General features: G+C 41.1%; 5 protein-coding genes and 1 long non-coding RNA gene across 11 annotated transcripts in view; 4 read left to right on the plus strand and 2 right to left on the minus strand.

Moving 5' to 3' along the window:
• The first annotated feature begins 16,119 nt into the window (after window positions 1–16,119).
• Window positions 16,120–18,461, plus strand: LOC143116471 (dermatopontin-like). Its single transcript, XM_076277669.1, has 7 exons — window positions 16,120–16,240; window positions 16,544–16,642; window positions 16,805–16,873; window positions 16,983–17,082; window positions 17,173–17,361; window positions 17,491–17,643; window positions 17,853–18,461. Exons 1-7 carry the CDS (start codon window positions 16,192–16,194, stop codon window positions 17,887–17,889), a joined length of 696 nt encoding a protein of 231 aa, XP_076133784.1. The 5' UTR covers window positions 16,120–16,191; the 3' UTR covers window positions 17,890–18,461.
• A 5,273-nt stretch (window positions 18,462–23,734) lies between these two features.
• On the plus strand, window positions 23,735–33,875 carry henmt1 (HEN methyltransferase 1). The gene is made up of 6 exons (XM_076275457.1): window positions 23,735–23,818; window positions 28,278–28,393; window positions 28,504–28,638; window positions 30,159–30,341; window positions 30,742–30,922; window positions 33,411–33,875. Exons 1-6 carry the CDS (start codon window positions 23,735–23,737, stop codon window positions 33,873–33,875), a joined length of 1,164 nt encoding a protein of 387 aa, XP_076131572.1.
• A 22,462-nt stretch (window positions 33,876–56,337) lies between these two features.
• On the plus strand, window positions 56,338–57,503 carry LOC143116472 (uncharacterized). The gene is made up of 2 exons (XR_012985791.1): window positions 56,338–56,424; window positions 57,340–57,503. It is a non-coding gene; the product is annotated as an uncharacterized LOC143116472 (long non-coding RNA).
• A 16,077-nt stretch (window positions 57,504–73,580) lies between these two features.
• fam102bb (family with sequence similarity 102 member Bb) lies at window positions 73,581–96,174 on the minus strand. 2 transcript variants are annotated; one of them, XM_076278911.1, is made up of 11 exons: window positions 95,670–96,174; window positions 86,707–86,827; window positions 86,566–86,595; window positions 86,331–86,447; window positions 86,186–86,232; window positions 78,978–79,081; window positions 77,999–78,094; window positions 76,576–76,729; window positions 76,159–76,295; window positions 75,867–75,936; window positions 73,581–75,662 (listed from the first exon to the last, which is right to left on the minus strand). In XM_076278911.1, exons 1-11 carry the CDS (start codon window positions 95,801–95,803, stop codon window positions 75,620–75,622), a joined length of 1,053 nt encoding a protein of 350 aa, XP_076135026.1. In that variant the 5' UTR covers window positions 95,804–96,174; the 3' UTR covers window positions 73,581–75,619. The 2 variants fall into 2 exon arrangements, with proteins under 2 accessions (XP_076135026.1, XP_076135027.1); XM_076278912.1 differs by lacking the exon at window positions 77,999–78,094.
• A 12,402-nt stretch (window positions 96,175–108,576) lies between these two features.
• slc25a24 (solute carrier family 25 member 24) lies at window positions 108,577–121,360 on the plus strand. Its single transcript, XM_076278913.1, has 10 exons — window positions 108,577–109,072; window positions 110,244–110,370; window positions 110,785–110,872; window positions 113,766–113,877; window positions 117,541–117,699; window positions 118,248–118,400; window positions 118,785–118,892; window positions 119,780–119,947; window positions 120,247–120,397; window positions 120,834–121,360. The coding sequence occupies exons 1-10, from the start codon at window positions 108,890–108,892 to the stop codon at window positions 121,013–121,015; spliced, it is 1,431 nt and encodes a 476-aa protein (XP_076135028.1). The 5' UTR covers window positions 108,577–108,889; the 3' UTR covers window positions 121,016–121,360.
• An 8,408-nt stretch (window positions 121,361–129,768) lies between these two features.
• The window catches only part of pde4dip (phosphodiesterase 4D interacting protein), a 39,840-nt gene continuing 35,410 nt past the window's right edge, over window positions 129,769–134,198 (minus strand). For 3 of the 5 annotated variants that reach the window (XR_012985966.1, XR_012985965.1, XR_012985963.1), the window contains 2 exons: window positions 133,363–133,409; window positions 132,996–133,089 (listed from right to left, as the gene is read on the minus strand). Coding sequence is in view for 1 of the 5 variants with exons in the window: in XM_076278914.1 (XP_076135029.1) it covers window positions 132,266–132,402; window positions 132,990–133,089; window positions 133,363–133,409 (284 nt within the window). In the remaining 4 variants the exon portion in view is untranslated. Of the gene's footprint in view, window positions 132,403–132,989; window positions 133,090–133,362; window positions 133,410–134,198 lie in introns of those variants that run through there. The other 2 variants (XM_076278914.1, XR_012985964.1) reach the window with 2 other exon arrangements.

Here is a 134,198-nt window from a genome sequence, read left to right on the forward strand (position 1 = left end):
AAGAAATTGGGTTACATTTAACTGACGGCTTAAACGTGATCAGACAGATATGTGAAACATGTTGCTGGTTTAGATCTGACTTGTGATCAACTACTTTGTTATTTCTACTAAAAAGTGAAATGACAGGGCCACCACACAGAGTTTGTTCACAACATGCTGTCAAGGAAGACATGACATTCCATCATAGTGAAGAAGCTTACATCACTTCCTTGTTTGTACATCATATATTATAGCGTACAAATGTGCATTTCCTCAACAATTTCAGTTCCTTGTTTGTACATCATACAGTGCCTATAAAAATTCGTCACCCCCCTTGGATATTTCCTGCTTTGCTGCTTTTATAAATGGAATCTTGATCAAATTTAATTTGGCCTTTTCTTTTACAACTATTTAAAAAAGCCACTCTTTATTGTCAAAGTGAAAGCAGATTTCTGCAAAGTAATGTTAATGAATTAAAGTGTGATTCCAGCAAAAATACAACAAAATATAGCCCAGGGGCCTCAGGTGGTATTAAGGCGCCCCTGCCAATCACCAAACCCACCATACCCGCTACACACCTGTGTCTGATTGGTAAACAATGTGTGCTTAAGGGGGCTGCCATCTTGGCATAGTAATGTTCCACCCCAAAACCCATCCCCATGGAATTTCAGATGCCATTTTAGTTCCCACCCTGTGACATTATCTTTTAGGTAACTTTCCACGCTGATGGTGCTCAAAATTCAACACAACTTTGTTCAAAGCAGGATGAGGAAAACCTGAGGTTGTGTGTTTGTACAAAACTGAGCGAGAATTTTATAGCTTTGAAAATATTTAACATTGTTTCATGTGTAACTGAGATTGCAGAGTTGTGGGAAACTGAGTCAGTGCATCACCAATCCCTGTGATAGTAGTGGTAGTAGACCAGGCGCTATTATCTAGATATGGCACTGTAGAATGGTTGGGGGATCGCGATGGTCTGTCATTTTAAAAAAGTGGGTCCCCAGAAAAAAGTTTGGGAAACACTGCTTTATAGAGTTAATTTTATGTAGGCCTACTACAAGGCCTGTGACAACAAAATCATGCCTGCGTTCTGTTCCCAGAGATTTCTCTGTCTATGATCTGCAGCGTTTCTGAAGCTATGAGCCTCCTCTAGATTGCCATACGGTCATATTTTCACATGCAAATTAGGTTTCTGGCAAACAGTTGCGGCTAACTTTTGGCATTATTGCAGCAAATTTGCAGCAATGTCATATGCAAATTAGGTTTATCACCAGAAGTTCACTGGAAGTTTGTCGTTATTGGCTAAGTTTGCTGCAAATCACTGGCGAACACATTTGCCAGTAGTGACAAACTTTTCATTGTTGCCAAAACTTTGCTGGATGTTTTGCATCTAGCGGCCAACATTGGCAAACTTCTGGCAATATTTACTATGATTACTAGGACATATTCATCTCATAACATGTGCACAGACCGTAGCAGCTTTGAGATAGACTTTTGCTTTGGGTGTGTCTAATCAAAAAGGGAGTATTTTTTTACCTAAATGGCTTTGAGGAAGGCCCTCTGCCCGTTTTCACTTCTGTTTGGTTTTCAACATACACACTGTAGCAGGCACCTCTAATCTAATCTCACAGACAGTGTAACATTTACCACTGCGTTGGTAAATTAACAGATGACTTAACAAACAGCTATGTCACAGAGATACAACCAGAGCAGAGCAAAAACTTAATGGCTCTGGACACAATTAGCTCTATGTTTTGCATACAATGAATAAAATCATCAGGACATAATGCACAAAAAAGTGAGACACAAAAATGGAGACTTGTTTTGTATTTTTCAGCATAGTATACATTTGCATTTAGCAGATGTGCTTATCCAAAGCAACTTTCAGCAAGAGAATAACATTCAAGTTAGAGTGCAGAGTAGGCCTTAGCTATGAATTAATGCTTCTGTCTTAAAGGAGAATTCCGGTGTGATATTGACCTAAAGTGTGTTGAAACATGATACCGAGTGTGAACGTATGTCTCATAGCTCACCTCGGCTTGTCCCCTGCACTCAGAAATCTGGCGCTAGTTAGCCAATGCTACCAACAGTGTTTCGTTGCGGTGCCTCGGGCATCGGCCTAAATCACTGTTTTACACCAAAAAAAAGAAGGAAAAACGTTTCAACGCTTCAACGTTCAACTATCTATGTTTTTTTTTTCAATGATTATGTAATTGTCAACATTATAAAATCGAAATAAATCATAGAAGAGATGTATACTAAATCTTTGGCATAGTGGAAAGTATTATTGATCCCTATCTTGAGTGAGAATGTATTGTGCCAAACTTCATAACGTAATTTAGCAAAAGTGCCGCCAGCCGAGCTAGCTGCAAGTAACCAGTGAACGGTAACTTGCAGCTTGGAGCTTGAGCTCTTGAGGATTTGTACACGCAGCCTTACAGCACTGTTTACAGCTCTTCGAGTCACAGTAAAATGTATTTTTTGGTACATAGCTAATTTAGATAAACTTATGGTGTGGGTGCTTGCGTTTCTTTAGGAATCCGCCGCCTTGGTTTGTATAGAAATGAATATTAAGTGACAGATACACGTAAGAGGTTGGACATACGTGACGGTAATATGTGACGTTCCGATAGCTAACTAAAACTGGACAGATTTGTCACAATCGCTGCACAGCCCGAGCCTGATATGGGCAACAAAGCCAAACGTCGAAAATATGCATTTCATTGCATAGCATAGTATAGCACCGATTTAAAGGAGAATTCTGGTGTGATATTGACCTAAAGTGTATTGAAACATGATACCGAGTGTGAACGTATGTCTCATAGCCCATCTCGGCTTGTCCCCTGCACTCTAAAATCTGGCGCTAGTTAGCCGATGCTACCAACAGCTTTTTCAATGGTGGTGCTTCGGCATCGGGCTAGCCATGCAAATAAATCACTGTTTTACACCATTTACGATGCTCAATGTATCTCCACACTTCATTAGTAGACTTCCGAGGGCCCTGACATTTAAAACGAGACATTGAGAACTTTAAAAAAGCACTGGTAGTTTACTTACAAGACGATTTATACAGACAGTATCTTCACAAAGTTTAGCGTTTGCAGCCATCTTGAATTTAGTCACGATAAGTCGAGCAACGAGTAAGAATGAACAGGTATGATAAGGGATCAGATTCCAAAAATAATTCTGTGGAAATGCATGGATTCCAGTTGCTGCTACCAGAGCTCTTCAGACGGGTGCTGGTGTTGTTGGTGGTTTCCATGACTGTGGGAACCCTGTTCACTAAACAAAGGCCCCTAACATAAAAGTTTGGATTTAGCAGACCCATGCAGACATGAATGCACGCTCCACAGAAGCACTTCACTTCACCTCTTTGAAAGTCAGTAGCATCAAACTGAAGTTTGCATAACCTGTGTGTGTGTTTGTGTGGCTATGATATGCTTTTCCCACTTCCCCCCTTTCAAAGAAAGATAATAGATCTGTGCCTCTGCAAAGTAATTTGCATTACAAGCTTTATGTAAGTTGTTGAGTCAACAGGCTCTTGCAGACGAGATTGCATGAATATCTGTGTGTCTACATGTGAGCAAGATGACTCTCACACTCTCCTTTCACCATTTCATCCTTCCAAAGGTTCTGTGTGTTCCTGTGTGTATGTGTGCTGGCTTAACTTTTACCATTGACTGGGTTACTGCACTGACTTTGAGATAATATTCATGTCTACACCGGAACACTGAGATGGAGGTGCTGGTGTCATTAGTAGACAGTGCCACCATGTGGCGATCGGCTGTCTCTTACTTTCATTGATACCTGCAAAGGTCTCTGCTTTTGCGGTTATTTTACCACATCTAAATTGGTAAATGAGAGGTATCATTTGATTCTAAACATCTCTAAATAGAAAACTAGCAATATATATGTGGCTTCAACATGATGAATATACTGTAAACGAGACCATAAAACCACACTATACATGGCCTGAATTCTGAAGAGTTCATAAACTTGAAAATGAGATGAACTGCATACAGTGTAAAGTAAATCATGTATAAGTATAAGTATATATACTCTTTTGATCCTGTGAGGGAAATTTGGTCTATGCATTTAACCCAATCCATGAATTAGTGAAGCACACACAGTGAGGGGAAGCACACACTAACCCGGAGCAGTGAGCTGCGTGCTACAGCGGCGCTCGGGAAGCAGTGAGGGGTTAGGTTCCTTGCTCAAGGGCACTTCAGCCGTTCCTACTGGTCGGGGATCAAACCGGCAACCCTCTGGTCACAAGCCTGAAGCCCTAACCTGTAGGCCACGACTACCCCAATGTGCACCACTGGAATATTGCCAGATATTGCCATGCAAAACATGCTGCAGGCTCAGATCTGACTGTCATTGTACTACTTTGTTATTTTTACTGATAATTGTAATGAGAGGGCCATGACACAGAGTTCTTTCATAAGATCCTGTCTGGGGAAAAAACTTAGCCTACATTCCATCACAGCTCAAGCTTGCATTTCCTCAACAGTTCCAGTTCCTTGTTTGTACATCATACAGTGCCAATAAAAAGTATTGTGAAAGTGAAAGCAGATTTCTGCAAAGTAATGTTAAGGTATTAAATATATATATATATATATATATATATATATATATATATATATATATATATATATATATATATATTGTGAAATAAGTGACTGAAGTCAGCATTTAGTAGAGGCACGTTTGGCCGTGATTAAAGAATGGAGTCTGCGTGGATCAGTTCAATTCGGCATGCGCATTTGGATTAGGGCTGCACGATTATGGCCAAAATGATAAATCACGATTATTTTGATCAATATTGAGATCACGATTATTTATCACGATTATTAATTAATTTTAGTGACAAAAATATTTTTTCCCTTAAACATATTGCACTTGCTATCTGGCTCACCCAAATTCTTCCCCTCACATTTACTCCCCAAAATTACTGCAAATATAGATTGACTGCGACTTCCAAACTTCCAGCTTGCTACTTTGTTAATATTTGGGGAAACGTTAACGGCAACACAGTAATTACAAAGTATTAAGAAATACTGTTAATTTGATGCTTTTTAATTCATTTATAAATGGTGCACTGTCAATTTAAGACCCTTTGCCAGATCCACTCAAATAGCCTATGGCTAGTGCTGTGCCCACTCAGTTTGTAAATGGTCAGTAATGGGAACTGTTGCCATTGCGCTCTCTCTCGTGCACGCTCAAATGCGTTCCCAATTAAATGGAGTAGCATAACGTAGTTATCTGCTGCAATGGAGATACTATGTATCTCGATGTAACAAGCTGTTTTGACATTGACATCCTAAACGTTCTTTAGGAAGAGTGTAAAGCAGTTTGCAGTAGCCTGAAGTTAATCACAACGTCGTCTATCGCTGGGAAAAAAATAGCTAGCTATGATAACCTAATTATATGCTTGGCAGGCCGGATTAAAGTGTGGCGGGCCGGATCTATGATAAACTAATAAATGCTCGGCGGGCCGGATTAAAGTGCGTGGCGGGCATATCGTTGATATGTAAAACACTGACGTGTAGGCTACAATTTCATTATTGTTCACTCGTTTTGAGTAGGCTGTGTCTTGAAAGCATATGCATTGTAGGTTGCACATGTAGCTTATAAAATACATTAATATAATTCACGGATCCCGTCGTTAGCTCAACTTATTATCGGAGGAAGCAAACAAGGACTAAAAGTTAACGTGATAAAAAGGCATGTGTGGTTTGATGTGATGTGTTTCACGGTATGAGTTGAGAGCCCTGCTTTGCTTACGTTTTTGGTTAACTCCACTTGCCTGAAATCCGAAATATTTTCGAACAACGGATGATCCGTTTCGAGGGACAAGCTCTTGGCCTGCTGTGCCACACATTTGATTTTTGATCGTCTTTTTTTTTTGTATAGTCTAACTAGTATACTAATAGTTAACATAATGCTATAGGCCTAGTCCACAGTGCATCCAAACTGAGCATTGCATCAGGCTGAGCAGTGCAGGGAACAGTTGTCATTGGTAGGCTGCATGCAGGCACATTGTTTTGTAGCGGAGTGTTCTATGGGTTGCCAGGTTGGTTCAATGGGTAGAGCACGCATTTTTAATATCGCTCGATCACGCAAATTTGATCGTGGGAAGCCAAAATCGTGATCGTGATTAAAATTCGATTAATTGTGCAGCCCTAATTTAGATCCTGCAATTGTACTCCATTTTTCTTTGCAAAACTACTCAAGCTCTGCCAAGTTGAACAGGGATCAGATGTGAACAGCCCTTTTCAAGTCCAGCCACAGATTTGCTATAGGATTGAGGTCTCTGCTTTGACTTAGCCATTCTAGAACACTCTAGAACTCTGTGTGGTTTTCGCTGTATGCTTCGGCTCCTTGTCTTGCTGGAAAGTAAATCTTCTCCGAAGTTGCAGTACTCTTACAGACTACATCATACATCACATTTTCATGCCGGGAATAAATGGTGTCCAATCAACTTATTGCCCAAATTCCGTTTATGTCAATATTCCGTTTAACCTGTTTACAAGCAAGTAGAATGTCACGTTTTGAGCATATTCTTGTTTACATAGCAATCAACATTATTCCGAATAAGTCAGCGACGCAGCCTACAAATAGGCTCCCAACATCATGACGTACATCTTTGACTGAACAGGTGAAGGTGCAAGACAGTTTGTCTTCTTGTCTTCCCAAAAGTGTGCGCGTTGTTTCGCCATGATTAGGAAAGTGCATGAGAGACAATTGGTTCATTGTTATCCTAATTATTTGCAGATTGAGCATGTGCAGGCCTACAACTCTGTTCCTTCTGGGAGCATATTCCGTTTAAGGTGTTTTCATGACCCAATATTCTGTTTAAAACAGCATATGCTAGGGTGTGCAAACGGTTTATTAGGAAACCGAATATGGCCTTTTTCGGTTTATTTCAATCACAATAAGGTGTTTACAAGACACACACATATTCGGCGGTTTATTCCCAATAAACTGATTCGAAACCGGATTTCCATATATCTAGCTAAATTCATTTTACCTTTACAAGCTTTCCTGGGCCTGCTGTCGAGAACCATCCCAACAGCATGATGCTGCCACCACCATGCTTCAAATTAGGGCTGGTGCGTTTGTGGTGATGTGCAGTGTTTGGTGTCTGCCAAACATAGGATCTAGTCTGATGGCTAAAAAGCTCAATTTTAGTCTCATGAAACCAAAGAACCTTCTTCCATTTGACCATGGAGTCTCTCTCATGTAGATGCCTTGGTGGCCTTCCCCAGCAGTATTCTTCTTGAACGGTGACTAGGTTTGTGGTGATGGCCTGCTCTAGGCAGATTTACATATTTGCATTAGCCTATTCCTTACATTCCTTAATGATAGATTTCACTGGATGGTGATGGAAAAAAAGATTTTTGGAGGCGTTATGCACTGATGTTTGTCCTTTACTCTCATCCACTCAAAGGAACTCTGGATGTCATTCATAGTGACCATTGGATCCTTGGTTACCTGTCTGACCAAGGACCTTCGTCCCAGATTACTAAATTTGGCTGAGCGGCCAGATCTAGGAAGACTGTTGGTTGTTCCAAACTTTTCCATTTGAGAATGATGGAGGCTACTGTGCTCTTGGGCACTTTCAATGCAGCAGACATTTTCTTGTATCCTTCTCCAGATCTGTGTCTTCAAACAACCCTGTCTCAGAGGTCTAAGGGCAATTCTCTCAAACTCGTGGCTTGGTTTTCACTCTGATATTCACCATCAACTGTGAGACCTTATATAAAGAGATGTGTGCCTCTCCTAATAATGTCCAGGGAATTAATGTAGGCATAGGTGGACTCCAATCAAGTTGCAGAAGCATCTCAAGGACCATTGATAGAAGTAGGATGCACCAGAGTTCAATTACAAGCATCATAACAAAGGGTGTGAATACTTGTGTAGTGTTGGAGTAAATGTGTGCAATTGTGTGTAGATGGATGAGAAAAAAATAATTGAATCCATTTTAAGATAAGTCTGAAACATAACAAAATGTGGAAAAAGTGAAGCGCTGTGAATACTTTTCGTATACACTGTATATCCTGATCACACGTTCATGATGTACATCAGAACTGTGCCACGATATGAGGAAACAAAGAAATTGGGTTACATTTAACTGACGGCTTAAACGTGATCAGACAGATATGTGAAACATGTTGCTGGTTTAGATCTGACTTGTGATCAACTACTTTGTTATTTCTACTAAAAAGTGAAATGACAGGGCCACCACACAGAGTTTTTTCACAACATGCTGTCAAGGAAGACATGACATTCCATCATAGTGAAGAAGCTTACATCACTTCCTTGTTTGTACATCATATATTATAGCGTACAAATGTGCATTTCCTCAACAATTTCAGTTCCTTGTTTGTACATCATACAGTGCCTATAAAAATTCGTCACCCCCCTTGGATATTTCCTGCTTTGCTGCTTTTATAAATGGAATCTTGATCAAATTTAATTTGGCCTTTTCTTTAACAACTATTTAAAAAAGCCACTCTTTATTGTCAAAGTGAAAGCAGATTTCTGCAAAGTAATGTTAATGAATTAAAGTGTGATTCCAGCAAAAATACAACAAAATATAGCCCAAGGGCCTCAGGTGGTATTAAGGCGCCCCTGCCAATCACCAAACCCACCATACCCGCTACACACCTGTGTCTGATTGGTAAACAATGTGTGCTTAAGGGGGCTGCCATCTTGGCATAGTAATGTTCCACCCCAAAACCCATCCCCATGGAATTTCAGATGCCATTTTAGTTCCCACCCCGTGACATTATCTTTTAGGTAACTTTCCACGCTGATGGTGCTCAAAATTCAACACAACTTTGTTCAAAGCAGGATGAGGAAAACCTGAGGTTGTGTGTTTGTACAAAACTGAGCGAGAATTTTATAGCTTTGAAAATATTTAACATTGTTTCATGTGTAATTGAGATTGCAGAGTTGTGGGAAACTGAGTCAGTGCATCACCAATCCCTGTGATAGTAGTGGTAGTAGACCAGGCGCTATTATCTAGATATGGCACTGTAGAATGGTTGGGGGATCGCGATGGTCTGTCATTTTTAAAAAGTGGGTCCCCAGAAAAAAGTTTGGGAAACACTGCTTTATAGAGTTAATTTTATGTAGGCCTACTACAAGGCCTGTGACAACAAAATCATGCCTGCATTCTGTTCCCAGAGATTTCTCTGTCTATGATCTGCAGCGTTTCTGAAGCTATGAGCCTCCTCTAGATTGCCATAAGGTCATATTTTCACATGCAAATTAGGTTTCTGGTAAACAGTTGCGGCTAACTTTTGGCATTATTGCAGCAAATTTGCAGCAATGTCATATGCAAATTAGGTTTATCACCAGAAGTTCACTGGAAGTTTGTCGTTATTGGCTAAGTTTGCTGCAAATCACTGGCGAACACATTTGCCAGTAGTGACAAACTTTTCATTGTTGCCAAAACTTTGCTGGATGTTTTGCATCTAGCGGCCAACATTGGCAAACTTCTGGCAATATTTACTATGATTACTAGGACATATTCATCTCATAACATGTGCACAGACCGTAGCAGCTTTGAGATAGACTTTTGCTTTGGGTGTGTCTAATCAAAAAGGGAGTATTTTTTTACCTAAATGGCTTTGAGGAAGGCCCTCTGCCCGTTTTCACTTCTGTTTGGTTTTCAACATACACACTGTAGCAGGCACCTCTAATCTAATCTCGCAGACAGTGTAACATTTACCACTGCGTTGGTAAATTAACAGATAACTTAACAAACAGCTATGTCACAGAGATACAACCAGAGCAGAGCAAAAACTTAATGGGTCTGGACACAATTAGCTCTATGTTTTGCATACAATGAATAAAATCATCAGGACATAATGCACAAAAAAGTGAGACACAAAAATGGAGACTTGTTTTGTATTTTTCAGCATAGTATACATTTGCATTTAGCAGATGCGCTTATCCAAAGCAACTTTCAGCAAGAGAATAACATTCAAGTTAGAGTGCAGAGTAGGCCTTAGCTATGAATTAATGCTTCTGTCTTAAAGGAGAATTCCGGTGTGATATTGACCTAAAGTGTGTTGAAACATGATACCGAGTGTGAACGTATGTCTCATAGCTCACCTCGGCTTGTCCCCTGCACTCAGAAATCTGGCGCTAGTTAGCCAATGCTACCAACAGTGTTTCGTTGCGGTGCCTCGGGCATCGGCCTAAATCACTGTTTTACACCAAAAAAAAGAAGGAAAAACGTTTCAACGCTTCAACGTTCAACTATCTATGTTTTTTTTTTCAATGATTATGTAATTGTCAACATTATAAAATCGAAATAAATCATAGAAGAGATGTATACTAAATCTTTGGCATAGTGGAAAGTATTATTGATCCCTATCTTGAGTGAGAATGTATTGTGCCAAACTTCATAACGTAATTTAGCAAAAGTGCCGCCAGCCGAGCTAGCTGCAAGTAACCAGTGAACGGTAACTTGCAGCTTGGAGCTTGAGCTCTTGAGGATTTGTACACGCAGCCTTACAGCACTGTTTACAGCTCTTCGAGTCACAGTAAAATGTATTTTTTGGTACATAGCTAATTTAGATAAACTTATGGTGTGGGTGCTTGCGTTTCTTTAGGAATCCGCCGCCTTGGTTTGTATAGAAATGAATATGAAGTGACAGATACACGTAAGAGGTTGGACATACGTGACGGTAATATGTGACGTTCCGATAGCTAACTAAAACTGGATTGCAGGATTGCAATTTCATTGCATAGCATAGTATAGCACCGATTTAAAGGAGAATTCCGGTGTGATATTGACCTAAAGTGTGTTGAAACATGATACCGAGTGTGAACGTATGTCTCATAGCCCATCTCGGCTTGTCCCCTGCACTCTAAAATCTGGCGCTAGTTAGCCGATGCTACCAACAGCTTTTTCAATGGTGGTGCTTCGGCATCGGGCTAGCCATGCAAATAAATCACTGTTTTACACCATTTACGATGCTCAATGTATCTCCACACTTCATTAGTAGACTTCCGAGGGCCCTGACATTTAAAACGAGACATTGAGAACTTTAAAAAAGCACTGGTAGTTTACTTACAAGACGATTTATACAGACAGTATCTTCACAAAGTTTAGCGTTTGCAGCCATCTTGAATTTAGTCACGATAAGTCGAGCAACGAGTAAGAATGAACAGGTATGATAAGGGATCAGATTCCAAAAAAAATTCTGTGGAAATGCATGGATTCCAGTTGCTGCTACCAGAGCTCTTCAGACGGGTGCTGGTGTTGTTGGTGGTTTCCATGACTGTGGGAACCCTGTTCACTAAACAAAGGCCCCTAACATAAAAGTTTGGATTTAGCAGACCCATGCAGACATGAATGCACGCTCCACAGAAGCACTTCACTTCACCTCTTTGAAAGTCAGTAGCATCAAACTGAAGTTTGCATAACCTGTGTGTGTGTTTGTGTGGCTATGATATGCTTTTCCCACTTCCCCCCTTTCAAAGAAAGATAATAGATCTGTGCCTCTGTGCAAAGTAATTTGCATTACAAGCTTTATATAAGTTGTTAAGTCAACAGGCTCTTGCAGACGAGATTGCATGAATATCTGTGTGTCTACATGTGAGCAAGATGACTCTCACACTCTCCTTTCACCATTTCATCCTTCCAAAGGTTCTGTGTGTTCCTGTGTGTATGTGTGCTGGCTTAACTTTTACCATTGACTGGGTTACTGCACTGACTTTGAGATAATATTCATGTCTACACCGGAACACTGAGATGGAGGTGCTGGTGTCATTAGTGGACAGTGCCACCATGTGGCGATCGGCTGTCTCTTACTTTCATTGATACCTGCAAAGGTCTCTGCTTTTGCGGTTATTTTACCACATCTAAATTGGTAAATGAGAGGTATCATTTGATTCTAAACATCTCTAAATAGAAAACTAGCAATATATATGTGGCTTCAACATGATGAATATACTGTAAACGAGACCATAAAACCACACTATACATGGCCTGAATTCTGAAGAGTTCATAAACTTGAAAATGAGATGAACTGCATACAGTGTAAAGTAAATCATGTATAAGTATAAGTATATATACTCTTTTGATCCTGTGAGGGAAATTTGGTCTATGCATTTAACCCAATCCATGAATTAGTGAAGCACACACAGTGAGGGGAAGCACACACTAACCCGGAGCAGTGAGCTGCGTGCTACAGCGGCGCTCGGGAAGCAGTGAGGGGTTAGGTGCCTTGCTCAAGGGCACTTCAGCCGTTCCTACTGGTCGGGGATCAAACCGGCAACCCTCTGGTCACAAGCCTGAAGCCCTAACCAGTAGGCCACGACTGCCCCAATGTGCACCACTGGAATATTGCCAGATATTGCCATGCAAAACATGCTGCAGGCTCAGATCTGACTGTCATTGTACTACTTTGTTCTCTCATTGAGAATTGTAATGAGAGGGCCATGACACAGAGTTCTTTCATAAGATCCTGTCTGGGGAAAAACTTAGCCTACATTCCATCACAGCTCAAGCTTGCATTTCCTCAACAATTCCAGTTCCTTGTTTGTACATCATACAGTGCCAATGAAAAGTATTGTGAAAGTGAAAGCAGATTTCTGCAAAGTAATGTTAAGGTATTAAATATATATATTGTGAAATAAGTGACTGAAGTCAGCATTTAGTAGATCCACGTCTGCGTGGATCAGTTCAATTCGGCATGCGCATTTGGATCCTGCAATTGTACTCCATTTTTCTTTGCAAAACTGCTCAAGCTCTGCCAAGTTGAACAGGGATCAGATTTGAACAGCCCTTTTCATGTCCAGCCACAGATTTGCTACAGGATTGAGGTCTTAGCCATTCTAGAACACTCTAGAACTCTGTGTGGTTTTCGCTGTATGCTTCGGCTCATTGTCTTGCTGGAAAGTAAATATTCTCCGAAGTTGCAGTACTCTTACAGACTACATCATACATCACATTTTCATGCCGGGAATAAATGGTGTCGAATCAGCTTATTGCCCAAATTCCGTTTATGTCAATATTCCGTTTAACCTGTTTACAAGCAAGTAGAATGTCACGTTTTGAGCATATTCTTGTTTACATAGCAATCAACATTATTCCGAATAAGTCAGCGACGCAGCCTACAAATAGGCTCCCAACATCATGACGTACATCTTTGACTGAACAGGTGAAGGTGCAAGACATAAGTTGGTCTCCTTGTCTTCCCAAAAGTGTGTGCGTTGTTTCGCCATGATTAGGAAAGTGCATGAGAGACAATTGGTTCATTGTTATCCTAATTCTTTGCAGATTGAGCATGTGCAGGCCTACAACTCTGTTCCTTCTGGGAGCATATTCCGTTTAAGGTGTTTTCATGACCCAATATTCTGTTTAAAACAGCATATGCTAGGGTGTGCAAACGGTTTATTAGGAAACCGAATATGGCCTTTTTCGGTTTATTTCAATCACAATAAGGTGTTTACAAGACACACACATATTCGGCGGTTTATTTCCAATAAACTGATTCGAAACCGTTTATTGGCTGCATGAAAATGTGATGATACTGTCCTCCAGGATTTCCATATATCTAGCTAAATTCATTTTACCTTTACAAGCTTTCCTGGGCCTGCTGTCGAGAACCATCCCAACAGCATGATGCTGCCACCACCATGCTTCAAATTAGGGCTGGTGCGTTTGTGGTGATGTGCAGTGTTTGGTGTCTGCCAATCATAGGATCTAGTCTGATGGCTAAAAAGCTCAATTTTGGTCTCATGAAACCAAAGAACCTTCCATTTGACCATGGAGTCTCTCTCATGTAGATGCCTTGGTGGCCTTCCCCAGCAGTATTCTTCTTGAACGGTCACTAGGTTTGTGGTGATGGCCTGCTCTAGGCAGATTTACATATTGTGGTGATCATAGTGAAGAAGCTTACATTGTCTCAACAGTTTCACTTCCTTGTTTGTATGTTTGTTGTTTATTCCCAATAAACTAATTTGAAACAGTTTATTGGCTGCATGGAAATTTGTTTGGTGTCTGCCAATCATATAGGATCTAATCTGGTGGCCTTCCCCAGCAGTATTCTTCTTGAATGGTTACTAGGTTTGTGGTGACGGCCTGCTCTAGGCAGATTTACACATTTGCATTGTTCCTTACATTCCTTTTCACTGAAGACCAGGGGATGCACATTGACTTGAACATTTGTTTGTATCCATCCCCTCACTTATGCTTTTCAATAACCTTTTCTCTGAGTTGTTTAGAGTGTTATTTTGTCTTCATGCTGTAATTGTAGCCAGGAATACTGATTGACCAGCGACTGGACCTTCGAGACACAGGAGTTTTTCTATTACTATATTATACACATTCACTGCACTCAACACACGTCCAGTAATTGTTTCAGTAATTGTGAGACTACTGGCATCAATTGGCTTGATCGGTGTTGATATAGGTCATTCACTTTTTTTTTTTTGGTGGGGGGGGGGGGGGGGTATGCAATCGCTTATTTTGCATTTTATATTTTTAATTAACTAATATTACTGTGTGGCTATCTGCTGTCACTTTGATATTAGAGCACATGAAAGCCACATTATGTGTAATGTAAATGGGAGAAGGTTTAAGATTGTGGCCATTTTCAATGATGTGCAAGTTAAAAATGACACATATGAATGAGGCTCGAGATCAGTCTGAAAATATCAGAATCCTGTTCACACGTTCATGATGCACATCAGAACTGTGCCATGATATGAGGAAACACAGAAATTGGGTTACATTTAACTGACGGCTTAAACGTGATCAGACAGATATGTGAAACATGTTGCCGGTTAAGATCTGACTTGTAATCAACTACTTTGTTATTTCTACTGAGAAGTGAAATGACAGGGCCACCACACAGAGTTCTTTCACAACATGCTGTCAAGGAAGACATGACATTCCATCATAATGCACAAGCTTACATGGTCTCAACAGTTTTACTTCCTTGTTTGTACATCATCATAGCAACATATTTTTGGCGCTACAGACTGGGAGGTTCCGACTGACCCGCATAGAGATTAAGATGTTCCAATGCAAGTTCAATTGTATTCCCTCTCTAGCCACAACTCTGAGAATTGCCATCTCCAGACTTGCATAAAGGTACACGAAGCTTATAAAGTTATTTGATCTGTTTTCCATCTGTGGAGATAATACACTCCTAATTATCTGGGAATGCATTTAGATTAGTGGTTCTTAACTGGTCCGGCTTGTTTCCATGTGGCATTTTAGTTTTGATGGTTTCAGGCTCTCATCTGCCAGCAATTCACTGCACCACACACTGGGGTTTCTATCCTATTTGTCCTCAATTTAAGTGAATCCATATCCTAGCCTACTTCAAATATTCAGGTCTATTCGCAGTCTACTTGCGTTTACCGCTAAAATGGTCTAACCTGACCTGTCACATAAACATGGGGCAGCCGTGGCCTACTGGTTAGTGCTTCGGACTTGTAACTGGAGGGTTGCCGGTTCGAACCCCGACCAGTAGGAACGGCTGAAGTGCCCTTGAGCAAGGCACCAATCCCTCACTGCTCCCAGAGCGCCGCTGTAGCATGCAGCTCACTGCGTCGGGATTAGTGTGTGCTTCACCCCAGTGAACCTGTGTTCACTGTGTGCTGAGAGTGTTTCACGAATTGGGATAAATGCAGAGTCCAAATTTCCCTCACGGGATCAAAAGAGTATGTATACTTAAACTTATTTTCTATGTTCATGTAACACTGGCAAACTAAGGCTGCCTAGTTTTCTGTCATTGGTACAGTAAGCTTGCACACCGCATCTTGAAGCTCAAATGGTGGATCATCACTAGAGGCACAGGTAACAGGTAGAGATTTGAGCATCCACTTTCAGAGGAACGTTATGGAAACACTGTGAATTGTAGGCCTACAACTAGAGCTACTGGCAATTCCAGTATTTAAACCGGTTAGTCTAAAAACGTAAATTTTCTTTAATTCTGACAGAGAAAAATAATTGTATGCCCTCCCATATTTTTGCCAACCTCCCGTCCCCCAGTTGAAGGCCCACTGCTGTAACAGAATAACTCCTGTTGGGGGTGGGGCAAGTTGTATCCTCAGATGGATATAAGGAGCATCAGTTGACGGGTGACAACAACCTCTCCAAGTGTCATCTGTGTTGCTGAGTAAATTCACTTCCTGCATCACTTGGTAAGGGTGTCTGTAGACTGCACTTGCATCATGAAGTTCTTCATTGCCTGTTCCTTTGTGCTGCTTATGGGCATGGCAGGTAAGCACTCTTTTCAAAATGCTTCTTTATCATATTTAGCTTTACACACAAAGTATTTACAGCACTAAGACACTGTGTATGTCTGTGCATATGCGTGTGTATCTATGTTTTTAAACAAATCTAGATTTTAATATCATTGTTTATGCCACTAAAATGGCAATTTTATCACATCTACTTACAGGTAATGTAAAAAAATATATGTTTTTTATTAGAATGATTTGAGAGTCGTTCTGTGTACATCTGTTACTTGAGTAGTTGTAAAGTCTACTTTAATATGTATTTCCATTTTTGTGTGTCCTCCAGCAACCACCTCTGCCAAGGCACTGGCTCCCACCTCCAGCACAGATGAAAACATGGACATGGAGAAGATGATTGAAAAACTGGCCAGTAGACCTGTCTATGGTTAGAAACGAATTTATTCAGTTGATACTTACACACTGTACCCATTTATCATGACACAAATGATGGGGCTTCCTCTCTTTTTCACAACGCATCTTATGCAAATATGGTATGTTTTCATAGTTGAGGCCCTAAATGAGAGACTTGCATGTGCTTATTAAACAGAGGGCCCATATGAAGTTCCTGGTGTGATGGTTGATGACCCTCTGGTCCCTACGTTGACTAATGACACAGGTACATTATCTGGAAAGTAATTCACTTCTATGAACATTGCCATAGACTATTTAATAAATAGAAGAACATGTAGAGCCGAAGAGCTGAAATGATCTCTCTACCACTTTAGATGAATCCATTGGCAAGAGAGCCAAGAGATATGCCAATTCCTTTGACAGTTTTCTCTATTTCATCTGCCCGTACACTGACAGCATTTCAAGGATTTCTAGGTAAACTGTGTGCTCTATTGTACTTTAGTATTGCTTTAGCTATCTGATCACCATTTAATGGATTCAATTTTCTTTCAATATTGTTTGCAGTTATCATAGCAACTCCTATGAAGACAGACGTTTTAGTATCAGCTGCAAAAGAACATTCAATTCTTACCCACGCTGCCAGGAGTCTGGTTGGGTGAACAATTTTGATGCACCTTTTTCCTACACCTGTCCCAGTAACTACGCAATGACAGGCATGGTCAGTTACCACGATAACCGCTACGAGGACCGCCGGTAATGCCCTGATATTTTTTGTATTTTGGTAGCTAAAGTGTTCATGGGCTCAAACGTCACATTTTCATTTTTGAATCAATTCTGATGTATGCCTTATAGAAAATGTTATGCCCTCGGTCTTTTTTTTAGATTTTCTTTCAGATGCTGCAATGCCCCTGGCCATCGCCACACTTACTGCTACTGGACGGCGTATCTGAACTGGTTTGATCAGTTCTTCGAGTGGCTGGCCGACAGCCGCAGCTACCTTGCTGGAGTCTCCTCCTACCACGACAACAGCGCAGAGTAAGGGGCTTTCTAATTTTCTTTATGTTGCATATGTGTATTTATTGAATTATTAGTGCATATGTGAATTATTGACTGAAAATTAAATGAGAGTATTTTATGTAATTTAATGATTTCCAAACTGTAATAGAGTATTATCTGTATAAAGGTAATTGGTGAAAACTGTGAGTAAAAACAAGGTAAAATTGTTTTTCTTTTTTTCTTCATAGGGATCGTCGCTTCAGATTCTATGTCTGCATAATTTGAAGCTGCCCAAAGAATGAAGATCACAACTAAAAATCTGAAGATTGGTGGCTCCGTCTCCGTTATTCAACTCATCATAACATTTTCTTATTGATATGCATACTCGCTTTCAAAATTATATTATTTTTAATTGTTTAGACTTTAGTAGAAAGACTTTACTATTGCTAGGAGTTCCAGTGTTTGAAATCTAAACTAAACTATAAAGCATCCATTCATCCCCATCCAGACATTTTAGGCCTACAATGGTTAATGTTAATAGAAATTGAACAGAATCCATCTCTGGATTTGATTATCTTGTATATATGTTTTTTGAAAATCGTTTCAAAAATCAATATTCAAAATGATTTAATGCAATAGTTTATTTAATAGTCATTGAGATTGAAATTGTTTAATTGATTTGAATTAAATTTAATTGATCATATAAATCGTTCACATTTATACCTATAGCAATGATAAGCCTGACAAAGTGGAAGAATAAGTTCTGATTTAAACTTACTTACTGTACTATGTGTAGGCCACTTACTTACTGTATCTGTATCTGGGTGTTGGTATTAAATAAACTGCTTTAAGCTTAACATGTCTTTATTCTGGTTTTATTTTTTGTTGACATTTCAGATATACAGTTTTTCATTTCAGCCAGGACCACTTAAGTGAAAGAACATTTTTCTCCTTTTGCAGCAAATTATATGTAGCTCTGTTCTGAGTCTTCCCTGCCCTTCCATGTATCTGAGGCAATAGCAGCAATGAAGATCCATAGCAGTGTTACTCAAACTTTTTCAGACCAAGGACCACTTAACCAGTAGGTAGACCTACTTCAACAGTATATTACACAACAGGCCTATTCACTGAACTACCTTGCTTACTGTGTCAGAGGATTCATATGATTTAAAGTGGCATCGTTTACAGGCAGTATTGCAGAACTGTTTGGATTTACATACAAGTTGGTTCAATATTGTAAACAACTCATCTTTATTATATTTGACCACGTCTGCTTGCGGACCACTTGGGAAAGCTTGCGGACCACCAGTGGTCCCTGGACCACCATTTGATACACACTGCACTATAGGGTACTGAATAGGGATGGGCAAATTGATATTGGTATAAAGCACTTCAGAAAAGTATAATAAGTTAAGTTAACACAGACTTTTCTTTATTTTAATTTCTTATTTATATATTTTATTACTTGTTCATTTTTGTTTGTTGTCTGTCTTGTATGTCTACCGTTAGGTGTCTCGGGTACGCTGGCGACTACGCCGCTCCGTCCGGCATCTTTTGTCTTTTTGTTATCTGTAGTGTTTATATCCCCAAGGGGCAATTCAAGGTCTCAGTAGCATACAGACATCACACAGAACATGCACTTACACTATACAGTTGAATAGAGTTAACCAATTGCGACATTAAAAAGAATCAAAGTTTAGCGATCATACATGATTACCCCTTGCATCGTGAGGAACCAATCACGTCAGTGTAGATGATGACAGTGCTGCAATGAATCAGTCAGTAAACATTGGTTGTAGTGTTATCCAATTGCGTTGAAGTCCGGAATCAGTTAGTAAACATTGGTCGTAGTGTTATTCAATTGCGTGGAAGTCCGGAATCAGTCAGTAAACATTGGTCGTAGTGTTATCCAATTGCGTGTGTAACCTGCGTTGTGTTGAACCTGCGCGATTCAGCCCTGCACACTCCCGGACTCGAACCCACGAACAGCAGTACCTCGGATCGGGAGGCGAGCGCACTAACAATTGAGCCAATAGCCCAGGCTACTGGCTCGCATGCCAGCAGCACTCTTGAGGCGTCGGGGAGTGAGATTTTACCAATGTTCCACAAGCACAGCTAAGCTAGCTGGCATCCGTTACACGTGCAGTGAGATTTTCAAATGTACAGTATGCCGCCCCTCGAGTTGAGCCATTGTCATTATTCTTGGCCAGACCCTTAATCTTTCTAGAATACCAGGGTCTGGATTTTCCAGGCTAGTAAAGTGCCTCCTGACCTATCCAAACACCTGAAGCACATCTTCAGTATGCCGAATGTTCGTTCAATTACACTGCGTGTTTGTGTGTGTTTTCGATTAAATAGCATTGCCAGGAGATGGCAGACATCTGTCACAGCCTGACGGGTCATGTGTAGCTTACGCCTACATTCTTCCTCACTGAGGGAGAGATAGGTCTGTCTAGGCCGGCAGACCCTCTCCCTCCCACGTCTACTTCTCTGTCCCAAGACGTACTCCATCTCACTGGGCAATAGAAAAATCTGCAAACAAAGACCCCTCACACCCCGGTCATCATATGTTTGCGCTGCTGCCCTCCGGCAAACGTTTCATGTCCATCAAAACACACACAAACAGATTCAAAAGCTTTTACCCCACCGCAATACGGACACTGAACACTTCCAGTCACCCTCACACACGGTCACTTAGAGACTAAGCCCCTCTGTGTGTCGGACTGTATGCACTCTTTGGACTTTTCCCTTTCTACCTCACTGTCACTTTAAAACAGACACTGGAGAATGTATGTGAATATATGTGGGGATAATGGGAGGGTAGAGAGGGGGGGTGTCTGTGAACAGCTGGACATATATGTTTTGTATTGTCTTATATTATATTAGAACTCTATTTTTTTTTTAAATCTATAAGCAACAAGGTCTGCTATCCAATTTTGTTGTATTCTGTGCAATGACATTAAAGAATTCTATTCTATGCTATGAGCAAGTGCATCTTAACCAAATTGTGCACACGCTACATTATTGCCAAGCATGCGCCCTTAAAATAGCATCTGAAAAACGTGCCCCTGACTTTAGACTAGGTTTTTCCTGGTCTGTGGCGGAATTGTTTTCTGAAACTGCAAAATCGATGATGCGTCCATAATGCGCTCTGGCTGCGTTTTGACGGGTGCAATGTGAGGCTAGTGCAAGACGGCGGAGCTTGCATTTATGGAAACAATTTAATCATAGATTGCTTTCAGGAGCTTCTGGGTTGCCTTAATTTATTTAGAGAGTGAATAAACTTATGAAACAGAGAAGTATCGTCATGTAATCCATTGATTTCAATAATGTAACTGTATTCTAAATACCAACTATTTAAATTGTAACTGTAACGGAATACAGTTACTCATAATTTGTATTCTGAACACGTAACGCCGGTACATGTATTCCATTACTCCCCAACACTGTGTACAATCTAGATCTGAACAAGTGGCAAGGGGACACCAGCTTACACCGCTCACGCTTGGCCTTCTGGTGGGGGCCAACTCAAGCTCCCCAAACTCTGTGTAGTTCCGTTCAATAAGCAGGGAAATCTCCACTATAGACGAACAAACAAACATGAAGGGGCCCAAAAACAAAGTAAATCCGCAAGGAGGAAGGTCACAATTCCAGTAAGGCTCCAGACTTAGGTAAACGCTGAACAACCGACAGATTGATGAGTGGTGGGTCTACAGCATCCAGCGTTTCCAGTGTCAATTGTCTTTCTCTGCATTTATAGCAAAGATTATACATGGCGGAGCAAGACATTTCATCAGGAGACACATTGAAGTCTATGGCCATAGCTCAGAATTTCACCACATATGGTATAAGATCTTGGTTCTATAGAGTTAGTAATGTGAATTTTGGGCACGTTTTCGTGATCCTCAAACCCTTTCTGACAATTTCAGGTACAGGTTTTTAGCATTTTTGAGCATTCCAGTCTGGAGAAAATCGACCTTATATCAGGTGTGCACTTGTTATTTATTCTGCTGCTTTTGGCTGGTTGCTACGTATGCACATCAATACGTCAACGACATGCCTCTTTATGCAGACAGGACTCGATCCCCATTTCGCGCCCATAGCCATGAACTACAACAACTATCTTGCTCTGCCGTATAATCTTTGTTATAGCTAGCCAACAAGTCGAAGCAAGCATCAGCTGATGCCCCCTTGTGTGTTTGTGAAAGTGTGCTGTCTAACTGGGTTCAGATCAGGTCAGGTCAGATCAGCATGTAGGTGTCTATCTGAAAATGTGATACTTACTAGTCCTCTTTGCTAAACTCTGGATCAGGATGGTGGATCTCTAACCTGACTCCGCCAGATGGATTTGCTCCGCATATCCATCTGGGAACTTTTCATTGAAGAACTTTTGGGAAGGGGCGGACATACTGGTTAGCTGATTGGATAAACCATCTGTCTATCACCACCTTTGTTGGTTATCGACGGGCCAAATCAACCAATTAGATGAACAAAGTATTCTTCTAATGCCGTTTAACATACAATTAAGTTAGGTAACGTGACAAACGTTAAGATGTTTTAACTTACCATTTATGAACCTAATCAACGACAATTCCCATCAAGTTTTCACGGTAGTCCCTACACTTCTGAAGATAGTATATTCCTCCATTATGAACTGGAATCAGCCGTGGAGGATGTCTGTGTCGTTCATTCCTCCCAGCTGCATGGCTGAGACTCATAGCTTCACAGTTTACCCAGGAATACTTTCTAATTTGAATAAAACTTGCGCGATAGCTATGCTCATCTCTGTGGATGCCGTCATGCTGTTCGTTGCGTCACACCTCAACCCGCCTCAAAGCCAACGCTGATTGGACGTTCGTTTGGTGAACTGCTCCAAATTTTCTTTAACGGAAAGTATCCAGACTGATCTGCGAGTGAAACCCTGAAGCTCGCGAGATCAGGATGGTCTCACGAGGCTAGTGGATCTCAGCATGGTGGATAGCCATCGCTGCATTTTCATCCTCCACTCTCTCCTTCACCTCACCCAGAGACATAACCAGTCTCCACACTCTGCATCTTGGAGATGTCCATCTCAAAGTGCTCCTTTTTCCTTCTGTCTGCCATCTCCTTCTTGAGGCGCTTAGCCTCCTTTTCTTTGCTCTTCTCTTTGCTATTCTTGCTGGTGTAAACCCTCTCAATCCTGTGCTTCTTCTTTCCGACTGGTATGCAGCTGAGACGTTTGCTAAGCTTCCTTTTTTGTCACCTGTAAAGTATTTTATAATATGTGTTGCATCTTGTAAAGATATATCAAGTAATATATAAATCAAGTTTCACTGTCCATTTCTGGTGATGTCTGGTGGGTGCCATCTAAAGGTAGACCATCACTGTCCTGTTCATTGAGGCCTGTTAACCTGTGAAAATAAAACCAACAAACAATCAGTGTTTTAAACCTGCAACAGAAATAAGGGAAAATCCAGGTTTTACATTAAATGTTAGGGTTCCTGCTCCACTGGCTGCAAAAACTTTCAATTTTCTTGTAGCCTACCCCACCATCAATATTAGGTCACATCTCTGGCATGATTTATCATGCAAAAATATGAAGGGAAAAAATTATGAGATTTCTTGATATAAAATCTGACATAAGACAGGTGCAAATATTATTACATCATACTTTCCCAGATAACTGTCCTAAAAAAGTAAGATAGGCTATCACATGTAGATGGCATACAATGACCAAGAGAACTAGCCACTTTCTGTATAATTTCATGGAGTGCTGAAATGTACATTATTTTTGAGCATTTCTGAACTGTGAAACTCACAAATATATGTTGTGGTTGTGAACTTATTGCAATATCATTAATCATTTCACCTGTAGGCCTACATGATTCAAATTCTGAAGTGAAAAAAAGTTCAGGCTACACAAATATCCATCCATTGATAAGCAATATCCTCTGAATTTCTTTTGCAAAGTGCACCAGATTGATACATTTAAACGTTAAAATATCTATATATTTTTTAATTATCTCAAAATTCTGACTTAGTATCTCGAAATTCTGATATAGCTTACATTTTCCCCACGTGGCGGAAACGGGCTTCCTTAGGGTTTTGGGCCAGGAGGACACCATCAACGTATGGCGAACAGGAACTGGCTATGTGTCCCTTATTTTCTCCTCCACTATTCATGCAACGGTATCAATTTGTGGTTGATTTCGTGCAAAAATACGAACCAAAAAAGGTAAAATAAGAGCTTTGCTGTTTTGCATTTATTAACTAAGAACTTCGCTATTGCTAACCATACTAGCCATGAGGTAAGTTTTCTATGAGGTAATGCATGTTTTTGACTTGTTAGGTTTAGTGTACGTTTTTCTACACACAATTTATAGGCCTACAATGAGAAAATCTCACGGCACCACCATGAAATGTTTGTTGCTGTTCATTGACCCCCGCGTTTCGACTATAGACGTATGCTAGTGTCAGAAAGCTAGGGATGATTAGGGGCTGATTAGCCTAACGATACCGTCTGAATAGATTACTACTACTAGACTATTTAAAATACAGACAGTAGCCTACACAGGATTTTTGTACACAACTCTAGAAGTCATCAGTTGAAAAGCAGCCTGGCAGTATTTTTCTTTTCTTTTTCCCTGTTCAGCACGAAAACAGGGACTGGGTCAAGTTCATGGTCAGGCATCCTTTTAGTAGGCTCAGAGCCCTTTATTAGACATTCTCTGGTAGGCTATTCGTAACGTTACCTTTTTTAATTTTCAAGTACAGCATGTAGTAGACAACTTTTTGTCACTTCTGAATGCAGATGTTGTACTGTGTTTGAGGCGATGGCTGTTACAGTTGCACGGGAGTATGATTCCTTGACCAATTCACCCCTTGCAGACACGTGCGGCTCCATGCTGGACGGCAAAAAGATAGGAGACAGACGGCAAATGACATTATGTCATAACGATTATGATGAACTGAACACCATTACTATAACATCTTTGTAGTTCAATGTATTGCTGTTTGGGGTCTGATAGTCAAAGAAAGATGCCAGTGGTGTTGTTAGATGAAATGGGTCATGATCGCAAATGTAAAGTTATTAAAACTGGTGGTAACAGCAAGGGGAGATAACGTTAGGTCGTAACGTTAGGCTACTGTAATTAACATTATGGCAAATGAAAGCGCCCTCTTTACGTTCGTCCTAATGCCTGTTAGTTGTTTGTGGATTGGCCTATATTTGGCGTTGAAAATGGAAACGTCTTTAGACATAAAAAATCGATTTTACAATCGATTCAATGAACACTTATGTCTCAAAAATCGAACAGGATTTTTTCACAAAAGTGACAGCCCTAGACATAATCTGGTTGGCTGCTGCCACATTAGCTAGTGCAAGTGTCAAAACAGTAGGCCTACTAGCGAAATAGCAAGCAAGGCCGGTAAACAAACACTCTAACAAGGCATTTACCAAATTAAATACCACTGGCAATGTCAGCACAAATATGTAACAATCACAATGTACAATACTTACAGGTATCTGACCGCACACAGAAGGAACATTTAGAACTTTGATAAAGTCAAAAAATGCTTTTATTAACAACTCATGTAAACACCATATTCACAATATTGTGTTATACTGAATATGGTCAATACTCTGAATATTAATGCCTGTGTAAACGTTTTGTAATGGATGAGGCAGTGAAGTCCCCTCTACTACCTGCACAACACACTCAGGCATGGAAACCCTTGCTTTTCTTGTTAGGAATATGGTGGATGTGATATCCTGACAGGCTTGAATTAGTGCAACCAGCACAAACACAATGATTAACCATTATGACTATTATGTGTGTGCCTGTATTCCTGCCTGCTATATACCACAACCTGCAATGATGCTCTGTGTGCATTTTTACTGCCAGATTATACGCATACTAGGGATGTAACGGTATGAAAATTTAACCTCACGGTTATAGTGACCAAAATTATCACAGTTTTCGGTATTATCACGGTATTTCTAAAAGTGTGTTCAATATGTTCAAAAAGCACTGATAGGCCTTCAAGCTGAAATAGTTTCAAAAAGTGTCCTGTTCACCTTTTTCTTCATGTTTAATTGGCTATGTGCTTATAGCTTAACTTACCCTACCATAACTTGCAGTTTGCTATTTCTGTTATTTGGATCCAATGAGTGAGACCAAAGTAAGTGTTCGAAATAAAACTTTAGACTACTGTATTCTCCTGACAACGTGAGTGGAATGGATTTAATGTGGACGCAAACATAAAAAGACGCAGAGTGGCTACATGATACAGTGCACATTTTACGGTGAAAATGTTCCGCCTTTTAAAATCAGGTGTAGCCTAATCCGAATCGTAGTTAAAACCATCAATTAGACAACAGAATCAGTAGGGTACCAGTTTTATTTCATTGTATCAGGCCTACTGTATGTCAAAAACAGGCTCGGATGTAGCTGGGAACGGTTTCCACACCGTGATAATCAACCGTGATGTTCATGATATTTGAAAAGAAAACGGTAATTGTTATCGTCAACATTTTTATCGCGTTTACCATTATACCGGTAATCGTTACATCCCTAACGCATACTTATTCAGTTTTTTTGGAATAATGAATTGTGCTAAAGGGCTACATGTTATTCATCTGAACATTAGGAGCTTGCCACCGAAAATTTATTTATTGAGAGCCTGGCTCACCTATAATAAACCCCATGTAATCACTCTGTCTGAAACTTGGCTAAACAGCAATATTCCTGATGATGAAGTTAAACTTGACAATTACGTTCTATTCAGGAACGATAGAGGCTCAAGAGGTGGGGGCCTCTTAACATATGTGTCCTCAACACTGACTGCTGAACTTGTTCTTCCAAATGATAATTAGAGAATCAGAAATTAAGTTCTTTAAACTTGCCTCTCATGTTTTATCATTTCCACTGGCTGAATTTTTTTTATCCTTTGTCCTTTGCAACTTGTGAAACACCCTCTTCATGGAAAAGTGCTAGATTAACCCCTTTTCATAAAGGAGGTGACACCTCAGACACCAATAATTATAGACCAATCTCGATTATCAATAGTATAACAAAAATATTTGAAAAATTTATATTTAACCAATTATCTACATATCTTACAGACTATAATATGCTCCACACCAATCAGGTTTTCGACCTAGCCATTCAACCACCACTGCTCTTTTAAAATTTACAAATGATATACTGTCAGCAGCTGACAGCAGTATGCCTACAGGTGCTATATTTATTGACATTTCAAAAGCATTTGATATGGTTGATCATTATCTTCTTTTAGACAAATTGTACGCTATTGGTCTTTCCACTAACTCTTTATTATTTTTAAATCATTTCTTCATCATAGAAGTCAGTGTGTTTCCTTTCTGGAAAGTCAATCAGATTTTAAGATCATTGATAGAGGTGTTCCACAGGGCTCCTCCCTAGGTCCTCTGTTGTTCTCGATCTTTATTAATGATCTCCCTCAAATCTGTTCTGACTGCCAACTTCATCTATATGCAGATGTATTATAATACAGACACTGTATTATACTCTTCCAGATCTGACATCTCACAAATTCAACACGCTCTACAATCTGATTTCAATCTGGTTCAAAGATGGTTTTCTTCAAACAAGCTTCTCTTGAATAAGAAGAAATCATATAATATGTTGTTCTGCACTCGACCTGATCCTTCGCTGTTAAATAACTGGGGCCGTATTCACAAAGCCTTTTATCTTACCACTAGGAGTACTCCTAAATCGCACTAAACGATTTTAGCTAGGAGTTTTCTCTTAAAAATTATTCACAAAGCCTTTCAGACCTACTCTTAGTAAGGAAAAATGACAACTCTTAAACTAAGAGTGAGTCTTCGTTGCTATGGATGACGTCATTACTCATGCACGAGCTTGACTGAAGTGACCACCTTGATTGGCTGGTGATTGTAACGCGGGAATGATTCCAAACACCTCCCTTATGATGATGAGTGACAGGTCTGAGAATGCGTGCGCTACACAAGTAGTGATACAATACAGCCTACGACACATGGACCATTTGTTTCTAGTTACACCTAGAATCAGCAATGAAATTGGTCGTCGTGCATTTAAATTTAAAGCTGCATCAGATTGGAACAACCTTCCTTTCTCACTTAGGTCAATAACTTCTTTTCATATCTTCAGATCATATTTAACTATGCATTTTCTAACATCCTGCTCCTGTTTCTGATCTGCCTTACCTTTTTCTCTCTAGGACTCATTTTACTCATGCTTTCCTTTTGTCTACTGTACTGTTTATGTGTGTATCTGTGCACAAATTTCGTGTGTATATGTATATGAGTGTATTTGTGTACAAATATGTACTGTATACCTTACTTGTGCATGCAAGCAAATGTATTCATATTCATAGTACTGTATGCTTATGTGTACAATTCCACCTCTATTTTTCGCAGAGGGATTCTTTGATCGTACCCCGTTTGTGTAATACTGGCTGGTAGGGGTGGGGATGGGGCGGTAGTTTTGGGGAGCATTGTTGGAGTGTGTCTGTGAGTGTGTGTGTGTGTGTCCTTGTGTTTATGTGTTTGGAATTATGTTTAGTACTTACTCTTTATTATCTTTGTACTGTTTGTCATTATTGTAAAGACCCCCTCGAAAATGAGATGGGCTATCCTTTAAATAAAGAATAAAGAAAGAATATTACTGTAGGTTCTGGACCTTGGATGTGCAGAGTGCAGGCTTCTGCAGAAGTTGAAATACCATGGCAATGGAGTTGAGTTACTTGTCGGAGTGGACAAGGACAGCTCAGCCATGCGAACAAGAATGCAAGTTCTTTTCATTAATTGTTTTGTTAAGTTATGAAATTTGAATCCGTCAACTGTGTAGTTTGCAACCGCTGCAGTCTGGTTAATATCATATGCTATGTGATTAACAGGTACTCTTTTGCTCCTTTGTCGAGTGACTACCTGCAGCCCAGAACTGGACCTCTGGCAATCGAGCTTTACGAGGGCTCTGTGACCCAACCAGACCCCAGCACCTGTGGCTTCGATCTCGTCACCTGTATAGAACTGTGAGTGTTAACAGTGTGAAGTTAAGACTAAGGGCTGTATTTTGCACACCAGCGCATGGCGTAAAACTCGTTTTCCACCCGCGCAAAGTTTAATTCGGTATTTTGCACGTTTATTTTTTAAACATTGCGCCCAGGGGTGTGGCAATTAACAACCTAGAGAGGGGCCTGGCGCGTTGTCTAAAAATCGCTATCGTACACCACCTAAACCTGGTCAGAAGTCAATGGCGAGTTGTTCATATGCTATTTTAAGAGCGCATGTCAACAGTCATATTGGCAGGTGCACGCACCATCCTTCTATCATTCATGAACGCACACCAGTGCACGTCCATGCAAAGCATTACAAATTGCACGATTACAATGGGAAACATAATTAGAATAAAGATATTACGAAATACTGTACATCTCATGATGAGTAGTTATTCACCATCATTTGCAAATTGGTAATGACGGTTAAAAGTGATTAGGGGATAGGCGAGAGACACGTATGGAGCATAGCTGAAGACGCACTGTCACGAGATATAAGCAACTCCTCTGCAGGATAAATGTTGTTTTATTCAGTCAGGGAAGTGTTGCTTTTTCCAGCCTATGTTTTTCGATGGTAACCCATTGTCTGATAGTGAAATTAACTGCATATAACTGTCTTCGTTGACTGACACCTTGGTGAAGTTAGTTTCACTTTGCCAATGAGTTCACATAATAGACGAGTGCAAAAGCGTGAAGGCTATGCTAGGTTTTAGTAAAGCATGGTTTAAGAATGACTATGTCATACGGTCTCGCAAGCAGCATCCTTCAAATGCGCCGTTGAATGCCAAAATACCGATGCATTTATTTGACATATCGCGCTTTGCGCCGTTAAAGGGAATGACAGATGTCATTCTCATTGGTTTAAATGATGTTACGCCCCAAACACACCCATATGACTGATTAAAAAACCTAGGAACACCTTGTTGCGCCATGTGCTCCACGTTTGATAACGAAACCCCTCCCAATGTGAACTGGACATCCTACTAAATTTGAATAGACTTTTGACGAGTGACGATGCACTTTAGAATGTCATGATAGGGCCCTAAATCCTCATAAGGTAAGAAATGCATTGATTGATTGTTATCAGTAAATAGATGTGGAAAACATGCATTTATTGTCCACTGTTACAATATGTGAATCGAATGAATTGATTTCCAACGATTAAGAAAACAACATAATTGAAATATAATGATTATTTTGATAGTTTTTCAACAATCTTATACTTTTGCTATACGCTGTAAACAAGTACATCCCATTGCTTTGCTGTGTTAACTGTTGTATAATTTCTTTTGTTTTTACGTCTATTTTTAAATTGTTTTTCAGTTGAATCGGAATAAAAAATTTTATTGAATCTATCATTATTTTTCCAAATTTAAAAATGCATTGTTTGTACAATTATTGAGTAATTGTGTTAAATCGTCTCAATATTTACCAAAAGAACCGTGATTATTATTTTTTTCCCATAATCCAGCAGCACTTTCTCATCTTCATTTTAGCATCGAACACTTGCACCTAGAAGAAGTGGAGATGTTTTCAGAAGTGCTCTTTGGGTTCATGGCACCCAGTGCAGTGATAGTCAGCACTCCTAATGCAGACTACAACCCTCTGCTGCCTGGCCTGGTGGGCTTCAGACACCCTGACCACAAGTTTGAGTGGAGCAGAGAGCAGTTCCAGCTCTGGTATGCTTTTTTAACCCCTCTCCTCTGATTACATCCCCTTGCCTATGTATTGTGCATTCCACTGTATATTCTTTATCTGCTTTTAGATACACAATATTATACATTTTCTTCTCTCTACCTGTTCTCTGAATTTCTCTTTTTCCAGCCTATGTTTTTCGATGGTAACCCATTGTCTGATAGTGAAATTAACTGCATATAACTGTCTTCGTTGACTGACACCTTGGTGAAGTTAGTTTCACTTTGCCAATGAGTTCACATAATAGACGAGTGCAAAAGCGTGAAGGCTATGCTAGGTTTTAGTAAAGCATGGTTTAAGAATGACTATGTCATACGGTCTCGCAAGCATTCTCGGTCTCGCAAGCATAGAATTTCTCTCTCCTCTCCCTGTCTCCCTCTACAGGGCATTGAGGCAGTGTGAGGTCTTCGGCTACACAGTGAACTTCACAGGTGTTGGAGCACTAGCTGAGCCCCACACAGATGTTGGATTCTGCTCCCAGATTGCTGTGTTCAATCAAGATCCCTCGCCTCAGGATTCGGCTGTGCAATATCGCTCAAGAGAGGAGCCCACTGTCTACAGGCTGGTATGGATTGACGTGGTGCTTGAATTAGCATGTGTGCCGATACCATGTGGAGGACACTACAAGCTTAATGACTGTCAAACTGATATGGCTTTGCCTGGCTTATCTAGTGTTGTGGTCAATATGGCTGAATTGTGACAACTATTAACTTAAAAATTCTGTATGGTTATAATTACATATCATTTTTATAGGTCTTTGACTGTGTATTAAAGGTCCCATGCCATTCAAATCCCATTTTCCCTGTTGGTTTTGAAATAACAGGTCAAAATGAGTTTGTGACCTGTGGTAAGTTTGAAATCTATGCAGTTTGTCTGCTGTATGCAATAACCAATGAAAAGAAAAGGCAGAAAAATTATACATGGTCCTGCCCACTTGGTTGGTTCATAACCACCCACAGAAATTCTGACAGAATCTAGATTGAGCTAGTGCTAATACACATAGTTGCTGCTTAATTACAGAATTTTGAATGCAATGGCAGACAGTGAACCTGTGTGTTATGCCTAAACAAAACATCTACATTTCATCTCCTGCCAAAGAAAGAGGAGTTGAGGAAGAAATGGTTACAATTTATTTTTGGAGAAAAATCGGAACACTATGATACCAAATTATAGTGCTGTGTTCAGCTCATTTCAAAGACAATGACTTTGGGGAGTACAGCAGGGGGTTTGCATCAAAGTTGGTATTGAAACCTGGAGTTGTGCCATCTAGAGGGTGACAATTTTTCGGGACTCCCGCGGGTCACGGTATTCCCGCGGGTTTCCCGCAGTACGGGAGAAAATTTCACTGTTGGTAACGTGATTGGGACGGGACAGGAAATAATAAACGGGAGCTGGCGGGAAGCCAGAGATTATTAACTTAAAAAATTACGCGGCAATGCAGTGAGTGCGCCCAAAGAAGTGAGGCATTTCGTTTTAGAAAAGAGAACCAATTACAACCCACAATACGTTTGTTGTTGATTGGTAGCCTATCAGAGCAAGACAAGCAGCTCCCCTGTTCACAATCAATCAGCTTCAGCGATAGGCCCTAAGGCAAAATGGATGCAAAGAAACAGTTAGGCGTAAGCAAAGGACAACTCTATTCAATTGCACGAGCTGTCCGGGAAAGCGATTCTCGTTGAGTTTAATGTGTCATGCAATGTTGGGGCATGGCACCTCGACGATCGCATTCCTCAATATATGTATCGCATAACCCTGGCGGAACACAAAAAAATAGTTTTGTTTACTCATAGCAACAACGTTGCTATGCTTCGCTGGTTTAACGTGATGAGAACGGTGCAAACTTAACTGATGGGATGAGATCGATCTAACTATGAAATGATTTAAGCATAGCCTACAGCAAAGTCCTGTAAAATATGTAATTTTAATGTAGCCCAAAATGATCGGCTATTAAAGAAAAGTTAGACAAGGCTTTCTGCCCTACCAAAATGTATGGTCACCGCACGCTACTGGGTAGCCTAACAGTGGGATATCTTTAGACATCAACATAGGGAGCGGGACGGGATTCGGGAGTCTTTCTCTCGGGATTTTGCGGGACAGAATTTTTTTGGAGGGGCTGTCACGTGATCGGGATATGACGGGAGTATTTGTGCGGGCTCGGGATGGGACGGGAGTGAAAATTGCTTCCCGTGTCACCCTCTAGTGCCATCACAGAGGTTGCCCACCTCTCCACCAGCCGTAAGTACTTTTATCTACACAAGGAAATCCTATTTAAAAAAAAGTAATATGTAACTACATGACCTATAGAGTGTGGTAGACACTACCGTCATTTTGTATGCGTTCGATTAGCATTTTTGCCTGTTCCGATTCGTAAAAAAAATTCCTATGAGCGAATGAATGCGGTTTTGATCATAAAAAAAAAAAAATGGCCACCAATAGTTAAATAGCTAAATGTGTCTCCTAGCTAATGTGTCACAAGGCGAGCAGAAGCTATGATCACGCGGTTAAATAAAGTTGTCTATTACAGAAGGGTTTGGCTGTCAAAATCAGTTGGATAGTATAAATCAGATGTTTTAGGTACTATAGGCTGTAATGTAAGTTACATGAGAAGTCGGCTTTTCAGACTATGCTAGAATAGCTTGAAATAATCCATCCAAGGCATTTCCAACTCAAATACTGCTACAAACTCGATCAAAGGACATCAAGGATTATAACAAAATGAATGAAACAGGTGTGGCATGGGATGAATTGGTGTGATTGAAACATTGTAACCAACTGGTATCAACTACACTTTTATTCCATGTCACCTATAATATTGTCACCTATATCATCCCCTCAGCCACTGATTGTAGGACAGATATTCTTCCACACTACATCACAATGAAATCTAAGTTGAGATATACTTTGCATACCCTCCTTTGTTGTCGAGCTGCAAAAAATCATTTTATTTAAATGTTTTGATACCCTATAAAGCCCAATGAAATATTTAATTCTCATCTACTTTCTCCTGTTTACTCCCTGTATCATCTCTCCCTTTTCCAATGTCTTTGATTCAGCTGTACTCTGTGGTTTACCCCAGCCTGAGCGATAACAACATCCTGCAGAAGACGCTGGTGAATGAAGTGCTGTGCAGGGCCGAGCTGGTCAAGCGATCGTGGCTGAGTGGGAAGTGGGTTGCCAAGACCGCACCGGAGCCGTACATGACTGGGAGCTCTGTGTGTGTGTCCCTACTGGATGTGTGGTCCTGTCCCAGAGTGAGGTCTCTGTGCGGCACTTTGCGGAGGTTCACGGAGGCCCTGGTGGGTGAATCACGTGTGGTTCTGACCCCTGGCCGAGAGGCTGTCATCATACCAGCGGATGATGAGGAGGAGGAAGAAGAAGAAGAAGAAGAGGAGGAGGAGGAGGATGAAGACGGGCAAGGTACAGAGACAAGGTGGACAGCTTCCGTCACCACAGAAGACTGGGATGTGGAAATTCCACACAATTTAGACTCAAATTTGCATGGTGCAAAACATGGCTGAACGCACACATAAATTCACAAATACAAAGCTTAGTTGATGTTCATTCCAACCTGTTCTGGCTGTGATTTGAAATGGAATATACAGGACTTACAGGATCTCCACATTTTCTAATTTTACTTAACTGCTTAACGAGTCTGTAGCACTTTGAGGAGTCACACTTGTTCTTTACATTTGTTTACACATCATTTACCTGTGAATATTGTTTTTTTATTTTTTTTATTTACACCCAATTACACTTGAAGGAGTCTTCATTTGTTAATCATTTATGGTCTCTTTTTATAGTGTGTATAGATATTTTCAGTTGCACAAATAAAACCCAAAAGCTTACAGTATAGAAGAGTATTTTATTTTTCTTCTCTAACTACAGTGTCATATTATGAAAATATTTCTATGCCACTGACATTCTATGGCACTGAATATAATCGAGATCTGGACGTCTGCTAGAGAAGGTCTGGGATGACCACACCAAGGACTGTTTTAATTCAACTGAGTACATGGCTATGATTCCACTCCTTGGACTTTGCTCTTCCCACTGCAGAGATGTGTTCACTTTGCAAGTCCGTCATTACAATAGCAAAGCTTTTAAAGGGAATAGGGAGATGGCACTCTCATTGGTTTATTGTATGTCACATCAAAAATACACCCATGATTAATAAGAAACAATCTGATCTTATGAACTTCATAGAATAATTTAGTGTGTAATTGTTAATACAATAAATAAACAAAACACTCTAAAACCTGCTTTTATCATTGTATTATGTTGGGTATTGTGAGAAAAAAAGAATTCTTAAACCTAACAAAATGTGAAAAATTCAAAGCAAACCTTCCAAATGCACTGTACACATAATCACTGTTATAAAGCTGCTGACAATGTCCTTTTTATCTAATTTGTTCAAATTGGCTACAATATAACGACTTGAGTTATTTGCTGTTTACATCGGAATTGTCCACAGTGTTATGGATCCATTTGTCTGCAACGCAACATAGCCTATGCTACAACATCTAGGCCAATCTTTAGAAATACAGGAGCAGCTTACTGTGCTGAAGACTGATGACTCCGTAGCATGTCAGAATATCCCCAAACTCACAGTAGGCACAGTGAATGAAACTGAATCTAGGCGTGAACTGAAAGTCAATAACCCATAGGCTAACGGTAAGTTCTTTGCTCTGTTTTTAATCCATAGGTGCAGAAAAATAATATGATAAAAATGTAGGCCAGCACTGCCCGACTATTGCTGATCCACTTCATCAGCTTGAAGCCTCCCCTCAGACAGATGGCTTTGAGGTCTTTGTACAGCCTTACAGCCTCCTCCATTTCAACAGACTTCAGGCAGTCGTCTACATAACAATTCTGTAACATTGCTACAGCAATGGAATCAAACTGGTCTCTCTTGTCTTCTGCGGAGCATCTGAGGGCATAGCTAGCACACCTTGGAGAAGATGTGGCACCAATTATGTGGACAACCATTCTGTACACCGACAGCTCTCTGCTAAGGTCACCGTCCACCATAGGAAGCGAAGAAGGTCAGCATCTTGAAGGGGAACCTTTACTTGGTGGAACATGGCTTCCACGTCGGCCATCATCAATGTGAGGATGCACAAGATCTGAAAAAAAGACATAGTTAAATTTTCAGCGTAATTGGCATGCCCATTTATGTCTTTGTATAACTAGACTCAACCATCCGGTTTCTCCACTAATTCCACACTATTCAACTTCTCACAGTACTATTCCAGCTTTGCCACGCATCTCAATTCGATATGCCATAGGTGTTCATGGACTTACAGATGACTCTGCAGTGGAACAATGTGATTTTTATACCAGCAACACTTTGCAGTACACTGTGATGGTGTTCAAATAAACTTGCTTAATTATCATCATATGAGAGTATTATTCTGCATTTTACAAGTACAAAAGTTGATGGGAGAGTATTATTCTAATTTTTACATGTACAAAGGTATGCAAATTTATATATTTAGAGAAGATTATGTAATATTAAGAAGTTTTGTGGCGTTTAAAGACTTGCCATGCATTCTGGGTAGGCAGCAGCCATTTCACACTTTTAATGTTAATGCAAGACACTAGGTGGCACTGTTGTATTACATTTCACAGAGGACCAACGTGAGAAGGCACGTTGTTTTATAATGAGTTTGCATTGTGACTGTTCATGACTGCAATATCAGTAGCCTACGACGGGAATACAGTTTGTGAAGGTGTGCGTTGATGAACCAAGTAAGTTAGACGGCAGACATCCCAAGTCTCCCGGAAGTTCCGGGAGTCTCCCGTATATTGATAGCGGCTCCCTGACGCCCGCAAATTAGATAAAATCTCCCGGAATCTAGAGTGAGCGAAGAGAGCATTCGAGACTGCGTGTGCATCTGAGGGCCCGTCCACACGGAGACGCTTTTTAGGTTAAACGCAGAGGTTTTGCTTCGTCTTGGCCGAGCGTCCAAACGAATCCTGACGATCGTCGTGATACCTCCCTGAAATGACTTTTTGCAGGTTGGGATGTCTGTAGACGTGAACCTTTTAATTACGTAGCCTACCAGTTTAATGAGTTTAATGAATGCTAACGAGGGACTGAATGTTAGCATATGTTTACTTTGTTTTTAGACTGCTAGCTAAGTCTGCCAACGAACTTTTGTCTTTATTTTCCACTATGTATTTGATATCTAGTATGATAGTCAGTATAGCGGTGAACATTGACATCACGGTTATGATTTATTTAGTATGTTTCTATGCATGTTAACTATCTCCTGAGTGGGCATTGCTTTTTGTGCCATTTCACCAGAGAGGGTTAAAGCGGAGCTAGTAATCAAAGATCTTTGATTTCACGTCGCGGTGTTTTGAAATTAGCCTGGACAATCCAGATCCTGATCATTAGAGTGCATGAAAATGCAATCTACTATTATCCGATTTTTTCTATTACAGTGCATGAAAATGCACTGTACTGTTCTTCCTAGGCTTCTTATTCTTCTTCTTCTAACGCACTTAATGCAGCTTCAACCGTTTAATAGTCTAGTCGTGATTTCATACACCCAGAAATGTTGAGTACCCTAAAGTTTTATTGCAGAAATGTCATCTATAGGATCTTGGTTGCCTAAAGTTGCACTTTGGGCAATTTGCATAATTAGCATAAATAGGCAATTAAGGCGAGGCGTTACAGGTGAATAGGGTAAAAAAATTAAATAATAGATATCACCATGAAACTTTCTGAGTTGATTACTTATGTTAAGATGAGAAAAAAATGTATTGCATGTTTTTTATATTTTAATGTTTACATATGCAAATAAAAAATGCTCTAATTTGCATACACACAAAAGCAGATAGTGTGATAAAGCCAGGCTCAAAATTGTTTTTCCAAGGTAAACACGTGTACTTGGTTGGGTGAGTTGGTGAAAACCTTTAAGAAACTTGGTAAGGAGGCAGTGTTGACCTAACCTGGCCCTAGCCAGATGAATGTCGTTCCGCTTAGCTCCGCCTAGCTTCACTCACATCCATCTGGAACCTTTTCCATTGAGAGTGATTTCTCCAACCAACTTTATGGTTTAGCCAATCAGGACGCAGGGCGGGAGTTTCATAGATGTGACATAGCGTAGAAGCGACTGTGAGACTGTTATCAGCGTCACGGGTTGGCTTCGATGTGAGTGGTTGAAGTAGCACGTCAATAGATGACGGACAAGTGGCTTATTCAATCATATGCAAGCATTTTTTGATTAGGTCCAGCCTTCTGAAGCAACACTTCAATGGATCGGTTCCAGATGGATGAGTGGAGCTAGGCGGAGCGAAATTCATCTGGCTAGGGCCAGGTTAGTGTTGACCTATGGACAGACAGATTAAGAAATTAAGTGTGCCATGCAAAACTAGAAAAGCACTCCGAGAGTGCAGACCTCCGCCAAGCGAAAAACATAACCGCCTCTTGGATCCAGACGGTGATCCGGATCACTCCCGAACTTTTTGAGTTATCTTGCGAACAAACAGATGAACAGACACACAGACAAACAAACAAACAAACAGACAAACAAACCCCGATGAAAACATAACCTCCTTGGCGGAAGTAATAACTATATAACAGCATGCACATACACACAAACCCACAAGAACTATACAATATGCAAAATAACTATATCCAGCATGCACACGTACACAAATGCACAAGAACTATATACAACATGCAACGCGCGCCAGCACGCACACACACACACACTGTAAACTATATAACTATATACAGTATGCACACACACGCGCACACACACACACACACACAAACATATTTAACAACAACCACACAATCCCACTCAATAGCCTTCACCATCTTCATCATTTCTTTCCTCATTCCCTTCAGTCTCATCATCTTCTTGATCTTTATCTGAATGTATTGTGAATGGGTTGCAACAGCGGACCTCACCCCCTTCACACTTGCAATAGTTAGTACAACTGAGACTTGCAGCATGGCAGCTGCAGTTTCCTTTGCTGCAGGCTTTCAATGTGCTGCAGCTACAGCTGGTGACATCAAGCAAATTTACTGGAGCCACTGCCTGAATGGCAAGAGCGGGCATGACAGCCCCTTCACTAGCAACCTCCCACCCAAACTGTGTGATGTCTCTGGCCTCTGCAGGAGGCTCTCTCTGACCTGCAGCCTTCCACAACATGACCTGAAGATGAGCACGCAGTATGTGCAGCATCAGGTTGTCAATGTTGGAGGAAGCTTTTTAAGCTTAGGAGGCTTTTTGCTGTGACTGTAAATCTGGTAGCGAGTGTTGTTCATTGAGACCAGGAATGGTATTTCCTAAGAGTACTTTCAGCGCAGATGTCTTACCCTTCCCACAGGGATAGGAGGCAGTGTCACATCCCATGGGAAGGGCAAGACATCTGCACTGAAAGTACTCCTAGGAAATACCATTCCTGGTCTCAATACAGTGCTTGGGGAACCTGATGCCACTCATAGTGACCTAAAAGATACTGGGACCGAGTTCTTTGTTGCACTGTATGGGCAGAAGAAGGCCAAGTCGATGAACAACACTCGCTACCAGATTTACAGTCGCAGCAAAAAGCCTCCTAAGCTTAAAAAGCTTCCTCCAACATTGATAACCTGATGCTGCACATACTGCGTGCTCATCTTCAGGTCATGTTGTGGAAGGCTGCAGGTCAGAGAGAGCCTCCTGCAGAGGCCAGAGACATCACGCAGTTTGGGTGGGAGGTTGCTAGTGAAGGGGCTGTCATGCCCGCTCTTGCCATTCAGGCAGTGGCTCCAGTAAATTTGCTTGATGTCACCAGCTGTAGCTGCAGCACATTGAAAGCCTGCAGCAAAGGAAACTGCAGCTCCCATGCTGCAAGTCTCAGTTGTACTGACTATTGCAAGTGTGAAGGGGGTGAGGTCCGCTGCTGCAACCCATTCACAATACATTCAGATAAAGATCAAGAAGATGATGAGACTGAAGGGAATGAGGAAAGAAATGATGAAGATGGTAAAGGCTATTGAGTGGGATTGTGTGGTTGTTGTTAAATATGTGTGTGTGTGTGTGTGTGTGTGCGCGTGTGTACATACTGTATATAGTTTACAGTGTGTGTGTGTGTGTGTGTGTGTGTGTGCGTGCGCGCGTTGCATGTTCTATATAGTTCTTGTATATAGTTCTTGTGCATTTGTGTACGTGTGCATGCTGGATATAGTTATTTTGCATATTGTATATAGTTATTGTGGGTTTGTGTGTATGTGCATGCTGTATATAGTTATTTTGCATGTTGTATATAGTTCTTGTATATAGTTATTGTGCATTTGTGTACGTGTGCATGCTGGATATGGTTATTTTGCATATTGTATATAGTTCTTGTGGGTTTGTGTTTGCATGCTGTTATATAGTTATTCCCGCCGCCAAGGAGGTTATGTTTTCATCAGGGTTTGTTTGTTTGTCTGTTCATCTGTTTGTTCGCAAGATAACTCAAAAAGTTTGGGAGTGATCTGGATCACCGTCTGGATCCAGGAGGCGGTTATGTTTTCGCTTGGCGGAGGTCTGCACTCTCGGAGTGCTTTTCTAGTTTTGCATGGCACACTTAATTTCTTAATCTGTCTGTCCATAGGTCAACACTGCCTCCTTACCAAGTTTCTTAAAGGTTTTCACCAACTCACCCAACCGAGTACACGTGTTTACCTTGGAAAAACAATTTTGAGCCTGGCTTTATCACACTATCTGCTTTTGTGTGTATGCAAATTAGAGCATTTTTAATTAGATAGGGCCTCATTTGTGCAACTTTAGGCAACCAAGTTGAATTTCACCCACTAGGCCTATAGATGACATTTCTGCAATAAAACTTTAGGGTACTCAACATTTCTGGGTTTACTATTGGGCCTATGGGGATCACGACTAGACTATAACGTAGGAACTTCATTCAAACTTTGTCACGTAGATCTTACTTAGGACACCCGGGCAATGTATTTTTCATCTTTGTAACTTTTATACTTTTTAAACTATTAATTAAAAACTACTCAAAATTTCCCTATAGACTTAACATTGGGTTGATGACATCACAATAGAGCCGTTAAGCAATTAGAATCCTATGCCAGGTGGTCAGTCCACCTGGCTCAACTGCAAGTCTCAGGCTTTAAGCATACAAACTGGCCCTATTAAGACTACACATCCTGTTCAACTGCTTCCTCTGCCAAAAACTGTTTCAAAATAAAAGTCCTTACTACAATATTTCACTGTTAAACAATTTAACTGTTACTTGTCATCAACTATGACTCCTACCCACTTTAGCTAGTTAGCATGGTTAGCATAGTTAGCATGTTAACATTGTTAGCATTTTAAGCAAAACTTCTAAAAATGGTTAGCTAAGTAATATGGTTAGCATAGTTAGCATTATTAGCATGCTAGTTAGCAGAACTGCTAAAAATGAATAGCTAAGTCACATGGTTAGCATGTTAACATTCTTAACATTTTAGCATAATTGCTATAAATTATTAGCAAAGTTAGCTAAGTCACATGGTTAGCATTGTTAGCATAGTTAACAGCATTAACATTATTAGCATTTTTAAAAAAACAGCTAGAAAACATTAGCTAAATTAACTAAGTTAAGTAACTTGGTTAACATTATTATCTTTGTTAACATAGTTAGCATAACTGCTAGCAAACAATAGAGCCATTCCAACTGTCAGTTATTGTCAACTATCTACCTAAATAATTTAACCATTTAAACTATCCACCTATTTAACTGTTCAGTCATTCCAACTATATTAAACCTCATCAACTATGCCTCTAGCCTACTATATTAAACCACCACCTACCTAACAACCAATTTAGCAACCATTGAAATTAAGCATCTATGTCAGTTTCCATAGCAACCAAGATGATTATACTTGCAAACCACTGTAGTAACTCCTTTATTTCTGATAGTAGCCACCATGGACACCCTAGCAACGACTTCAAGTACCCTAGCAACAGCCTAGCAACCGCATTCACAGTTAAAACCTAGAAACCAACATCATTAACCTAGCAACCAGCATAGCAACCACCATAACTACTCTAGCAACAGTCAGTTTTCATCAACTTTGACTCCCGTCAACTGTTTCCTCTGCCCACAACTGTTTCAAAATAAAACTCCTCACTACAATAATTCCATTTATAATAATTTAACCATTTTAACTATCCAACTATTTAACTGTTCAGCCTTTCAAACTGTCAGTTGTCATCAACTATGACTCCTGCCAACTATTTCCTCTGCCCACAACTGTTTCAAAATAAAAGTCATCACTACAATAATTCTATATTAAAAAATTGAACCATTTTAACTATCCAACTATTTAACTGTTCAGCCTTTTAAACTGTCAGTTGTCATCAACTATGACTCCCGCCAACTTTTTCCTCTGCCCACAACTGTTTCAAAATAAAAGTACTCACTACAATAATTCCCTATTAAATAACCTAACCATTTTCACCATCCAACTATTTATCTGTTCAGCCATTTCAACTGTCAGTCGTCATCAACTACAACTCCCGCCAACTGTTTCCTCTGTCCTCAACTTCAACTTCAAAATAAGTCCTCAATACAATAATTCCCTATTAAAGCAACACCAAAGATTTTTTTATACCTTAAAATAATGTTTCCAAAATCGTTTCAGTGGTTCATCAACTCTTAACAGGGTGAACAGCAATTCTGCATTCGCTTCGCGGCCCTCTATCGGCTATAACCGCACTATGTAAGTTTGCCAGATCGGGTAGCGGATCTGTAGTTCGATGGAATGAGACATAAGAAACTACAAATTTGACTTGCATCTGATGTCGCAATACATCGTACTTTTATAAGTCATGCAAAATATTCTACCTTGTCTGTGGACATCGTTATTTGCAAAGCCGGTGCTGGATAAACAAATAGCGTGCGTGCGACAGAGGGAAAGTTCTTTGGTGTTGCTTTAATGAGTTAAGTAAATACATTCACACACACACAAAAAAACATCACTAATGTTGTGGACATTCCTTTATTCTGAGATACATCAGTAGGCTCTCAAAACAATCCCAAGGTCTTTATAGAGCAAATCCATATAGATTATTTGTCAAATAAACCAGTAAAACAGAATTAGGGGATGGAAAAAATAACATTTACACTCATAGCTCATATTTTTTAAATAAATCAGTGAAAAAGTATCCTGACAAACAAGCAGCACTTTAATGCCTTGGTCATATTTCATAATTTCAATTGTTCTCTAGGTTACCTGATAGCCTAGTTTGAGAGGCGCAAGACACGTGACATTATTTATTTTTGCAGCCAATCACTGCTGTCGTTTTATTTTATTGATTTGATCTTAGTCATAGAAGCTAAATTCGAACGCAGGCCACAGGTAAAATTCCTCGAACCGTATTCACCCCGCAAGCCAATAGTTGAATAGCCCTCTCCTAGAGCTTTTGAGGCACTGCTCCAACACTGAAAGGCACTGTTAGAATGCTTGGATCAAGCCAGGTTCAGCATAGCGTATGCCACTGTCTGCTCACGTTGCTGACCGGACCAGGGCAAGCACACTTTCGCAGTTCCCGCCGGAAATGCAGTCTAGTTATCTATAGGCCTACCAACCATGCAAATTACAATGGAAATACAATAAGCCTACACAACCACAACACTTACATCTTGATGAACATAAAGCTTAAAATATGATACACACTGAATTTTATCTTTTCTATACCATATTATTGAACTACTAGAAGAAAGAGGTGGCTTGTTAATATAAGGAGAGCCGACCTGTCCATCCGCTCCAAGCAGGAAAACCTGAGAAAAGGAGGGTTTGGAGTGTGTGAGGCTCACTTTGAAACTAGCATGATTGTCCACATGGTATGTTTTTTATTTGAAATTCAAATTTTTATCAAATACCACAATTAAACACCTGCATACATATCCACATTCTGCAGTCTCCCCACAGGGTAAGGACAATAATGATAATGTATTTTACAGCAAAAAAGAAAGCATGTTACAGACAATGCTATTCCCACTAAGATCAAATGCCCTAATCCCCCTCCATCAAATGCCAGTAGACGTGTCTTGCAGAGACATGGAAATATGGGTAGGTGTTGACTCTATACATAGATAGATTGCAGTTAAGCATTTACAAAACTAAATACTGCACTTGTCTTTGAATTAACTAACATCATCAATGGATTAGTGTGCATGCAGGAGAGTAGAATCTCATCCCTTTGTAGTGATATGACCAGCACAGTAGCCTACCTAAAACAAAGAGACAACATCAAAAAAATTTTTTTTATCCATCATGCATTACATATAATAATATAATACAGACATGTTTTTAAAGGAGAGGACAGAGGGACAGTGAATGGCCAAATGGGGGAAGATGCAGACCAACCAGAAATGGAAGAAATAGAAGACATACTAGAGGACATAGTAGAAGTAAGTAGTAGTAGTAGTAAGGTAGCTGGCTTATAAGTACAAGTAACATAAGGCTGACTTTCAATCAGTGTATGTAGTTGCCATTTGGTGGTATATAAAAACCTGGCATCATAACACCTCTGTGTAGATAAAAGTACTTGAAAGAGGGCTAAGGCTGATGACATCGCATGACTATTTTAACAATAGGGACAGTCAAAGAAAGAGCTCCAAATGGAGAGAGCAATCACAACTCCTGCAGCAGCAACGGAGGGAGAGGGAAGGTCGGAAACGTACGAACATGCAGAGGAAACTCCAAGCTCAAATTAGAAAGGCTCTGGGCTTCCGGACTATAATCTAGATGTTCTGATTGTTTATCTATTTTGATTAAAACAAACAACCCCTTTTCTAATTTACAAGACTTTCTGCTGAACAGGGAAAGAACAAACTGGTTGATGCCCTGACAAACCTACCACCAGATTCAGCGGAGTTTGTTAGCTTTCAACTAAAAAGTTTTGGCAAAAAAAGCAAAGGCAGAAAATTTCCAACATCTCTAAAGCAGCTTGGAGTCCAAATATTCCACCACAGTCCATTTTATTCTTCCATGTCAATCAACCCTCCAAAGATTTATCAACTCAAATGTTGGCCATTTCAAAGTAAGATTTATATCGAAATGTGTTGACATTTGTTTTTAATACATACATTATGCTTATTCAACTAACAGGTTAGTGTTGCTTTACATTGCAGCCAGGTGTCCTTGATTCAAATTGGCACCAGATGGCATTAATGGCAAAAACGATGAAGCCATCCCAACTGGTATAGTGTCATTAATTTTTGATGAAGTGGCCATTAAAAAGCACATTGATTACAACCGTGCCTTCGATAAAATAGATGGGCTGACCTCCAAAGGTGAGGTAGCCAATCAGGCAATGGTGCTGATGGCTCGAGGAGCAGCTTCTAAGTGGAAGCAGGTGAGCTTTGTGCCTTTAGTGATTGGACAGATTGACAATTCTGACATTACACATACCTTTACTACACCTAGGCTGAAAATGAACAAGATACTCATACATAACCTGCACCATCAACACTGTGCATTCTGCAGGCCCTGGGATACTTTTTGGCTAAAGCTACCCTCTCCTCGGAGGAGACAGCAACTATTATATCAATAGCAGTGAGAAGGCTGAGACAGATTGGGTTCACTGTGAGTTTGAATGCAATGAAATAATAGAAAAGTGCAACTTCTCTGCATACATCTCTACATGAGATGGTCATGCTTACACAGCCAATCTCTCACAACAGGTGTTTTCTGTGGTCTGTGACCAATCAACATCGAACCTCAAAACACTGAAGTTGTTAGGAGCCAGTCTCGATATAAAAGACACAAGTAAGAGTGCACACTGCATACTGTATCTGTGGATGGGGTGGGAATTCCACTAATGTTTGTCGTACCTTACCTAGTGAAGTCAGTGCGAAACAATCTTAAAAAACATGACCTGAAGGTTAGTTTAATTCTCCATATATCTAATAATTGTATCGTTTGAGAAAACACCAACAAACCAAATGGCAACATACATTTACACTGTCATGTTACAGATCGGACCACATCAGGTGCAGTGGAAACACTTTGCTGCATTCTACAGCACTGACAAACAAAACAACTGGCCCCCAAAATCACAGACAAGCATGTTTCACTGCCACCATTCAGTAACATGCGTGTGCGCCTTGCTACGCAAGTCTTCAGTCACACTGTGGCTGCTGGTAAGGAATTATGTTCTTAAAATTAAGTCAGTACACCTGCACATTTCACTGCTTAATATGAGCCCTCTCCTAGAGCTTTTGAGGCACTGCTCCAACACTGAAAGGCACTGTTAGAATGCTTGGATCAAGCCAGGTTCAGCATAGCGTATGCCACTGTCTGCTCACGTTGCTGACCGGACCAGGGCAAGCACACTTTCGCAGTTCCCGCCGGAAATGCAGTCTAGTTATCTATAGGCCTACCAACCATGCAAATTACAATGGAAATACAATAAGCCTACACAACCACAACACTTACATCTTGATGAACATAAAGCTTAAAATATGATACACACTGAATTTTATCTTTTCTATACCATATTATTGAACTACTAGAAGAAAGAGGTGGCTTGTTAATATAAGGAGAGCCGACCTGTCCATCCGCTCCAAGCAGGAAAACCTGAGAAAAGGAGGGTTTGGAGTGTGTGAGGCTCACTTTGAAACTAGCATGATTGTCCACATGGTATGTTTTTTATTTGAAATTCAAATTTTTATCAAATACCACAATTAAACACCTGCATACATATCCACATTCTGCAGTCTCCCCACAGGGTAAGGACAATAATGATAATGTATTTTACAGCAAAAAAGAAAGCATGTTACAGACAATGCTATTCCCACTAAGATCAAATGCCCTAATCCCCCTCCATCAAATGCCAGTAGACGTGTCTTGCAGAGACATGGAAATATGGGTAGGTGTTGACTCTATACATAGATAGATTGCAGTTAAGCATTTACAAAACTAAATACTGCACTTGTCTTTGAATTAACTAACATCATCAATGGATTAGTGTGCATGCAGGAGAGTAGAATCTCTTCATCCCTTTGTAGTGATATGACCAGCACAGTAGCCTACCTAAAACAAAGAGACAACATCAAAACATTTTTTTTTATCCATCATGCATTACATATAATAATATAATACAGACATGTTTTTAAAGGAGAGGACAGAGGGACAGTGAATGGCCAAATGGGGGAAGATGCAGACCAACCAGAAATGGAAGAAATAGAAGACATACTAGAGGACATAGTAGAAGTAAGTAGTAGTAGTAGTAAGGTAGCTGGCTTATAAGTACAAGTAACATAAGGCTGACTTTCAATCAGTGTATGTAGTTGCCATTTGGTGGTATATAAAAACCTGGCATCATAACACCTCTGTGTAGATAAAAGTACTTGAAAGAGGGCTAAGGCTGATGACATCGCATGACTATTTTAACAATAGGGACAGTCAGAGAAAGAGCTCCAAATGGAGAGAGCAATCACAACTCCTGCAGCAGCAACGGAGGGAGAGGGAAGGTCGGAAACGTACGAACATGCAGAGGAAACTCCAAGCTCAAATTAGAAAGGCTCTGGGCTTCCGGACTATAATCTAGATGTTCTGATTGTTTATCTATTTTGATTAAAACAAACAACCCCTTTTCTAATTTACAAGACTTTCTGCTGAACAGGGAAAGAACAAACTGGTTGATGCCCTGACAAACCTACCACCAGATTCAGCGGAGTTTGTTAGCTTTCAACTAAAAAGTTTTGGCAAAAAAAGCAAAGGCAGAAAATTTCCAACATCTCTAAAGCAGCTTGGAGTCCAAATATTCCACCACAGTCCATTTTATTCTTCCATGTCAATCAACCCTCCAAAGATTTATCAACTCAAATGTTGGCCATTTCAAAGTAAGATTTATATCGAAATGTGTTGACATTTGTTTTTAATACATACATTATGCTTATTCAACTAACAGGTTAATGTTGCTTTACATTGCAGCCAGGTTTCCTTGATTCAAATTGGCACCAGATGGCATTAATGGCAAAAACGATGAAGCCATCCCAACTGGCAGTGGCGGAACAAGCCAATGATGGGCCCAGGTGCGAGAGCGCTACGCGGGCCCCATACCAACAATCTTTGACCCAGGATGAATTAACTCTGATACATGCAATACACATTAAGGGTGACTTCAATTGTTTATGCAAAGGGCCTGAGGCACCGAAGTAGTTTAGTAGTAGTAACACACGACTACATAGTAGTAACACACGACTACATAGGATCCATTACATGTGAAAACATTAAAAATAATTTTATTAACGGCCTGCAGGCCAGGGTAATCTAATATTACTGCATTAACATCAACTCGCATGGAATTATGGGAACACTCAATGCGCTCAATGCGCCTATTCAATCCTCTGCTGAAACTGCAAGCTTAGGTTGCTTGCTTATAAACTCACACTGAGCAGAAACAAAACTTAATGTAGCCTAACTTATTTAACCGCGCAGAAACCAAATAAAAGCATTCATATGCATACAATCCCCAATATGCGTGAACTAGGCCATTAGAAGAAGGCCATCTTACGAGCCTTTCGTTGTGCAAAATCGTTAACGATGTTCCCAATATTTAATGCTCTGGCTCTCGTATTTTCAATGGACAGGATAGCTAACCCACTGAGCCTATCCTGCCCCATGCTGCTCCTTAGGTAGGTCTTAATAAGTTTGAGTTTGGGAAAAGATCGCTCAGCTGTTGCCACAGTCACAGCCGATGTCAGAAACAACATGAGAGCAGTACACACTTCCCCGAATGTGGATGTTACACTGTCATAATCTACCACCAGCATTTTGGCAAGTGGAAAAATAGATGACTTCTGTGAAATCTCTGCTTTAAAGCAAGACCTGAGAGGAGTTGTGTTGGGAATGTCGGTGCAATGTCCCTGCTATAATGGTCTGACAAACGTCTTGCCTTTTCAAGCAGTTCATCATCACCTGCGAGTTGAAGGGTCATAGGACGTAAAGACTCAAACACATGACAAGTTTCCCGCATACTTGCAAATCTTTGGGAGAGCTGACTGATTGTGATGTCCAGAGTTAAATATATACCCTCACTTTGAAGTATCTCTCTGCATCGGTTAAGCGCTCATCTTCCGATAGTTCGTCAAAGTGACGCTTCACTCTCCGTGCTCTAACATTTTCAAATGTACTCTGAACCCCCCATTTATTTGCGAGCGTCTGCGCTGTAGCCTTGGCCTGGTCAAAGGCACGCCGGTAGTCAGAAAGGACCTGTATAGAATTTTCCAGCAATTGCATTGCGGGGGTAGCGACGGGCCCCGGGAGGTCACGGCCCTGGTGCGACTGCACTTGCTGCACCTACTATAGTTACGCCACTGCCAACTGGTAGTGTCATTAATTTTTGATGAAGTGGCCATTAAAAAGCACATTGATTACAACCGTGCCTTCGATAAAATAGATGGGCTGACCTCCAAAGGTGAGGTAGCCAATCAGGCAATGGTGCTGATGGCTCGAGGAGCAGCTTCTAAGTGGAAGCAGGTGAGCTTTGTGCCTTTAGTGATTGGACAGATTGACAATTCTGACATTACACATACCTTTACTACACCTAGGCTGAAAATGAACAAGATACTCATACATAACCTGCACCATCAACACTGTGCATTCTGCAGGCCCTGGGATACTTTTTGGCTAAAGCTACCCTCTCCTCGGAGGAGACAGCAACTATTATATCAATAGCAGTGAGAAGGCTGAGACAGATTGGGTTCACTGTGAGTTTGAATGCAATGAAATAATAGAAAAGTGCAACTTCTCTGCATACATCTCTACATGAGATGGTCATGCTTACACAGCCAATCTCTCACAACAGGTGTTTTCTGTGGTCTGTGACCAATCAACATCAAACCTCGAAACACTGAAGTTGTTAGGAGCCAGTCTCGATATAAAAGACACAAGTAAGAGTGCACACTGCATACTGTATCTGTGGATGGGGTGGGAATTCCACTAATGTTTGTCGTACCTTACCTAGTGAAGTCAGTGCGAAACAATCTTAAAAAACATGACCTGAAGGTTAGTTTAATTCTCCATATATCTAATAATTGTATCGTTTGAGAAAACACCAACAAACCAAATGGCAACATACATTTACACTGTCATGTTACAGATCGGACCACATCAGGTGCAGTGGAAACACTTTGCTGCATTCTACAGCACTGACAAACAAAACAACTGGCCCCCAAAATCACAGACAAGCATGTTTCACTGCCACCATTCAGTAACATGCGTGTGCGCCTTGCTACGCAAGTCTTCAGTCACACTGTGGCTGCTGGTAAGGAATTATGTTCTTAAAATTAAGTCAGTACACCTGCACATTTCACTGCTTAATATGACCCTTAATATGCTAACACAATAGGAATGAAGACTATGATAGAGCTGGAGCAACCCTACAGCTGACTTCTTTGAGGCCATGAACAGGCTTTTTGATATATTAAATTCACGGTATATTAAGGATCTTTGGCACTACCATTGGAAATGAATGGGAAAGCGTTTAGGGCCGTTTAGCAGAATTATTCTCTGCTCCCACGCGGGGGCCTGCCGCGTATAGGTGTAACAGAGAAACAGCCAACAGTTACAATCAGATTGAAGCTTTGTTCTGCCCTGTGCATATCATTATCTATTTTATTATTTAATTATTTACTTGAAAGGCACAGGTTTGAATCCCGTCAGGAACATTATGAAATATGAAAAAAATTAGTGGAAGGCATTGGAAATAATTATTCTTTAAAGAAATTTGTATTTCTAACTGTATATGTAAAATATAACTTTATATTTTATATAATTTGTTTTTGATGGAAGAAATGATGCTCCTTCAGCGCAGTAAAATACTGCAATAATAATAATAATATAATGCAACATTGCAGAGAAGAGTACTTTTCCAGTTATTCTCTTATTTTTTGTTTAATGTAAAATAAAATCATTAATGTCTTCCAGAAGAAAAAAGAAAGGCTATGTGTAGTATTTCAGAACAAAGGTTCCATTTTATTTGTGAACAAGTTATAATGTACAGATAGTAAACAGTTATGAACAACATTGCTAAAAAAAAAACAGCATTCTGTGTGTGTGACAGGCAGTGTGTGTGCACGTGTGTGTCTAAGCCTGTGTGTGTGCGTGCGCCTGTGTGAGTGTCTGTGTGTGTGTGTGTGTGTGTGATAAAATCATCTCTAAAAAGTAATAAAAGTTGTTAAATTAAAGAATTAAGTTATGGTTATGGGATTTTGCTGACGCCTTTGTCAAAAGCGACACACACATACAAAAACAACATAATATTAAAAATTTAACAGGGAACAGATTAGAATACAATGGCAATTCAATCAATAGCCTAATAAAATAAGTAACAAAATGAGGGGAAAAGCAAAAATAAACAATAATGTCCATTCAATCAATAATATAAAGTGGCGATTATGGTAGCTCATTCATTTTCAATGCATTTAGCATGCTAATCGTGGTTGATATTCTAACGCATCTAAAGCATATTTGCGCTTTACATTTCGAGTCCACACAGTAGTAGTACATTCTCCAAGGTCTCAACATGTAAAATCAATGCCTCGCAGGTGTGCAGTGATTAATTGCTCTAATAGTGGGCAAGGGTTGTCCTATTTCACATTTCCCAAGGACGAAAATAGGTAACGTATGTGCTCCTGTGTTTGTCAAAGCCTACCTGAATTTACGGTGGTTCACGTGGGACTCCCTGTGAACTAATCCATTGGAAATCCCTCACCTAATCAAAATCATAAACAGCTTACTTTCTCCCCCTTTTGTTTTTTGGTAGAATCTCTTCTCCTTGGTCCGGGGAAAAGGTGGCCATAAATATAACCCCAGTGCACGGGAGTTCACTTCTGCGCTCAGGGGACTCAGTGTGTCGAATATTCTGCCTGCCCTCTCTTCAGTCACATCCAATTGTGAGGTGGATGATGGTGTCATAGTTCTCACCTCATCCAATGGGGCGACTCTATCAACCTCCGCAACCACAGGTCTGCTGATGCCTCCAACCATCTCATTGGCCCTGACTCTTTCACCCACATCAGAACCAATTGATGTTGACCTGGAGTCAGGCATTGTTGAAGACAAGGTTATCTGCGCTACATGACCCACAAAACAGCACAAAGACATACATCTACAGTTGTAAGTCACATGACACATTATCATATGCAATGTAACATTGTATTTTCTCTTACTTTTGTAGACTGTTGGTGATTGCATCATGGAGGAGGGCCTCTTCTATGTTGCTGGCTGGGTGGTACGGATGCTTCAGCAGGACTTCACAGTGAGGACATGTCATGACATGACAGGGTCCTGCTGTTGGGTCCTAGACACCAGGACCACATCTATGCTATGAACACCGACCACCCTTACCTGACGGCCGCCAATCTCATAAGGCCATCAGAGGAATACTTTCAGAGCTGTTGGAGGGGGAGTTCTCAAGAAACATCACCACCACCTTATGGCCTCACCCCAACATCACCAAGAATTTGGAGATGACCCTTGAGAATCTGGGAGCTTTTGATAGCCTCGTCTGCACCCACCCTGAGCATGCCAGCCTGATAGAATCTATCTCCATCAAGAAATTTGTGATGTGCAGGCTGGGTGCTGAAATTAGACAGAGAAACAGGGCTCTGAGCTACCAGAACAAATTAACAGCTGACAGGAAACTGTCTACATTTACAACTTGATCATAGGTAGTTTAAATCTTGAAATGTCCAATACTTATACTACTTATAATTACAATACTAATATATATATATCAGAGGAGGCTCCTTCATTGAGGAAAGGGAGGAACACCCTCCCTAAAATTTCAGAGAAAAATAAAAAATATATAAAGTGAATTACTAATCTGATAAATTACTGTTAATATTACTATTTTTAACACTTTGAATGAACAAAATCGTTCCCCTAGGTCAAAATGCCAACAGCACCCCCTATCGCTATTGAAAATTACTGTATGGAGGAGCTTCCTCCTCAAGCCCCTCATTGAAGTCCATTATAAACGCCTCGGGCCCCAGCGGCTCGTGAATCACGTCGTTTTCAATGGCCAAGGGAGGAAGCTCCTCCGTACAGTAATTTTCAATTGCGATAGGGGGTGCTGTTTTTAGCGGCAACGGTTCAAGAACGTTATCTGCAGTCTACGAATCTTATGTTGAACGGAAAGCTTGTTTGTTGTTTGCTCGTGAAATAAACTGTACAATGGAATCAGAGGACAATCTCAAATCTTTTATACATTCAAATACACTGTGAATACACTGATGTATGATGAATTTATCAAAGCAGGAAGACCAGCTCCAAAAATTCATATTCCAAAACAAGACGGTAAGGCTAGTGTAGGCTACTGAATGCTACATAGTCAGACAAATAGGCTACTAATGGCTAACTGGTAACGTTAGCACAGAAAACAATCAGCCATAGCCTACTGCTGACCTGTCACATACGTGGACAGTTCACTTGGTGATAAAACATTTTTGGATAGTTATGCGTTGTTATAATCATCCAAGTTATGCTTTCATAAATTCCCACTTAGCTATTACAACCTGTCTTTAAATTATAGCGATTTGGCTTTAAAAACAATAGCATGTTACAAATAGCCACATTTAAGGTCTATTTTTAATGGTAAATAGTTACATGGTTTTATAAAACAAGTGTCTATTTTTATTATTATAGACTTTTCTGCCAATATATTACACTGAGCAAAACCTCCAGACTTTCCGTAATTTTTCACATCTGGAAAACAGTATTTCATAACTAGACCTACATATCTTCCCTGACTTCCCAGACCTAAATTTACATTTATTTACATTTACATTTATTAATTTAGCACTATTATCCAAAGTGACTTATATATTTAAATTATATTACAAAGTCCATTGTCCCTGGACGAATTTGGGGTTAAGTGCCTTGCTCAAATGCACAATGGTTGAAGCCAAGAATTGAACCCACAACTTTTCTGGCTGCTGCATGCTTGCCTAGCTCCTTAGGTCAGACCCCCCCCCCCCTGCTACATAGTACATACTGCTGCCATAAATGTGTCTGGATAGGCGGCCTACATACTCTATTGTTCACATATGCCACCAACACCATCACAACCTCACATTTGCCACTAACGCCAATCAAGCAGACATTCCTTCCTCCGTTATTTTTTTAACCACCAGCCGCCACTGATATATATATATATATAATATATAATATATATATATATATATTATATATATATATAATAATTATAATACTAGTAATAATACTAAATGAAATTCCACTTGGTGTTTGTTCCACTTCACAAGATTTACACGTATAATACATGTGTAATATCATCCATCATGTGTGCGGTCTCTTCTTTTTCCACACTTTGACTCACTAATTTTCAGTGGCTGGATTCGCCATCGTGTATCGGATACATAGCTGATAGCAGAGAATGTCTAATAAGGGCTGTTAGCCAGCTGATGGCTAGCTGACAGCCTAATAAATGATAATTAGATTTGATAGGCTACATGCACTTGATCTCTCTCCTATTATGAGCTGAGATATCTCCCAAATCAAATCATCGGCTACTCAGTTCCTGTTTAATAGGCCAGTGGTTTTCAAAGTGGGGGCCGCGAGGGGCTGCCAGGGGGGCCTCAGCAAGTTGGAAAGAAAAATAAAAGCAATAAATAAATACATTTTAAAAATGTTAAATATACCCATTACTATAAGGGTTGTTATACAATGCCATTATAATAATTTGTCGCATATCTGAACATTATTTTCCATGATAATGACTGGGAATAATAGTAGAGTGATAGCTCTCATATAGCAGAAAGCCCCAAATGTAATTTTATACACTGTATGCTCCATCACAAAGTGCTTGTGGCTAAAATAATTATTAGGATTAGCTTAATGTATTTTTAAATTTGCCGTAGTATTGTCGATGGGTTTAATAACACATCAAGGGGTCCTTGGCCAGAACCTAGTGGTATTTGGGGGGCCTTGTCAAGGAAAAGTTTGGGAACCCCTGGGCTAGCCTACCATTGTTGCAGAAATCATGTATATGAAGATATCCCTTCGATTTCTGTTTATTTTCGCATATTCCAACATAAGGAAGCACCATGAGACTCCCGTCAAAATCGTCATGAGGACATTCCTCCCAAATGGCCCTATCACGACATCTTTGAACTGACGTCATGAGGGCGTGTTTTAGCTCGTGCAGCTCGTGGAAGGCAACTGCAAGATCTGTCTGCAGGCTAAGACTCCCGCGATATTTTAAGGTCATGTGACATGGTGTCACGGTGGTAAGTCCCTCCCCGGCTGACAGAAGTCGGACAGAATTTCTAACCAGCAAGCATTGCGTCCATCCCAGTATGCATTGTGTTCAACCCAGCATGCATCACATCAAGTCAGATCTGCACAAATCTGCCTCAAGTCGAACACACCTAATGGCGCTACAGAGTGGGCTGATCTCAGTGCAGAAAAGCTACACGTTTATTGGACAAGCGCCACAAAATCGTCATTTCCAGGGAAGCCCGGCGTCTCTGGGAGTGAATGGGACAGTGGGATGGCCTGGACGCCGAGCTGTATGATGATTGGAGGAACCGTCATAGAGGCTGGACTCTTTTTGACTGACAGCATATGTCGCGATCTGACAGGAAGTGGTTCAAGTTCAAGGGATGCGTTAATGTTAGTGTTGACAGGTGAAGTCGAGAGGCAAGGCAAGTTGCAGCTCAGTAATACAGTCGGTTTCTATTTGTCTTTGTAAATAGCATACTGTAAATAAAACCGTAATTTGTAGTTACAGAGTTTATGACTTGCTTTTGTTTCAGTTGTGTATTTAGGCTAAGTTAGGTAGCGCGCTATATAACGGTGTAGGCTACATGATGCCATGCCAACTCTATAGCCTACTGTTTGGCCTATTCTGGGTTTTGGGATAATTTTTGCCCTCAAAGAACAATATAGCACCTTAATAATATTAATTTAATAATTGACCAGTTTTATCAGAGCTTCCCCTGTTCCAAAGAGTAGCAATCACCACTGTCACACATACCACCCCAGTTTTTGACTCAGTGTGTATGGCTACTTCCTTATAATCCAACATGTCTGCTATTTTAATTATGCATGATTGTCTCATTATATATTTCATAATGCTGAAAGATGTCTATAGACACGTCATATGATGTGTTAAAATCAGCATTATAAATGTAGAAAAAAGGGCATATTTTGGTGGCCATATTTGAATTCAAGATAGGGCCCATTAGGGGGCGCTAGGGCTGCACAATTAATCGAATTTTAATCACGATCACGATTTTGACTTCCCACGATCAAATTTGCGTGATCGAGCGATATTAAAAATGCGTGCTCTACCCATTGAACCAACCTGGCAACCCATAGAACACTCCGCTACAAAACAATGTGCCTGCATGCAGCCTACCAATGACAACTGTTCCCTGCACTGCTCAGCCTGATGCAATGCTCAGTTTGGATGCACTGTGGACTATAGCATTATGTTAACTATTAGTAGGCTAGTTAGACTATACAAAAAAAAACGACGATCAAAAATCAAATGTGTGGCACAGTAGGCCAAGAGCTTGTCCCTCGAAACGGATCATCCGTTGTTCGAAAATATTTCGGATTTCAGGCAAGTGTATGGAGTAAAACTTGTGTCACCTTAAACCGAATTTGAATACGAATTTGAATATGAATTTGAGCAATTGTATTGGAAAAACGAATTTGAATAGTATATATTGAAACTGAATTCATTAGATTGTAACTGAATCTCAGTCAACTTGAAATTGAATATAATATTTTGAAATTGAACTAATTTGCTCTGATACATAAATTATCCTGACTGAAAATTTCGCTCTTGGAACTTTCACATTCAGTTCTCAAAATTCAGTTTCAAAACGTGAAATTCAATTTCAGTCTACCGAGACAAAAACAGCTGGTAGCTAAGGAAGAGCAATCGAGTGCAGAGCTATTGTGATCGCGTGACAAGTGCCGAGCGCGAAGCAAAGAGCATAGCACCCTCTTAGCAAGCCGTCTCCTGAACCTCCTTACAGTGTCGAACAGAGAAAGAAGAGATGGAAGCGACTGGCACATCAGAAAACGTCCAAGTAAGTTGATATCATATGCCATGTCTGTTAACGTTACTTTATATAATGTACATTATATGCTAGCGCTGGCTGGCTAGCCAGCATAGTTTCATCGACTAAGTTAAAGCTTTTTCCATAGTTCAGAACCAGTTAGACTACTATAACGTTACTCTTTGATAGAACAATATGATTGGTCATTGTCATATCATTGTGCCTTTTAGGCCTGTAAGAACACGTTACAATCTCAGGTTAAACAGTATCATTCATGGAAAACTGGATATGTCCCCCTAGTTAAGCTTTTTTCATCGTTGTGTTGTCTGTTACCTAATGCTACGTGGGGCAATTGTTTCGTGCCGTGATGTTGCCAGACAACTGGATTGCGATAACTAGCAAATGGTAGCTAGCTAGCTTCTAAGAGTTTCAAACTGAATATGTTCTATATCGATAATATGATCAAGACTCAAGAGACCCTAGTTTAACAGTATTTCTACAGGCTGATTTATGCTTCTTCATCGACTCCATGCAGATTTTGTAAAAGTTATTGAGAAATAGACACAGTATATTACAATAACCTAATTATTATACTTTAACTGTGTGTTGTCTTGATACTTCTGTTTCAGTAATGTGTGTGTAGATTGCAAATAATGTGTTGTATGACGATAGAAATGTCCTTGGTTCTTAATTAACTCATTGTATTGACCAAGTCGTGTGTGTGCAGAGAAGGTGTAATGATATTTATTATGATGTATACGATCCAAGGTATATATGTGTGTGTGAGAAACAACTGATTGTCTCTTAGGTGCACAGACTTGTGTATCCTGATTGCCTGATGCTTATGAGACCTCTTTGCGCAGAGATGAATAAACAATTAACGAGAAAGACTCACAGTAGACCTTTAAGCTAAACACTGATTGTTTGTTGGTTTTATTTTCATAGGTTGAGAGGCCTCAATGAACAGTGGACAGTGAGATAGACTGAGGACAATGGACTGGCACCGATCAGACATGGACACCGAAGCTTGATTTCTCTTAATAAATATCTTTGCAAGATGCAACACATATTGTAAAACACTTTACACACTAATAAACATGTCCACTGTTGTTTTCTCTGGAATTGATGTTTGCCAATTCACCATCACCAATTGTTTGCCATTGGTGGTGATGGATTTCCAAATGGATTTCCAAATGTATGGGCAATCTAAATTTTAGTTTATGTGTGTAATCAGCTGATATTAGATATGATGCAATTGCAAAATCATGTAGGTTTATCCTTTGCAACATAAGGAAGAACAGACCTTATCTGACACAGGATTCCACACAACTTCTTGTTCAGGCCATGGTCATCTCCAAGCTGGACTATTGTAATTTACTATTAGCTGGTTTACCTGCTTGTGTAGTAAGATTGTTACAGCTGAGTCAGAATGCTGCCGCACGCCTGGTCTTTAATCAGCCAAAGACATATGTAACTCCTCTCCTAGTTACTCTCCATTGGCTCCCTATTAGGCAGAATTAAATTTAAATCTCTCACTTTGGCCTATAGGACACTGACCGGATCTGCTCCTTGTTATTTTAATTCAATGATCAAGACGTACATCCCCAACTGCCCACTGCGGTCTTCTGAAGAGTGTCTGTTGTGTCGACCAGACATAGGTCAAATTCAAGACTTTTCCTCAGTGGTTCCATGTTGGTGGAATGAGTTGCCCAGTGCTCTCTGTTCCTGTGATAGTTTTGGGTCTTTTAACAGGGGTCTAAAGACGTATCTGTTCAACATGCACTTGAATTAACACTTATGGTTTGTATAGTATTGTTTCATTTTCATTAGGCTGTTGATTAATTTGACATTGTTGTTTATTATTGATATTCTCCATAATGTAGTCTTACCATGCTATTGTTATTTTTATTATATTATTGACTGAATGTACATTATTGTTTATTATTACTATTTTCCCTTTTTTCTCATTGTTTATGTCATTAGGCTATTGATTGAATTGACATGGTTGTTTATTATTGCTATTCTCTTTATTATAGTCTGACCAACATCTTCATTTGTTCCCTGTTCAATTTTAAGTATTATATTGTTTTGTATTTATGTTGCTTTGGACAAAAGCGTAACCATAACTATATGTAATTGGAAGCAAATAAAGGTAGCCTACACATCATAGTATTACAAGAGTGGCTTTAAACGTAAGAAAACGGTAATGATTTGTCCTTTTTTGGTCATTCAAACATGTAGATTTTTATTCACATAATTACTAGGTTGTTGCCTTTTCTATCCAGTAGGTGGCAGTCCAGGATAAGAAATAGAGCAGTAGTTGAGTAGGAAAAACGAAAACGAGAGAAAGTTATGCCCATGACATTTTAAAGAATGACAGGCTAGAAGTTTGCAATTGGTAGACAGTACATTGATGTTTGATGGCTAGCTGAGTAGTTCTGTATGGACTGACAGGCTGGAAGTTTGAAATGTAATACTGTAAAAAATGTTTTAGCCTATTTAAAATTACAAAAACGGTAGGTAAGACCATACATCGATGTTTGATGGCTAGCTGGGTAGTTCTGTACTTCAAGGATTGACAGGCTAGAAGTTTTAGGTGTAATACTGCAAAAACATTTTTATTTGTTTAAAATTACAAAAACGGTAGGTAAGTAGGCCTAGGCTACATCGATGTTTGATGGCTGGGTAGCCTAGGCTGTTCTGTATTTCAAGGATTGACAAGCTAGAAGTTTGAAATAATACTGCAACAAATGTTTTATTTGTTTAAAATTACATAAACGGTAGGTGAGACAGTAGGCCTACAATCGGAATGTGTTTTATGAATCGTGCGTGCAGATCTAATAACCGTGCAAACCAAGTGCCCACACTATGCTCTGCTTCGCGCTCGGCACTAGTCACGCGATCACAATAGCTCTGCACTCGATTGCTCTTCCTGAGCTACCAGCTGTTTTTGTCTCGGTAGACTGAAATTGAATTTCACGTTTTGAAACTGAATTTTGAGAACTGAATGTGAAAGTTCCAAGAGCGAAATTTTCAGTCAGGATAATTTATGTATCAGAGCAAATGAGTAAAATTTCAAAATATTATATTCAATTTCAAGTTGCCTGAGATTCAGTTACAATCTAATGAATTCAGTTTCAACATATACTATTCAAATTCGTTTTTCCAATACAATTGTTCAAATTCAGCAATTCAAATGCAAATACAACATATTCAAATTCGGTTTAAGGTGGCACAAGTTTTACTCCATACAAGTGGAGTTAACCAAAAACGTAAGCAAAGCAGGGCTCTCAACTCATACCGTGGAACACATCACATCAAACCACACATGCCTTTTTATCACGTTAACTTTTAGTCCTTGTTTGCTTCCTCCGATAATAAGTTGAGCTAACGACGGGATCCGTGAATTATATTAATGTATTTTATAAGCTACATGTGCAATCTACAATGCATATGCTTTCAAGACACAGCCTACTCAAAACGAGTGAACAATAATGAAATTGTAGCCTACACGTCAGTGTTTTACATATCAACGATATGCCCGCCACGCACTTTAATCCGGCCCGCCGAGCATTTATTAGTTCATCATAGATCCGGCCCGCCACACTTTAATCCGGCCTGCCAAGCATATAATTAGGTTATCATAGCTAGCTATTTTTTTCCCAGCGATAGACGACGTTGTGATTAACTTCAGGCTACTGCAAACTGCTTTACACTCTTCCTAAAGAACGTTTAGGATGTCAATGTCAAAACAGCTTGTTACATTGAGATACATAGTATCTCCATTGCAGCAGATAACTACGTTATGCTACTCCATTTAATTGGGAACGCATTTGAGCGTGCACGAGAGAGAGCGCAATGGCAACAGTTCCCATTACTGACCATTTACAAACTGAGTGGGCACAGCACTAGCCATAGGCTATTTGAGTGGATCTGGCAAAGGGTCTTAAATTGACAGTGCACCATTTATAAATGAATTAAAAAGCATCAAATTAACAGTATTTCTTAATACTTTGTAATTACTGTGTTGCCGTTAACGTTTCCCCAAATATTAACAAAGTAGCAAGCTGGAAGTCGCAGTCAATCTATATTTGCAGTAATTTTGGGGAGTAAATGTGAGGGGAAGAATTTGGGTGAGCCAGATAGCAAGTGCAATATGTTTAAGGGAAAAAATATTTTTGTCACTAAAATTAATTAATAATCGTGATAAATAATCGTGATCTCAATATTGATCAAAATAATCGTGATTATCATTTTGGCCATAATCGTGCAGCCCTAGGGGGCGCTATGTGTTGGGGTCCATTTCAATTTTTGATCACTAGGGGTAGTACTATAACTGTACCAAGTTTTGTGCTTTCTGCAAAAACTGAACGATTCAGGTAAAAATCTGGCCTTAGCCGCTGTACTAATATGATCACGAGGAGTTACATAAATGTTAGCTAAATCTTCATGTTAACCAGCAGCATATCTTCAGCCTATAATTTTGACAGTAGCCTAGAAGCTATATCGGTACTATATTCATATTTTATGTATCATATGAGTATAATAAACTGTAACTTACTGACAACTAAGAGGCCCTAATTATAAACACTAGCTGTAGTAACGTTACACTTTTACAATGAAACATTATCGTTTGATCGCTTGATAAATAAATGCTTGCTTACCATTAAAGGGAAACTTGGCAGGATTAGTTATATTTCACCCTCTGCTGGAGAAATTGTGCATTATGCTATTTCAAACTGTGGAAAAAGGTAAGGATAAAGCACATGGATTTGTTTACAAGCTAGCGAAACGGTTAGCATAAGTTCGGCAGAACAATATGGATGTTAAAAGGTAAGAAACATGATTTTAAACAAGTTTCTTGTTTCTCACTTCTCTTTAAGGTAGTCTCAATGTTGCAAGGTTGGTTTTCCGCCTGGGGATGCTAGGGGCAGCGGGTAAAGTCACCATTTTCACCGGAGCAGGTCATTTAACCATACAAATGATTTCGAAACGGGTTTATTACGTTGAAATAGTTGACAAGTTCTCCTTTAAAGGAGAAGTTCGGTGTGATATTGACCTAAAGTGTGTTGAAACATGATACAGAGTGTGAACTTTTGTCTCATAGCTAATTCTGGCTTGTCCCCTGCTCTCCGAAATCTGGCGCTAGTTAGCCGATGCTACCAACAGGTTTTCGATGGGGGTGCCTCGGGCATCGGCCTAGCCATGCAAATAAATCACACCATTTACGAGGCTCAAAGTAGCTCCACACTTCATTGGTAGACTTCCGAGGGCCCTGACATTTAAAACAAGACAGTGAGAACTTTAAAAAAGGACTGGTAGTTTATTTACAAGACGATTTATACAGACAGTAACTTCAGGAAGTTTACCATTCTTGAATTTGTCACGTTAGTTTACTTTTGGAATCTGATCCCTTATCATACCTGTTCATTCAAACAAGTAGCGTTGCGAAATACAGTTTCTGTCGTGTTTTATTTGCCATTTTGTAAAATCCCATTGATTTCTGTTGGAAGACTCATTGCACGTTGATATTACTGCGCCACTGGAAACGGGGGCTGTTTACATTTGGTTATAGTCTTTCCCAAGGGGGCAGGCGAGTGTTAGGAGAGCGTAGACACTATGGCGGATCTGAGGCTAAATAGTAGACCAGTTCCACCTAGCCATTCCATTGAACCCCATTCAATTTGGCGCCACTATATAATCAAATAATGTTACATCTGAAGCGTTTTAAGCCTTTATATGAACTTTTTCTATTGAACATTGACACAATAACATTGTGTGATTGTCGTCATAACCTCGTGACTGACTTACCGGCTGAGTAATAAACTTTTTTCCGAAATCAATGCTAACGTGACGTATTTTACGTAATGAACATGCGACCAGAGCGGGTTAAAGCGTCGCACAGGAGCGAAATAACCGTATTCTCTGGATAAGAACGAAAGCATCGGACCACAACATTTCAGCGAAGTTTTGATGGATTGACAGTAAGCTATAAATGTGGCGAGTGCTGTTTATATAAAAATCACATTTATCTACGAACAACTAGGACATTTAAGAAAAGTAAATGTAGATGTGGTGGTAACGAAGTAAGGGGCTACATTAACCCAATTTCTCGGTGCAGCTATCACAAGAGTTACATGAGTCAGACTACGTGCCTACGTTACATCTACATCCCCTGAGCCTGCGCAGAAAGCCTCGTTGACCAACAGGAAACGGTTGAAATTTGCTTCAGTCGTCTCAACTGACGTCTACGTGATGACTCTGTCCATATCTTTTACCGTCTATGGTCTTTCCGCGAGACCTTCTTTTACTCAAAGATTGTTAAGGAGGAGCAAGATACTTCGTTGTAGTTCATGTCTATGGGCGCGAAATAGGGATCGAATCCTGTCTGCATAAAGAGGCGTTTTGACGTATTGATGAGTGTACGTTGCAACCGGCCAACAGCAGCGGCATAAATAACCTGACACTGAGCACACCTGATATAAGGTCGATTTTCTCCAGACTGGAATGCTCAAAAATGCTAATGGAACGCTCAAAAATGCTTCTGAAATGTTCATGAAAACGTCCCCAAAATTCACATTCCTAACTCTATAGAACCAAGATCTTAGCATATGTGGTGGAAATCTGAGCTATGGCCATAGGAGCAGTCGCTGCCTCTGCTCTGCATAAAGGGGGATTTTGACCCCCCCCCCCCCCCCCCCTCCTCATGCGATCTGGGTTCCCGGAAGTGGCTCCTGATGAAATATCTTGCTCCGCCTTAACAATCTTTGTTTTACGGTGGGTTTCCACACAGCGAAACACCTCACAATTTTCGGCCAGCGAAATTTCGCCTCGGGGGCGTGACGGCGAAACCGCTAACCTTTTGACTGCAGTGTGTAGCCAGTGGTGGCAAGCGAGCTAATGAGGCTAATCAGCTAATTCAAACGTTTAAGTAATGAAGATATCCAGGGGTCTTTATGCCTCGACTAAGTTGATGGTGCCTATAAACAACAATTCATGTTCATACAAACAACAAGGTCAATAAGACATAATATATTGCATACCTGTGTTGTAGCATGTAGCCTAGCTGTCTAGCTAGGTTTACAGTGCAATCCAATGTCCTAAAATACTAGCATTTCGCCTGTCAGCTAGCTAAAAAGATCGAGTGCTTAAAGTAACATATATAGTGGTCTATTTAGTGGTGTATGTGCTCTGACTAAGTTTGTGTGGCATATTTGTGTTGATACAAGTGCCAATGTTCGTGTAGAAACATTTTAATCACATACAAATTTTCGTGTTACAGCTCAGGTAGTCTCCGCCACCTTGGTCAGACTTTTTTGTAACTCCCGCCTCCAAACACAAAGACGCGGACCTGATTGGTTCTCGAATGGTCCTCATTTAAATAAAGTTAAACTTTGGCCAACTTTGTTTCGCCTGCCTCGGCGATTCGATTTCGTTTCGCCCAACCAGGGCGAATTTAGTCTCCATTCAACCTTAATGAGAGCGACGCGAAATTTCGGTGTGTGGAAACACACCGTTGCTGTCTATGCTTCAGGCTCAAATATTGAGCGGAAGTTTATACGCTGTTGTGAGGTATCTGAAAAAGTAGTTCCACAATAGCAAATAACGAAAGAGCTGGAAAAAAAAGCTGGAAATCATATATTGCGCCGATATTGTTTTAAATAATCAACGAACACCACTAACCACTCGGTGAGTTGCAGTTTTGAAAACGAACGTTAAAGGAACACGCCACCCAATGTCAGTAGTAATATACTGTGTTCTTACCTTAACTTTCACGAGTTGAGTCATACCTCTCCCGTGTCGGTACGTGCACTTAAACGCTCTGGTGCGCGGCGCGAATGTGTTAGCATGTTGCTATGCTAGCAGGCCATAGAGGGAGGAAGATAGCAGTAATCAAAAACATCCATGTTTCCCTACTTAAATACAGTTGCACGAGTAGTTGATAAAAATGTGTAAGGTCACACAACATGAAACGTGGCGATTTTCCAAGCGAATAAACAGGAGAACTACAATGTGTGGCGCAATAGAGCTGCACAGTCCCGCCCACAGCCGATGCCGGATGTAAAGGGGCACTAACCTTGTTTTGAGATAAATGCCTTTTATTCGCGATCTCTTGGATAAGTACTTCATTACCCACAATCCTGAACAATCCCACAGTGATGCCTCTGATTGGTTGGAGTTTTTTACTGCCTATGGCGAAAATCTTAATGTGATTAAAAACTTTCTTGACGAATATTGGTACTTGTATCAACAAGGATTGGGGTTTATACCCCAATTAGTCAGGGCCAATACACTATCAAATAGACCACTGTAAATGTTAGTTTAAACACTCAGAGTCTGTCTCAATTGGTGTACTTACGTGAGTACACTTTCGTGTAGTACACTATGTGCACTGTGTGCTTACTGGCGGAGTGCGCAAATTTTAACAAAATAGTATTGTCTCATATCAAACACTAACTCCGTGCACTTCACGGAAATGACGATCGCAAACATTTTAATATAACTTTATTGGCGTCCTCAATTCGACAGTGACATGGTCATACTGTGTCAAAACATGAACTGTTTATGTTATAACTTGCTTGTACCTCCGTAAAGTCTGTTTTCCACTGCTGCTGCTTCAGCTTTCTCAACCGCGATTACCACGAGTTTGAAAACACTCCCTCCCCTTCCGCTGTTTGGGCAAGATGGCGTCCGTTAAGGGCGAAAAGTGTCCAGCGTTGCACACTCAGCTTTTAGACCGTTATGAGTGCACCATCCGGGAACTTGCATCGCCCTTCGTGTCGTTGGAATTTTCAGTGTGAACACCCTCATGCACTCAACTTAGGTATTGTAAGTGCAGAAGTACGCTATTTGAGACACAGTCACATTATTGACTGTTGTGTGTCCGAGAGTCAGTTTGTGGGTTTTGTAAGGGTCAGCAGCATGAGGGACAAGACCTACAAAGTTGTGGTGAGTTAAGCAGGGAGGTTGGTAACTTTAATGCTGCTAGCAGTGCTAGTTAACATTAGCTAGGCTACTGTAGCCTTCATACTGTATGATTCATATCAATCATTAACCTAGGAATACTTCGTGCATTTAATGAACATTTTGTGTAATAATTCACGACAAATTAATAAACTGAATATGGTGGTCCAAGAGCAGACCATGCACCAGTCCATGCATCAGCCCGACTGAGCAGTGATGACAGGATGAGTCAGGTAACGTTACGAAGCACTGCCGTTAACGTTAACCGCTTTCACACACGATATTAAATACACGATGATAAATATAAAATTCAATATCAAAACACTATTATTTACACGATTACTCCTGAAATAACTGCTATTAACTGCACATTCACTATATAAAAATCACTGTTTGGAGGAAAGGGTTCGCCTGCTGTCGCCGGTTTTGAAATGATTTCGCGTGGTTCGTGCATTGCTTATATATTATTCAGTGAGGGGCGGTGGTTTATGGGATGAGTAGTTCCTTCGCTCGGAAATGAAAATATGTACACAGTCTTGTACCTTTGACTTTTTTTTGGATTTTCTCTTCGTTTTTTCACTCGAAATGACATGTTGTATGCTTATGAGTTATGCCGTAGCTGGTTAGCCTAAGACATGCTGTAAAACTCTTTAGATACGGATTTTTCCAAACGTCAATGGGACAAATGAATGGGAATCTTACTGGGACTGTGCAGCTCTATAGCACTTGGGAGTACTTCGACCTAGCGTAGTAATATTAATTAACACCTAATTGTAGATATATTACTACTGACATTGGGTGGTGTGTTCCTTTAAGGGTTGTTTTAAGGACATGTTTGTGCATGCCCATAGGCAGCCACTCTGAAGCAGTATAGCGATTCAAAACGAGTCAGAAAAGTTTTGTTGTCCACCACTCTAGTTCAACCAAAACAAACCAGAAAAGCCACTCAAAGTGCTAAATACCGGAATTATCCTTTAAAGGAACATGCCACCATTTTATGAAATTGGTGGGTAGCCGTGGCCTACTGGTTAGCGCTTCAGACTTAACCGGAGGGTTGCCAGTTCGAACCCCGACCAGTAGAAACTTCCCCCCACTGTTCCCCGAACGCCGCTGTTGTAGCAGGCAGCTCACTGCACCGGGATTAGTGTGTGCTTCACCTCACTGTGTGTTCACTGTGTGCTGAGTGTGTTTCACTAATTCATGGATTGGGATAAATGGATAAAGACCAAATTTCCCTCACGGGATCAAAAGAGTATATAACTTATACTTACTTTAGATAAGTGCATGCACGGTGACAAAAAACGTTTTTACTTATCTTACTCAAGGGGATACCGTGAATAACCCAATTTCATAAAACGGTGGCATATTCTTTTAAATAGTGGTGGTAGTGGATTTGTAGGTGTAGGATTTGTAAAAAACACTTTGCCCAGAAACAACTGAGATTTGGCATACCAGATGATTTGATGATTCTGTGGCTCCTCTCCATGTTTTACTGCCCTATCTATTCTTTCATCACTGTTATAAGTTGGCCACGATGCAGAACCATCCTCGTACCAGCTTTAGGGCACCACTGCTACGGTTTTTATTGCTGACGAATTCAACTACGTGGAACATCCTTAATGGAGAAGACAAGAAAAGAAACAAGTGTGAACGCACAGTTATTGTGAGTCAGAGTTACGACGGGTTTCCACACAGCGAAACACCTCTCGAATTTCGGCCAAACCGCTAACCTTGTGATGGCAGTGTCTAGCTAGTGGTGGTGGCAAGCGAGCTAATTATGCTAATCAGCTAGTTCAAAAGTTTAAGTACTTAATGAAGATATCCAGGGTTATTTATGCCTCGACTAAGTTGATGTTGCCTAAACAACAATTCATCATAGAAACAACAAGGTCAATAAGACATAATATATTTCATACTGTACCTGTCTAGCTATGTTTACAATGTATTGGCCTGTCGGCTAGTTGAAAAGTTTGAGAGTTTAAACTAACATAGTGGTCTATTTAGTGGTGTGTGTGCCCTGACTAAGTTTGTGTGGCATATAAACCGCAATTTGTGTTGATACAAGTGCCAATATTAGTGTAGAAACATTTTAATCACTTACAAATTTTTATGTTACAGCTCATCTTGGTCAGACTTTTTTGTAACTCCCTCCTCCGAACCTAAACACGCGAACCTGATTGGTTCGCGAATGGTTTAAATAAAGTTAAACTTTCGCCAACTTTGTTTCGCCTGCCTCGGCGATTCGCTCTCATTTCGCCCAACTAGGGCGAATTTCGTCTCCATTTAACTTCAATGAGAGCGAAGCGAAATTGGCCGTGTGGAAACCGACCGTAAGAAGTTCTAGTGAAAAAAGCTTTGACATTTTGTTTTTATCGATTCTAATAATATAGGGGCTCATGTGAAGTGTCAACTTGCACAACACTGACAGTTGACACCTGAAAGATGATTAACTTCAGCAAAGTACTTACAACAACTTATCAGCCCATTTTCTGATGCAGCCACTGCCAGCAAGTCAATTTTGGTCAGTCCTCACCCTGATCTAAACTAGTCATGCTATGATTATGATTGGTACTAAACTAATGGCGACACATTTTTCATCAAGTTCTGAAACTTTGGCAGCCTTGATGATCTCAGATGTTTCTGAATTTACTTAAATATTCAGTGTATCCGAGCTAAATGGCAAGCTAAAGAACAATGACTTCCTTCTATATTCCCTATATATTGCATAAATGCCCCCTCCAATGCATTCCACAATGTTTTGGATGCAGACAATGTCATTTCGAAGCCTGAAAAAGTTGTCACCAGTTGATGTTCTGACAGTCCACTTCTCAGTGGACATCTCGCCATACTCTGCCTTGATGGCCATCCCCCCAACAATAAGGCCCACAAAATGCTGCCGTCTTAAAGTGCTGCCAGGTAATGTGACCTCCCGAATTTTTACTTCTGACAGACGACGAATGATCTGGGCCAAAGGATATTCAGGTTTTTTTAATCCGTTTTTTTATTTTATGCAAATAATTCTCAAAAGGAAAGGCAGAGAAAGAGTCAAGACAACCATGCTGCTTAACTTCACCTGCAAGATGGGCTATGCCGTGTACATTGTAGACAACATGGTGTCTCCCATAAAGTGTAGCAAAGTGCTGCACAAATTACTTTAGTAAAGTGTCAGCATAATCAGTGAGGTAGGAAAATGTTGGACTTGCTAAGATGGAGATGCCAAAGAAGAGTAGCATACCGGTAACATTCTGATATAGGTCTTTGTCCAGAAAACTGGCCAGCATTACAGGTCCAGTGTACAAAAGAAACTGCCTTAGCTCAGTGGCCTTCCAGTGATCCAATTCTCTAAGAGATCGCGGTTTTCTGGCAAACTCCACCTAAATATAGGGTCTCATGGATACCAATTTAGTGGACATTTGTTCAACTATAGTTGCAGGGACACGGACAGTCAGAGGACCACAAAGCCACATATTGAGCAAGCGCTAATGACACCTAAGCACACAAGGTGCATGTAATCTAGTAGGGAAACTGTGACACCATGCCAACCCCAGTGCCCTCAAACGCATGAGGCCCCTCATGGTGATGTATCTCATCTAACCTGTCATTGAAAGATTCATCCGTCCTCAGTGCATAATCTTTACATGGAAAACTCACTCGTCTCTGTTTGTGTCTACCAGGGTTTGTGCATTAATCGCAGCCGTGGTACGCATTATGACTTTTGGTGTGTTTCACAAATGCTCTTGCCGGTGTGTCACAAATTACTGTATCAAGTTTAAGCGTCAAAGTCTTTCCCTCAAAACAGAAACCCTTTTCCAAATGAACTAATTCTTTGGTGAAGTCTTCAAGGAATTCTTTTGCTGAAGTCAAGAAGGTTTTTTTTCTCCAGAGTATAATGCGATCACTACAGGCTCTTTCATAGGGACACTGAGCAGGAGACCCAGGATAGGGCACAGATAAACACTTGAGCTTTTAAATAATGGTAGCCCATCTATGTTTATTAGTAGCCTCAGAGTGGCCATCAGTTAGTGTGTGTGCACATACCCGCTGAGTGTAGCACTAAGTGAATGGATGATGCCAAAATAGTAGTATTTTCCCCCTGCCTTCTCTTGAATGGAATATTTAGTTGTTGTCTTAAGGAGGGCCCTACCATCCTTTGGAAGATCATGGGAGAGGCGAAGGATGCCTAGTAGTGCAGTCAGAGCAACCAATGAAATTCCAAAGTGTATGGCCCAGTCTGCAATGTTGTCAGATAAGGACATCTCATAGATCTCATCTTCAGGTTCGGAACTATCACTGCCACTAGCTAAGAGACCATCAGTATAGTCTGACTCAAACTCCATGCCACCATCCTCTTCAGGAAAGACTGCTCCTGCTGCAATACCTGAGGTATCATTTGCACAACTGAGACAATCTTCTAACAATCCTACACTGTCATTGTTAATCTCATGCCTGTCATTAAGCCCTGTCTCTGTGTCCATGTCAGTCAGACTGAGATAGTCATCCCTAATTTGTTCAAGTCGTTTTTCCACATCTACACGGGCCCTTCGTCTTATGGTGGAGCTGGAAACTGGCACAGTCTTTCTGTTCATTTCCTCTAAAGAAACATTTCAAAAAGCAACCAGTGAGGGGTTAAACAATCAGATTTTTAAATGCTGCTTCATGTAACTTGGAGTCAATCAGCCCATATCCCTGTTCTTTGAAGCTACCAAGTGCTGCCGGTAGATATAAGAATGACAGCATTTGGTACAACGTAAACCGAATTTTGCGAACTGGCAGCTAACGCGAACTAGCCTGACGAGCCAGTATGGGCACTCACCGTTCGCAGTGCTCCAGGACTGAGCACTGCCAACGGTGAGTGCCCAGACCCTACATTTTAATGTGGGTCTGGCTCGTCAGGCTACTGTCGGTAGGGATGAGAACAGAATTTGGTGCAACATAGACCAAATAGCGAAACGGCAGCCACCGCTAACTGATTAGGGCAAGAAGTTTTCTTATGTCCCCATCTGTTCGCGTTTAGCCTAGAAATCTAGACGCACCCTAGCGGCAGCAAATTAGATTTGCTTCCAAGGCTAGACTAGCAACTCTCCGTTGGCTTGTGAGCTCGAAAATGTAAACTTCTATCAGGCCAATCAAATCGTGTATAGAGTCGTTAGGCGGGCTTAACATAATGATTGATGGCAGAGTTGCAACGGTTTGGCTTGAATTCCCTGCTACTTGAAAACAAAGAAGATGGATGTTGCTGTTGGCCAACAGTGTGACACGAGTTAAGCTTGTTTTAAGTTGGCAAAAGTTTGAACTAGCCAACTAGCTCCGCTGGTGGGAAAATGCATGGGACTCAGCGCTGTCCTATTGCGTGCAGAGGGAATTTGAAAGACAACCGATTATCCCGCCCCTCCAGTCCGAGGGGCGGGATAATCGGTTGTCTTTCAAATTCCCTCTGCACGCAATAGGACAGCTCTATGAGTCCCATGCGTTTTCCCACCAGCGGAGCTAGTTGGCTAGTTCAAACTTTTGCCAACTTAAAAAAAGCTTAACTCGTGTCACTCTGTTCGCAACAGCAACACCCATGTTCTTTGTTTTCAAGTAGCAGGGAATTCAAGCCAAACCGTTGCAACTCTGCTATCAATCATTATGTTAAGCCCGCCTAACATCTCTATACACGATTTGATTGGCCTGATAGAAGTTTAATTTTTCCAGCTCACAAGCCAATGGAGAATTGCTACCAGCCCTGGCAGCACATGTAATTTGCTGCCGCTTGGGTGCGTCTAGATTTCTAGGCTATACCGACAGTACTCGGCAACGTGAAACAAGAGCTAGGTTGATTCACTCCGGATAATCCGTTTAATGATATTTGATGTGATAATTTTGACAATGTATGGCTGCCAGTCATCTTGGGGCTCCCCTGTATGTCAACAACAACGAAAAGGTAAACATGGAGTGGTGGTAGTGGATTTGAAGGTGTAGAATGTGTTAAAAATTATATTGCCTAAAAAACAACTTAGAGATTTGGCATATCAGATGATTTGATGATTCTGACATCATGTGTCTGTCAGTCATCCTGTGGCTCCTCTCCATGTTTGACTCCCCTATCTATTCTTTCGTCGCTGTTGTAAGTTGGCCATGACACATCTTTTGACATGGTGTAAAGAGTCATGTCATGTGGAGTAAGTCGGAAGTAAGTCCCTTCAGGACGAAGCAAGACCTGTTCGCCCTGTCGGGACTTATTTTCCGATTTAATGACCGCCGTTACATTATCCCTTACATAGGGAACACCTGCACAGAAAGAAGAAATGTAGGCTACATCATTAATCAGAGTACTTGTTTACATGGGTGGATTTTTCAATTGATCGGATTATCAGAACGGAGTAAATCACCTCCCTCAATTGGAAATTTAGTCAGATTAAATTGAGAATGTAATTAAAACGTTGAATTTCACTTTTGTCTCAAAATATTTGGTCACCACTCTGTATGCCCTGCAAACATAGTCTGAACATCACTTTTATTTGTGCAGTGCACTAATTACCATTGCACTAATTGCCTCTTCACCTTCTCCATGTTTGTGTACGTACTGTCCACTAGCCTACTGTTTTACTGCTACACTGTTTACATGCTATTAGCACATATGCATAACCCCTTCCTCCCTCCTGGACTGTGGCCTTAGCCTACTTGATGCTTAATACCTTATACTCAATACTTGACCAATGGCTGTAACCCTATTACCTCAACCTATTCTTGCACTGGCTTCCTTTTCAGCCTCATCCTGCACTCCAAGGCCAAGCGCACGAATGAACAACCCAGCCGAGGTCTTTCTCCTCCTCCCTCCAGTCTGGGAGAGGAATGTTGTCATAGCTACAGAGGCCTGAAGATGTTGTGGCTTGAAGAAAGCGAGAGCTTCCCCAGACTGGGTCTCAGATGAGCCAAACGCAGGGCCAAAAATGGGCCAAACGCTGTCTCGCTGGGGATCAGTAGCGCTGGACAAATGACCTACCAGTGGTAGGTCAGTGGTAAATTCTTAAACAACAAAATAAACAAAAACAAGACACACAAACCTTCCTCCTACCATGGAAACCCTACTTGTTCAATGTTTTCATATAGGCAAGTAGATTCATGAACAGAGGCATTGGCCAATTTCAATGATTCCTTCAAATCCTTTAATGGTACCCCTGGGTTCTTCTTTACCTCACTGAAGATTCAGTAGATGTTTCATGTGGACATTTCATTCATAGGACTCCCGGTAGGCTATATACTAAGTCCATAGGCTACTCCAGTTAACTCCACTTTTGTTGAAGTCATTAGGGGGGGGTCACATCATTTTTCAAACCTACATTGTGAGTATTTGTATTTGACACTTCATAACTTCACTGATATGGCTTTGTAGTTATTTTTAAAAGGACATTTTACATGAAAACCGCAACCCAGGAACGCAACCTGCGACGACACACATATGAAAGGAGAGTTGGATTTTTTTCTGAAAGGTGGCTTAGGCATTTCATGAACCAAAGTAATTGGTTGTAAGCATAAGCATTCATTACTGATTACATTGGGGTGATTGGAACAAACACACATACATTCAGAAATACCATACCAAACCAAACACAGGTCTTATTTTCATTCCAACCTGTTGTCTGTGCCTCAGAAATGGAATACACAGGGGCAGCTCTTACAGGATCTGATCTGAACTGTTTAACAAGTCTGTTGCACTTTGAGATGTTCTTTACATACAAGTTAACTGAATAATGTTTGAATGGGAATGTTGGGCATATTTGTCTGTGTATTTACTCATCACTCCATTTTCATTTGTTAATATTTTTTATTCAGTTATTTCAGTTGGAGAAATAAAACCAAATTCACTGTATTCAAGTGTAATTTATTCTTCTCTGACTGGTTTGGAGACTCATATCCAAGAAAGCTACAATGTCATCTGAAGATATTAGGCCAAACATAACTGCATAGTTTTGAAAGTAGTAAAGTGGGTCCTACCCATTCTCTGATGCCTTTCTATGCCACTGACTAGATCTGAATGTCTGTTGGAGGAGGTCTGACCAAAAACTTTTATTTTAATTCAACTAAGTACATGGCCATGATTTCACTTTGACGCCTCTTTCTAGACTCCATTGTTCATCTCCATCCCTTAATGACGTGCAAACGAGACCAAAGAACAGTTTATGAAGTTCAACCCTCTCAGCAATTCTCCATAATGTGCTACAAATTACAGTGGGCGTTGGTTTGAGGATGCACACGTTTTAATGGACAATATGTGGTTGCACTCAGACATACGGTACATTTGGGGTTGCAGCGGTGGGGTCCAGTCAAAAGAGCAGGGCTCAGCGGTCAGAAGCCACACCACAGGAGGGACGACACACCGACATTGGCACAACGCTTCACAGAAGTAATACAGAAAACATGTGCACTAGTAATGCCTTCACCATCTTTCTGTCTATCGCCAGGTTTTTCTAATCCCTTCCACAAACAATTCCACATGATAACACTAGAGGGCACTTGCTTTGCATTGTCAGTCCATCTGTAAAGCACATCCATACAGATTAGACAAGGCAAGACTTCAGGCCAGAGAACCTGTGGGGAGATTTTTAACTGTCTCATAAGTATATTTTTTTCTGTCTCAGCTTTTCTATAGGCATTGCTATGGCTACATCAACAGTATAGTTTTAAAATGTAAACGAAAAAGTAAACATATAAAATTAGATTCAGTGAAAATCTCTGCATATATAGCAACACAACAGAAAACTCATGGAAATTTGTTATGGTACACTCAGCCTTACCATGTTCATTTTTTCCCCCCTAGATGAATAACCGAACTTCAAGAAACAATACAACTTAAAACATCTGCTTTAACAATGTGTGGTACCGAGTGTCTGAGTGTCAATATGATGCTTCTCTTCAGAGCTCTGAAGTGGGCTGGCGTGTCAGCACTTCACAGCCGTATAAATGCCTGCTCAGCTGTCAGGGCTGAGGAGGATGCTTCTACCACCATGACTCATTCACCACAGAGGGTAGTACGGCTCGACAGAAGTAAGAATCACGAGCAGACAACAGCAGCACAAGAGTCTGGCTAAACAGGCTTTCAAAGCGAATGAACACTTCATCACTTAGGCCGTGGCTTACGAGGAGAGCATACATGTATAGCACATACACACTAGACAGTACACACACACACACACACACACACGCCATGGATGAGTTCACAGTTAAGGTTATAAAACACAACACCGGTGATACATGTGCAGATATTAACTGACAATCTTGAGATGTTTACTTTTTACTAACTTCAAAATACACAGGAATTTTTTTTTTCTCTTTCATTGAGATATTAACACCAAGCATAACATCACAAGTAAAAATCACTGGTACAGACATTGTACTTTTTAGTAGTGTGTGATATATTGTGTATAGTGTCAGTTGTAATTTGTAATTTGTCTTTTAAAATCCACAAAGAGGTTAACTGCGCTGGAATATACTTCCAGTATGGTCAAAGCTTTCCACCCGTCCACTGCGCACAACCATGTTGTTTGAAGAAGAGAAAAGGACACACAGTCCTGTCCAAAACCTGATCGATACCTGGCACCCATTCAAAGATATCACAGTATCAGAATACATATTATAACCAGCTACACAGAAATGCAATCGCCAACCCTGAGAACAGGACAGCATTATGCTCTATCCCAAGAGGGGAGTCCAGTTCCCAGACAAAGTATATTCTGGAACATCATGTCCTCTTAGAGAACCTACTTCCTACTATCACTATGGGTTTATCTAGAAAGTCCCTCACATTTTTAATCTGGCTTCCCACAGGCCAGCTGTGGTAGCCCCAGTCATGTTGCGCTCAACGTTCCTGAGAACCATACACGCATGACACACACACACACACACACACACACACACACACACACACAATGTCCTACTAAACACATCACTTATGGCTTTAGTGAATAGACAGAAGATTCCTAGGCTTCAAGCTACAGCTTGTCGTTTCTCATCACGCAGACATTCTTTTCCAGCTCTATCGGTCTGTTCATTAGTGTTATTCCTCCCAAACCATAGCACTGGCCAGTGCATTCGCACCATTCTTGTCTCTAAAAACTTCAACTAATTTGATCATTAGTAATGATAATATTGGGTGGTGTTGTGCAGCTGGAATGCAAAGAGATGGTTAGTCCCGTTAAACCAGTGTTGATGCCCCGTCTCCTCTCCCCTCCCCCGTCCAGATTCTGGTAGGTGCCACTTCTCTGCCTGGTACAGCTCAGCGCTAACGCTTCATAACCACCTGTTCATAAGCTCCGGCTCCGACCCTGCGAGAAAAACATACGAGTTTGCCAGGGTTAACCACACTAATACACACACACACACACATACACACACATGCCACAATACACGCCACGTTGACCGACCCTTGAATAACCTACACAGACATCTCAAGGGGACACACACCTGAGGCTGGATTATGAGAACACTGCCACCCTGCACACACATCATATTTTCACAACAATTCTCACCTGGTGGGTAAGTGATGGCTGCCAAGTGCTGTGCTTCCACCAGGTCCCACAAACAAGCGCAGTCCCTCCTCTGAAAAACCCACATACACACACACACATAGATTTATTACAAATATAAATGGTCTCAAGACTAGAATAATTAAGATTTTTTTTCTCTAGTTATAATATCTACATTCTGTTTAACAAATGACTAATGATGCAAACACTTGAGACTTGAGAATTCATGATGCTACGGATATAGAGGCAGCAGTAATTGTCAGATGTCTGGTGGACTTGTGGTTGCCATAGTTACCCTCTGTGCTGGAGTCGAGCATGCTGGGAGTGAAGTCCTGACTCTGGAGGATCTTTTCTACCACGTCGTCAGCATCTACTCGCGTGGCATCCATCCTCTTCAGCTGAGACTCCATGGAATCCTGCTTCAGTGGATGCCTGCGCACGCACACACACACACACACACGCGCACACACACGCGCACACACACACACACACACACACACACACACACACACACACACACACACACACACACACACACACACACACACACAAAAACACAAAAGTTAACGCATATGAACATACATGACACACAAAGACTTATACAAATATAATTCTGCATCCATTTCTCTTCAGCTAAGACCAAGTAAGATAGTACTTCATTGAATACAAAGTATTATTTACACACACACACACAGGAACAGAGCAGACAGACCTGTTGGCACCGCGGTCTGGCGTGCCTGGCTGCTGGGCTGGTTCGCTGGGCTCGGGGATGCTGGCGATCCCTGTGGAAGCGCTGCCCACGGAGGTGTTTCTGCGGTGGGACGTCTCGGACACGGACGAGGAGCGCGAGTGTCCTGTGCTGTACCCTACACACAGATAAAACCACTGTAATATGGCCTTTTAAAATGCCCTTTTTTTTGTTTTTGCTTGTTTGTGTTGACTTTGTAAAGTGACCTTGAGTCTGAGAAAGGCTCTATATAAATAAAACGTATTATTATTATTATTACGTTTGTATACTACACAGACTTGCACTCCTTTCACACATAGAGGCTGAGCACTAGTCAACCCTTCACATTCCACCATACAAAGACATACTGTACACACTTCACACTGCTCTATAGAGTGTAAAATCTCCAGGCTATGAGCACAGGAGGCGAGAGATGTTTAGTATACAATACACGATGTGAATAAACATCATATGAGTACGGACAGTGAGAGAGACAGAAGGATACAGGCCCTTTTCCATCATTTCGGTGATTTTAAATGACTGTGACCTACATTTGAGATTTAGAGCGTGATAAATTACTTTATAGTCAAATGAGGTCACCAACCAACTACCCACATAAAAACAAACATCCCTCCACCCAAATTAACACACACACACACACACACAATAAAAAACTAATATTACAGAAAAACAGCACCTTCCATAGACATATAAACACTAACACAGACAAAATGGTGCAGAGCTTTTCATTCTCAAGAGCATAACGGATTGAGGCATAACGGTGAAGTCCTTCTCAACTGTTGGCCCAGTCATGCTAGAATGATCTCACATCCTCACTGCTAAGCCCTTTCATAAAAGTAACTCTTCCTAATCAAATCTGGACATGGCCGAGAGCTTTCAATGATGCTGAAAACCATATTAAGTAGTGAGCAGGCAACAGAGAGATTCAGTTAGGAGTGCAGCCAAACATTCAGTCAGATCTCTCTGATATTTGATCTGTGAGAAAATGTTTCTTTGAAAGCCCTACACGGCAGACTGCCGGAGTTGCAGCAGGAGCTAGACGCACGCAGCTACGTATTTGTGCTAGATGGATAGATAGATAGAAAGATAGATAGATAGATACTTTATTGATCCCCAAGGGAACTGTGCTTACGCACAGTATAGAATTGCACAGTGTAGCAAAGAGCAGTGCAGCACAGCTAAGCAGGTAAGCGCACAGCTCAGCAATGCAGCTACCGAGGCGGAAAACAAGAGCACTTGCACAGACATTACATCAGTGTTAGGCAAAGAGGTATTATACCAGGCAACTGATTTGGTGGTTGTATGAGCATGTATGTCTGTCTCTCTCTCTCTCTCTCTCTCTCCCTGTGTGTGTGTGTGTGTGTGTGTGTGTGAGTGGGACCTCTACCTGATACTCTGGACTGCTGACTGGCGTAGCTGGAAGTCCGGGAGTGGCCACAGGCCCCCAGTTCCTCTGGGAGAGAGGCACACCTGCCTGCAGCCTCTGAGACAAGGGAGGGGAGAGCTACTGTCAGCCACTGTGACTGCTGCAACTGCGTGTCATGTATGAATCTAAGGGCATTACATCCATACGGATCTACACACCCACATCACATCTCCACACACTATACAAATGACCATGCTTTGTACATCTACTTAAAACTGAACTCTGTACTTAATGTAACTCAACCATAAACATACACAGCTATGTTTTTGTAAGTATCTTGGGGTACACAGCTTGTTTTAGTTAAAGGTAGAGTCAGCAGTACAGCGATCGTAAGGGATGAGCTACCTCTCTGGTGTGTTTTGTTTAGTCCTTGATTAAAATATAATGTATGTTGTTTTGGACAATAATGTATTATGTTTTGGCATCTGCAAAGAAATTTAAATATAAATATAAGCATAGACAACTGTAACGTCATGCGCTACTGCTGACTGCACCGTAAAGTTTTAAAGCTATGTCATGTTTTTTTGTTTTGTTATCTCTGTCATGTATGTAGCTATGTAAGCTTGGAAGCACCCAAGACCATCATTCAATCGTAACATTATTTTTGTTATAACTGTGAATCTTTAGGCTCCTTGTCACAATGTCACATCAACCCATCAGTGTGTTATACGTGTGTCTGTGTCAGGTCTATTTTGTGGGTCAATCTTAGTGTAGTGAAGGAAATACAATGCATGCTGTAATCAAAGGTTGCTATAGCAGCGAACTGCCTAGTTGAATTATATATTGCAGCAAGATGTCTCAGAGCCCTTAGGAAAAAAAGACATGAGAGAGAGAGAGAGAGAGACAGAGAGAGAGAGAGAGAGAGATGCAGCGACAGACAAACTGGATTAGGGTGGTGAGTCACAGCCATAAGGGGGACAGACAGACTTTCAAGTCTTACCTGTGATGGCCAAGTAAGGCTTCTGATTGTCGCCTCCTCTTCTTTCCTCCAGGAGGCGCTCTCCGTCTCCTTGGATACCTACTACTGTGGCGGTGGAAGGCGGCCTGCAAGGGATAAACATTGTTATATTGAACTATAGCCACCAAGGGATAATCTGTCTGCAGTATTATGCAAGGAATGAAGTTGTTTGTAGTTGATGAGAGACTTAAAAACATCATGTGAAAAAATAAACATCAGCCATTTTAAATAGATAGATAGATATATAGATAGATAGATACTTTATTGATCTCCAAGGGGAAATTCAAGACACACATTCAAATGACACCCAATGGCATGATTCCAAGCTTTTCTGAGGGCTGCTGTCCTTTCATTTAATTTAGCCTTTTTGCATTTGCTCAATGTATAATAATTACATCATTCAAATCTCAGCTTCTTCTTTCTAAATTCTAGGATATCTCCTGGTCAAGACATAAGGTGATGTAAGGTGAAATGAGATGGCTTTAGTGCTTCTCAGTTAGAGCTGCATAATATAAATCCCCGTCATAAGCCAGGTGTCCAGCCAAGTCTGATGCAAATTTGGAACATTTGAACACAAAACCCCCAATGGAAATGTTTGGAATTTGATATACAAATCTTTTCGTACTGAATTCATACAAAATCGGTTCATACTGAATAACCATATTGATTCTGTTTTTCTTATAATATATACACTGTTACTACACTGCACATATCTGTACATGTTGTTCATACATTGTTTATACTACATAGCCATATTTATTCTGCATTTCTGTCAGCACTTTCCTGCTTTTTTGCACTTCTGGTTAGACGCAAACTGCCTTTTGTTGTCTTTGTACTTGTACTCTGCACAATGACAATAAAGTTGAATCTAATCAAATCTAATCTAATTAAGGCTGAATTAAATCCTGATTCGCGCAGAGTAAACAGGTTAATAAAAATGTTTTTTTTTTTAATTGTATCAAATCCCCCCCCCCCCAAAAAAAACTGTGTGTTCCTGTTAAAGTTCTGATCTCACAGCTGTTTACAACCACTGCCTTAATAAGAAGAGTGTTTATTTTTTAATTTGCATCCCACAGCTGATGGAAATGTGCACAGCCTCGCCTTTCCTTTATTGGAATTTACATGAATGTGCTTGGAAACACAGCATGGATAGAAACACAGCTGAAGTCACAAGAGTCACTGTTATGGAAATGAATATCACAAATTACTATACATTAATGAACTATTATTAATTACTATATATTACTGAACTATTATTAATTGGAAAGTGGGACTGGAACGGCAGTCCAAAATGGCAGGTCAATATTTCAAACGGTTTGCCTGTGGCGTCCATTTGAATTTCGGGTTCCACGGCCCTAATTGACACATTGGAATTTCACATTTCATCTTTTGCCATTTTTGGAAGCCCATAACGTCTGTTATAATAATGGTAGAGGGCTGGAAACTGGTGTGGTAGTTCATTGTAGCCTCTACTACAAAATTCTGGAGGCAGAATCAACATTCCTTACTGTTTGGGTGAGAGGTGGGTCACCAAAGTCCTAAAAAATGTTGACGGCATGTGTGATTTTTCACTTTTTGGGTGGCCCTAGCACCACAATTAATGATCATATTTATTCTAAACAGGATTATTTGTTATATGTGGGAACCTTGCTCTTGCCTAAATGTATTTGAAGGGTATGGTACCACTGGTGGGGGTTTTATGGGGGTCCAAAAACCCTCTCCGGCAGAGGTGACTCTTGGAACCCCATATTTGGATCCCCAAATGACCATGTGGGCACTTGATGATACTAATGGGATTTATACCAGATAAAGATACATATTTGTTTTTTCTTTTAATGAAATACATTTTTTGACTATAAAGCTCCATAATATGAATTTTATTCCTCATAATGCACCATTTTGGACATTGTTTCCAGAAGTCTGGAATGTAGATCAGGGAGAATTTAGTGATGATAAAGCATGAAAATAGTGGAAATAACTTAGTATTGTCCTCAGTGATGGCAAACAATTAAATACTGAGACTGTCACGGATTATCCCCCTAATCCCCCATGAAAGAGACCCGCCATCAAACTTTTAAAGAACTAAATAACAAGAATGTTACATAGTGTAAGAACACTACAAATACAAGGGAGTTTTTCCTTGCCCCTGTCACTCTCCAAATAAAATTGAAAATTAAATTGAATAGTGTCTTTAACTATTATCCAGAAATTGTGGAAGCAGTGGCATTATTTTGTCATGGTCCTTTTGGTCAAGTTTGTATTGGCGAGCACTGCGTCCATAGATGTCTGGCACACTGACACAACAAATTATATGTTGGAATGGCACCCAACAGGGGATCTGTTTTTGGTCCGATGGCCATGTGAGGATGTTGTTGACACACTTCATGAATTTCACAAAAACATCACCATGTTCATCTGAACGTTCAACAATGTTTCCAATGAACCAGTCATCATCATAGATACAGGCAATGTATTTTCCTGGCTGGAAAATTGAGTTTTGTGGCTGATCTGACTGCGAGTGTTCTGCCTCCGGGTGTTCTGTATCCAAGTGTTCTGAATCCGATTGTTGTCCTGCATCGACATCTGTGAATATTGTATCCTGTGATATTATTTTTATCAGTATCTTATTTTTGGAAATTGGTACAAAGCAATGATGCGATCGTGTTCCACTGATCGTTTTGGCCGAGGCGTAACGTCTCTCCAATTCATGTTTCCTCGTGTTTTTTAATATCTTCTGCACTAACAAAGAAGAATGTAATGTTCTTAATGTTTTCTTTTGCCCATTGAAACATCCCTTTATTGGTGTCAGAATATGGTTTGTATCAGTGGCCTGCACACTTGCTCGTGCTGCAAGACGCTTCAGAGTTCCGCCGATTCAATCACATGGGCTTTTCCCATGCAAAGTTGCAAAAAAGCGACTTGCAGAAAACATTAAGAACATTACATTCTTCTTTGTTAGTGCGCCTCTGCCAAAATGATCAGTGGAACACGATTGCATCATTGCTTTATATCAATTTTGAAGTTTGATGGAGGGTCTCTTTCATGGGGGATAAGGGGTTAATCCGTGACAGTCTCAGTATTTAATTGTTTGCCATCACTGAGCATAATACTAAGTTATTTCCACTATTTTTTTTATACTTTATCATCACTAAATTCTCCCTGATCTACATTCCAGACTTCTGGAAACAATGTCCAAAATGGTGCATTATGAAGAATAAAATTCATATTATGGAGCTTCATATGGATTTGGCGTGGAATGACCCAAATCTGCAGCAACGGTGTGATGCCATCATACCAACATGAACCAAAATGTCTGTTTTTTTTAAAGCCACCTTTTCAAATCCAATAAAGACTAAAAAATTAAGGCTTTCCTATGCTGTCCTAGAAAAGTGTACCTACATTTCCTACAAGGAAATAATTTAGAAAATACGTGTAAGTATACTGTGTAACACTGAAAATGGTGCTGACTTCCAGGGGAGTTGAAAAACAAAGGCAGATGACTTTTCCAAGGTCATGTATGTACTGCGGCCATACTATGTTCAAGTGCATGGCTCGAATCCAACCTGTGATCATATCCTGATCTCAACCCATTACTACCATCTCTCTCTCCCACTTGCTTCCTGTCAATCTTCACTGTGCTATCAAAATAAAGGCAAAATTCCCAAAAATAGACAAGTTCTGCAAGAGGAGACGAAAATGACATCATCTGCTTCACCAATAACCTCATCATCACTAAATGATAACTGCACGTGTTCCTGCCCTTGCTGTACATAAGTATAAGTATATATCTATTCTTTTGATCCTGTGAGGGAAATTTGGTCTCACACTAATCCCGGCACAGTGAGCTGCCTGCTACAGCGGCGCTCGGGGAGCAGTGAGGGGTTAGGTGCCTGTAGATGGCTCAAAACTCAAAATCTTGATCATCACTAGTGATGACTAGAATTTCAACCCTTAGCAGAGAAGGTGACTTTGCCCTGTGCTGCATCTCTGTCGGGGCATAGAGGTCACGAGAGATCCCTGGTTGCAGGGAACTTCTGCCTCTTGGCGAGGAAGGCTGCAGCAACAGGATTGGATCTTTTGGACGATGTCCTCATCATCACAAAGGACAACATCCTCCTATAATAGAGAGGGGGTTAGCCCTTAACTGCTCCTCTAAGTTGGTAGAGAAGAGGGTCCTACTGGCAGTGGGTCACCGTCCTAGCTTTGCACTGATAGCCGGTAGAAGGCCCTGTTTGACTGAACAGCTGGCCGAGACGACTCAGAAGTCCCATTTCCTCTTCCTGCTGTGGTTACACATTTCCTTACTCATTTTTTAGAATGATGACGCATGGAAACAATAAGGAAAAATGTCAAAAGAGGAACCTCTAAAATTATACTGAATTTTTCATTTTGCAGAATAAAGGACTGTGTGGATACTGGTATCAATTTCATTACTAAGCAATAGCTAATCATTTACGTCAATGTTTTCATTGTTTATTAGTTTAATAAAAAAATAAAGACTATTACCGTACTTAAGTTTCTAAAATAAGTCCTTTGTTCACACGTAGAGCATTGTGCCAAAATTCAAAGAAATGTGCCAATGGAATCCAAGAGCCTCCATAATAAATGAAATTGTGACCACAGCTGCATAACCAAAACCATTCAACAATTCAGAACTTGTGTTTTCCATGTTCTGCTTTTTTGTGACATTACATTGTACTGATTGAGGGGGAGCTGTAGTGTAGCAGCAGCGATTCATAACGCATCACATTCGGGTCTAGTGCCCACAGGGAGTTTTGAGTCCATCCTGACTCCAGCTCATCGCTCGCCCACTCATTTCCTGTCTGATTTTCACTAGGAACCCAGATGAACCTTTTAGCAAATTTGAATAGGCTCCTTTCCAGACCAACCTGCAGAGCAAATTCAAATTTGCCAACAGGGTTGTCTAGGTTCACCCAGGCTGCACTATCCTGTCAAGAAAGGCTAAAAAGCCCAAAATATAATTTAAACAAAAAAAAAGAAGAATATTTTACTTCGATGTCGGCTCTTCCTATCATTGTGAAGCAGAATTCACCAAGTGTTCGATTGTTCACTCACTAATAGGGAACGTGAGCTGGGTTTAGACCATCGTGAGACAGGTTAGTTTTACCATACTGATGATGTGTTGTTGCAATGGTAATCCTGCTCAGTGCGAGAGGAACCGCAGGTTCAGACAGGACTTCGAACCACAGTTCGAAGGATTTAATATATCACATAGCATATATACTGTTGCCCCACACATCTCATTTACAGATTGACATACTGAAATAGCATCTTGAATTTCATACGCTGACATAGAACCGTTTCAGAGATTCCCAAGCTTTGAATTTTCTGGTTCAAGGTGATTGCGTGACACTCTGATATGTTTCTGTCCTACATATCTCACAATGCTAACAGAGATTTGTCCTGCTCATGCAGAAATTCAGTTCCCTCTTCACTTCCTCCTCACGGTCACAGAAATGCCAGGTTTTAGAGGGCTCTTCTCTAGCAGTGTTAAGCAGCTGTACACTGACACACTTACAATCAGTCATGCGTAGGAGACCACTGCTGTGTCAAACCCACACACACACATACACACAACCGAGCAGCTTGTCAGTGAATGTGTGTGTGCAGGTGGTGTGTGAACCTTCACAGATATAATATGCAAATTGCATTGAGCTGCTTCCTGGCAGAAAACACAGATTCCTCTCATGTTCTGAGGCCCCCTGCTGAACACTTCAGCAATGTTGAGCTCTCTGAGGCTAGGATGCAGTTTGCGTTCAACACCACAAAACAACAACAAACCCATTTGCACACCTGTGATTAATACACCTGGGCTTTTAAGTACAACGCCTGCTGTAATAGGCCATATCCATCTTGTTGTGGTTTAGATGTGTGGCAAAATAAAGGCACTGAACACTGACGCATTACAGAGGGCCATACAGATGGTGCGTTCATGAGCACCTGGGAAGTGGGAGAATTCTATAGTTTAGGGGGGGTACGTCACACCTGAACTGGGAACTTCGGGCTTTGAATTGGGAGCTTTGCGAAAGCCTCCAGGAGAATGTTTTGATGATAAAAAATGGACTTGTTCCATGCCCAAATAAGTCACTTCATTGTTTCTTTATGGTATACTCATAAGCTCAGGTGATTGTGATATTGAACAGTACTTCCCAAAGTACCTTTGAGTAACTACGTGATGTTAGCCTTCTGGCTAGCTAGTAGGGGTGTGAATCTCTCAAGTAAAAGACGATATGATTCACATCTAGATACATGGGCATGATTCGATACAAGAAAAGATACATGTTCATAAAAAACGATTCAGTACGATTCAATGCGATGCGATTCGATGCAATTCGATGCAGTTGAAGAATGGAAAGCATTCTGAAAGATTTTTTATCATTTGCTCAAGGTGCACATTCATTTTATTATCAATTATCATGGTCATGTCAATTAGGCAAAAACAAATGTGTGAATATGATTATCTAAACTGAGGTTTGTATCATATACTGTATTGAAATGAAAAAAAGAATAGTCTACATTTCAGTCAAACACAGCAGCCAAATACAACATAAAATATATAGATTTTATAGAGTTATATCTGATTGTTTTCAAGGAGCTGTAGCCTATTGTTGAGGTAAGACAATACCGAAATAAAATAAAACAGTGCTTAAGACAATCTTGGCCTTTTCTCATATAGCCTACAAGAATAAAATAGGCCTACATATCAATGAACTGGGCCTATTTTGTTCCAAGTCTGAGTGAATATGAACAAAATAGGCTAATAATAATTTGTGCATTGTTTTAACAGCAAGGGCCAAATTATTCTTTAACATTAAGGAAATCCCTTCATCAAACGTAAGGCTACTCTACAGACTATCCTTGCCGTTTAGGAATGCTATAGTAAGTGTTTAATTTCGCGCTGGATTTTGAAAAACAAGAGAGTAAAAACTGTCAAACAAATGACCGAGTGCGAGTTGTCACGTGCTTAAGTTGCAGTAGATGTATGGGTAATGAAGTCCTTTGACAACTTTGGGCAATGAATGTAGCCCAAAACGAACTGCATTACTAACAAATCCGTGGCACGTGTAGTTTCAAAACCGGAAGTGGGATGAACGTTCCAAAGTGGGGACCTTCCCCCTTCCCCTTCCCCGCCACATGAACGCACTAAGACAGACAGGGACACAACTCACGTTTTAAAACAGGGATCTCCAGACATCAACTGAGTGCCGATGATCACCTGAGAGAGGAAACACACCCACATAGACAGTCCAGTTCATTCAATGTGATAATTAATCAAAGCATTAATGCACTGACTGTTAAGACTCTGAGGCACACCTTCAGGATGGAGTTGTCCTGCCGTGTGTTTTTGGTGTCGTAGCCTTCCAACAGACACCTGCGTTTCGTGCTGCCAGAGCCGGCAAACTCAGCCAGATTCAAGTCCGCAAACCCCAACTGAAGCAGAAAATGAAAGAGGAAGGCAACTGACCATTTACCACACAGCATTTACAACCCAGAGACTGAAAACTGTCAACTGTCAAACTGAAATAGGAGGAAACACTTCTGCTAGTACCTTTGCATAGGTCTTCCCCCCTTTCAGCTCCTGTGGGAGAAAAACAGACGGACATTCATGAACAGTGATAAAGCACAGAGTAGGGATGACGTGTGTGTGTGTGTGTGTTTGTGTGTGTGTGTGTGTGTGTGTGTGTCGCACCTTCCTGACAGACACACGACAGATACAAGGGTCCAACATCCCAGTGCTGGCACTGGCACTCATTTTACAAGGGAAGGTGAACTTCTTCTTCCAGCGCACACAGTTAGCATGTACCGTTTCCCTGAAACACACACACACACACACACACAAACACAAACACAAACACACAAAGAACAAAGCACAAGTTAGTAGCATGTCTTTAAAGTACACAAAGAGACAGACAGGCACACACACACACGATTTCCTGTGCAATGCTCCAGGTGCTATATTATACAGTGTGCAGTGCAGGTGGGCAAAAATATGAAAACCATCTTGAGATGAAAGCATGGCATGTGCATTATGACCATTCAAAAGACTGGCCTCTGACACACAAATCATTCTAGTGGCAAAAACTGCTCAACCTCATGGAGAGAACCATTCACAAGTAATCACTACTCCTGTTCCATGAATGACATAATACACACTTCTCATTTTAATTCCATTCCCCCTCCAGCAAATCAAATCCTACCAGGTGATCCCATTGAATCAAAAACTCACAAACTCACACTCACTCACACACACACACACACAAGTCTTATCAAATCGGATTTTCTCTGAGGCTCAGTCATGAGATTAATGAAACACGCCACTAAAGTCTCATGCACAAATCAACCCTTCTGAGTAACACAACCAGAGCAAACTACAAGCAAACACACACACACAAACCATATTTCACTCCAACACCCATACACACCAGAAGGTCTGCCTGAGGACCATCTCACAACTGACTTCTGAAGAAGTTCCAAGAACTCCCGTTTCCATGGAAACACCATCACCACAGGCTAATCTGAAATTTCACTGGAACATGATGGGTGTTGCACAGAGCAAGGGAGATCAGATGGCCATTTAACTCGTGTGTTTCTATTCTACCACAATTCTTAACCTTCAGGATACAGGCAATATGCTCTCTGTCTATCTACCTATCTATAAACACACTCATACTCATATGAGAATGTGTGTGTGTGTGCATATTATTTGTTTTCACAGTAAATAGGGTCTGTGAACTGGACTGCTAACAAGCTTAGGTGTCATATCTGACACACAACTGTCTCTATTAATGGGCTCGTAACAATCATCAGCTTTCAGCACCTACAAATCCAAAGTATATATAACCCAGCGGGCTCTGGGTAATAGTAGGTCACAAGTATACTGCATGTAAGAGAGTTCACCTGTGCACTTGTGAAGGCCTTTATAATAGGCATTAGTGCTGAACCACACTTTAGATCAACCACTCCAACAATCTCACAGAGGCAAGAACGTGAGATCATCCATGTCAACAGCAGAGGTACACAAAGTGCTCTATTCTGCTGTAGACATGTAGGGTGAACTCATGATTCAGCTCGTACAAAGGTAGAGTGGTTTATTTGAATAGATTTAATGAATGAACAGGTACGTGATCGCGTGCTTGTGAGGTGGTGGAAGTGAGGAGTGGAAAGGTGTTGAGGGAAGTGAGTAGAGGATGTGTGAGCGTGTGGGGGCGAATCTGAGTGGGTGGGTGTGACTGAGGGGGAATGTATTTTCTGCTCACTTCACTTTTGGATAAATCTGGTCTTCCCCATGTCTGTGACAGGAGTCTCTTTTAACACAGCCCGGTGAGGTCATTTGTGTTGCCCCCATTTGACAGTACACCTGCACCACCGAATGCTTACACAACTGTGATTCTTATAGCACAATTTCTAAAACTATTAATACTTTTAGCAAAACCACTCACTGAGTTCGCAAAACTAAAAGCACAAACACTGCTTTGCACTCAGTTTGCAATTTTGTAACACACACTTTGCACAACTGTAGGCACAATTCACTGCACAACACTCTTTTTTTGCGGAACTGTAAACACAACTAATGCTTTACACTCAATTTCCAAATGATCAACACACTCCTAGCAAATCTATACACATGTATGGCTATTATTTTCACTATTTTGCCAACTCTCTGGCACACTTTCTCATGTGAAAACTGTTTTAGATAATTAGTTCACTTTGCAATCAGCCTAAGAACTATAAATAAGCCACAGGTAATGTACAATGGGTACAATGGAGGGAGCAGGAAGAGTGAGAAAAGTAAGAATTAGAGGAGGCTGAAGAATAGGACGTGGAGGTGAAGAAGGAGGAGGAAGAGGATGTGGAGGTGAAGAAGTGAGAGGGAGAGGATGACAGGGACAAGGAGGTGAAGTTAGAGGAAGAGGACAAGGAGGAGCATGAGGAGGGGGAAGAGGAAGGGTAAGAAGCAGGGCTCGAATTATCTTTTTGTCTTTAAGGGGGTCTCTCTATCTCATAAAAAGTTGGCACACCCCGCGCATAGCTTAACAAGGCGATACAATGAAATAGACTAGGCGTAAGTGGCGCTTTTGCGCAGTACAGTATATGCGCACGGTAGGCCTAGGCTTTACCTTGACGCACGCACACAACAGACATAGATAGCTAGATCATCAGACAACCATTGTAGGCTGCATTATGGGCCATCATTTTAGAATAGGTGAAGCGTAAGTTCAACAGCAAACAGGACTTTTCAGCACTTATCAAACCATGTAGGCTAGCACAATGAACGCCTATGCAAACAGACAAAACACTCACATCAAAGCAGGGTGACTTCTTCAGATTTGCGAGTGCTGTCAAATCGATACGGTTTGCTCATATAGTCTAGTGGTGTGGTGGTGAAGTGTCATACTGTGTTCAAGAGCGTAGTGTAGGTCTACGTCCCGTAGTAGCCTATATTTTAATTTAACGTCTTTAATGGTAAGAGATCGCACAGGGATGGATAATGAGCGGTTGTTTAAGATTAAATTGCAATGCCAGACACCTTCAGATATGAGAGACCCCCTCAGGTTTTTGACTTTGTTGCTTTCATGGGAGCCAGTCCTCGCTCTATGGGAGCTCGGCTCCCTCTGGCTCCCACGTAATTCGAGCCCTGGTAAGAAGAGAAAGAAATAGCCGTTTTGGAGGCAAAAAAAAATCAGTCTACATGTGGGGATATTGTCATGTCAGGCCTGGATACGGCATTCCAGAATATATTTTCTCCGGTGCCTTGGACTAGGACATCGCAGGTGATGTAGACGAAACATTGTGTGCTTACTATTGTTATGGCTTGTGTTTACTGTTTGATACGAAAACACCATTTTTACGAAGGTGTGAAGAGTTAAGGTGTGTTGGCAAGAGAACTACAATGTTTTGCTGATTGGGTGAAATGTTTTCCTATTTGTGTGAAGAGTTTTGCAAAAAAAGCCATAGTTACAAAAAATGTGCTTAAGCAATCAGAAAAAACTGTAAGTGAACGGCAGACCTATCAGTAGCCTGCAATAGTGCATTTTCTGCTATGCAAATCATCCTCCTCATAGTATTAAATCTCCAAAATGTTTATAAAGGCTGACGCAAACATGTTTTTGTTTTAATTAAATTCTACTGTGGTTGCTAAAACAGCTCTTCCTACGGAGACACAAACATCTCACACAGATATTTTAAATGACTCAGAGGGTGGAGCAGACTAGGGTATTGTCGTAAAACCTTTTTAAATTAAACTCCAAACCTCGCTCTTGCTTCATCGTGACTGTGCGCCCTCCTCCCACGCCGGCCGACCCATTGGCAGACCCATGTGGGGGGGAGGGGGGTGGGGGGAGCCCTGTACCCTGCCCCATCTGGGCACCAGACTACCCATCACGCACCGTGGGCCACGCGGGCAGTCATGCAGGGAAAGGGTGTGTGGAGTGGGTGAGAAAAATTGCATGTGTGAGGACCTGGACCTGGCTGATATAAGGGTGGGATAACTCACCAAGTGGTTAGTGGTGTTCGTTAATTATTAAAAACAAATATATCGGCGCAATGTATGATTTCCAGCCGTGTTATTTGCTATTGTGGAACTATTTTTTCAGACACCTCACAACCGCATATAAACTTCCGCTCAATATTTGAGCCTGAAGTAAAAGGTCTTGCGGAAAGACTGCAACCAAATGTAAACAGCCTCCGTTTCCGTTTCTGGTGGCACAGTAATATCAACGTGCAATGAGTCTTCCAACAGAAATCAATGGGATTTTACAAAATGCCAAATAAAACACGACAGAAACTGTATTTCGCTACGCTACTTGTTTTGGAACGAACACCACTAACCACTCGGTGAGTTGCACAGTTTTGAAAACGAACGTTAAGTGTTGTTTTAAGCACGTTTGTGCATGCCCATAGGCAGCCACTCTGAAGTAGTCAAAGGCGATTCAAAACGAGTCAGAAAAGTCGAGACAGGACCCATCGGCAAAATGTTGGTGTCCACCACTAGTTCATCAAAAACAAACCAGAAAAGGGACTCAAAGTGCTAAATACCGGAATTATCCTTTAAGCTTTTTTTAAATTGGCAAAAGTTTGATCAACTATCCAACTAGCTCTGCTGGTGGGAAAATGCATGGGACTCATGAGTTGTAGCGCTATCCTATTGCGTGCAGAGGAAATTTGAAAGACAACCGTTTATCCCGCCCATCGGATTGAGCACTGCCAATGGTAAGTTCCCAGACCCTACATCTTGATGTGGGTCTGGCTCGTCAGGCTACAACACTGTAGGAAATGATGTGAAATGAGCAAGACCTTCTTGTCGGAGAACTAAATCAGAAGAAACCACAGTGGTTGTGTGATCTCAATTACTGATTGTTGAGATTTCCCCAAGCCTATATGTGGTGGAAGATGGTTAGAAGCAACTGCATATGTTCCATTTCTAGCCTTATCATCAGCGCAGAGGACCATTATAACCCAGCAAGGTGTCTTTAGCAATGATTGGTGGGATATCTCTATGATAGAGATATAGGATCTAGACTTCAGTCGGCCACTAGAGGCCTGAACAGCACCTTCTGATAGAGAGCTGGGGGCTTCCACTTATCTGCCGAAGCATCTGTGCATTTCTGCTTCCCTGCGTCCCATACTGGGTCATGTGACTCACAGTGAGGGCCCTTTACACACTCCGCTGGTCCTCATCTGACCTCTCCATGGCCTGACACCGAGACAAGAAGCCAACCCTTTTCGCTGCACTGGTGAGGGCTTCCAGCGTGAGGGGCAATGATCATTATAGCACCCAAGCACACCACACCACTAGCAAGGGAAGGGAAAAAAAAAAAAAAAAAACCTGAACCGTCACAGATAATCAGCATCCAGGATGGGCGACTATAAAAATAAAAAAAGAGAGCTTGCACTATGTAGGCTACCCGTTGCCATGGTGACCTCGAGCGAGAAACGAGCAGGGTAAAAAACTGTGGATTACTCTCATCTCGTCCGTACACTCATGCACAGAGCTGACGCACACGCACACACAGTCTACTTTTACAGTCATTTACCAGGAAACAACATTTACCAGGAAACAACATCTGCTATTTTCCATTGAAGACAACCCAGTTACACTGAGCTGAGCGACAAGGGGCGAGCTTGAGAGGCTGGGGAAAGGGAGCAGAGAAAGAGTCGTGACAGACAGAGTTCTCTCTGTGGTTCTGCCACAAGTGGCCCATTGTTGGTGGACCTTGAGACAGACTTCATCCAGCTGGTGGCAATATGAATTACAGCATTCTGCTCTGAACCAGCACCTTTAAACCACATGCCCAAACAACCATCACCAGCCGCACTGCAGATATGACAAATAATACCACTGTTGACTCTCTCTCTCTCGCTCTCTGTTTGCGTGTGTATGTGTATGTGTGTGTGAACGAATGAGTGTAGAGCAATATTTGTGCATTTAAGTGCAACATCTGGGGTGAGATAAATGGCTTAAAGCAAGCCTCTCTAGCCTCATGTCACTGCCTTCAGCTAATGGTGAGCACGGATGTCCCCAACCATCCCTGGCCCAACACAGTAGGCATCCTGTTTCCACGGCAACACTATATTTAGAGCTTTGAAAGTGGAGTTGCCTGCACAAATAACACACGCAAGTTCGCACACACACACACACACACACTCGCACAGCCCCCAGAAAAGTGAACTGAAAATATCCCACGCAGTGTGCATCAATAGCAGACGGCATGCGGAGGACCAATGCGCAGTGCTCCCTGAAGTGACCACAGGTCAGGAGCCATCTCCAGCTGGGCCACTCAAAGGTGGAGCGACAGAGCAGGGTGTCCTTTAAAGGTCATGGACTCTCACTGTCTGCAGGGCTCCAGTTGAGTACTACCCAGGGTGATAACAAAAAGAATAATGGGTCGTCCATCAGTGAAGCTCAGCAAAAAAAAAAAAAAAAATACAAAAGAAAATGTAGTGAAACAGAACACATGTCCCTCAGCCCAGGCCAAACCTGAATGAGCTCCACCTTCCAATTAATGAAATCTTCAAAATGATAGCCCATTCAATCAATCAAAAAATAATAAAGAAATTGGGATATTAAGATAATATATGATTCTGTATATATGTCACTGTACACACATCCAGAAAATCAGGTGCACTCAAGAACTGGGCTCAGTATAGAGTAAAATAGATCATAACATAAGTGGGTGAATGAAGAATTTTATTCTTCATAATGCACCATTTTGGACATTGTTTCCAGAAGTCTGGAATGTAGATCAGGGAGAATTTAGTGATGATAAAGCATGAAAATACTGGTTAATCTGTGACAGCATCTCAGTATTTAATTGTTTACCATCACTGAGCATAATACTAAGTTATTTCCACTATTTTCATGCTTTATCATCACTAAATTCTCCCTGATTTACATTCCAGACTTCTGGAAACAATGTGCAATATGAAGAATAAAATTCATATTATGGAGCTTCATAGTCAAAAATGTTATTTCATTAAAAGAAAGAACAAAACATGGTCATTTGGGGGTCCAAATATGGGGTTCCAAAAAAGTCACCTTTGCCGGAGAGGGTTTTTGGACCCCCATAAAACCCCCATCAGTGGTACCATAACCCTCAAATTAATTTTGGCAAGAGCAAAGTTCCCAAATATAACAAATAATCCTGTTTAGAATAAATATGATCATTAATCGTGGTGCTACGGCCACCCAAAAAGTGAAAAATCACACATGCTGTCAACATCTTTTAGGACTTTGGTGACCCACCTCTCCTCCAAACAGTAAGGAATGTTGATTCTGCCTCCTGAATTGTGTAGTACAGGCTACAATGACCTACCACACCAGTTTCCAGCCCTCTACCACTATTAGAACAGACATTATGGGCTTCCAAAAATGGCAAAGGATGAAATGTGAAATTCCAATGTGTCAATTAGGGCCGTGGCACCCGAATTTCAAATGGACGCCACGGGCAAACCGTTTAAGATATTGATCTGAAACTTCAGATTCCTCAGTTTGGTAACATAAGGCATATTTTCACCGCTTTTCAGCAAAATCTGAGAGGTGTCATGTACATGGGTGGCTGAGTTGACGTGGAATGACCCAAGTAATAAATAGATACTAAAAACTCTTCCTCCATTTGCTCATCCTCCCATTTTCACACCACACATACATTTGTATCTCACAGTCATTCATGTCAACGTATGCCGTCAAAAAGAGAATTATTGTGATGCGTTTACAACTATACTTAGAGACTTGCACATAACTTCATCTCCATCAGAGGAATCTGGGAATCTCATTTCACAACCATAGTAACTGGTCCAATTATGACATCATCTGCCTCCAGCTCCGCAGCAAAACCCAAGGAGGATCCCACTGACTCATCACTAAACTATTGAACATGTGCGTCTGAGTGTCCATATATATGTGTGTGTGTTTATGTATGTCCCAAAGCGAGAGCTTTCACCACTTTCCCCTACTGTTTCACTGAACACCCTACTTCTTGCACAGGTGTTTGATGTACAACTCAATGTGAATGTGTGTGTGTCTTATTAATAATGTTTGAGATTCTTCCAGATAGCTAGGCCTATATACAAGATCATTCTGGTGGATACTGCTTCAGTTCTACTCTGTTAAAACTCCAAAACCTGCACTAGCCAGCATGCCGGTCTGCAGTGGAGGAGACTTTTAACTTCATTTTCTGGACAAACTTTTCTTTCACTTTCCAGAGTTTTCTGCTTACTCACTCTGACTGGAGCCATATTAAGTCCAGCTGACCAATAACAGCACTATAGTGCAAGCTAGGGGAATATTAAATCATAAGCGTGTTTGATATTGGGAACAGATGGTGAGTGACTCGAAACACACACGGCACTTTATACCAGTACAAATCAAATCACTTTATAACAGTACAAATCAAATCAATCAAAGACAGGTTCATGACGCCACAAATATTAATTGAACAGAGGTATTCGGGTATTCACAATCCTCATGTCTAAACCTTGTCAATAAACAAACCACATGCCGCAGAGGTTCAACACTACGTACATAACTCTTTCATGCTTTCACAACTGCACGCAGCCATGCATTGCTGCGTCTCCCTCGCATACAGTAAAAGCAGAGAGGGTTAAATCGGAGCTAGTAATGGTAAAGGATCTTTGGTAAAAGCATGCAGGCAGAGACCCTACGGGCTAATATGCTCCGTGAGGGGGCGTAACCGAATGCAATACTCCTATGCCTGTCTACCATTCCCTCATAACACGAAATTGAATAACAGACCAGACAAATCATCTTTGGGTGTGCGTGTGTGTAATCCCAGCTAGCACCTAATCAGCACACAAATGGCTGTCAATGAGGATAAAACGTTAGAGCTATTACACTAACATTACAGCAAATCATCGTCAACGCATAAAAATGTATCGCATAAAAAGCTAAATCGTTCATCGTAACCTTACGTTACTGACAGTCTGCCCTAAAGAGATCATCAGAAAACGATATCAGCTGTTCAAGCAGCAGCAGATTTTCAACTCCTCCCAGCTGTGACTTATTTTTTCGATAGACTGGATTGCTCAAAAAACTCTTTAAATGACCTCTTATTGATTAAAGACTATTGTGATGTGAAAACATTGTATTGCCTACAACCGAAAGCTAACGTTACAGCACAGAAAGTCCAATCTCACCGCGAGGATTCTTCGGAGAAGCCGCCGTCCAGCAGTCGGACTTTACAGAAAAGCACACCGTTGACGAAGGGAACGGAGGACAGCTCATCCAGCTCAAAGTCCACTTTAAACTTAAATTTCTTTTTCTTCATCATGATTTCGGCCTCACTGTTCACCCGCTGTCGATACGGATCCTTCTGACTGCAATTCGGTGGTACGGCGCCAAAAATCTTCACCAAATCATCGCTGCTACATTGTGATAGCGACGGATGATGTTGCGTGGCTAGTCAGTCCACTAGCCCAGTTAGCTAGCGACTGCTGAAATCTCACACAAGTCCCCCCTCATTGCTGGCAAACACTTAAAACAGGACATAACATGTTACCCCTGGCGACCAAAAAGCCGCTTTAACCTTAACCGGGTGGTCATCGGTTACAAAAAAATGTAAACCTGTCCTTGTCACGAATTCAGCGATGTTGCTACGACGACTTCAGGGCAAAAGCCTCTCCTCCCACTCTGCACAGCACAGCGACGCACTGTGTGTGTGTACCATACGGGTGTGACACGAGTCTGTTCAGCATTTCGAACCTAGTGGACACAAGGAGAAACGCAAGTACGACTGGCAATGTTCGCTAAGATCGGTTTCGCCCAGAGCCCAGTTATTCAAAAAGATTCATCTGGATCAGAATGATCCGGATTTGGAAATCCCATGTTTTACTATACCATATGATCAGATAATCAATTTTACTTTTATGCCGGATTTTGTGTTTCAAAGGGATTTTTGATATGTAATTCTGTATGTTGAAAAGGAGATATGATTTTGAATTGAAACATTTCACCAAATGAGCATTTAAATATTTCACCACATTAACACCAAACTTCACAGGTTATTAGATGTGATGAATATGATATCCACATGTGCAAAATGGTAGTCTGCCACAGTACCATCATCTGGTAACAGAAAGAATGGATTTTTTTACTGATTTGTTTTGCAGGTCTTTGCTATAGGCTACAATTCCTACAGTAGATGCCTCATAATATTTATTTCAGGGTTAGGGTTATAATCACAGGTGTCCTGATTTCATATTACATTTTTTCTAAATTGCTAAAACACAAAACACCATTCTGTGAACCAAATCAAATACTCAGTTGCCTGAACACATTTATTTATTATGACCACCGCTAGCATAGCGGTCATGTAGGAGTTGTTAAGTTGTTGGGTTTTTTTCTTTCGTAAATTATTACACGTTTCCTGGGACACCGAAACACCAGGGCACATGAAACTTGGTGGGCATGTAGCCCCACTACTGTAGCCTAGACTTTTATGGAAAATAAGCCTTTGCCCCCCCCTGCACTGGGTCCCCCCGAAATGGTATGGTATGTACCGTAAAAGATTTAAAAACCCTGTAGCCTAGTTTGAGACCAGCATAACCGTTGAAGTGCCAAGTGAGTGGGCGGAAATAGGGCACATACCAGCCCAGTACCAAACTCCGAGCATGCACTGTAAACAAAATCGGATATTTTATGCAGTAAAAGCCTTAGAATCTGGTCGGCAGAAGCAGCTTTCAGCACAAAATTACAACATTTTCTCTGAAATAGAGAATCAAATACTGAATAAAAACAAAAATTGTGTTTTTATGTCATCTCATAAATTTTTTCTCTCTATTTATGAGGCTCTTGCGGCCCACCATTGGGAACCACTGGCTTAGACCAAGTGTGTACTTTTACATTGAGTACCCTCGTACAGTTCTTGCCCCTTTATTTCCCATTTCTAGTTATTATCGAAGAACTATTTTCAGTGTGCCAATGAAAAGTATAGCCTATGACCACCAACCACATACCTATGCCTCTTTGGCAAGCAATGGAAGAGGCATGCAGAGACATTGAGGTAGGGTTAGTTCAAGGGTGGATATGGCACACAAGGTGATATTTTCCACGTTGCCTAGCCCGAGAGGACCCCCACCCCCCCCAGCCACACACACATGCAAGAAAATAAATGTGTTTTTTTTCAGTAATTGTTTTTTTCTTTTACTTTTGTTTTGTTGCTACATTTTTTATTTTTTTAGAGTACATTCACTTACAGTATTGCATTGATTAAAGTGTGATTCTATTTTCCTTTATTTATGTAAGAATGTTTGTCTGAATGTTTTTAAAAACTTTTGTTGCAAAAAATGTCAAAACATTTAAAACATAATCCAGAGTTCTCGCAGGAGCACAATTTGAATTTGCTAAGCAAGTCACTCAGGCAATGAGTAATGATGCTCATTACTTATTTCCCTTGTATCGTGGGGTACCAAATCACATCGGTGTATCGGATAAAGGCGGGCCAGAGGCAAGCTAAACAGATGACGACAGCGCTGCAACGAATCAGTCAGTGAACATTGGTCGTAGTGTTATCCAATTGTGTCGCAGTCCGGATTCAGTCAGTAAACATTGGTCATAGTGTTATCCAATTGCGTGTGTAACCTCTTTTACTTGTCTGTGTTGTGTTTTCCCAAGAAATGGCAATGAGACGTGGGAACAGTTCGTCATTTATTGACCTGGCATAAAAGATAACTCTTAGGGATTCCGTAGCAAGGCAGCAGCATGGATATCAACACAGTATGAGCTGGCTCTAATCCTCCAAACTAGTATTTATGAATAAAGTAAAAATGTAATACAGAGATATACTAACAAATCATATAAGGGGTTTGCACAGCGTGTCATCAGATCGGGACGTCGCCATATTGGAGATACTCGCATCATAAGAAAGCATTAGGCACTGAAGTAAATCCCTAATGTCGTCAAGGAAAATGGTTAATTATTGCCGTGTTTTAGGTTGTACCAATAGGTCAGACTGAGAAAAACATCTGGAGTATTATCGACTTCCAAAAGTTATTAAACCACCAGGGAGAAAGGAGAATAATGCCAGAAGTTATCAGAGGAAGTGAGGCGCTTGTGGTTGGACTTGGTGCGTCTCCCTCACCCAACTCTTAGCCTCAAAGAAGGGAATATGTGGTGTTTTTCTCTGGTAGAAACTATAATGCACTCTGCAGCTGGACCAACTTTGCATGTTGTTCAGACTAACTGTTCTTTTGTGGTGTTGTTGATCGCATCATGCACCTGGACCAGACGCAATTGGACACCCAGGTCAATCTATGAACATTATTGAATCTTTAGTTTCTTTAGTTTCTCTTTCTGCTTTTCATGTTCTGCTCTTTACAAACCCCTCTTGCTTCATCTTTAAGGTGCCTTAGTTGCCCTCATCATTAGGCTGCATACACGGATCCCGCTGACTCCTGCCTGCGCAGTGACTCCTGCACGATCCCCACAGAGCACTTTGGCTGAGCCATAGACTCTGCCAAGCATGGTCTTTCTTAACATCCATTAATCAGTTTTAGCTTCAAGATAGCATTTCATGTTCTTCACTTGTACTGATCTTCATGTCAATGCCTATAACCTACTCCAGCCTAGACTCTTGCTCTCATTCTCTAAATTTCTCCTCATGCTCTTGAATGCAAAACTGCCACTATTAAAGTGTTTGCTGCAGGTTCATATCTAGATAGGCTACCATAATGCTAGGTAGCTCAGTGTTTTCTAGAAACTTAATACTGCAAAGAAGAAACCTGTAACACCCATTTATCACTTTTCAGTATCCTTATATTCAGACCATGTGTACATGCTATGTAATGTCTAAGTTTTCCCATATAGCATATATTTGATTCTTATCTGTAAATGCACATTTTCTGTAACCCTCATTGGTTTCAAGGGCAACTCGAATATCTACCTACGCATGAGTGAAAGATCAAGAATCACCGCACACTGATCACTATTAACTTAATATTTATTTTTTGTATGAACAACGCGTTTCGCCTAGCGCTTCATCAGGTTAGCTCTGTACCATCCCCCTTTTCTTTTCCACAGGTGGATAAATCAGGAATAAATCACCTGATTTATTCACCTGTGGAAAAGAAGGGGGGATGGTACAGAGCGAACCTGATGAAGCGCTAGGCGAAACGCGTTGTTCGTTCAAAAAATAAATATTAAGTTAATAGTGATCAGTGTGCGGTGATTCTTGATCTTTCACTATTGGATTACTTACCTGCCTCACCTGCACCTGTTCAACTGAAGGTTTGTGCACAGCGACACCTATGGACTTTGATCTACCTACGCATATTGGTATTGACACAGACCGTTTTAGGTTTCATTGCGGCAAATAACATCTACCAAAGCACTTGCTCAAATACTTCAGGGGCCTTAGATACCAGGGTCCTTAGATACTTTTCATGTCACCTTATCTTTAGCCTATCATCCTAGCCAGGGTCTTTTCAATTGGGTTGCATTTTTTTGTGGTGATCGCATGGATCCTGCTTGACTTCTGCCAGCGCAGTACACTCCTGCCCGATCCCTGCAAAGCACTCCATGACCCTGGCTATAGGGATCTTGCCAAACAAGCAGAATTGTAAGTTTGGCATGTGTACTCATGAATCACTCATAAATCTTCATATCACATGCCATGAGCATCTGCAACTGCATCAGTCCTCTATGCCCACTGCACTGACCCCAAGCTCAGCAACGGCTAGTTGTTCTCCCCTGCACTGACCAGAGTTCTGCAACTGCAAGCTGTACTCCCCTGCACTGACCCCAAGCTCTGCAACTGCAAGCTCATTGCCCTGCATGTCATGTTAAGTTAACCCTTGAGACTACCCATTATTTTAGGATTGGTACAGCCACCACCGCGGCAAATGATGGTCTGACCAATCTGCACAGCACTTCTTGACCCTGGCTATCTTGCCAGACAGGTTTGCTTGTTTGGAATGTCAACTCATTGGCATTTGCATCAATATTAGATCCCGTTCTGCCATAGATGACAGGCGGCTCATAGCTGTCTTAACTCAAGTCGTTCCTCCATCCCATGCATTAGATCCCCTCTTTGCTACAGACGATGGACGTTCCGTCACTCGCTTTTAGTTTCAAACGCAGCTCAAAGCTGTTCTAACGCAAGTCGGAATCCCAGCAGACCGTTACTCAACTCATTCTTTTAGGATTAGTGCAGCCACCACTGCGGCAAATAACGGTCTGTCCGATCAAGCCCTCAAAACTCTCGCCTGGTGGTCCTCCGACAGCTATCAGCCTTATCACTCTTAAATCAGATCAAATCTTTCTGATCTGAGGAAAGCGCACCTCACTCTCCCGTTGAATTTGCTCCGCGTGGTTCTGGCCATAGGGCAAGGGCGTAGGTTTGGTCTCAGCTTTAGTGGGGACACATCCCCAACTCCTGTTGTCACGATGTCAATATTGTTTCAATACCAATAGCAAGTGAAAAATCTCGATTTCGATACTTTTGGCCGTCTTTTCGATACTTTTGTCGTCCTTTTGCGATTTTTAAAAAAATGATTTGGTTTGGGGGCCCCCACCACCTTGACGCCATCAGTAGCCTAATATTGAATATTATGTCATCATTTACATCAGTGGCAATCATAAAATTTGATTGACCCTCACACACACACAGAAAGTGATGGTTGTCATAGGTTTTCATATTTTGGAATTCATATGAACGTTTTATTGTTATTACTAATAGCTAAACATATTTAGTAATTTGAATACATCATATTGATATTTAAATGATAACTTTTCTTTAATATCATCACATTTGTGGTCTGTAAGTCTACTTTAAGAGGAACGTAACTTAAGAAAACTTAAGAAAACTTAAGAAATTGCGCAGCAATAAAGCAGCTGGGCCTGACAGACTGTGCCCAAGGCTACTCAAGGCCTGTGCTGCTGAACTAGGGGAGCCACTGAAGCACATCTTCAATTTGAGCCTACGCCTTGGACAAGTTCCAACACTGTGGAAGACATCACCCCTGTCCCTAAGAAGCCACACCCTAGTGAGCTTAATGACTACCCAGTAAACAAAATAAAGTCCTGGCGACGTCCCCTAAAGGTCCCCTGGCAAACGTCACCTCCTCGACATTGTGTAGGGTTCCCTTTACGTCCCTCGGACCTCTGTTCGGGAGGTCTAAAAGACGCCCACGAGACTTTGAGAGGACGTCCTGTAATGGTCACCGCGACGTTATGCGCGCGACGTTTATAGCCTATTTCCGCGATGGTAAAAAAAAAAAAAAAAAAAAAACATGAAGCGCGATTTAGTATGGTAGGGTAGGCTATTTCACATCCTGTAAGTCTCAGCGTTGCTAGGAGAGAGGTAGACGGAACATGAACACGCATTAACGACTTGATCTACAATTACACAATCAACTTCACTCACCTTATATTTTCACTCATGTATGAAATCACGTCCTCCGAATGCATTACACTAATGATAAGTAGACATGGATATTTATACCGGGCTAGGATGTGCTGCTTTCACATCTACGGTGTAATTTTCTTAATAAACTAATACGACGTTTTAATGGGCATATCCCGTAGCATATGTTCAAAACATCATCAGAGTAGGCCTAGGCTAGCCTAAGATAAATTGTTCAAACCATATTGTTTCAAAACATTAAAAACTAATTATAGCCAAAAATACTAAATGAATCGCAATGCATGCTGGGAAGCAAAACTCAACATGAAATAAAGTAGGCTACATGAAACATAACTAGAATGCATTGACGTTATATCCACTCGTTTTCTTGGACCTGTGATCAAAGGGACAGCCTATAAATAAGCCTATCTTCCTGGAACATTGCAGATAAAGAAAAATGTATCGTTTTCTCTGAATGCTCTTTGTAGCCAACTTTAAGATGAAATAAATAGATTCCAGATGTTTCTAATCTATATCATTGTTTTATTAATAAACAGTGAGGCTCTGGTGAGGCAGAGAGCTTGCTCCTCGTCAGAAATCTCATCGGATATGTGCACTCTTTGCTGTTTCCACAAGGAGCTGCTGTAACATCGGGGACAGCTATGCGTGACACTTTTAAACGCGTATGCGTCAAATAAATTACAATGACATTTAAACAAGTCATGAAGAAGCAGTAGCCTAATTCTTCTGCAATGTAGAGCTAGATCGTTTTGCTTTACAAATTACATAGTCACTTCTGTTGCTAGACAACCCTTGCTACGTGGTCTGTTTTTAACATTTCTCTAGTTTCATTGCATCGTATTCAGCTCCAAAAGTCGGTTCAGTCCCAATTCGGCCGTGTGTGTGTTTCTGAAAATAAAACAGATATAAGTACGTGACTACGTTAAATAAACCACTGCCTATTTAGAGCATGTTACATGCATCACGTACAGTTATCTGAAGAAATGCGCATTGTAGGCTAAGCTAGAAGCTAAGAACAGCGACTTTGCTAACGTTACACCATGCATAACATGAATTTGATCAAATCCCTTCCCTAGTTTGTAACGTTATTAACGTTAAACTCAAAATGTGTGTGCTACATAATTCAGCTTGTCTACATATGCAGACATGCTGAATTATGTAGCACATACATTTTGAGTTTAACGTTAACAACCCTTTTCCCAGTTTATGAAGTTGTGCGTCTATGAGCAAAGTAGAGGTTCTACTTTGCTCATAGACGCACAACTTCATAAACTGTATATGTTGCCTTAGACTACGGTAGGCTAATGTAGCGACTGCTAGAGACTAGGCTATAGATAGATAGATAGGCCTACTTAGTCATCCCCAGACGTGTAACGTGAAGTCGTGCATGGATGTGATGTCTCCGTCCTGCAGGCGGTAGCCAGACAATCTCAACTCCGCTGCCATGTGTGAATAAACAAACGTCCCCCCCATGTCCCCGGTATAACGTTATTTTCGGGTCCTTAGGAGGTATTTGAAATGACCAAATGCAAATGTCATCCGAGGGACCTGACGGTGACGTCCCCAGAAAGTCCTGCACCGGACGTCATGCAATAACCAAACGATAACTTGCTCCGGACGTCAATAAGGTCACCAGAACGTCCGCTAGAGAACATGACGTTCGGGACCAATCGGGGACGTCGTGAATGTCGGCATAAGGTCCGGGGGACGTCCCGTGTTTGTCGGGTACAGACCTGTCGCTCTTACATCACATGTGATGAAGACAATGGAGCGATTGGTCTTAGGCATGCTCAGACCCCAGGTACGCCATGCACTAGACCCGTTACAGTTTGCTTACCAGGAGAAAGGGAGCGTGGACGATGCCATCACTTATCTTCTACACAGGACACATTCCCACCTGAACAAGGGGAAAAGTGCTGTGAGAATCATGTTCTTTGATTTCTCAAGTGCTTTTAACACCATCCAGCCCCTCAGATTGGGAGACAAGCTCTTGCAGATGGGTGTGGACGCTCACCTGGTAACCTGGATTACAGATTACCTGACCGAGCGACCACAGTTCGTCAGACTGAAGAACTGTCTCTCTGACACTGTGATCTGCAGCACCGGAGCGCCACAGGGAACTGTGCTCTCTCCAGTCCTGTTCACCCTGTACACATCTGACTTCTGCTACAACACCGAGTCATGCCACATGCAGAAGTTTTCTGATGATACTGCAATTGTGGGGTGTATCAGGAACGGGCAGGAGGAGGAGTACAGGAGCCTGGTGGAGGACTTTGTGCAATGGTGCAAACTCAATCATCTTCAACTTAACACTTCAAAGACCAAGGAGATGGTGGTGGATTTCCGCAGGTCTAAGCCCACTCTGCTACCAGTCCACATTGATGGGGTCAATGTGGAGGTGGTTAGTACCTACAAGTATCTGGGTCTCCACCTGGACAATAAACTGGACTGGTCAGCCAACACGGATGCACTCTACAAGAAAGGGCAGAGCAGGCTGTACTTCCTGAGGAGGCTGCGGTCCTTCGATGTGTGCAGTAAGCTCCTCAGGATGTTCTACCAGTCTGTTGTTGCCAGCGTCCTCTTCTATGCAGTAGTATGCTGGGGAGGAAGCACAAGGAAGAAGGATGTGGGGCGAATTGACAGGCTGGTAAGGAAAGCTGGCTCTGTAGTGGGAGCTGAACTGGAGTGCATCACTTCACTATATCTGACAAAAGGACCCTGAACAAACTGATCAACATCTTGGACAATGAGTGTCACCCACTCCACAGCACTATTGTTAAGCAGAAGAGCCTGATCAGCTGGAGACTTCGCTCACTGCCTTGCACAACAGACAGACTGAGAAAGTCATTTGTCCCCAGGGCCATTGAACGGTTCAATGCCTCACTTAAGGGAAGAGGAGAGATAGACTTCTCTGCATAGTCTGCCTGCCTCTTCACCCCCTCCATGTTTGGTACAGACTGTCCACTAGCCACTTGTACCACTGTCTTTATGCCTCACTGTTTGCGTGCTATATTAGCACATTAGCACATATGCATAACCCCCCCCTCCATGCCACAGCAAATTGTGGCCACACTTATACATTTTCTTAAATAGTTAAATATATAGATATATAGACTTTACTTTACTTTATTTCTGCATTGTTGCACTGTTGACTTACTCATTTGCACTATCACCATGACCACTATCACCATTGCACTACCACCATGACACTCATTCACACAGAGCACCTTAGAGCACCTTACCATACCTTACTATGCACAGAGAATCACAGGCTCAGTCCCTGCCTCAGTCATTGCAAGCGCCTCTGATTTATTAATCACCACTATGTGGATACTGTTTTTAGAATTGATTTAGATTAAGTGTTAGTATAATTTGTATTTTTGTCATTTGTATTTTAGTATATTTTTATATATTGTATTAAGTGTTAGTATAATTTGTATTTTAGTATATTTAGCATATTCTTTATCTTCTACTGTCCTTACTGCTTAGTTGTGTTTTTATATTATATACTTTAATTACTCTTTCTGCTGTTAAAGAATGTGTTTGTGTTGTATGTATGCTGCTGAGACCTTGAATTTCCCCTGGGGATCAATAAAGTATCTATCTATCTATCTATCTATCTAACGCAATTCAGTCTCACGGTTTTAGGCTAGTGGAAGATAGTTTCGCATAGTGCAAGGATATGTAGATTCAATTCATCATGTTTGCTATGTCATTAGATAAAATTAATGTTCAAATAAATCAAAGTCAAAGAAAATCTTTCTGGGATGAGATTATAGATGAGATAAGTGTCTCGCGAGGTTCATTTCTATGAGTATGGAAATGTACCAGTTTATGTTTTATTTATTTGCATTGTGCAGGCTACATTCACAAATACATTAGCCTACATAAACAGAATAGGAACAGGAAAATGTCTCGGATCCATTGTTTATTGCGACTGCAAAATTGGTAGCCCAATTAACAGTCAATGACATGGTAACTTTTATTCTGTGCTTTATGCGACTGTCCTGCAGCACACCCTTATTCAACATGACTCCTAACCTTGGTTGAACGATTACAGAAGCTAGGTTTAGCTGTGACAATATCCTGCATATCCTAACAGTTAATGCTATTTTCCACAGTAAAATCCGCATTTGAAAGCCTGGTCACCTGTTGCCAGTTTGTATGGCTAGTTACTTTGCCTATTAGACTCTGCATAATGAAAAAGCTTTGAATGTTCCTTTTCTTCTTTGGTGGCATAGCTGATCTACAAAGCACCAAAAGGGGCAAAATGTGCATGCTGAAGGGCAAAGGGAATATTACAAATCTTTCACACTGGCCTTATAGGGTTATGTATTGGTAGACATCCCTGATAACTGAATACCGACACACTCGCTCACTTTTCTGCCAGTGTCACCACAAAGTGAAGTAGGCCTTCTTTTACTGTCGTCCTGGCCGTCGGAATAGCACAAAGGAGTTCGCTAAAATATTAGTGGGGACATTTTTGTCATCTCAAAATATTAATTAGGACTAGTCCCTAGCGTCCCACCCTAAGCCTACGCCCATGCCATAGGGTCCTTCATCTTTAACACAATTTCCTGCCCGACTCCTGCCTGCACAGTCGACTCCGGCCCGATTCCGTGAAGCACTTCAGGACCCTGGCCAGAGACTTCGCCAAACATGCTCTTATTATGCTTTTATGTCTTTATGCAAATTACTAGTGAAATGGTGTTATATTAACGCCAAAGGGCATAAATATGAATTTTTCATTGTGTTGCTTAAGGTGATACATGGGGCAACTTTTTGAGCAATGTTGCAGGGCAACCACATACATGGTTCCATGTGTTCCAATTGGATAATCAAAGTTCTAAAGAAACTAAAGTTTCTTGAGGATGGTGTGAGAGGGAGTGTATTGTGTGTGTGAGCAACACGTCTTGCACTGGATCATCCTCCTGAATCTCATTCACAACATATCTGGACAAATTACTAAGTCAGCACCAGTCAGAGGCTATGTTCATCATTTTGCCCTTAATGTCATCACATCACCAAAAGTATTGGCTTTACCACAAATATATATTTTTAAACTAAAAAAAAATACACAATAAAGTATTTTGATACAAAATACGAAGCCATTTTCTTCAACCCAATAAAATTCAAATATAAATGAATTATGTTGTATTTGAAATCAAATACATGTATCATAAATACTGCTAAAATTAATTCTGCAATCTGCACATATTTAAACAGTATTTCTCCATATCAAGGTGCTAAAATGGCCTGTCTGCAGTCCAGACCTGTCAAAATGGGTGCATCATGGAATGAAAAACATGATTAAGAAGACCCTAGACCAGGGGTGTCGGATTTGTTGGAATGAGACCTTGTGGGGGCCGACATTGTCATGGTCATTATAATTTTTTCTGCATGAGTATCAGAGTGTTATTTGATGATATCACTTATGAGCAAACAAGTACAAATAATGTACTGCTGTCATATACTGCCATTTCTCTCTTGAAATGCCCTACTTCCATGTTAGTTTCTCAGCTTCTTCCTTCCTGAGGATGGTTTGTAGTGCTAGGTTTAATCAATGTATCATATCATAGAGATATTGCTCATTGTTGAAGACAACTGGAGGTGAATATCTTTGTTTCTAATTTTCCCTTCCTAACTTAAACATCTGGGGGGCCGTATGAAACCTGCTGGAAGGCCTGATCTGGCCCCTGTGCCTTATGTTTGACACGCCTGCCCTAGACTGTTGTGTAGCTGAAATCCTCTATCGGGCAGGAATTTATATATTTGATTCTCAAAACTCTATGGTATCCTTAGTTCCTAAACATTTACACAATGTTGTTAAATGAAGAGGTGAAGCAACACAGTGGTAAAACTGCCCCTGCCCCAACTTTTTTGAGATGTGTTGCTGGTATTAAATTCACAATGAAACAACACAATTTCTCTCCTACGGCAGATGATATCTTTTCTTTGAACTATTCTCAATTAAATATAGGGTTGACATGATTTGTAAATCATAACATTCTCTTTTTATTCACATTTGACAAAGCATCCCAACTTTTCCAACTCCCATCCCAATTAACCATGGTGGAGTTTGCTGACATCCTTGATCCTGGTAATTGACTGACTGACTGTGTGTGAGCTAGTGAAGGGATGTGGGGAGTGCAAGCAACGTTAAGAAAATATATAAATGAAACATTTTTTCAAATGAGATGCATAGCAAAGCAAAGCTGCAGCTCATTAACTTCATGAGCTCCTGATGTGAATGTCTATGGCGCCACCGTGTGACCCAATGAGCGCAGTAGTCTAATAACAGAAAAATGGCATAAGATTACTTGTCCAATCTGTCCCTTTGGGGGTTGAGTTATAAATAACCCTGCATTTGTTGAAGAGTAGGCAGAGTGCTTTTGTTTAGTATCTGTCAGCTGTTACTTTATATGGTGTGCATGCACCGTATGGTGTGGCGTTAATATGAACGTTTGTGTGTGCGTGTGTCTGTTGAGAAAAGACAAAAGCAGTTTATTGAAAAGGAGTCCACCACACAAATAGGCCTAGGCCATAGAGCCTATGTCAGCGCGTGAGCGAGATGATTTCAACAAACTGTAGTCGAGTTAAGGCAGTTCTGACATGAGCTTGTTTACGCAGAAGGGTGTGCCCTCATGAAAGTAAAAGAGGCAGTGGCCAAGGGAGAAATCATTCCAATGATCCCACCTTCATCTCTCTCTCTCTCTCTCTCTCTCCACCAACACGTTCTTGTCAGTTTACAGTAGACCATAGCCTTTAAGCGTAGGCTACTTGGATTTATATAGCGGGCAACCGTTACAGCGTTTTATGGCGTTTCTAGGTAGCCTTTCTCGGAAGAGCAGTGGGCAGTGACGCGCTAGAGTTGGCATTTTAGAGCAGTTTACGGTGCGCCGCCTCCTCGTATATTTCCTGATTCTGAAAATATTTTCTTAACCTGCGGATCCTTTGATTTTGTATTTGTCCAAGGGTTCATTTTCCACTGGCAACATGTATCAAGCTGTACGGAAAGTTTTTTTCTCGGATGCTCTCTGCCTAAGCGACTCGACTGCAAAGTCGTTTGAAGAACTCTTCGCGAAGCTGGACACCAACAAAGATGGTATAGTAGATGTGTCGGAGTTGAAGGCAGGCCTTTCCTCTATGGGCATAGCTATCGGAAAAGGCACAGTACAGGTAAGAAAAAACTTTTCCCCATGCCAATTGGCAGCCGTGTTCACTCCCTGCTAATCTTAGGCATGTAGTAATCGGCATCAGATTATGTTTTATGGCAGCTAGAATGACAAAGCACACTTCCACATTTTATGGGGCCCACATCGCCGATATTAATTTAGGCACGTTGGAAAACGACCCTCTTCTTTTCTGCTCATGCTCAAGCGCGAAGTGGTCTCTGCATCACCTGCGGTTAGTCTTGGCCCCCTACAGTCTATGCTTGTCCCATAGATCTGCATCTGTGCACATTTTTAAAACATTTCTTTGCCGAAATCAATGATTTTTTTTACAATAGACTCAAACTGAACATATGACTTTAGTGTAAGTTATAGGCCTATATGAATGCTAGATCCATGTTGTGCTGTTAAATGGTTGGTTGCTCAGTACAATATATTGTGAAGAACAGGTTAACTGAATAGTGCCAGAGGAGTAACCTCAAATGCTATCAATCTGGTCAACTTCCTTCCACTTACCTGCATACATAGACCTACTTCAACAAAATATTTGCAGCGATTGTTCTATGTAACTGTGCATGTGTGACTGAGCTGGCACAAGTGAAGTCACTAGTGTTTCATATAATTACCCTATTGGTTAAACCTTTGATATCTGTAAATAAAAAGTGTTCATGTAGGGACATTAGCCTACAGGTGGGGTTTTACAGCAGGTAACTCCTTGACATTAACTCCTGTTCTACTCACACACCCACATTCTTTCTCTCACACTCACTCTCTATCTCTCTCTCACACACACACACACACACACACACACATACGTAGAAAGGAAGTGAGACATGCATACACATCTGCAGGTCACTGATGTTATCAATGCCAGAAAGCATGTGGCAATGCACTTAGACCCTGGAATCTACTGGACACATAGTAACTGGAGTCAAAGCCTATAACTGTCAACATATATCATACATGTAAGACATATGTACACAAATCTGATAAGGGGTCCAAAAACAAGGATAGTGTTAATGCATCCAACTGAATAATGCATCATGTGTACCTTTCAAAATGCAAAAATGCATAAAAAAGATACACTACAATTAAATACAATTTTACTACTAAATACAATTTCACTCTAACTCTTGATAGTTTTATGGATGTTTTATCAATTCCTTCATTCTGAACAGAAAATAATGACATCTGGAGACTCTGATGGAAATGCTGGGCTGGACCTAAACGAGTTTTCCAAGTACCTGAGGGAACACGAAAAAAAACTCAAGCTGACCTTTAAGAGTTTGGATAAAAACAATGATGGTGAGAGCTAGCTTATTTTTTTTAATCAAGTTTATCCTCCATAAATCCATCTAACAACACAGCGCATATACTAAACCTGCCACAACTGAGTTTCTTTGTATGACTGAGTTGCTTGAATATAATGCCCCATAGGACACAGTACTCATTTGTTGCTCAAATAGCAGTGGGCTGTGATATGCTGTCAGTGATGGGAATAGTTTCAGTACAACAGTTTTTACAGTGAGAGACTCGTGTAGAGCTAGTATACTGTAGCTATATGCAGCGGGCCAGTTGGCATTGGTCTGGCATCTATCTAAACATCTAGACCGTGTTCTCCACCTGCTAGAACTACAACATGACTGCTGATTGTCTCAGTTACCTTATAAGAAAATGGCAGCACATGATGTGTCTTCACTGACACTTTTCTCATCACAGGCCGCATTGATTACAAGGAGATCAGGCAGTCTCTGACAGACATGGGCGTGGATGTGACAGAGGAGCAGGCCCAGAAGATTCTACAGAGGTAACGTTAGACAAGCTGATTTACACTATCTCTCTGTCAAATCTTCATTCTCATTCTGAAGGACAGTTCACTGTCTACCTCAACAATGTTGCAGGAGTCAGTCTGTCACACAGCGAGAATGAGCTTTGGGTATTCTGCAACAACACACCCAACAAGTAGCATTATAGTAACTGAGGAATCATATTACCAACCCTTTTCCTTTTTCTGTATCATGCAATTACCATTGTTTTCCACCAGAGGGCAGATTAATGATAAGTCATTGTTGTGGGACTATTGTAATGGAGCATAGAGATTGTAAACCTCACTTCACAAAATGTGGAGATAGCATCCTGGCTTGATTAACTGATGTTTGTTATAGTCTATATGTTATAGATCATATTATTGCCAATATATTTTGAACACCAACATGAGAGACTAGCCAAACAGGTTGGCTATTAACATGTGTCATGTATCTTTATTATATCTGTTTACATTTCTAATAGACACTGTGGACAAATGTGTTGAGCTACATGAGTTTCTGATAAAGGGCATAGTTTAAAGTAGTATTTAAGTATATTTCCAGTTTCCCAAGTGACTTTATCTAAATATAATGGATTACAACAGTGGCCCTCCTCATATTAGGACCATGTCATTGCACTGTGTCTAAGTGTAATACGCAATAAAATGGCACACTAAAGGCTAGCATGCTGAATAGCACTAAGTAAAATAAATGTACATTTCATTACATCATTGCAATCATTGAAAGGCTCAGGTTTCCAGTGTTTACTGCAGTTTCTAAAGAGATTGGCAAAGAATACCGCATTTGAGGTTTTTAACAGACATCCTGTCCTGTATTTGATTAAATAAATTGGTGCTGACAGGTTGTAAATGTACATTTATCAGCCAGGGCCAGTTTTAAACTAGCTGAGAGCATGGTTGGGAAGAAAAAAGTGGATCATGTGCTCTGGGTGGAGAGTGCTGTTTAATGACTGATAACGCCCATGGCCTCTCTCTGTGTATGTGTGTAACATGTACATGGATAACACTTTCAGTAAGGTGAAAGCAAAATTGCCTGCAAGACCTTGATGCTGAGTTTCTGAGTAGCTGGACAGTATTTACTTGAAGAGAAGAGAATGGACAGCAAACCTGTGATGGACGATTACATGATGAACCTTAATAACACCAAGGCTATCAGACATGGTGGGAATACTCATGAAAGTTGTGTAGTCAGTTTGTTATAGATTTGATACGAGTAGCTAATACTGTAGCTAATCTTTGAAGTGCTGTAACAAATACTCCACAAGCAGATATTACTAATCTGCTAGATATATTATAATATTATTCACTCAATCTGAAAATAATTCAGTAAATATAGGTCTCATCTGGGAAAATATGAGGGAAAGCTGTAATTACTGCAAAAGATTCTAATTTTAATATGTCTAGGCATATCTCTCACAAATTTAGGCCTAATTCAATTTCTCTGTGATCATTTATTCACATATTTTTATTAAGGAAACTATAGCTAACCAGCTTATAAAATGAAAAAGAAAATTATTCAGCAGCATGGTTTTCTGTCATGGTTTTTGAAGCCAGCTTCTGGAATGTGAGTGAGTGGCCTATTCTGGACCATGAAAAAATGACCCCTGCGCGGACTATAACCAAAGAAAGTAAAGGAGATTATGTGCACCTCCATTCTCCAAATAAGGGACTAAACTGCACCTTTCACAAACCTTAAAATTAACTTTATTAGTTTTACAGTTGAATTAAAAAATAAATTGTGCTCAGGAATGCTTAGAGATAGAGAGAGAGAGAGACAGAGACAGAGAGAGAGAGACTGCTTCGGAGTAGACTATAATATAGTGAATTCTATAGGCGTATTCAATAAAATATGAAATTTGCGTGAAACATCTGCACCGCTACTGCGACATCTACAGTGCCTGGCATATGCGCTACAGCGTTTTCGCTCTTTTTTACCTCTTTGTGCAGACGCAAGTTTTTTTCATCAGTGTTGTTAAAGGTGTGAAAATGACGGTAAGAAAAAATGTACCCGTTGTTTTAGTATAGACATAGACATGGCCTGTTGGTGATAGTAGTGGTGATGGTTGATAGTGGTTTTGCCAGTAAAACCGGAAAACTCACTAGACAAGTATGCAGGTAATTACTTCAAGTTTTAGTAGGCTACTCTGGGCCTGCACCAATGCCTACATTAATGTAGATTTCTGACTATATGCACCAAAGTTGGTTTAAGTTCAAATTGAACTGTGAACAAACAAATTTTAATCAATTATTGAGATGAATCAAAAGTTTAGTTAACTCAAGGTTAGCAGCATGGTAACTCAGACTTCAGTTCTTGGGAACTCATGGTGTTCTTGGAGACCAATGCTAACTAATGCTATCACAAAAGCTAACATTTGTTTGTTTTTATTAAGTGCATGATGTGAGTAGATATTATTGAAGGCTTATAATACAACAAAAAAGATGTGTAGACGGGTGATGAAGTGTCATTCTACATCTCACTGGACACAGTTAGTGAATGACAGGGGCAGATATACAGTATGCGTGTGAGGGATGGACACATAATGTGCAGTAATCCAATTAAGGTGTTGACTCCTCTCCGGGCCTAGCGGGACTGGAAGTGCTCCCATGGTGTGCTTTATCTGTATCCGTGATGTAAACTAGGTTGGGATTTGACCCAAGGACTCATGCAGGCAAAGGAGCTGTCCAACTTTCACTGTTTGCCCAGCCACCTCCCAACAGAATACACACACCCATGCATATATAAACATATTGAGCTGAGATGTGTTGCTAAAAAATACTAAACATGTCTCTGTCTCTCCCTCTCTCTCTCTCTCTCTCTCTGTCTCTCTCTCTCTCTCTCTCTCTCTCTCTCTGTCTCTCTCTCGCACTGGTACAGTATTGATGTTGATGGCACCATGACAGTGGACTGGAGTGAATGGAGAGATCATTTCCTATTTAGTGCTGCTTCAAACTTACAAGAGATCCTACGCTACTGGAAGCACTCCACGGTGAGTGAGTGAGTGAGTGTGTGTGTGTGTGTGTGTGTGTGTGTGTGTGTGTGTGTGTGTGTGTGTGTGTGTGTGTGCGCATAGAATTGGTGTTTTGCGTACACCTACAGCTCCACTCTAATGCATTTATATGTTATATTCTAGCCTATACCCTTTTGCACACACACACACACACACACACACACACACACACACACACAGAGACTAATGAATGAACTGCCATCCTGCTGAGTTTGGCACTCTCCCTGTGATCTGTAATCACACTGTAACTGCACAAGGCTACGTCACTACGTCAAAGAGCTCAGACACAGACACACACACATGCACACACTCGCTAATATACACACAAGTACACAGTAATCAGCTTGGCTGCGATATTTATCCCTCTCACAGTGAATGGACTTGTGCTTGTCCAGTCAATGGTTTGTCTATCTCAAATAATTTTCAACATTCTCACATAAGTCTCTCTTTAAAAGCTTTACATGTATGATTCTCTGAAACAAAGTACTGTTAGTGATATTGAGCTTATCTTTCAACACCACGAGCCCTATGCTAATACCAACCATATAAAAAATAACCTTGAGGCATTGTATATGGGCCTTTTTACAGAAATATCTGTTTCCAGATAGACACTCAGGCACACTTTAGATGAGACCCAAAAATAAGATATCACTAGAAACCTCTTGATACCTTTATAAAGTAGTGTTGGCCCAACCAGCCTAAACTGTAACTGGGAAACCTCTCTCCCTCTCGCTCTCTCTCTCTCCCCCCCCCCCTCTCTCTCTCTTTGTTGAAGCTTATTCAAACCTGTTTTGTACTCTGGGAAGAACAGCTAATTGAAGGTCTGTGCATCAGTGGACAGATTAGAGCAATTATTGGATAAAGGAGGGTCGCTTACAAAGTGAGGTCCAATGACCGCTGAGTTGGGCGGGACCAGATTGCAGGTAGTCTCGGTGCAGGAGGCACAGTATGTGCATACTGTCATACTGGAATGCTTGCGGTCTGGCTTAGAACACTAGTCAGTGGTGCAGGGATCACTTTGCAGGGATTCCATCACATTTCTTCAGGGTCTGCATCCAAAACAGAATCAGGAGTAGGAGGAAGCCACTCAAACAGGGGAGACAAATAACCTTTAAAACCTTCATCATAAAGTCAAGAAGCACCTTGAGTTAACCCTTGAAACGAACCCTTGAACCGAAGAAACTTGCCTTTGGAGCGGTTTAAAGTCATATCTAAAAAAAAAATCCTGGTGGTATTTGAGCTGGCACGGGAGGCCATTTGCTCTGGCATCGGTGGTAGGACTGGCGCACCATGGTACTGCTGCAGCAGCAGCCAAAGGGAGAGTGGTTCTTCATCGACTTTGAGGAAGATGGAGCCATTTATGAGGTGGAGGTGGAAGTGGTAGGTGCTGATGGCTTCACTCCCATGCAGAATGTTTGTTGTCTGGTTGGAGGGATATTTGAAGAGTTCTTTTGCCATCAAACAGGTTTTCTTATGAGTACATGGGTGATTATACAACTTACCATTGTTAGACAACACTTTCATCATTATATCCTCTAAAACTTTTTTTGTTATATTTGAAAGAATCTGATTCACTTTGGGCGTACCCAAACTATGCCATCCGTACCGTATCTGAGTACGTTTGACCCCCAAAGTCCGGTTTGTTTGACCAGTGTGATCGCTCCGTACCGTACCTTGGCAAGGTATGCTTATCCATGCCCAGGCCCATTTGAGGAGGTGGACTCTGGCACGGCACAGTTGGGCTTATGATCGCGCCTATGCAAAGATTCTAGAGCACAGAAGCTCAACCGCGCCTGGGTACAGTTTGATAGTATGCAGTGCGAGTGCGGACCAAGAACAGGACAGAACCGTACTCCGGCACGGTACAAGAACAGGAGAGAACCGTACTCCGGCACGGTACAAGAACAGGAGAGAACCGTACTGCGGCACGCTACAAGTGAACCGTGCCCAGTGTGAGTACGCCCTTAAGGAGTCCATTGAAGCCAAAGCTCAGGAGTAATAACTGCACCAGCAAAAGGGTCAAACTTTATTGACATTCATGACTTTCAGGTGACGATGGAGTTGATATGGGATGGGATCATGAATGTCCTTTAGCAGGTGCTATCTGTGGTCATGATCTGAAGGAAATTAGACTCATCGCGATGCTTCCAGCTGGCCCGTGTGAATGTGTTGAGTAATGTATCATTAGGGCTCTCTGTGACCATGCTGCCTTATGTAAGGTACCCCTTACGTAAAAGAATAGATGGTCGGGATTAAGTTCAAGGTTGGTGTGAGGTCAGAGTTCGTATGGATATAGGGATGAGCAGTTCAGGGCCAGTATGGTGCTTGAGATTGGTGTGCTCTAATGTGAAAGACTGTTTGACCCCACATGACCTACTAGTTTTTTGTGAATCAATATATTATGTATTATAAATATAAGCCTCAAGATAGCATGCATTTCAATGAATCTTTGTCTTCATTTTTACAAAATGTATGGGAGCATCTGTCCTGTATGTTACTGTATGCTATTAAATATGCTACTTTAGTAGGTTTAGAGCAGAGTGCTCTTTTAGCATGTAACAATCCGATGGTCTCTGTTAGTTATGACCGCCGTGCAAGTGAAGCGGCACAAAACCATTGATTTTCATTTTAATCCGTCAAATTGGGCCCCCCAAAAGGATGGTAGGCCGGACACAGTTCTCTGTGAATATCTCGAGAACCGTAGGGCCTAGGAGGACCAATTGTTTTTGTATATTGGTCTCAAGGGGCCATCTTAACACATCCCATAACCACTCATTTGCAGTATAGTACTACCTAGTTAAAAATGAAAAAGCAAAAATGAGGCGTTGTAATCGCAGGTATCTTTGGCTGACGTGTTCAGAACTGCACAAAATTTGACGGGTAAGATCACTATGACAGCCTATGACAGAATGCATTTCGTGGAATTCAGTTCATTAGGGGCCATACTATGAATAAATGTATGTGTACATTTAGTGACAGGCATGCACACACACACACACACAGGCATGCACACATGTACACAAAAGCAAACACACATGCACACACATGCAAGAGTAGAGGATTGAATAGGAGATGGAGACAAATTAAAAAGAGTGATTTATTTTTGCAGAGATAATGTATAGGACTGGGCGGCAGTCATATTTTTTACCAATCTGCGGTACATCTAGTTGTGTAAGTAAGTAGCCATGCCAAAAGAGCAGCCCTAATGACTGCTTAGAGACTATGTTGAACACACCACACTGATGAACTCAAACTTTGTAACAGAGATGAGGTTTGTTCACTTTGTGATTGCCTTTAGTTGCTTATTTGGTCATCAATGACCATTGTTGGTAAATGTGAATAGTACAGTAAGAAGACATAATATGTGACTGTGGAAATTATAACTGATAAGGTAAACAGTGTCCTTTATTAGTGATATAAAACAACGGTAACTATGGGAATATGGGAATGATGGTGACTGACATCCATGTTGCACCTCTGCTGCAAATGTATGAAGTTTGGATGGATTCTATTTTATCACATGCTAAATGGTGTGTGTGTGTGCGTGTGTGTGTGTGTGTGTGTGCGTGTGTGTGTGTGTGCGTGTGTGTGTGTGCGTGTGTGTGTGTGCGCGTGCGTGCGCGCGTGTGTGCGGTGTGTAAGGTTCTGGACATAGGAGACAGCCTCACCATCCCAGATGAGTTCACAGAGGAGGAAAAGACGACGGGCGTGTGGTGGAGACAGCTGGCCGCCGGGGCGGTGGCAGGGGCCGTCTCTCGTACTGGCACGGCACCACTGGACAGAATGAAAGTGTTCATGCAGGTAAGCCCTACAAGGATAGATACACACACACACACACACAAAGTTATGTAACAAAACTTTAGTTGAGTAACAAAATTGAGGACATTTTTGTGGTTAGACCTGTGAAATGCATGTCAAAGAAGTTAACAGGATGCCATATGCTCTCTTTTGCCACATATTTTAACATAGTTTATGCATTCACAATGGTAAAATTACAAGTAGGCTGATGACAGATTTATATATTTTTTTTATATTACATACTGTATATTTTTTATTTGTTTGTCTTTGTTTGTTTTAGCTGTAGATTTGTTGGGTTGTTCTTGCACACTAGTGCATGACTTCTGAATGTTGCCTTTTTTCATTTAATCGTTTGTTTCATTGATTGATTGTTTGATTATCTTAGCTGTTCCTATGGTTACCTCACTGCGGCGCCATCTTATATGATTTGTTGTCTCTGAAAAGAGGGTGCAGGACGGAAAATGCTTTCTGTCTGAATAGCTCCTTATCGGGAAGTAAAACAGCCTGCTGCTAGAGCCATGGCATCACACACCATTGTTGTCGTTGTTCAGGTGCACTCCTCTAAGACCAACAAGATCAGCCTGGCAGGAGGCTTCAAGCAGATGATTAAGGAGGGGGGCGTGACATCACTGTGGAGGGGCAACGGGGTCAACGTCCTCAAGATCGCCCCTGAGACCGCCATCAAGTTCATGGCCTATGAGCAGGTGAGCCAACAAAGGAAGAAGCAAATTGACCAACCAAAACTGAGCAGTCATAAGCCAATTAGCATTCGAGCTGTGCAGATCAGATGAAAAAGCAAGCAGTGGTCTTTGTAAAGAGATAAATATATTAAAAAAAAGAAATATTTTTTCCTACTTCTATTAAAGATTTTTTTAACCTCTAGAAGCTTTTTGCAATCTTGCGTGAAGGGTAGTGATGATGGGATTTTGAGCACTAAAACATCACCACAACCATTCAAAGTGTTAAAGATGTTTTATTGTGTCAACACTTTTTATTTCCTCTGCCTTTACCTAGCAGATGTCCAGCATCTTTGTGTTTTCCTCTGCCTAACTGTTACTCTCCCGTCCATCCTGTCTGCTGTCCACCAGTATAAGAAGCTGCTGGGCCAGGAGTCGGGGAAGGTGAAGCCTCATGAGCGGTTCATGGCCGGATCCCTGGCTGGAGCCACAGCTCAGACCGCCATCTACCCCATGGAGGTGAGACGTGTGGGGCTGGGGCAGGGGCTGGGGCAGGAGCTGCCGGGTTGGGTTGGTGTAGGATGAGAATGTTGATAGTTATTCACCCGGCGGCCAGAACGAGGCTACAGAGTACACTTGCCATCACACTTCAGTCCAGCAGATGGTGGTAATGCACTCCGTTTGCACACTGGCAAAAAAATAAAACTCAGGCCAGCGAACCCTTTTTCTGTAAGCTTTTTTTGGCAGTTTGCAAACGGAGTGCTTTACCAACATCTGCTGGACTGAGGTGTGATGGCAAGTCTACCCTGTAGCCTCGTTCTTGCCGCTGGGTGAGTAAGGCGAATGGCTGAAAGAGCAGACTGATAGATATGTTTTATTGGATGGAGAGGTAGGTGAGTGGATGGAAAGGAGATAAAGGACCTATTATTGTGTTGTGTGGGAGCATCGCACTGATTCGCACCTGATTATGCTTGTCTTGGTATTAACTTAGCAAAATGACTTTAGCTTTAATCAGGGTTGTGCACAATTCAAATTGCAACTCTTCCTGTTTGCTACCTTAATTGAAATGCAAGTGAAATTCAAGAATTGAATTCGAATTTAAGAGCCAGTTTCAATTCAATTCTGGAATTTTGCACAAACCTGGCTTTGATTAATTTGTACTTAGCAAAATGACTTTAGCTTTAATTCATTTGTACTTAGCAAAATGACTTTAGCTTGAATTTATTTGCGTTTGTTGTCTGACTTTACCGGCTGGTTGTCATTTCCATTTGGGGCCATGAATAATGAATCTGAGCACCGTTACAGAACATACTGTATATGACTGAGAGAAGCTCTAGGTTGAGAATTAGGTAAGAAGATTTAGGATATCAAACCCTGACATCTGATGTGTTGTGCTGTGTGGTCAGGTGATGAAGACGCGCCTGACCCTAGGGAAGACGGGCCAGTACAAGGGCATGCTTGACTGTGCCAAGAAGATTCTGAAGAAGGAGGGCGTGAAGGCTTTCTACAAGGGCTACGTCCCCAACATCATTGGCATCATCCCCTATGCTGGCATAGACCTGGCTGTCTATGAGGTGTGTGTGTGAGTGTGTGTGTGTGTCTGTTTGTGTGTGTGTGTGCGCGCAGTCGCACACTGTCCTGTAATTGTTTTTCAGTTGTAATGTTCATGCATCAAGTCAGCATCTTATTACCAGACTTTGACAACACTTATGCAACACCTTAACCGCTAGCACTAATTCTATGTATTCCAGATGTTCGAAATAACCAATTGACATTCATTTAATTTACAATGCATTTTACATTCCTGCCTCCTTCTGTCTCCGGTTTTGTGAACACATGCCTTACCCTCCATTTGTCCGTTGTTGTCTCTCAGAGTCTGAAGAATGCCTGGCTCTCCAAGTACGCTAAAGACACGGCTAACCCCGGCATCCTGGTGCTGCTGGCCTGTGGCACCATCTCCAGCACCTGCGGCCAGCTGGCTAGTTACCCACTGGCACTGATCCGCACACGCATGCAAGCCCAGGGTACGAGAGAATGTGTGTGTATTGGTGTGTGTGTGTGTGTGTGTGCACGCGCGTGTGTGTGTGTGTGTGCACGTGTGTGTGTGTGTGTGTGTGTGTGTGTGTGCGCGTGTGTGTGTGTGTGTGCGTGCGTGTGTGTGTGTGTGTTTGTGTGACTGTGCGTGTGTGTGCACGTGTGTGTGTGTGTTTGTGTGCGTGCGTGTGTGTGTGCGCGTGTGTGTGTGTGCATGTGTAGTTGTATGTGGACGTGCGTCTGTGTCTGTGTGCATACTGTTAAATCTTGTAATGTTAAATCCTTAAGGCTTCTCCCTTTGTCCAGTATGTTGTCTCCTGGTGTGTTTTTATATTTGATTATCAATCCCACATCTGTCACTCATTGGGTCTCCTCATTGGTTCTCTCTGTCACTCATTGGATCTCCTCATTGGCTCTCTGCCTCAGCTACTCTGGAGGGGGCGGAGCAGGTGAACATGACCAAGCTGGTGAAGAAGATCCTGGAGAAGGACGGCATGTTCGGCCTGTACCGCGGCATCCTGCCCAATTTCATGAAGGTCATCCCTGCGGTCAGCATCAGCTACGTGGTCTACGAATACATGAGAAGTGGCCTGGGCATTTCCAAGTGAAGACGCTACACGAGTTCAATGCATGTTTATGTGTGTGTATGTGTATGTGTGTGTGCGCACACAAGTTTGTATGTACAGACATTTTAATCTAAGTCAGGTTGTTAGCCTACCAAACCCTAGGCTACTTAGCCCACGACACCAAACTCAATATTAGAGAGAAAACATGCGAGAGTTCACATTGTTTACTGCACTTTCATTGTTGAAATGCAAAATGACACTTAACCATTCAGTCTTGCATTGCAAAGGATGCAATCACGACATGTCCTTAGAGGCTGGGTTGTTTGCAATGGTATTTGAAGTTTTAATTTGACCATAAAAGCACTAAAGGTATTTACACCTCTTTTTTTTTTTAAATCTTTACAAGGACCACAAACAGTCATTTCTGGTAATGCCATAGTGATTTCTGTTTCATTGCTGATGATCCTCAGCTGGTTTGAATAGGAGTCCTCATCCGTCCCAGACACAGAGACTTCAGAGATACCTCACAAGACCACAAAACATGGCATCTTTCCTTTGAGCCTGCCGTGTTGTCTTTGACAAAATATGAAAAACTCTTTTTCACCACATACTCCCAGGTCAGGCTTCAGTTGTGGTTGTAATTGTCAACTCACTGAGGTTCTCTTGTAGTTCATTTAGGCACAGATCAGCTGCATATTAGCGTCAACAGTGAAGTCTTAGTTCAACATACAATTTTCATAAATGTATCATATGAGGAGATCTGCGTCAGAATGTCGACGTCAATGGGTCCACTGCCACCCTGTTGGAGATTAGCGCATAGTTGTATAACATAGTGAAATATTTATTTCTGTGAAGTATCACACAACATAAATATAGTGCAAATTGTTGTGATGGTGCTATGAATCTATGTGCTGGTTTGTGTTTGCAAACTGTTTTAGAAAGCGACTGCCGTACGGTCCTTTTGCAGTGCATCTCCTCACCCGGGTAACTGACCATGCACTCAGAATGTTCTGTGCTGTTTCATGGACAGTACACGAAGGACTGTAACATAACATGGATATTTGGCAAGTCTGAGCCAGTCTTTCTAAACCAGGCTACTGAAAGTCCACAGTGTGGTGCTTGGGTGTTCATTGCAGTTTATATACACTATATGTATATACAGCATTTAACATGTTTTTCTTTTACCAGCACAGAAACAGACTGCATTTGCAGACTTTTAACAAACTTAATTCACTTCACGCAGGGATGGGTGTTGATTAGAGGTGTCATCAGCACACACACTCAAGCTCACACACAATGCTTTGGTGACCTGATAGGAAAGCATCGCTCTGAAAGGTTGTTTTGTGTCTTGAAGCAGGGAGGAAATGGAGAATGTGCCTTATCATGGGATGTGTTCAGATCTCTGTGGTTTCAGTAATGACCCCATTTGCCTTTTTTCCAAAGTTTTGTTAAGTTAGCAACTCCTGTTTACATTAAAAGGAAGTATTTTTAATAATTACCTTTGTGTTGGTGTCTTTATTTAGGTATGACTGTTCTTTCTTAGTCACTCAGAACATATAACCCTTGCCAAAGGGTATATACATAGGCCTACACACAATATATAACATGATGTGACTGGTTTGTAGATTTGCCCATGCAGTAGACTTAGGTCAAGCTAAGCCATCATGTAATGGCGTAACAGTAGAGAGTCTTAAGCTGGCCCCAGATCTCTTGACTCCGGCAGAAACGGAGGGCTAACTTTAGCTGCTTCAGGGCACGGCTTGTGTAATTGCTGCTGGTGCTCCAGTTTTTGGTCTTCACGCCACTGTTGTCTGCCAGTCACGACCAGCCTTTGCTGTTGTAATCACAGACAACCACTCAGATGTCAGACAATCCACTCAGATGTCAGACAGCTCCACTAAGATGTCAGACAACTCCACTCAGATGTCAGACAACTCCACTAAGATGTCAGAGAACTCCACTCAGATGTCAGATTTGCTAACAAAAAATAGTTTTACTCATACTGAACGGCTCTTATTCTGCATTGTGTCTAATGACTGTATTTCTGGCTAGGCCCCCATTGACATACACAATCATTTCCTCACATGCCTTCACAGTAATTATCTGCAATCTGTCATTACCATGTCACACTAATGAAACCTAGACTTTACTATCTGATATTTTGGATATTAGTGGAATATCACTTTTTAAAGAAACTGCATTGGTAGAGAAGCAGGTTTTAAACATCCATCATTTCAGTGGTACTAATGTGAGAAGGTTTGGCTCGTCATTAAAGAGCATTCCTTGAACTTGTGTTACATAGAGCGCCATCTAGTGGCAAGCATGTTATTGCACAAGTGAAAGTTCTTTGAATTTACTGACTGTAATTATCCTCTCCTTTCAAGAGATGATAACTGGTAAGAGGAAGCTGTGTCTTTCTTCAGATGGTTCCCCATTTCTATCAGTCTTCTCCAGGGTCGGACTGGGAACAAAATTCGGCCCTGGCAATTTTCTCCTGGACCGGCCCACTACTGGACCGACGACCCCCCCATCCACCCCCCCCCCCCCCCCACCCCCCCACCCCCACACACACGCACACAAGCCCACCGATACCAAAATCCCCCCCTGATTCCCCCCCATAAATAACAAACACACAATATCATGCTGTAGCAACACTTCATAAACTGAACCCAAACATTTAGATTTGGACCTATAGGTTATTATATAATCAGTATCGTAATTTCTGTCAACTATGAGGATCTCCATGCATGTTCAGTAGCCTATATTTTTCATTTAGTCAAGCAGTGACATGTGGTTTAATCAGTGTTGGGCAAGTTACTTCAAAATCGTAATATATTATGTATTACTTATTACTGTCATTTCAAAGTAATTCATTACATTATAATATTACTGTCTCTGAATTGTAAGGCATTACACTACTATTGTATTACTTTTAAGTTATTTTTACCAAAATATCTGGAAATATGGATTTGGAATTCTAAATGCAGTTTATTATGCTCAATGGCAATGCATAATAATGGAGGGTGATGTGGTACAACATAATGACTGAGCTAGGCTTAAGGCTAACAACAGTAGAATGCAATAGGTGCAGTGATGGCTCATGATGCAATACAATTAACAATCATAGCCAGAATTTTGTTAAAAGAAGACAAAAGGTCAAAGTCTGGTCAATTGTGATAGAAATGCTGTAACTTTAGGCTTAGGCCTACTCATTAAAATCAACATTTATTGATTTTTACTACCATATATCGTCACAGGTGACAAGCTAATCATCGCAAAGTGTTGTGCTAATGCTGGGAACAGGCAGGGATGGGCAAAAATACATCAGAATGTATTTCTAAATAAAATACCTAATACCCTCATTTTTAATGTATCAAAATAAACAAAATACAGTAGGCCTAACCATATTACGTATGTATCAAATAAAATACTGTATTTTTGTATTTAGAAAATACTCAAAATATTTTTTTCAAGGAAGTATGGAAGCACTGCAAAAAAAGCTTTTTTTTATCCCAAACATTTAGCCTATTAAAACTATATAGTAAAAAACAATACAATTTGGCCCCTGTCGTATACCATATACAAGTTCATGTAGTGTGATCAAAATTAAGAATAATTAAAAAAAATAAATTTACATTTAGTCATCTAGCTGATGCTTATCCAAATGACTGACAGAGCTTTCAATTAACCACATTATAATCAATAGGCCAAAATCATAATTGTGTATCTGTGCCAAAATTCGTAATTCAAGTCCAGTGCAGAACTGAATAAGAAAATCATACGGCTATGTATCTTGAAGTTCCAGTATGTGAGAGACTTGACGTGCCTTAATATCTCCAACCTCAAGTATGCAGCTAATAAGGAAATATAATTGTTATTTAATTAAACAAGGTGAACTTCTCCCCACTGTGGAATGCAGAAAAGGATGCTACAAGGAAGGGAATTCAAACACAATCAACACCTTACCATCTATTGATGTCATTGTGGTTGAGATCTGACATTTTTCTGTTAAAGATTGGCATGGAGACAATGGGACATGGTTGTCTTTGTCAGTGTCCTTATGTGAACTTGCACAGGTCAACTTGCTCATCTTTACTTGCGAACCACTTCACATCAGTGCTTCAGACCAGGGCTGATGCTTCAGCAATAGCCGTCACTGAAAAGCTGTTGTTGAACACAGCTGTTCTCACATTAGCTGATTGCGATAAACATAAACCATTGTTGCCTAATTACCAATTATTCATTACACCTGTGTGTAGTATCTACTTTTTTTTGTGTTTTTCACATTTAGTATTTTGCAGTATTTTTAAAATACAAAAATACACACCAATAAAGTATTTTGATACAAAATACAGAGCCATTTCCTTCAACCCAATAAAATACAAATGACAAAATACTATTTTGCATTTGAAACACATATTACATGTTTCAGAAATACCTTCGTACTTTTTACGTGCATCGACTCGCGATTGATTGTGCATCTAATGTAACACTCGGTGGAGAGACTTCCACTTTCCAAGAATCCACTTTCACTGTCGTTGTGAGCTAAAAGGCTACTATATGGCAAATACTTTGAAGTTCCTTTTGAGTCCAAACATGAATAGGTGTTCTTTAACCTGTGATACACTTTTCCACCAAGTTGTGCGAAAATTGTAGGTACCCGGAGTTTTTTTTTATGTTGACAGACAAACCGCACTACAGTAGCCTACATGGTAGATAGATATAGATAGATACTTTATTGATCCCCAGGGGAAATTCAAGAAGTGCAGTAAATGGAAGCTCTTCGTAGCGCGTGCAACTTACGTCTATAAAAACAATATATTTATGGAATAAAATTAGACACCTCTGATTGCTGTTTACGGTTAAACTGCGATGGTGTGAACACCAGCCAGTGGAGGGCACTTAGATAGCTAGGCTACCATGCATGGACTCGTAGGCTATATTTCCCCACAAACCAAGCGGCTGCGTGGACAAATCCACTTGAGGGGTGGGGCAGGGGGGCGCGATCGTAACACACACTGAACCTGTCATGAAGAGGCCAAAATGATTGACCTGTCACCCCCCAATCCAAATGGATGCAACTGCATAGACGGGCCGCAAATATGACCAGACGTCCTCTTTTGCCCGGACATGTCCTCTTTTTGAAACCTAAAAATGTGTCCGGGCGGAATTTCAAAGTCGTCCGGGATTTTGTTATTCTAGCCTCAAACATGTTTACAGCGAATTTGCATTGCTCTCTCTTTCATTCATGGATATATCTATGTCTTTCATTCACATAGTCACGGCCTCCTCCTACAGTTCGCTTTGCATTGAGTGAAGTGTGTAGAGCCTGACCTAGCTACCGCATTGGTCGATATAATCTCAAACATTTAAGGGCAGTTCCAGCGTTATGGATGTGACAATTGGACTCATATTGGTAAACAAAATGCCTTAGAGTGGGGGCAAAATTAGTATCAGTGAATTAATTTGCATAACTTTTCATGCAACCTCTGTCTGCTGAATACTGAGAAATCCTCAAATTTCATATAATCAATTTCATCCTAAGAATACAAGGCATTTCATCAGCGTTATGGATGTGACATGAAATGGACACACTTTTGTGAGAGATTACAGGTTTTCTACAAACTCTGTGAATTTTAAAGGAAACTGCCGAAACTATGATATATGTACCATGAAGGAGACTTGAATGAACACAAAAAGTGTGTTTTTGAAACTATGCGTCATTTTCGTAATGCATTATGTAGGAAAAACTGGCGTTATGGATGTGACGGTTTCACGTTATGGATGTGACGTGTCTGAACCAGTCCTCGACAAACTAAATAAAACACATAATTAAGTAGTGAATTTTGATATGAAACAATTGAAATGGTAATCATGAAAAACTAGTGATGAAATTATTGCTTCCTCAGTGCCCACTAAGATCCACAGGAAGAATCAGGACAACCAGTCATTTAAAATATAAAAAATAAATTTATTTTTTTTCTTTTACCGTCATCAATTTTGGTCAGTGATTCCCGGGTTACTGAAACACCAGGGAACATGAAACTTGTTGGCCACTCCCCTAAATAACTAGCCCTACCTGAACCGCACCCAAGATAACAAAATATGTATAGTATGTTAGGCTCAAGAGCCCGCATGAACCTAACCCATACCCACTCATTTGTGATTTGCACACATAAAGTACATGCACGCGCACGTGCACACACGCACATGCGCACACACACACACACGCACGCACAGTCACACACATACAGACAGGCAAGCACACACACACATAAACGCATACAGACAGGCAAGCACACACACACACACACACACACATGCACAAACACCCACCCACATGAATGCAGACACATAAACACACACACACAGGCACGCATACGCATGTGGGCATGCAAACACATACGCACACACACACAAACACACACATAAACACACAAACACAGGCACGCATACGCACATGCACACACAGACACACACACACAGATACACACACACACACACACTCTTATAAACAAAAGCAAACTCACATATGCACACACTCATTTACATGCACATGAGTTGCAGGAGTAGGAGATGGAGACAAATTGACAAATTATTTTTGCGAAGAGAATATGCAGGACTGAGAGGCGGTCATATTTTGTACCACTATGCGGTACATCTAGTTTATTGCTGCCCTTACTCATGTTACTCTGTGGGTATTAGCTACAGAGGACCTTACACTTCAAATGCTGTCATATCGCGTCACATTTAAAATTAAACTGTGTTAAGCAGACGTGAACGGCAGGCTGAACAGATCTGCAACAGAAGGAGGTTGCTATGTTAACTCCAGCTGCAAAGTCAGCCATCTTCACCAGCTAACACAATAATCCAGTTACTCTACAACATTAGTATGACAGTTACAGGAAGATAATCGCTCAGATTTTCATTAGGCCACTTGAAAATAGGCTATGGCTAGGCTAATCACTGGAGTTATTTTAATAATATGTTTGTTTTGCTAATGGTTAGGCAAGGCCTCCCTGTGGTTTTGATCAACCTAATAATCTTTGAAGTGTCAGTTGTAAACACTAAGTTGAAATGCGTTGAAACTGACATGCCACCAGAACAGACGTTTTATCGGCTTTGAGGTATAATAAAGTAGCCTGACGTAGTCATACTCAATTCTAGTCGAACTTCCCGACCTCAAACGTTGTGGGCGGGACTAAGTTCGGAATGGCACCCAGGCTAATAATAAAGTCCCTAGTCTTGTAAATTCACATTATGTAACATCCATAACGTCACATCCATAACGCACCATTAAAGGTTTTAAAAGTAAGAAAGGGGCAAAATTTGGTCATCACACTTTACATTGATATAAATCAGCTTTGCACAGACACTATGGACATTGTCGCATCAACACTGTATGTGTAGCATAAACTTTTCCTATAAAACGTTATGGATGTGACATGGCCATGGAACTTGCTGACTTAAAAACAAAAGCCTTACAAATGAAAGGAGTTGTGCTCTTAAAAGGCAAGCTGAGCATATACATTGCTCTACCATTCCCTTGTCAATCTGGAATTTGTCAAATGACACAATTTGTTTGAACTTTGGGTCCATTTATCCAGTTTTGAAATATGTATAATATTACCATGTAAAAAAAGTTGTTTCTGTATGGTTGCACACCATATTTATGATGTAAAAAGAGTGTCATTCTCAATCAAATTCAATCAGATCAGTTACAAACAATAAAATATAGACCTAAATGAAGATTTAAACAACAGTTCTATTTGCGTATGCACAACTTTTTTTTTCCATGGTAAGGATGACCTTTGCATGGAATTGCCCTTAATTGGTCAGTCAGTCACCTCAATAGCGCAAACTTCCTTGTTTAGTGTAAGTTCACTGACGAATTAAAACGTAAATTTCCATGTTTTTGTCTCGGTCGATATCAACATCAAGCTGAGTGCCGGACCTGCAAAGCAGGCACTTACGCGTCGGTCGCAAATAAAGGTGCCAACGACCTACAGGTAGGCTACACCAGTGTTTTTCAACCTTTTTTGTGCCACGACACACTTTTGACACTTAAAATGTCCCACGGCACACTAACATCCTGTGTGAAGAAAAAAATAAACATACCATAGCCTAAAACTTCAAATAATACACAGATATGGCCTTATTATTAAGTGCCCTCTGTTTCATTTGTAGGTGACTATATCTAATTTAATTGTTGTTATGAACTGGATATGTGATGATTCTGTGAATATACAATCATACAATCAATGAGAGCATGTGGTTATACATTCTTTGATGCAACAGTTGCTTTTTTGGACCAGTGAGTGACATTTGGGTAATTTTCTGCGGCACACCTGATGATCTCTCATGGCACACTAGTGTGCCCCGGCACAGTGGTTGAAAAACACTGGGCTACACAATGTTCAGCAAAGCATCGAACGGCAGCGAGGGGTGAGAGCTCATCAGCTAAAGTGAGAGTTTTTCGACCTTAATATTACGTCTCCAAAATCATTTTGATGGCACATAACCTCATAACCATAGACTGTAGAAAATATAACATGACGAACGTCTGAGCTATTTTTTTAGCTGAACCTTTAAACTGCCTTTGCCTTCACCCTAAATAACTTAAAAAAAAAAAAATCCCGGAGGGCCGGTCCACATGTGGACCAGCCCACTGGGCATTTGCCCGGTTGTACAGATTACCAGTCCGAGCCTGGTCTTCTCCCATCACACAAGACACAGGACCTACTTAACGTACTCACCCAAGGGAGTACTGCTTCATGCTGCTGTGGCTACATTCATAGTTGCTCTATCCTTTATCCATCCTTTCCTTTCCCCTTTAGCGTTCCAAAGAAGACAAGAGACACTTTTTCATTCTCATTCCCTTTTTTATTAAAAGCGGCGGTGCCCCTTTTGAAGCACACATGCATAGACATACTGTACACTGCGTCCATTTAAGCCTCTTGTCAACCCAGCCCCCCACAACATCCACCTCGTATGCCATCAGGTTCCTCTGATATATACACTATCATACACGCCCCTACACAGTCAGAGGCCTACAGCCAGCATCTACAGATCTACTCTCCATGCACTCACCATCAGAGGCGGCGCACAACCTGACTCTACACTTGATTTGTCTGTCGCTTTGGTCTTTTTTTTTCTTTACTAGTTTCTTTTTATTCTTTTTACAAGTAAAACACATATGAGAGACATCATAAAGACATTGATAAGAAAGGCCTAGAGCTCTTCTGCTGGTTGGCTATCTGGGGTCCACTGTGGTGGTGGGTGGTTTGGCACCTGTTGGGCATAGCTAAAGGAGAGTTCGATTTAGGAGCTGGTGAGTATGGCCAGTTTGTGTGTTTTTGTGTGTGTGGACAGTGTCGGCATTAGCTTTTCGCTGGTCTATTCTAACATCGTTCCTCTATGAGAGTGTCTATAATAACACAGGCCATTTTAATGAGCCTCCAGAGCAAAGGCGTCAGACGGACAGGAAGACGAGAGGTCAGACACTTGGCACTTCAGAGACGTGGACGTCAACTCTACACATTGCTACCCAGTCACCCAACAACTGCATATCTTAACATTTAAAGCAAACACCACCAGCTTGTTAAAAGCCCCCTTCAGCTTGTCTTTGGAAAGAGACACAACATTGCACACACATACTGTACACACACACACACACACACACACACACACACACACACACACACACACACACACACACACACACACACACACACACACACACACACTGTTATGTGTGTCCGCATTTTGTATTCAAGATCTTTTCATTGTGTGTGCTGTATTTTGGTTCTCTACTCTCTTCTCTACACGTACAGTATCCCGACCTACAAAGGGTACTCGGCAATATATTCTAATTCCATTTTCCTTAAAGACACTGTAGATAAAGGTTATAGATAAAGGTCCTAATTTCCTAAATCAAAATAGTTTGGGTACTTAAAGTCAAGACATTTTTCAGCAATGCATGGTCCATTTCAGGGAAGTGCTAAAAATAAAAATCAATAGAAAAAAAAAAGAAATTGGACCAGTTATTCAACAGTGTATCAAAAAAGTAAATAAAAGGGATGAACATCAATGATTTCCTATGACGGGCAATATTACACAAACAGGAACACGATAATCTCATGGGGTCACAAACTATACACACACACACACACACAGACGGTCAGACTTTGGCAGTATCAGCAAAGCCTGTGTGAAACACACACAAGTCTTTTACTCCTTGAATCTGTTTTGCCCTCTCCATGCTGACACTAGCCTTCGGTCGGTCTGCATACGAAAGTCCTGCTAGATTATTGCACGGTCGGTCTGTCTCCCATCGTCAGGGCAACACTAGGTTTACAGTGTCAAAGGTCAAAGTTCAGGCTGGTTGGTACAGTAGTTCTTATTGCACATGCTCAGTATGACACAGGTACCACAGGCACCTGCACAGGTACCACGATGCGAAAAGTGGAAAACCTACAGCGACAGTAACCTACAGTTACAGGTGCTCGCGCTAAACTAAAGAAAATAAACAGCACACATCTATGACCTCCAACTAATACTGAACAAATAATATGATGAAGGCATTGAGAGAAATACCATTACAACAAACTAATGTATTAGTAGTCCAAACTCTTTTGGAGCAGTAAACGATAAAGATGACACTGGTTATGGCTTGTTTTCCCCATATGTGCGCACACACACACACACACACACACACACACACATAATCTTACAAACACACATAAACCAGCAGAAGACTGATTTGAGTATCCTTGCTGTACTGGGTGTACTCCCAGTAGTTCCATGAGATTCCTTACTACTTTCTCTAAACTGACTGCAAAATTGGCTAATTGCATACAATATGCACCACTGATCTTTGCTCACCATATTGAATTTGATCAGCCAATGTTGTGAACTGAGGAAGACAGTTACTATAAGAGCCAATATCTAACCATGTGTGCTCTAGTCTAGGGGGACTAAGAGTGAAAACAGAGGGAGCAACTACGAGATGAGAGGCCTTAACAGCGATACCTAAACAAACTACATGAACAACGTACTGTGTGATGAGAGGCCTTAACAGCGATACCTAAACAAACTACATGAACAACGTACTGTGTGCTACCCGACACAGAGCAGCAGCTAACATTCCTATAACCTTCCTTTCCTTCGTCATCACAGAACAGACAAACTCCCCCTCCCACTTCTCAGTCTCTTAGCTCTCAGTACAGACACTACTTCCTGTTTAAACAGGAAGTGATGCTTTCTGGGAGGAAACGGGACTCCTGGCTCGGGCTAGTAGGAATAGGCCTCCAGGGGACGCGGTCTCACGTAGGGGAAGGATGTCCCCTGAGGTCTCTCTTGGATCTGAGGGGTCACGAAACCCCAACCAGGAGTGCCGGGCCACTCACAGGGGCGGTCTGGGACTTCACCTGAGGAGCACATGAAAGGTCTCAGTACAACAACGACCACTACAATGTAAATCTACACATATGGGCAGATGCCATGCACCCAAACCTTTTAGAATGTTAGTTCCAGCATTAATAAATGACATACACTGAATGCAATGCTAGGCAATACAAGGCCATCTCATTAGGAATAGCATTATTCGGTATAAGCTGCAATGAATGAACTGCCATATCATTGTGGCCAGCTCATTATGTAGTACTGCTGTCAGCCAGCAGAGGGCACATGGTCCTTAACAATTAGAGGGTGTAAGGAGAGGGACAAGGAGAGGAAGGCAAAGGCAGACACACACACACACACACACACACACACACACACACACACACACACACACACACACACACAGACACACACACACACACACACACACACACACAGCAGGGTTGTGCAAAATTCCAGAATTTAATTGAAACTGGCTGTTAAATTCCAATTCAATTCTTGAATTTAACTTGCATTTCAATTAAAGTAGCAAACAGGAAGCAGAATTGCAATTCGACTTTGCACAACCCTGACACACAGACACACACATACATACAGATTGAGGGTAAAATACCTTTGGAAGGCCGGGGAGGTGTGGAAAAAGAAGGATAGAAGGGAGGGGCAGAGGAGGAGGGGGAGGAGGAGCTTAAGGAGGAAAGCTTGAGCTCATTCTTCTGGAAACGCTCAGTGAACGTCACAGAGGGAGAGAGAGAGAGAATGATGGACAGAGAGAGAGAGAGGAAAGGGAAAAATGTGTGCATATGAGAGATAGCGATGTGTGCAGAGAGAGATAGAGAGAGTGGGAAAAAAAAACATCAGTGAGGGAAAGGAACACAATCATATGGGCATGCTTTAACAGCGAACTGTGAGTTTATTGTAGGTATGGGGGATTGTGCGTGTCTATGTGTGTGTGTGTGTGTGTGTGTCATTGTGTTTCTTGACCTCACCTCCAAGTTGGAGCGGGCTTTCTTCAGCACATCTCGTGTTCTTGATACTGCAAATGAGAAAACAGTTGAGATTTGATTACAATTTTATCCAAAACACACACACACACACACACACACACACACACACACACACACAGACACAGACTCAGACACAGACAGACACACACACACACACACACACACACACATACAGACAGACAGACACACACACACACACACACACACACACAGACACACACACAGACTCAGACACAGACAGAGACACACACTCACACACACACACACACAAACAGTGTTGCTACTGAGGGCACTTTATAGACGACGTTAGCATACATGCTCAAATGCTCATGGAGCTTTAGCTGGATTCCAGGGGCACATTAGATTAACTGCACATGAACGGATGAAGGGATAACAGGAGGGGCAGTACGGATGGGTGGACGGTCAAATGAGGCTCATTTTCAGATCTCACATACAACCAGGCTCATTGGGGCTCAGTCATATGAGTGAGATGAAGGAGGAGGAGAGGGAGAGGAGGGGGGAGAGGAGGGGGGAGAGGAGAAGATAGGAGAAGATAGGAGAGGAGAGGAGAAGAGAGGAGAAGAGAGGAGAGGAGAAGAGAGGAGAAGAGAGGAGAAGAGAGGAGATGAGAGGAGAATAGAGAGAAAAGAGAGGAGAAGAGAGGGAGAGGAGAAGAGAGGAGAGGAGAAGAGAGGAGATGAGAGGAGAAGAGAGAAGAGAGGAGAGAAGAGAGGGAGAAGAGAAGAGGAGAGGAGAAGAGAGGGAGAAGAGAGGAGAAGAGAGGAGAGGAGAGGAGAAGAGAGGGAGAGGAGAGGAGA

This window comes from Alosa pseudoharengus, unplaced genomic scaffold (assembly GCF_046254945.1).
Source record: "Alosa pseudoharengus isolate Yale_2024_CS ecotype anadromous, Long Island Sound unplaced genomic scaffold, YU_APseudo_1.1 YU_APseudo_1.1_scf_11, whole genome shotgun sequence".
In the NCBI taxonomy this organism is placed as follows: Eukaryota; Metazoa; Chordata; class Actinopteri; order Clupeiformes; family Clupeidae; genus Alosa; species Alosa pseudoharengus.

Excerpts from the sequence above, each read along its gene's own strand:
- LOC143116471 (XM_076277669.1), top strand. The coding sequence starts at position 16,192 with ATGAAGTTCTTCATTGCCTGTTCCTTTGTGCTGCTTATGGGCATGGCA. Across the intron at positions 16,643-16,804 it reads GGCCAGTAGACCTGTCTATG|AGGGCCCATATGAAGTTCCT; the intron begins GTTAGAAACGAA and ends CTTATTAAACAG. Across the intron at positions 17,644-17,852 it reads TACCACGACAACAGCGCAGA|GGATCGTCGCTTCAGATTCT; the intron begins GTAAGGGGCTTT and ends TTTTCTTCATAG.
- henmt1 (XM_076275457.1), top strand. The coding sequence starts at position 23,735 with ATGTGTCCCTTATTTTCTCCTCCACTATTCATGCAACGGTATCAATTT. Across the intron at positions 28,639-30,158 it reads CTCGTCACCTGTATAGAACT|CATCGAACACTTGCACCTAG; the intron begins GTGAGTGTTAAC and ends TCTTCATTTTAG. Across the intron at positions 30,342-30,741 it reads AGAGAGCAGTTCCAGCTCTG|GGCATTGAGGCAGTGTGAGG; the intron begins GTATGCTTTTTT and ends CTCCCTCTACAG.
- fam102bb (XM_076278911.1), bottom strand. The coding sequence starts at position 95,803 with ATGATGAAGAAAAAGAAATTTAAGTTTAAAGTGGACTTTGAGCTGGAT. Across the intron at positions 86,596-86,706 it reads GTCGTGTGTCTGTCAGGAAG|GAGCTGAAAGGGGGGAAGAC; the intron begins GTGCGACACACA and ends TTTCTCCCACAG. Across the intron at positions 86,233-86,330 it reads AGGACAACTCCATCCTGAAG|GTGATCATCGGCACTCAGTT; the intron begins GTGTGCCTCAGA and ends TTCCTCTCTCAG.
- slc25a24 (XM_076278913.1), top strand. The coding sequence starts at position 108,890 with ATGTATCAAGCTGTACGGAAAGTTTTTTTCTCGGATGCTCTCTGCCTA. Across the intron at positions 113,878-117,540 it reads GCTACTGGAAGCACTCCACG|GTTCTGGACATAGGAGACAG; the intron begins GTGAGTGAGTGA and ends GCGGTGTGTAAG. Across the intron at positions 117,700-118,247 it reads GAATGAAAGTGTTCATGCAG|GTGCACTCCTCTAAGACCAA; the intron begins GTAAGCCCTACA and ends GTCGTTGTTCAG.